This window comes from Pelophylax lessonae (assembly GCF_965119305.1).
Source record: "Pelophylax lessonae genome assembly, chromosome: 9".
Classification (NCBI taxonomy): domain Eukaryota; kingdom Metazoa; phylum Chordata; class Amphibia; order Anura; family Ranidae; genus Pelophylax; species Pelophylax lessonae.
Window position 1 is genome coordinate 237993066 of NC_138776.1, and position 120775 is coordinate 238113840.

A 120775-nucleotide genomic window follows, 5' to 3' on the forward strand; every position below is an offset into this window, starting at 1 on the left:
GTTAAGTTACATAGCTAGTCACATAGTTACGTCTGGTTGAAAGAAAGTCCATCTATTTTAACAAATAAAAGGCTGGCCCCTACCTTGCAGGTATAGGTATGTACAGTAAAACATTAAAAATAAGTGTCTATACTGTTTAAAATCTAATAATACACTGTATTACCCTGCTCTGCATGTGCTCAGTTACTCTCCATTTTGAGGCATTTTTTGGCACTGAAGAGTTTGTAGAGGCCGATCTGCTGACAGACTTAAAGTGGAATTAAACCCTCCTATGCTTTAGGCTGCATTCACATGTCAGCTTATAATCGCGGGCAGAACCGCCGCGGTTCCGCCCGCGATTCGGAGATTTATTGCAAATCGCGGGACGCCTAGCGTTGCCCGTTGATTTGCAATAGCCCCCCAAACGCTGAGCGATGTTGCCGCGATTTACGCCCGCCGAATCGCGGCAACATCGCGCAAACAAAATCGCGGGACGCAATACGCTCCAAAAAAGTACAAGAGCTTCTTTGGAGCGTATTGCGTCCCGCAATTTTGTTTTCGCGATGTTGCCGCGATTCGGCGGGCGTAAATCGCGGCAACATCGCTCGGCGTTTGGGGGGCTATTGCAAATCAACGGGCAACGCTAGGCGTCCCGCGATTTGCAATAAATCTCGGAAACGCGGGCGGAACCGCGGCGGTTCTGCCCGCGATTATAAGCTGACATGTGAATGCAGCCTTACAGCTAAGGAAGCTGCTTCTTTGTTATCTTCAACTGCCATGGTGCTGCACATGTGGTCAATTATGACACCAGCCATTTGATGGTTTGACAGTTTGGTTGAGGACAAAAGCAAATGTGACAGTTAGCATTTCTAGGAATGTAACTGTTTTTTGAAACCATTAAATCGATGGGTTTAGTTCCACTTTATGATTTTCCACTGGGGCTCTAGGCTTTAGCAAAATGGCTGCCTCCAGCAAGAAGTAACAGGAGCAATGCTGGAGGCAAATTACAGCACACACTTATTTTGGTGTCATAATTATTAATGTAGAATGCATATTTCTTGCTATAAAACATTATTTTTTATCAAGTTGTTATGATATAATTCTGCTTTAAGTAAAGCGTTTGAAACATAGTACTTGCCTGGTTTGAAGGTACTAAAGAGGTGTATCATAAGTAATGGACACACACATACTGTAGTTCACTGAGTGGGTCTTAACCACTTAAGCCCCGGAAGATTTTACCCCCTTCCTGACCAGGGCCTATTTTGCGATTCGGCACTGCGTGACTTTAACAGACAATTGCGCGGTCGTGCGACGCTGTACCAAAATGAAATTGGTGTCCTTTTTTTCCCACAAACAGAGCTTTCTTTTGGTGGTATTTGATCACCTTTGCGATTTTTTGATCATGCGATATAAACAAAAAAAAAGCGACAATTTTGCAAAAATAACAATATTTTTCACATTTTTTTTATATGAAATTCCCCCCAAAAAAATGTAAAAATCAAAATTTTTTAACATTTTTGGCCAATTTGTTTTCTGCTACATATGTTTGGTAAAAAAAATCTCAATAAGCGTATTTTGATTGGTTTGCGCAAAAGTTATTGGGAAAGGGAAAGATTTCTGTCATTTTTGGTGTTTTTTTATTTAACGAGTAATGGCGGCGATCTGCGATTTTTTTTGCGGGACTGCAACATTGCGGCGGACAGATCGGACCCTTGACTGACATTTTTGACACTTTTGGGGGTGCCAGTGACATCACTACAGTAATCAGTGCTATACATATGCACTGTTACTGTAAAAATGACACTGGCAGGGAAGGGGTTAACTTTACTGGAGCGGCAGGGGTTAAATGTGTCCCTAGGGGCGTGTTTCTTACTGTAAAGGGGCGTGGCTTTTCATGTAACCACAGAGACATACTATCCTAAATAGCAGGATTGTATGATCTCTGCAGTTACACAAGGGAGAATGACAGGCGGCTGTGTTTACATCAGCCGTCTGCCTTTCTCCCTCTGTAACGGACGATCGCGAGTGACTGGCGGATATCCGAGCCGCCGTTCACTCGCGCTGGAGTGTCCGAGAACCAGCGTTGGGGTGGGAGCGCGTTTTGGCTCGCGGGCGAGTGACGTATATATACGTCACTTTGCCCAGGCGGGGCTGACCACCGCCGTAAATAGTCGTGCGGCGGTCGGCAAGCGGTTAAACACATTGGGGTATGAAGACGACAGTGTGGAACAGAGTAGTGTGAAGACTCAAGTGGCTTCCTAGAGTAAAAGAAGTGTAACAAGCAGCCTGCCAATAGCATGTACCTGTTATTGGTGACACGGCCTCTAGCAGTGGGGGAGTTGTTGTCAGCACTCCTTCCACCAGCGGTCTGTCTCCCACGGCAACAGGGGTGGATTGCACCACAGAGGTTCCCATCCTGTACAGAGGTGCGGAAGTTCAAGAGTTAAGTTGAGTGCACGTGTGGAGCCCGCGCAGAGTGCACGGTGGGGCCCACTCTGCTGCTGGAAAATGTAGTGGAAAATGCTGGACAGGTGGTTGTGGACATTAGCTCAGCATGTTCATCCAAAAAGTTATAATGAAGTAATGCACTAGCCTGGAAAATCGAGAGTTAGCTGGAGAACAGTTGCAGTGCAGTGTACATGGTGTACATTCAGCTCTAAGCGTAGAGGACTGCCTTAAGGTTGAGTATTCTCCCATGGCAGCCTCAGCTCTATCACAAGGTATTGAGAAAACAGCCCCAAGCAAAAGTACCCCATGTGTGCAGTAAAGTGACCCAGTAACAAAGTCCCTAACGTAGCCCAGAAGCAGTGACGGCTGGTGCTCCATGGGCCAAGGGGCGGCAGACGGACCACACCATACCCCCCCGACCACACCAGCCTGCACTGTCCCCCACCAGCTCTAGTCCACACTGCCCCCCCCCCCTCGGTCGCCGGATCACTCACCCTGGGCAGGCAGCGGCGGCAGTGGCTTCCCCCTCAGTCTCCTCCCTCCTCCACTCCTCAGCCAATAGCATGGCTTTTCCTTTCGGCTGATCGGTAAACGAGTCTCAGGACCCACTTCCTGATTAGCCAGGAGGAGAATCAGTGTGGCAATAGTGAACATTCATTCGCTATTGTCACAAAACTGGGTGGGCTCGGAACGCAGTGCTCTGCGCCCCAAGCCCACCCTTTTTTGAAGCCTATTAGAGCCTCTGGCTCTAATCACGTGCTTCAAAAAAAAAAAAAAAAAACATTGGAATCCATGCGTCCGGCACCCTGCATGTAGATTAGGGGGACGGCGCATGCACCAATGCACCAGCCGCCACTGCGCAGAAGAACCCATGCAGGGTGGGCCTCACATGTGACCCAGTACTTGGCGCCCAACGAGTTTATGAGAAACATGGAGCATGTGACAAACAACAGCCTGCTACCCCCCATGCACACAAGCTGTTTGGAAAAATAGAACGTCTACATTTTTCTGCACCGCTCTGCAGTCATCTGTGGAACCCTGTGTGTCTGCACACAGGAGATAAACTGCTGTGCATACAAATGAATGTGATGCCACTTTGTGACATTACAATAAAGTTGAAAAAAAGGGGGAAAAAACTCCTTGCATTCTGAAAAAGCAAGGCACCGTACCTGATACAATGACTACCCGCAGAAAAAAACTGCAGGTGATGTACCTTCCCTTGATGGAAATACACAAGTATAAATGCATTTATTTAGACAGACGTAGACAGAGTAAATAAGCCATTTATGAGTGTCATTACTATTATTACCAAGTAGCGCAACTCTTTTATAATAAGTCAGAGTAAATAAGCCACAGCGGAAACCAAAAGAGGGTGTTCAGTTCCAACACGTTTCACAAAATTAGCTTCTTCAGGGGGTTCAAGGGTGCAGTGCAACCGATAAGATATGAACAGCAAATTACAATGAATAATATTTAATTATGACAACCACATGATATCTGACTTATGTAGGTTACTCACATAGAAGAAACATTCAGTGACACATCTCCTTATTGGGGGAGCATTTCCAAGTACTAACGGATAACCCCCTGGAAGTGCCTGCAGAGAGAGCTAATGATGATAGAAGTGGGGAATGGACAAACAGCTAGAAGATGTGGAGGCAGCGTATAAGGAAAGGGTACACCATCATGCCTGCCCTAAGTCTACACTCTTCTGTAAGATGTCGGGAATGGAGCCAGGTTCAGGGGATGCACATGTACAGGAGGTACATCATCAATGGCCACCCAAGGAGTGAAGATGTGACAGAAGACCTGTAAGAAGTGGAAGAGGAGATGGTGGTTGACAGCCTGGATTGGACAGTGCAGAAGAAGGGCTCCCATGTAAGGTATATGTGCCATAACATGCAAGTTTTCTGAGAGAGAGGGGCAACCTATATACACATTGCAAGTCTGCTGAAGAAAGAGATGAATTTCATATCAAAGTGTATGCAAACCCTAACAATGGACTGTTCTTATTTGTTTACTTTTGGCCTGGTAAAATTACTATTAAAGGCATAAAGGCAGGCGCTTTCTTTCAGGGTACATGCTACCTTAAGATATTAACTTGCACTGTTTTTCTCATAGGGTCTTTGTTAGAGAGATCTAGTCTATTAAGCTGCTTTGGAAGTTAGGAAGGGGTTAGGGCTGCGAATTTCCATGTGTTCATAGCTCTGTGGTGGGCTTTAAATACAAGGGGAGGCAATCTAGCAGGGTCCTTGGGTCTTGGATGGGAACATACAAGGAGGACTTTAACCACATGTATCTGGACTCTATTCTTTGGGGATTCCCACTAGTTGGGTACCAAGTCGGGATACCAAGGAAAGTTATGGACTTGATTGGGAAGGACTTTTCTACCTAGGAGGTATGAACTGAGCCTTAGATCAGAGTTAGGATGGACTAGAGCTGTGTATGGAGGGACCTGTGAATGACTCTTTTCTACCAATTTGTATCTGAGGAATGAGGCTTTTAACAGGGGACAAAAAAGAGTTCCGGAGAAGACACAAGCAAGGGTTACCAGGTGGTAAAGCCTAAAATTAAAGGACTACATTGCCATTGCAATGAGTAATCGGAGATGTATTTGGGGCTTTCGCTGCTAACCGGCGGGAAAACAGTGCGACTTGGCAGGGCTTAGTTCTGGTAGCATGGGGGATGCTTAGCTTGATCCCCTCCCTAGCAATCGGTGCCCCATACACGGGACCCACATTGCAGCACCGAATCCCTGTGCATCTAGCCTGTATGCAGAAGAGGTGAGGATCCTTGGGAGTACAGAAGCTCAGAAGCATATGGAGAGTTTGTTGCCTAAAGCTAGTGAGAAGTGTCACTAGGAGTGAGGTGACTAGGTGGCTGGGCTGGACGAGCGGGATACAGGCTCTGCAATATCCCCTTTAGGCCTCATGTACACTGCTGCTGATAAATTGACAATTAGGAGCAGTTGGGCATTTTTTTGAGCAGCCCCTGAACTCTCCTCTACTGTATGTTATCCTATCTGTCCATGTACACTGAGACGTTTATAGTCATTTAGAGGCAGTTGAGTTTAGTGGAATTTTTTTAAAGCAAAAAAATGCATTCAGACGGAAGTTTATTGGCATTTGAAATGCCAAATGCTTGTAACAGCGTGCAAACGCGTCTAAACGCGGTAACTCACATTTATAACATTTATGACCATTTTACAATGTAAAAACACTTCTAATCACCAATGAAGCTAAACACACATAAACGTGGCATGTAAAAGAGGCAAAACTGAGGTTTTTAACCATCGGTTACTAGCTGTCAAGTTCCAGCGCTCAGGAGAGGTTTTCAAACGTCCCGTGTACATGAAGCCTAAGAAGTGCTGCGCTGGGTGAAAGAAGTCTAAGCACAGATGGGGAAGTGTGATTAGCTGTAAGGTGCATTGTACACAAAGAGTTCATTGTGCAAAGTAGAACAAACTCGCTTCTAACTTGAAGTGCTGTCTTAATGCTGATTTCACATTAATGCGGCCTCTGCCTGCTTTGGTACACATTAGAGAGCGGTAAGTGTGATACTGATGGATCCTGACAAATTTTGTGACCGGATAATCTCCTGTGCTTTCTGCCTCTGCTGACTACTATCAGGGCCCCCCCCCCTTTAGAGTCACTCCTGGTCTCTGCCCCCTATCCACCTCCCACCTCTGAGCACCGTCCCTTGGTTCCACCCTTTACCCACCTCTTAGCGCTGTCCCTTGGTTCCACCCCCTACCTACTGTACCTACTACCCGATGTCCACCAGGACCCCTGATCGTTCCTGAGAGAGGCAGAACGGCGGTCTGCCTATGTAAGCAAGGCGAACACCGTTCTGTAACAAGGGAAGACAGAGATTCTGTGTTTCTGCTAAGCAGGAACACGGATCTCTGTCTTCCCACAGTGAAAGCCTCCCTTATACACTTAGCAAGCACACCCTTGGGACACATTTAACCCTTTCATCGCCCCTCGATGTTAACCCCTTTCCTGCAAGTGTCAATAGCATAGTGACAGTGCATATTTTTAGCACTGATCACTGTATTAGTCTCACTGGTTCCCAAAAAAGTGTCAAAAGTGTCCGATTTGTCCATTGCTAGGCCACAGTCCCACTATAAGTCTCTGATTGCCACCATTACCAGTAAAAAAATAAATAAATAAATAAAAATACCATAAAAATAGCCCATAGTTTGTAGATGCTTTAACCAATCAATATACGCTTATTTGAATTTTGTTTTACTAAAAACATGTAGCAGAATACATCTTGTCCTAAATTGATGAAGAAATATGATTTCTTACATATTTATTTTTTATTGGATGTGTTTTATAACAGAAAGTAAAACATATTGGGTTTTTTCGAAATTGTGGGTCTTTTTTTGTTTATTAATTATTTAGTAATTTATTCTCTCTTAAAAAGAGGAGATAAGGGGGATATGATCAACATGTATAAATACATAAGGGGTCCATATAGTGAACTTGGTGTTGAGTTATTCACTTTAAGCTCATCACAGAGGACAAGGGGGCACTCTTTACGTCTATAGGAAAAGAGAATTAATCTTAATTTATGGAAAGGTTTCTTCACAGTAAGTAAGGTAAGTAACTAAGGTTTCTTCTAGTAGAATAGATAAGCAGGGACAAAGCTTCTACCAAGACAGAGGACAGTTTTTAGGCAGCAAACATGAAAAAGAGGTCTCCAGAGAACATTTTATTAGAAAATCTAGGTCAATTGAAAGAGACTTGTGTAGATCATAAGCTTAATAATAGCATGCAATGCCAAGCTGCAGTTTCCAAAGCAAGCGAAGTCCTTTGTTGTATTAACAGAGGCATGGACTCCAGAGAGAGAGATATCATTTTGCCCCTTTACAAATCATTAGTAAGACCTCATCTGGAATATGCAATTCAGTTTTGGGCACCAGTTCTTAAAAAGGATATCGGGGAACTGGAGAAAGTGCAGAGAAGGGCAACCAACTGATAAGAGGCACAGAGAAAGATTAGAGGAACTGAATTTATTCTCTCTTGAGAAGAGGAGATCAAGGGGGGATATGATCAACATGTACAAATACGTAAGCGGTCCATATAGTCAACTTGGTGTTGAGTTGTTCACTTTAAAGTCATCATAGAGGACAAGGGGGCACGCTTTGTAATTAATCTATTCGACCCGCAAACAAGTCTAACCAATTAGCCACTCATCCTCAAGAAATATTATCTATCTTCCAAAAATTCTATTCAGACCTCCTTTCTAGCCTCACTTCTATACCACCCTCAGCACTTTCATGGTTAGAAAAAATTCCTATTCCATCACTAAATTCTGCTCAACTTGATAAACTAAACGCCCCTTGTACAGATGGTGAAATACATCATATTATTAAATCTCTTAAAGGAGGCTCAGCCCAGGCTCAGACGGCTTCTCCTATTACAATTTGTGCATCTTTTGATCCCAAAATTAACATCTTTATACAATAACAGTTGACGTATTCCCAAAATGCTACTCGCCAACATGTCCCTAATATCAAAACCAGATAAAGCTCATACCTTACCGCAAAATTACAGACCAATATCAGTGATCTCAAAATCTTTAGTAGACTTTTAGCAAACAGACTTTCTACAATAGTTCCCTCACTGATATCCCCCTACCAATCCAGATTTATACCAGGTTGCCAAATTACAGATAATATCCGTTTAGCAACAAATATAATGCAGGATGAAAACCTCAAATCCCAAGCTGTATTATTTTTGAGTCTGGACATAAATAAAGCATTTGATAGTGTCTCATGGAACTATCTTAATATTGTCTTACAAAGATATGATTTCCAAGGTGAATTTACCGTATTCATGCTTTTCAAACACTATCATAACCCTCATACAAGTATACAATTACCGGGTTGCAATTCAGAATTTTTCAAGGCTGTCCCCTTTCCCACTTTTATTTTCATAGAACCCTTGGCAACTGCAATTTTATCGCACTCAGATATTAAGGGATATACATCAGATAACTCGACATAGATATTGAGCATGTATGCAGATGACATGCTTCTATTTCTCACTCAACCCGAAATTGCATTACCAAATTCATTACAAATGTTACAAACATTCTCAATGATTTCAGGTTTATCGGTCAATATCTCAAAATCCATTGGAATGCCAATTAACATACCTCCCTCACAATTTAATGCCTTACGTAATTATTTCCCCTTTATGTGATCTATGGATTCTTACCTGGGTATCAATCTTACTCCAGATATTAAATATCTATTTTCCAAAAACGACCTCCCATTAATGCAAACATTTGGAGGGATGCTTATGTAGCACCCTCCTAGATTGGTGCTAGGTAGGGAGAATAGTTTTGCTCTGCCTGCAAAACATAGTTGCACTCTGCCTATCAGGGGAGCATGATCAATAGTTAGGCCTGCCCCATGTGCTCAATGTGTGATTAATGTGGGCTGAGGGAGTGTCCCCACTGTATCCAATGGACAGTGGAAGAAACCCAGCCAATGACACACAGGCTTTGGTATCTATCCCATTGGTTGGGCACAGAAGAGGTGCATCATTGGATAGGGTATAAAAGCCAAGAGCACATTAGGCAAGAGGTCTTTGGGTTGGAAGCCAGGTCCCGGAAGGAGGGTGATGGCTGTCTCTCCTTCTGTAGTTATGGATGGTGGTCACAGGCAGTTGGCCTGGTGAACCAGACAGTGTTTCTGAACCCAGAGGTCCTGGAGATGCTGACTGAAGGAGTTGGGGCTGAAGTAAATCTGGAAAAACAGTGTCCGTGAGTACAGAGGAACCTGCCCAGGGGTCTGCTCGGGAAGGGGACCACTCCGGAGTGTAGAGTCAGTTGATGGGTGTCAGCACACAGAAAGAGAGTGAAAGGGGGTCCCAAGTTTAAATCCCTGAAGAGAATTTCAAACACCTTCACCTTAGTGTCAGGGTGAAGCAGCGGCCTTGCCGTACTTTAAAGTCAGTTGTCCTCAGTATTGTGAATAGTTGTCAGTTGGATTATCCCACCCATCACTTCTCCTATTCAAGTTCTCAATAAAAACAAAAAAACAACATCCCCTGGACTGATCATTGACTGGGCCAAGGACTTAAAGTACTAATTTTCTGATATCAGTTGTTAAGGGTAACCCCGGGGAATTCAGAAAGTGTTATATCCAGCAGTCCCCTAGGGGGCAGTGCTACACTTAAACTATGGGAATCATACCACATCTCCTTTTTGGGCAGAATTATGGTCATTAAAATGACAGTACTCCTGTAATTATTATACTTGTATAGAGCACTCCCTATCAGAAAAAAAACAAAACAATTGTGACTAAATTCCAGGTAGATGTCAATAAGTTTTAGTCAGATTTAGTCAGACTCTCACCCCCACTTTTCTAAAACAGTCTTAGATCAGAAAACAGAGGGGGGCTTGGTTTACCAGACTTTTGGTTGTATTATTTAGCAGCATGTTGGTCACAAATGGCCCAATAGCATGTGCATAGCCCGAAAATTCCATGGGTCAGATTTGAGAGAGACTCAATTTTCCCGCTCTCAATTTCAGGACTTTTATGGGGCAATGGTGTCCCACAACATGCCCTTGCAACACAGAACCAATTAGTATTGCAATGTTATCTCTGGAAATTATACAACAAGAAGTATAGTTTGATTTCTGCCACTCCCCCACAAGCGTCTTTTTTTAGGAGACCCAAAATGTTCTCCTGGAGAACATGGTGTTAAAGACTTTGCATGGTGGACTAATAACAATTTAATCACCCTCTCATAATTTATTGACAACTCTACATTTACTGCTTTTGCATCACTACAAGCAAAATACCATTTACCTAATAATGACCACTGTAGATTCCTTCAGATTAGATTTTTTACCACACTTTCAAACATCAAACATAGACCCTTCATTATTTTATAAAAAAATATGTCGGAGCTCTCCTAGAGGGCAAGGCCTGATTTTAGCTATATATATATATATATATATATATATATATATATATAGCAATATGATGAATATTGATACACAAGAGAAACTTTACCAATTCGGTTCCTTAACACTCCATTCACACTACCGCGGCACGACTTCGGGGGCGACCTGTGAAGTCCCGTGCACCGCGACTTCGGCACCACTTGCACGGACTTCACATTATGGAAGTCAATGCAAGTCGCCTCCAGGTCGCCCCGAAGTAGTACAGGACCCTTTTTCTAAGTCGGAGCGACTTGTGTCGCTCCTATTAGAACGGCTCCTGTACTACACTATAAGAGCATGAGGACCTCGACTTGTCAGGCTGGCAAGTCGCGGTCCAAGTCGCGGTAGTGTGAATGGGGTCTAATTCTATTTGTTTCTCATAAAATGTATCCAATACACCAATACGTATGCTTTTATATCCTTTGTACTATGAATATTTAACAAACCCAGCACAACATGTCCCTTACAATAACTTTGTACTGTTTAACATAATCTAATGCTGGCCATACACTAGCTGAAAAATAGTTTTAAAATCTGTAATTTGGCCCATGCGTTTGTTTTTCGTCCAGTTAATGGGCACAAATAGAAAATCGGTTTTAACTTTTCAAAAAAAAAAAATTGAAGGAACAGTTTGGAAAATTCTGCTGAGCGAACGATAAATTGAAAGGTTAATGTGGTTCTCGCCCGAACTGTTTACACTATGTGTATGCGACAAAATGAATGAAAGACTGAATTATTTATGTCCATTGAATGATTTATCATTCAAAATTCGGTCATTACATGAGGGCACAATCGTCTGCTCTCACGGCCGATGTTCGTTTTTCGAAAATGAGTTTGAACAATTTTTCGGCTAGTATATGACCGCTTCTTTACACCAAATAAAAAAAATTGTATACAAAAAAAAAAAAAAGCAAAAGTATGATTTTTCAGCAATCATACAATTTCTTCAGAAAAAAAAATCACACATTGGAGCTGGAGAGAGTCCAGAGAAGGGCAACTAAACTAATTAGGGGTTTGGAGGACCTTAATTATGAAGAGCATCTACAATCGCTTAATTTATTCTCCCTGGAGAAGAGACACCTGAGAGGGGACATGATAGCAATTTACAAATACCTCAATGGTGATCTCAGCATAGAAAAAAAGCTATTTAGTTGCAAGGATTGCATGAGGACGCAAGGACTCAAGGACGCAACATTAAGGGCTATGAGAGATGATTACGGCCACACACACCTACACAGGTTGAACTGGATGGACTAATTTCTTTATTCAGCCTCAACTACTATATGTAACTATGTAACTATGACTTGATGGAACTACAACTTTCACACCTTCCATCCTGCTCTTGGACAATCGACATTTACACATTCCATTGTGATTGGATTAAGATGTCTTAAGGTGTGAATATTAATGCTGGGATATCTTCCTGACACTTTAGGAACTGAAGAAGTGGCTTGATAAGTTATGAAATATCATCAACGTTAAAGAACAAGTCCAGTTGAATATGCCTGCAGCTGCAGGCATCATTCAGAAATCGTTTTTTTCTGCTGGCGATTCCCGGCAGTTCAGCTGCTTGATTGTTTGTACAGGCTGCTGTCGGGGGGGACATCCTGTGCGATCCCAGAGAAGGAATCCACAGGCAGCGGAAGCTTACCATAGAGCTGACCGAGGACCAGATGGTTCCTGGTCATCTCTATGACTCTCGGAGGCCGGGCGCGATGTTATGACTTTACGTCCGGCCCTGGCAGTTGTGTTGGCTGGAAAGCCTGAGATTATTTTATTTTTTTTTAATCTCAGGCTTTTTCAGCCTAGAGGAGAGATGTTGGGATTTATAGACCCCAGATCTCTCCATATAGAGGACCTGCCATGCCCTGTTCCTATTACAAGGGATGTTTGCATTCCTTGTAAAAAGAATAAAAGTGATCAAAATTTTTTTTTAAGGGAAAGTGTAATAATAAAAAAATTCAAATCAAATAAATAATATTTAAAAAAAAATGAAAGCGCCCCTGTCCCCTCGTGCTCGCACGCAGAAGCAAACACATGCGTAGGTCACATCCGCATATGTAAAGGGCTTTAAAACCACACGTGTGAGGTAGTGCCGGGAATGTTAGAGCAGGAGCAATAATTTTAGCACCTCCTCTGTAACTCTAAACTGGTAACCTGTAAAAAAATGTAAAGCATAGCCTATGGAGATTTCTAGATTGCGCCATTCTACAAGTGTGTGCATTTTCAATTGTGACATGTTAGTTATCTATTCTCTCGCCGGAAAAAACATCATATTTCACAATATACAAAAAATTTAACCTAACTTTACTGTTTTGTTTTTTTCAATTCATGAAAATGTTTTTTTTCCAAAAAAATTTGCGTTTGAAAAATTGCTGCTCAAATACCGTGTGACTTAAAAAATTGTAATGATCACCATTTTATTACCTAGGGTCTCTGCTTAAAAACACATACATAAGGTTTGGGGGTTCTGAGTAATTTTCTAGGAAAAAATGATAATTTTTACATGTAGGAGAGTAATGCTGGAATTTGCCCATATTGAAGCGGTTAAGTCTATTATCTACCAGAACACCCAGATCCTTCTCCACCATGGACTCTTCAGCTGTTTTACTCCTAGTATGTCTACCTCATTCATGTTTTTAGCCCCCAAGTGTATAAGGCCCCTTTCACATGGCTCCGTTCCGTCGACTGAGCCGTGCTGCTCAGCGAGGGGATCGGTCTGCCGTTCCCCCGCTGAGCAGGCGGATGACAGCTCTGTCTCCGCTTTGTGTGGAGACAGAGGTGTCAGATCCCCGCTCTCCTCTATGGGGGAATCGGATGAGAACAGACCACCTGTCCGTTCTCATCTGATCCCATCCGATCTGCTGGACGGATGGTAAATAGGGTTTCCATCAGTCCGGATTTGACGGACAGGATCGGATCGGATGGCAGCAGGTGTCAGTGGACATGTCTCCGCTGACATCCGCTGCCCCATAGAGATGCATGAGGTATCCGTTCCGATCCGCCTGAAAAACTGATAGGTGGATCTGAACGGTCCGCATGTGTGAAAGGGGCCTAACTTAACATTTATCAACATTATTATTTGCCACATACTGTAGTTGCCCAGTTAAATAGTGCATTGAGGTTGGCTTGTAAGTAAGGCCAGGTTCACACATATGCGATCGCGTGTTACCTTCTTAAGTGGTTGTTAAGCCACTTTATACCATCCTGTCTGGTCTGTTTAATAATCCTGTGTGTCCCTGTGTCTGTGTATTTGTTTTAAAAAATAAGGCATTCTTTAGCAGTTTTCAGAGTGCCGAGCACTGCTCATGTGACCCGTCGGCTCTCTCCTATCCCCGTCTGACAGCTGCCTGCAGTGGGTGCGGCCGAGGGGAGGGAGAAGCGGCGGGTCACACGAGCGGCGATTGGCGCTCTGAAAACTTGTAAAGAATGGCTTATTTTTTTATAAAACACAGACACAGGGGCACACAGGATTATTAAACAGACTGTAGACAGGATATAAAACTACAGCACCAGGAGGAGAAAGGGGACTGACACAGGAGCAGACAAGCAGGGAGGGAGGGGGGAGAGAGGACAGAGGAGGACAGATAAGCTGCAGATGACAGGGGCATGTAAACTGACCACGGTGTCAGGACTTAGCAGCCATGATATACCGTGGTCAGTGTACAGAAGGGAGGGCATAGCCAGGCAGGATCAGCTAGGTATTTTAGGTGATACCTGGGAGCCAATTTACACAGCACAAGCACTGTGCTGTTTAACATGCTTTAAGGGAACAGGATCATTTTGTTTATTTTTTTTAGGTTAACAAATGATGCCATTTGCCCTTTAAAAATAAATACTCAAAATAAGTATAATGACTAAGCCCCTCTGCTTCATGACATTGTTAAAAAGGGGCAGAGCATGGGTGACCTTAAAATTATGCCCCCCCCTAAAAAAAGTTCTGTGGACGCCCATGGTCTGGTGCGTCCCTGTTCACCGGTTCAGGTGTGAATCAGGTCCGAATTTTATCCTGAATTCGCATCTGAATTGGACCCAAAGTGGAACATTTTTGAATGCGGACCGCACCTCCGCATGGAGAACCCACATCCAATTTGCATATGTGTGAACCCAGCCTCAGAGACATCCCGTAAGGACATTATTCCACTGCATAGCTTGGTGTCACCTGCAAATACTGAAATTGTACTTTTATTCCCACACCCTATATCATTTATAAATACAGTATATTAAATAATAAGGGTTCCAATAATGAACCTTGGGAGACACCACTGATAATCTTAGTTACAGAGTATAAATGATTACCACTATTCTCTGAATACTACCGTATTTATCGACGTATAACACGCACCGGCGTATAACACGCACCTAAATTTTAGGAGAGAAATTTCAGGAAAAAAGCTGAAATATGAAATAATTGAACTCAGAACATTTATTTTTTAATCAAATGCAGTCTCACCAGTGCCCACGAATGCAGCCTCATCAGCGCAGTGCCCACGAATGCAGCCCACCAGCGCAGTGTCCTTATACGCCGATAAATACGGTATTTACAAACTGAATTTTCTAAGCCCGTAGATTTTACCTTACACATTAGCAGGCCGGTGCTCCATGGGCTGGGGGGCAGCAGGCGGACCACACCATACCCCCCCTGACCACACCAGCTGGCACACCATACCACCCCTCCCCCCTCACCGGCTCACTCACCTGGACTAACATGGAGGGCAGGCAGCGGCGGTGGGTTCCCCCAGCAGCGGCAGCTTCCCCTGTGTCTCCTCCCTCCTCCTCCTCCTTGGTCAATAGCATGGCCTCTCCTTTCGGCCAATCAGGAAACGGGACTCAGGACCCGCTTCCTGATTGGCTGGGAGGAGAATCGGTGTGATAATAGTAAATATTCATTCACTATTGTCACACAACTGGGTGGGCTCGGGGCGCAGTGCTGTGTGCCCCGAGCCCACCCTTTTTTGAAGACTATTAGAGCCTCGGGCTCTAATCACGTGCTTCAAAAAAAAAAAAAAACTATTGGAATCCATGCGTCCGGTGCCCTGCATGTAGATTAAGGGGTCGGACGCATGGATAGGGGGGGGCAGCGCCCCTGCTCCCCCAATGCACCAGCCACCACTGCACATTAGCCCTGTGTGGGGAACTGTGTCAGTCAATGCTTTGACAAAATCCAAGTATACTACGTCCAAAACTGCTCCTTTGTCTAAAGCAGGGATTTTCAAACTATGGCCCTCCAGATGTTGCGGAACTACACATACCATGAGGCATTGTGAAACTCTGACATTCACAGACATGACAAGGCATGATGGGAATTGTAGTTCCTGATCAACTGGAGGGCCATAGTTTGAAGACTCCTGGTCTAAAGGCTCATACACTTGATCAGAAAATCGTAGAAAAAAACGACAGCTTTCAAAGTGATTGTATGATAATCTGATTGTTAGTACACAGCTTTTGTCCGAATTTATCCGAAGGGACAAACGCAAAAAAGTTTCTCATATCATACCAGATCGTATGATTTTTGTTAAATTAGTAAAGTCTTCTTCTGAAAAATACAATACATTACATCACTACCAAATTTTTATTCTGTCGTATGAGAATTTACGTACTTTAGTAACCTCTTTATTGTCAACGCATGCTCATGTGCAACATACGGTAACTAATATATATGGCTCGTGTTGCGAAACAAAAAGCCTGCATATGAATGCAATGCAATAGAAATGCATATCAACATAATGCTTAAAAATAACGGATCTCAACAAACGTCAATTCAAGTGTATTTTTCGAGCACCCAGCCTTTTTTACCCATTCAAACAATTTGCCAGAACAGAAAATGTTTGAGATAAAGCTGATTTGTAGTAGTTTTTTTCTTAAGATACAGAAGACTTCTATTAAATAATCTCCCAGTCCCAGACGGTTTCTGCCAACTGCCACAGTCAAGTCCTTTGTCACCTGAAATGACTGACAACTGGATAATCCTTCAGTCGAAAATCTACCGTAGCTTCCTGTGCAGTTACATGTACCTCTACATACCTATTTAGAGTTTCTAAATTAAGTTACATGGGTTGACTGGTCCTGAGAAAATTAGAAGAAAAAAAAAAAAAAAAAAATATATATATATATATATATATATATATATACACAAAAAGAAAAAAAAATAGTAGCTTGATGGGTTCTTCAAAGTGATCACAAGGTTTCTGGAGTAAAATGTTCTTTACAAAATCCCACCCCATAGCACAGCGTTATACGGAACTAATGAAAACAGAAAGAGGAATTACTTACAGTCTGGCTGTGCTGCTTGTTGGAGTTTACTCCCAATTGAATGTGGATCCTTGCTGATTCCTCACAGTATATATCTGTGTTTCCACATCTGTTATCAACTCTGTCAAAAACTCAAGCTTATCTTCTTTCTGATGTACTGACAATGTACTTTGCTCAGGCTTATTATGGTCTACTCTTCACGTAAATCACATTATGCTATATCTTTAGGTTATGATAAAAATAGGGTTTTATTTTTACCATTTCTCCTACTGGTGGAAGTTGTCATTGTTTTTTTTTTTCCTCCTTTCTTATTTTCATTTATTTCTATTATCCTGTATGTAGGACCCCCATAGTACAGCACTTACATAGGAACATTAACCACTACCACCGGAGGATTTTCCTGCTTTACGTCCAGGCCACTTTTTGCGATTCGGCCCTGTGCGATTTTAACTGACAATTGCGCGGTCATGCAACGCCGTACCCAAACGAAATTTACGTCCTTTTTTTCCCACAAGCATGGCTTTCTTTTGGTGGTATTTGATCACCTGTGCGATTTTAATTTTTTGCGATATTAATTAAAAAAATGCGACGATTTTGAAAAAATAACAATATTTTTCTACTTTGACAGTTAAAAAATATCCAATATATTCAATTTTTGTCATATATTTAGGCCAAAATGTATTTAGCTACATGTCTTTGACGAAAAAATTCTCAATGAGCGTATTTTTAACCGCTTTAAGACCGGAAGATTTTGCCCCATTCCTGACCAGGCCATATTTTGCTATTCGGCACTGCGTTACTTTAACGGACAATTGCGCGGTCGTGCAACGCTGTACCCAAATTCAATTGATGTTTTTTTTTTCCCCACAAATAGAGCTTTCTTTTGGTGGTATTTGATCACCTGTGCGATTTTTACTTTTTGCGCTATAAACAAAAAAAGAGCGACAATTTTGAAAAAATAACAATATTTTTCACATTTTTTTATATGAAATTCCCCCCCCCCCAAAAAAATGTAAAAATCAAAATGTTTTAACATTTTAGGCCAATTTGTTTTCTGCTACACATATTTTTGGTAAAAAAAATCGCAATAAGCGTATTTTGATTGGTTTGCGCAAAAGTTATCGCAGCTACTAACTACGGGAAATTTATGTCATTTTTATTGTTTTTTTTTTAACTAGTAATGGCGGCGATCTGCGATTTTTTTTTTGCAGGACTCCGACATTGCGGCGGACAGATCGGACCCTTGACTGACATTTTTGACACTTTTGGGGGTATCAGTGACATTAATACAGTAATCAGTGCTATAAATATGCACTGTTACTGTAAAAATGACACTGGCAGGGAAGGGGTTAACTTTTATTGGTGATCAAGGGATTAATGTATGCCTGGTGCTTACTGACGTGTGTGGGGGGAGGGGACTGAGTGACACAGGGACAGATCGCATGTTCAGCTATGCTGAATCCTGTAATCTGTCCCTGCCTGTCACTTAGGAGATGTGTAAAAAAAGCGGGCGGATCTCCACACTCGATCCCCGACGATCGGGGAAGAGCGGCGGTAATCACCGCCGCTCCTCTCCTGGCCCGACTCCCGCTGTGACTGAAAACAGCGGGAGTGGGCCTCCGGTGGCGCGCGCGCGCCGCCCACAAGTGGAGGAGTCCAGCGACGTAGGTCTACGTCACTGGACGATATCGAGCCACTTTGCCGCAGTACGGTCAACGTGACCGGTCGGCAAGTGGTTAAAGTGTTGTAGCATTAGACATAATGTTTTCTTTTTTACCATAGGTCCACACCAAGGGACCAGGTGTGTGAGGGCTAAAGAGAGGGGGATTTTGTTGGTATCGTACTCCAAAAATATATATCACCAAATTTTTATTACAAATTTCATATGTTAAAAATACAAACATACACAAGTAAAAAAAAAGAAAAATACTCTAAAATGAGGTAATGAGTATATACAGGATTTCCTATTAGGTGGGCCAATGGGCTTACACCTTAATCCATGCCCGACATGTTTCTGGCCATAGGTGAGTATTTTTTTTTTTTTTCAGCCAGCAGCTAGCTAAATGCAAAAAAAAAAAAAAACAAGAATAGACCAAACAGATTCCTCCAGCAACACTAACATGGTGGATAGAGGAAACCCCTGCTGGGACATTGTATTTTGACAGCAGGATCCAATCAGGATACACTGATTAGCCACTGACAAAAGAAGCAGAATCGGGAACCACTGGGATGCAGCTACCGATTAGATGTTCACAATGTGATACTGTTTTGCATTGTTCTTATGTAAGTGTGTACTTATTTATTTATATTTTAATAAATCCTGGTTTAAAATATGCAGCACTACCCCAGTAAGGGCCGCTGGATGTATAGGCCTTCCCCTTACACCCGCAGCCAGGCGACAGGGATTTTGTGACTCTCTGACAGGCTCAATAATACTCCAGGGTGCTTTGTTTTAGTTTTGTTTATTTACAGTGCCTTGCGAAAGTATTCGGCCCCCTTGAACTTTGCGACCTTTTGCCACATTTCAGGCTTCAAACATAAAGATATAAAACTGTAATTTTTTGTGAAGAATCAACAACAAGTGGGACACAATCATGAAGTGGAACGAAATTTATTGGATATTTCAAACTTTGTTAACAAATAAAAAACTGAAAAATTGGGCATGCAAAATTATTAAGCCCCTTTACTTTCAGTGCAGCAAACTCTCTCCAGAAGTTCAGTGAGGATCTCTGAATGATCCAATGTTGACCTAAATGACTAATGATGATAAATAGAATCCACCTGTGTGTAATCAAGTCTCCGTATAAATGCACCTGCACTGTGATAGTCTCAGAGGTCCGTTTAAAGCGCAGAGAGCATCATGGAGAACAAGGAACACACCAGGCAGGTCCGAGATACTGTTGTGGAGAAGTTTAAAGCCGGATTTGGATACCAAAAGATTTCCCAAGCTTTAAACATCCCAAGGAGCACTCTGCAAGCGATAATATTGAAATGGAAGGAGTATCAGACCACTGGAAATCTACGAAGACCTAGCCGTCCCTCTAAACTTTCAGCTCATACAAGGAGAAGACTGATCAGAGATGCAGCCAAGAGGCCCATGATCACTCTGGATGAACTGCAGAGATCTACAGCTGAGGTGGGAGACTCTGTCCATAGGACAACAATCAGTCGTATACTGCACAAATCTGGCCTTTATGGAAGAGTGGCAAGAAGAAAGCCATTTCTTAAAGATATCCATAAAAAGTGTTGTTTAAAGTTTGCCACAAGCCACCTGGGAGACACCAAACATGTGGAAGAAGGTGCTCTGGTCAGATGAAACCAAAATCAAACTTTTTGGCAACAATGCAAAACGTTAGGTTTGGCGTAAAAGCAACACAGCTCATCACCCTGAACACACCATCCCCACTGTCAAACATGGTGGTGGCAGCATCATGGTTTGGGCCTGCTTTTCTTCAGCAGGGACAGGGAAGATGGTTAAAATTGATGGGAAGATGGATGGAGCCAAATACAGGACCATTCTGGAAGAAAACCCGATGGAGTCTGCAAAAGACCTGAGACCGGGACGGAGATTTGTCTTCTAACAAGACAATGATCCAAAACATAAAGCAAAATCTACAATGGAGTGGTTCACAAATAAACATATACAGGTGTTAGAATGGCCAAGTCAAAGTCCAGACCTGAATCCAATCGAGAATCTGTGGAAAGAACTGAAAACTGCTGTTCACAAACGCTCTTCATCCAACCTCACTGAGCTCGAGCTGTTTTGCAAGGAGGAATGGGCAAAAATGTCAGTCTCTCGATGAACAAAACTGACAGAGACATACCCCAAGCGACTTACAGCTGTAATCGCAGCAAAAGGTGGCGCTACAAAGTATTAACTTAAGGGGGCTGAATAATTTTGCACGCCCAATTTTTCAGTTTTTTATTTGTTAAAAAAGTTTGAAATATCCAATAAATTTCGTTCCACTTCATGATTGTGTCCCACTTGTTGTTGATTCGTCACAAAAAATTACAGTTTTATATCTTTATGTTTGAAGCCTGAAATGTGGCAAAAGGTCGAAAAGTTCAAGGGGGCCGAATACTTTCGCAAGGCACTGTAGGGGATAAACTTGGATAGGGATTAGAAAGGCATGGGATACCCAGAACTATAGAACTTGAATGAAATACTGAGGACTTGCTAATATCTCTGGCTGCTAGGTGTTAAGTCAACAATGTTGTCCACCTGTAGGATTTTCGGCACAGCTAACATAGTAACAAAAATTTCCAGCTGAAGGTAAATGCTAACACATCTGGCTGCTACTGACCCAAGCTAGAGGTGTGGGATGGCTTCTGATAGCACTATGCTCTCCCTTTGTTATGGACAAGCAAAATATTGCACCTTGCTGTCCACCCTATAGCAAGGCTTGGTATATGATGAAAAGGAAGTTACTTACTTTTTTGGTGAATCCTGGACTCCAAGAGGCTGCTGTACAGGATTTTTGCTACACAGGCCGGACCTATTCTGTCAGAATGGCTTTAACTAAGCCTATCTGAGGCTGGTGAACTGGTAGTGGTCAAACTTCCAGATGCACCTTCTCTTCTCCTGTCCTTCCTTCTGCCCAGGGGCAGAGACTTGAGCACAGGGGTCCCCTCCTGGGGACTGGACCCTGAACTCTGCATTTTCACTGCCAGGCTTCTGAACATATATGGCTTATATTCCCACCTTCTGGGACTTACCTCCCTGGGGATTGGTGAAAACTCCATAAATATTCAGGCTTTAGCCTCTGTTCCTCCACCCTCTATGTTCTAGAACTACCCGGAAAGTTCTAGAAGCCAGGGGAGGGGGCCTAGCCCTCATAGCTCTGCACAGCTAAGCCCAGCTCCTATGCCTATAGAGGAGCCAAACTAAATGTACCTTCTCTGTAACACTGAGGGTGCTACAACTATATTACACTATATGAGTTTTCCTCTCTGTATTATATTGCCATCTGGACTGTTGGATTGTGTGTATTGTGATGCACACAGATGACCATGGAATGGCTGTAATTATTAAAGCACTATGTGACCATTCCTTTATAGGGGGTCATATATATATATATATATATATATATATATATATATAGTATATCTGGTAAGGAGATTTAGTTCACTCTGAGGTGGACACTTCTAGGTGGTCTTCTGTTTCTTTAGCGAGGTGGAAAATTATTAGTGTTTGTACTGAACTCACACTTTATATAACAGCGGTTCATGCTTATTTTGAGACATTTGAGAGGTTTTATGTTTTTTTCTGTTTGCACTTCATATGTTTAGTGGTACATATGCCACTACTTTTGAATGCACCCTGAAGGGGTGGCATACCGTTCCTTTCCTTTCAGAGCTCCGTGCCGCGGTCTGCTACTCCTGCCCAAATGCGCAAAAGTGCTGTCAATGCGGCATGGCCAATCAGACCCGGGTGAAGATGGAAGCGCCTTCAGCGGTGACAGCACGCCGCTGGAAGATTTCATTCTAAGATGTTTCATTATGTGCTAGTATGCCATGCATACTAGCACATTATGCCACTGTCTTACAGGGTTAAAAAAAATAAATACGGATTACTACCGCTTTAACTTTGACAGTTTTGGGTTCGTGGTTAGTAAGAGTAAAAATGCCCCTACACTGGTGGTCAGTGGAAGTACAAAATGCCCCCATGTTAGTGGTCAGAAGTGGATAAAAATACCCCTAAAGTGTGAGTAATAAATTTCCCTACATCAATGGAAGTTAAAAATGCTCCTTTATCAGTGATCAATGGGGGGCAAAAATTACCCCAGTGTCAGTGGTCATTGAGAATAAAAAAAATTGCCCCTGTGTCTGTGGAAGCAAAAGAAAATGCCACTGCATCCATAAAAGTAAAACTTACCCCTGCATCAATGGTCAGTAGGAGAAATAAATGCCTCTGTCTCAGTGGTCACGGTTCAATGTGACAGGGGTCACTGGGAGGAATGGTGTACCTGTGTCAGCGGGAGGAATTTGGCTCTTGTGTCAGTGGTTAGTGGGAGTGATAGTGCCCCTCTTTCCATGGGAAGAATGGTGTCCTTCTGTTAGTGGGAGGAATAGTGCCTTTGTGTCAGAGGGAAATGGTGCCCAGCACTAGTTTAGTTAGACTTGCCATGCTAGCTCCATGTCGTGCTCCACTTCTCTTGATGGCTTCACAGCTTGGACTACATAGCTGTCAACATTTGAAAATAACCTAAAAATGAAACAATAAGCTGCGCTTGGGTCTATTAAAATAATTTGATAAATAACAGCTGCTGCACATATGTTGGATAAAACATAAAAAACAGTATAAAATTGAAAAGCAGCGCTATGTAAATTAAAGTCCAAAAGTAAAGGTAAGGTCCAGCTGATTGGTCTCCTTGAAGTGCCACCACCACCAGAGAGAGAGTAACCCCAATCACACTGCCGCTTACCGTCCCACCATTAAAAGAAGGCTCAAAGGGTCCACCAAACTGCTCCTCTAGAATTCTTCAGCAATCCCAAGTCACACCTAATTAGCTTGATCTTGGGATTGCTGAGGAATTCTGGAGGAGCAGTTTGGTGGACCCTTTGAGCCTACTTTTACTGGTGGGATGATAAGCGGTAGTGTGATTGGGGTTACTCTCTCTCTGGTGGTGGTGGCACTTCAAGGAGACCAATCAGCTGGACCTTACCTTTACTTTTGGACTTTAATTTACATAGCGCTGCTTTTCAATTTTATAACATTTGAAAATAATTAGAGGGGGCAACCTGAAGGGTCTGAGAAGCAGAAATGTCAGGTGAATGAATTTGGCCAACAAAGTGAATGCCACTTCACAGAATTTTGGCTTGTAGCTTCATATTATTCCTCCCATGCTTTGCTATGTCTTAGACAAAATAGGACCTGGAAGTACACTGACGAGAAAATGTGGGTTAAATAGGTTGGTTAGTGGGAGTGATAGTGCCCCTCTTTCAATGGTGTCCCTTTGTTAGTGGGAGGAATAGTGCCTTTGTGTCAGAGGGAAATGGTGCCCAGCACTAGTTTAGTGAGACTTACCATACTAGCTCCATGTCATGCTCCACTTCTCTTGAAGGCTTCACAGCCTGGACTACATAGTTGTCAACATTTTAAAATAATTAGAGAGGGCAACCTGAGAAGCAAAATGCCAGGGGAATGGCTTTGGCCAACAAAGTAAATGCCCCTTCACAGCAGTTTAGCTTGCGGCTTCATATCATTCCCTTCATGCTTTGCTATGTCTTTGACAAAATAGGGCCTGGAAAGACACTGAAGAGAAAACGTGAGTTAAATAAGTTCCATGTTGTTGTCCGTGATAGTTAAATCCGTTGCATATTATAAAGGTTATATTGTATTTTACAGTATTCACATTCAGATATGTTCAGATATGCATTTCATGTTTTTTTTTTTTTTAAATACCTTGCTTTTTTAATGTTTTTATTTTACTTTTTTTACAGTTGTATAACAGTATACTGTATCTGTAGCTGTAAAAGAAGACCAGTGAATAATAATTGTCGCCTGTCACATTGGAAGATTAAATTACAATAGTGTTAAACTACAAATACAATGCCTAGAGGTGTGAAATATCAGTCGCTGCTGAATGACACAATACATCCTAGCCATGGAAACATCACAAAGCACAAATTGTAGCATCATAAGGTCCGACATAAGGCACAATAAAGAAAAAGACACTTGAAAGACAACCGACTTTTGTAAAGGAGAGAAATAACAGAGCAAGAGGTAAATTTTATTTTTATATATTTTATATTTAAGAGGTTAAAAAAAGAATAATGTTTATTTGCTCAGTATGTAACACCAACTTTTGTCCAAAGGAACCCAAAGCAAAACTCCTTGGACAGCCACTGCTAGTCTTCCAGACCACCTATGGGAAGTTAGATCATTTTCTCAGCTGTAAAGTGACACTAAACTCTTTTTATTTAAGTTTAGGCACCCCGTCTCCTCAAAATTTCCAAATTCCATTTTTTTTTTTGCTGCTATGATCTGACTGAGGGTGGCTACAATAATTTTCCATGGTCCCACTGTATATAGGAATGTAGCCACCCTCTCTTGCTTGCTACCAAAAATGGACAAGGGACTATGAATTATAGGATGTTTAGTGTGCAAAGAGCAGAGCATATGCCCACAACTAACGTGCAACGCTTAAAAGTAGGGGGAAAATGAACAGTTTGCAAGCTCACAGAGGGTGGTACAAGGAGGCAGAAAACAAAGTAAGAAACAATTTCAATAAAAACAGACTATAGGGCCATTAAGCAGTAGATGTATATGAATTATTTTTGGGGAAAAAGGATATCCTTTAATGTCACTTTAAGTTGTTTGGCATATTATTATTTGGTAGTGATGGCAGTCAGAAGGTTCTGTAGGAATAATCTCCTTTTGCACTAAGCACACACCCCTGGCAACAAGGGGTCAGCGGCTATGGGACTACAGCAGAGATGTGCAAAACTGTTTTTTTTTCATTTTGCCAAATTTTAAATATTTGACCAAATTTTCCCTACTTCAGTGAAATGTATTGTATCACCATCCAAGTTAGGTTGCTGGGATGTTAGGCACATTTAGTTCTTTTTGACTCCTCTGTATTCAGTGCAGCAGTTGTTGATTATTTCCCCCTGCATTCTAGACATTTCTAGAACATAGTGGGCATTGTCTGGGATAGCTTCTAAAAAGGTACTCAGTTCTATCATCTGTGTTTGCTATTGCATTGAGACTGTTCAGGGAGGCTTAGCAAAGTGGAGTGTCCTAGTGCATATATTCAGTGAATTAGGAGTATCCCATATCACCCCACACCCCATCCAAGTTCTTCAGCAATAAAAAACAATCCCCTAGACTCGGGGTCGGCAACACGTTGATCGCGATTTACCATTTGACAGGGAGCAGGTGACTGGTAGATCGCAATAATGCCCATGCCCTGATGACCCGCAACTAGCAGAGCTGTGCAGAAAAGTCACGAGTGCTGGGAACCTGTCAAAAGCCGGAAAAAAGGCATTTCCCGCCCCTGCAGCAATCCCTTTGATACATGCGGCTGTGAGGCGGAGGAAGCCTCTGCTCTCTATGCAGCAGGGTTTGGGCTGCGGGGCGAGAAAAGCCTCAGCTGCTGATGACAGCTAGCGGGTTAGTGCTGCTGGGCGGGGAGAGCCTCTGCCGCCTATGACAGTGGCTAGGTTCTGAGGTTCTGACTTTTTCAGAAGGCTTTAAAGGTCATCCACGTAGTGTATTGTGCTGATCCCCTCTCTCTTCCTCAGTCCATCCAAGGCACTTATGAATGACATTATGTGGGATAGAAGAGAGAGGAGGGCTGGCTGGGGTCAGCACTAGAACAGTTAGTAATATAATATAAGGTGCAGTGCTAAATCATGATGGATACACTGACACCAATGTATCAAAAGTGAAAACTTAAATAAATGAATAATAAATAATGCAATAAAGTCTTTGGATAAAGGATGATTAAATAAAGTGAAGGTATTCCATAGATGGTTCCAAAAAGTGAACTGTTAATCTTCCAAAATTGTGCAGGTAATGGAAATCAAGTGAAGAGACATCACCAGCAAAAGGAGGATATAGATGTATGTTCACCAGATACTGTTGACCCAGGTGCCTTATAGCAAATGGGTCTAACTCGCTTAGTATTAATCCATGGCTCCCACGGTGTATGGTAGTCCTGGGTAGAGTCGATAACACTATAACGATAGATCTCTGGGAGTAGATGACTCAAACATCCAGGGAATCTATTTTCCATATATAAAAGATGATGACATAAACATAGTGTGATACTGCTTAATAAATTGCTTTAATAAAAGGATAAATCTACTTACAGACGTCCATATGAAAAGGCATAGTCAAAGGATATATCCTTTGAAACCATCGGTATTGATGGCAAAATTCCCAATAAAGAGATAAGCGCTGATAGTATAAAACCTCTTTACGAGCTATATTTAGTGTAAAATGTTCCAGAAACAAATCAGCATAAAAACAACATGGTTCCAATTTTAATATGGCGATCGCTAATGTATCCGGAATTTGCGATGATAGGAACTTTTAACTCCGCCCGACCAGTTTCGTCACCAAAGGACTTCTTCCGGGGCATGAGCGTCACATCCTGTCATCGCTATAAACAACAATCAAGGTCAACCAAGCCTCACTTTCATTTCTTTAACCCTGCAGTTCATAAAGCAACCAAGCCTTGATCTCATGGAAAAGGATAATCATGCCTCAATCTCAAGACAAAAGCGTTGTAAAAGAAAATCAAAAATCAAAAAGGCCCTGCCTAATACAGTTACCTACAGTTCACGAACAGACAGGGTTTCAAAACTATCTGGGAAGTGAAAGCTAAGCTTGATTGGAAAACAAATTCAGACAAAATATCCATATAATAAAAATAGAAAATACATATATACATTAAAAATGAAAAATAGAAAATAATAGAATAAAGTATAAACAATTTCTACAGATATAAAAGCAGGTTTTAGGAGTTATCAATAAAACAGGATTAACCATTTGGAGTGTAGCTCCACTTAGTTTCCATCTTTGATAATTCCCTTACTCTAAGACTCCCTCTCCAATGGGATACAAACTGGTCTATTCCCATTAAAAGGGTCCAAGCTGGTTCTCTATCATGTACAAGATCACAGTGTCGTGAGACACTAGGATTTTTTTACCCCTTTCGAATGTTAGCAATATGCTAATTTAGTCTGACATTCAACACACGGGTGGTGAGGCCCACATATTTTAACCCACAAGGGCACTGAAGTAAATACACCACATGCGTAGTACTACAAGTGATAAAGGGTCTCCCCGTATATGTCTTGGAAGAAATGTTGGAGGAAAATTCTCCTGACTGCGGACCTGACACCTACCACATTTGTAATAACCAATAAAGTTATGAAAAAAGGAACAAAGGAGAATATATTTTGCGCTTGGAACACACTACATATAAATAAAAAAATTAGGAAGGCAGCCAACCAAAAAGGTAAGATTACACACCCAAAAATACAATATAAAACAAGGTAGCGCCAATATGATAAAATCAACAATAAAGGTCCATAATCTAGTTGAAAAGAAAATACATCCAGCACCAATAAATAAAGATGGAGTATAATTCATAAATCAACTATAAGAATCCATGTGAAGGTGAAAGGAAGGTAGGTCCATCACCAGTGAATAGAGGAAAATGTAATGCATAGATCACCCCATGGGTATTCCAAACTGCTTACCGGACAAACATGACCCTCAAATTTATAGAGTGGTCATATGAGGCAATAGTGGTAGATATTCAGCAGTAATGGCACCAAACAGATGATGAATGGGTGACTTTCAGCATGTAGTGGAGATTGAATACCTAATAATATAAAGGTGCTTGGAGTGCTTCAGAGGGTACTGGGGTGCTTCAAACAAAACAGCCAGTGCGGTTGCTTCACTCCCCTACTGTATCCCCACACAGAAATGATGGACCCTCAGCTATTTCAGTCTGAGGGTCAAATGAGCTTGAAACAGATACAAAAACGAACAAGGTCCCCCTGATGATGGTACTCTGTTCCTAAGATCACTTTGTCCTGTATCTTGAGCAGCTCAAAGAAAACAAATAGCCCACATAGTAAAGTCCATATTAATGGTTTTTACTTGCCCATAATTGTAAAACGTACAGAATTCCTATAGGAGAAGCACATGTAAAAAGACGGCTTGCAGGACCGGAGTACAGCTCTTCTAGGAACGCCACGTAGCATGCATTCCACTGATACCAGGAAGTGACGTCAATGGTTGTAGTGTTACCAAAAATATGTTGATGCGTTTCGCCCCACCTTCCAGGGCGTCATCAATAGACATGAAAAAACGAAGGAATGCTCTCCTAAGGCCCCCCGTGGTGTTCCCCCTGAGCCCCCCAGTGGCGTTCCCCCATGAGGCCCCCCAGTGGCATCTCCCCCTGAGGCCCCCAGTGGCGTGCCTCTCTGAGGCTCCCAGTGGCGTGTACCCCTGAGTCCCCTATACCCTGCCCTACTGACCTCCCTGTACCATGCCTTCCTGAGCCCCCTGTACCATGCCCTCCTGACCTTTCCATACCTAAAAAAAGTTCACAGTAGTGCGAGCCGTACTTCCTGCGTTTGCTTAGCCATGTGAAACACACAAAAAAATGTGCATGCACCTTTTTAAAAATGTGGCCGCAGGGAAACCGCACGGTCTTTTCACCTATGAGGTTTCCCTGCGGGTTCCGCACTCGGGATCAAGCTGCAGGCTGAAAAGCGTGGGGAAGGCATTCAGAATGAATGGCAGCTCCACGCATCTCGCAAGAGCAGTGCGATTCAGCTGCCAGTTGTTGCACGTGTGTGTGGAATTTATGCAATTTCCGCACCCGCAACCAGAATGCACAGTGCGGGCTAGTGTGAACCTAGCATAAAAATATATTTCAATAATTACTAATATGAATCAATACATTAAAAATTCATCTGAGTGTTATGGAAACCACATACATAAAATCTCTAATATTTACACAGTGTGCATTAAAAAAAATGTACAAACTGTACAAATGATTGAGTTGTTTTTGCTGGTGTAATGCTCCTCTGTCACGCACTGTGAAAACCTGTCTTGCTCATTCACTTCATTGAAAGCTTCTCAGTCATCTATTGAAGTTGTTTATTGGACAGCCAGAAGAAGAGAAAGCCCCCTCCTCATGTTAATTTTTAATGTTTCACTTTAAGCATTATTAAAATCATTGCTCCTGTAAAAACTATTGTTTTTTTTTTTTTTTTAAATGTTGCACTGATACATGTCCCCCAGGGCAGTACCGGGTCCCCACTTTTTATGTAAATAACTTGCATATTAGCCTTTAAAATTAGGATTTTGATTTTTCGTGGTCGTGTCCTAAAGAATCTAATAGAGTTTGCATGTTCGCTAGAACTTTTTCCCTGTTCGAGATGTTCTGGTGCGAAACCGAACAGGGGGGTGTTTGGCCCATCAATAGCTGCTTCTTCACCCCCCCCCCCCCCGTGTGCTTCTGGGATGGTGAATAAGGGAAGTAGATCTTTCAAATCTTCCCTGGAAGGTTCCAAGCATCCTTGGTCTGGTAAGCCTAGAGCTAGCTTCTCCGGATCAGCAGACAAGACTCCTTCAGCATGAACGTGTCTGCCCTCACCCATTATTGGGGGGGATATCTTCACAGATTTTTGGCCCCGTGGACTTCTTTGGTGAGCATCAAGGAGATCCACAAAATTTTTCTTTTGGGGTACCCAGAAAGGGGGACAAAGCTTGACCTTTTCAGGTTTTTTTTTTTTTTTTTAAACCAGTGAGTTTATTGAACAAAAAAACAAGGATGTACAGAGTTTACAGAGATGATTGCATAAAAAAGAAAACAACAAGCGTCAACTAGGACAGTGCATACAGATATAGTCAAGGCAATGTGCTTCAACAGTACATGACATCAAACCCAGTGAGTGTACAATACAGACTCGGAGCGCAGCAGCCCGAGAGGGCCCCAGCCACCACCCCAGATCATCTCAATGTCCAGTATCAGGACTCTGGACCCATCTATCCCATATCTTAGCAAACTTAGCTGGGTTTCCCCTGTTTACATGAGTTTATGGTATGGTATAACATGATTTATCTCAGCCTTCCACGCACCGAACGTGGGCGGGGAATCCCGCATCCATTTTCTAGCAATTAACTTACGAGCTATAAATAGAGTGGTCTGGAGGAAGGTAAGAAGGCTTTTGTCCATGTCTTCATCCGGGTATATACCCAGTAGGCATTACTTGGGGACCAATTGGACCGGGGAGCCCATTTTGTCATGTAGGAACGTGACAATTTGTTTCCAGTACCCCTGGAGCTGAGGGCAACTCCAGAGGAGGTGGAAAAAAGTACCCACGGCCGTCCGGCACATTGGGCATTGAGGAGACAGCCCAGGTCGGTATCGCTGCTTTTCAGGTTTTTTTAGATCCTGAGTCTCCTTGTGCAGATTTAATTCCTGCAAAGGTTCAGGTGATGTCTGAACTACCTAAGGTCCCTCCCATACCTTTCCAGGGAATTAATTTAGCCAGGTCTGATTCTGACCAGGGTGGTCCTTCCTCTGCACAAACTTCAGGGACCACAGACCGTGATTCACTGGCTGCTGTCACACAGATAGTTCTCTCTCCCATTTTGCATACAGGTTCTGAGTCTGGTGGTATCCACCTTCAAGACAGTTCTGTCTGCACAGTCTTACATGCAGCTCCTTTAGCAGGTTCAGCTCCACAGGAGGATACTGAAGTTCGTGACGAGGTCACGAGGTCCTCTGACAGATGGCGCAGGCGTCCAAGGGCCACAGTAAGGCCAGTGTCATCCTTGGGTAAGGCTTCTTCTGCAGTTCCTGCGAGGAATCAAGAGGGAGGATCTTCCAATCATCCTAGTGGCTGTAAACATCCCTTGGGGGCTTCCTCTCAGAGAAGACCAGTTGTCCCAAGGGCTGATCTACCCGACTGCTTTACAGTTGCTGGTTTTACAGGCTTAGCTATTGAAAGCCAGGGATAGAGGTCTGTTTGGATCATCCTTGATCCTTTTCTGTGGCTCGGATCTTAAGCTTTGATCAGAAGTTGGCCTTGAGTACCATTAAGGGCCAGGTGTCTGCCCTGGCAATCTTCTTTCAGCGACCCCTAGCCATGCACTCTTTAGTTCGTACCTTCATTCAGGAAGTTTTACATGTGGCTCCACCTGTATGGTCTCTTTTGCCACCATGGGATTTTTTTTTTTTTTTTTCAAAAATATTTTATTGAGTAACAAGATAAGTCATACAGCCATAGAGACAGTAAGTAAATCAAATATTGGTTCATTGAACACAGTAGACAGGGCAAATTCTAAACAGTGTTAAACTCAAACATCCAAGAAAATGTTACATTAGTAGTTCTACATCTGGTAGTGCAGATAAGGTTGTGATCAATATGTAATGGAATGCTTAATACAGATGCTAGAACCGTAACGTGAGAAGCAAAGAACAGTACAAAACTTTATAAGGACGTTACATGACTAGGGCAATAGAGTTAGTTTTGTATATCAATATGTATAACGTCTGTCAACATCGATAGAGGTCCAAAGTAAAGTCCAAAGGAGTGAAATCTAATCAACGGAGAACTGTGGTTGAGCTTGAGAATAACATGAAATAGTATGAAATGTGTGCAAATACAATTGCAATGCTGTATGAAGGGTCAGGTGTAGGGAGGGGGAACCTGCTCCCAGGGTGTAGGGGATCAGGCCTCACCTCCACTATAAAATTGGGGAGCGGGAAAGAGGAAGGAAGGGGGAAGGGAAAGGGGAGAAGGTAGATTATAGGTGTGTAGGGAGGAAGGGAAGTAGGGGGGATGGAGGGATAGAAGGAGCCTTTTCAGTCTCTGTCCCGAGGGCAATCAATGGCTTGTGTCCAAAAAGTAGTAGCTTTAGAGGGCGACATGTTGGGGTGATGAGGGAACAGGGGTAAAATTAGGCTACCTCCCATCTTCTTCCCTTGTTTAGGGCTGGGAGGGGCCAGAAAATGCGTTCAAATAGGTAAATGGGATCCCAAAATAGAATTTTAGTGATGATATCATGTTTTTGTTTCCAAAATGGTTGGATTCGTGGACACGTCCAAAAGACGTGAAGGAGTGTACCTGGATCTTTGTGACATCTCCAACAATTTTTGGGCAGGTAAGGGTAATATTTATTTCAGATCGTCGGGGTTCTGTACCATCGCGTCAGGATCTTGTAGCAGTTCTCCTGAGTTGAATCGGGGATAAATCTTGATAGATTTTTACTTCAGACCCACGGTATAGCAACGTGCGCCGGTCTTTATCTTTTCTGAGTATGTCTTCTTTTAGTTTATAGTTTACTAAGCAGCAGACAATGTCTCTAGGAGGATCAGTTTCCCTTGTTCTGGGCCTAAGAGCTCTGTGCAAGCTATAAATGCCAAGGCAGCACAAAAAAACCCCAAATGACCTCTTTTCAGAAAGTAGACACCCTAAGATATTTGCTAAAAGGCATGTTGACTATTTTGCAGATCTCGCTTTTTGCCACAAATTTTTGAAAATTGAAAAAAGAAAAAAATATATTTTCTTTACTTTCTTCATTTTCCAAAACAAACGAGAGCTGCAAAATACTCACCATGCCTCTTAGCAAATACCTTGGGGTGTCTACTTTCCAAAAAGCGGTCATTTGGGGGAGTTTTGTGCTATCTTGGCATTTCCTCTGCCCTTAAAGCATCTGGCCACACCAAGATTGGTGTGATAAGATGCTTTCCCAATCTCCCAATGGTGCTGTTTATATCTGGCGAAACCGAAGTCATGAAATGCTCGTAGCTTCCAGTATCTTAGGCCAAAGAGCAGATTTGAGCCATTCTGGTCTCCGATCATCTCTATGGTCAGCTGACGGAACCACCGGCTGCAGTCTCGGGTTACCCGATGGGACAGAAGAGCTCAAATAAACCGTGGAAGGCAGCGGGAGGGGCAGTCCCCTCCCACTGCTTCTAAAAGCAGTCTAGCAGGTAATTAACTGTTAGGATTGCTTTTACATGAAAGCCGACCGCTGGCTGTAAAAAATTATACCAAGATGATGCCTAAATTTGCAGGCCTCCTTCTGGAATGGCCACTCAATATCCAACGACCTCCTTGTTGGGCATATATTGTAAGGTTCTTTTTTTTTTCATACAGCCATTGGGCTGAACGAAAAACAAGAACCTAACAGATTCCTCCATTCACATTGATCGATGTGGATGAAGAAATCTCTGCCAAGAAAAGTGTTAAAAAATATGGCATATATAGCATGGGGGAGATCCACCCTCTGTGTCCACCCCATCCCCCTTTCTTTGACATATATGCTCTTTTTTTAAACTGCGGTGGTGAAATCACCTCCTACAGTGCTGCAATCATTGATTTATGTGTTGCTGTCAGAATAAACAAATCAGTGCTGCAGCTGTTGGGCGTACCTACAAAGCAAACAATGGTTGATAGGATATTGATCTCTCTGAATATGGATTTTATGCAGAAATTGATAAATTACATGTATTTGAAATGTTATGAGGTTTGGGGTTGGGAAACCACTTTAAGATCATGAGATTATGTGTAAAAGTGTGTAGAGGAAATTACTTACCTAGGAATAAGACAGTTTTTTCATGTCCTAGCTTACCGCAAATGTGCAGACTGATACAATGTCTGCAAGTAAGCAATATTTAACAATAGTTTTCAATAGGTTATAGATTCTGGTGAGATGAGCACAGAGGGGGAGGTAATTTGAAAGATAGATGCACCCACCCCTGGGAGGTGAATTATATCCTATTAAGAGATACCATAATTAAGTGCCACCTCTAATTGTCATGTGATATCCTATACTGTGCATCTTTGTATCCTGTAATCTGGTTTTGTATAAGATGATTGTATGCAGAAATAAACTTTCAACATCATACCCACTTCCATTGTACGTCTGTGTGGTGTTACCCACGTGGTTTCTGAGCAAATTGAACAGCGGGAATAGGTTACCAGAGAATACAGATAAAGTAAAAGGTTATAGTGTTTTACAGGTAATTATAGGAAACTTAGCCTATTAATGGTTAACAATAAAACACAGTAACAATAAAACATTACAATATAATAGTATACAGTGCAGTAAAACAGTGGTATCTGCAAAAAAAAAAGAAAAAAACTATGGTTAACAGAGAAAAACACAACAACGATAAAACATTACATTATTATAGCATACAGTACAGTAGAATGGTGGTATCTGCAAAGCAAACTATGATTAACTATGAAAAACAGTAACAATAAAACATTATAGTATAGCAGTATATTATAAAGTACAGTAAAAGAGTAAGAACAGAAAATTATTTCAATAAAACGATAACTATTTTGGCTTTTTTATTTATTTATTTTTACATTTTTTAATTTTTTTTTTTTTTTTTGTAACTGTAAAACAACTTTGAACATTCCAGGCTAGGGTCTCTCAAAATGCGATAGCCATCTAACGTCTTTCGAGACCCTGTGTGAAAGTGTGCCCTAGACTGTGGAAAGAAAGAAAAAGCGCCACTCTAAGTGCAGTAGACTCTATGGTTTATTACACATCCACCAAAACTGGGTACTCACAAATATAAACGATTAAAAACATCATGGGAATCCTCAAAGGATCGGTTGTTCCACTGCCTGAGCGAGGGGGGATACTGATGTACTCCAAGGAAATCCGTGTCCGACTGTGCAAGCCAGCAATGTCCGGACCCAGGGGACACCTGTAATACCTCCGGCGGCGAACTTCCGGGTTGGGCGTGGAGCGTAGGGCGTGATGACGTAGGCGATGCGTTGTCGGAGCAAGCGCTCCTTCCTCAGGCCTCTAGACCTGCCATCTTGGAGAGGGGCATTATATAGGAGAGGAACGTTCGGCTGCCGCAGGGTCCTAAGAGGAGTCCAATTACCTAACTGTGGACTCCTGAACGGCTGTGGAACGTACTGGCTGATTTTAAATGATGTTGGATATATACACAAATTGAGTGTGGTCATATAGTGTGAATAAATATGAGTGACATACATGCTAATTAAAACCCTAATGGCAGAAAGAAATGTACCTTAAACCAATCAAAAGAAAATGTGAAAATAATGAGAATAAATGAAAATGATAAATGGTGAAAAAGAAAAATGAATACTAATAAATAAAAATAAAAATAAAACTAATAATAATGATAAATAAAAAATGAAAATGAAAAATAAAAATAATAATAAAAATAAAAATAAAAAATAATAAATAAAGATAAAAATAAAAAAAACTATAATAAAAATAAAAGTAAAAAATAATAATAAAAATAAAAATGATAATAAAAAAAAATAAAAATAAAAATAAAAATAAATATAAAAAAAAAATCCCGATGCAGAGACCAGGTTGGCCAGGACAGGAGGGACAAAATAAGCGGGTGTCATGCCTATTTCCGTGTTTTATACAGACACGACATCTTCTTTGGGGTTCTCTTTGGGTAGGGGTACTAGGGAGGGCATCTGGAAAATGCCTCTCATGCAGCCAACTCACTGCATCTGGATTGTGAATTTGGACCACAGCACCTTTTGGATACAGAAGGGCAGTGATGATCTCTTCCTGGAACTTTAGGAAGGATCCACTTCTTCCTGATGCTTTTGTATAGCACATAAGCATTCAGCAGAGCCAATTGGAATAAGTACACAGACACTTTTTTGTACCAGCGTCTGTCCTGACGGGCAATTAATTACGGTGCCATCATCTTGTCGTTGAAGTCCACCCCTGCCATGTTAAGGTTGTATTCGTGGACACAGAGGGGCTTCCCAACAACACCAGTCACCGTTGCAATTTGGTCTGTCATATCTGCGTGAATGAAGGACAGAAAGAAAACATTCCGTATGTCCCTCCACTTCATTGCAAGCAACACTTCAAGCAGGCTTTCTCCCCCCCGATTAGGTCGCACAGGGCCACATGCGCCAATTCCAAAAATCAAAAAGGTGATTAAAAAGTGGCACGCTTGTGTAATAATTATCCATGTATAAATAGTACCCCTTTCCGAATAAGGGTGACACCAAGTCCCAAACAATCTTGCCGCTGCTCCCCATGTAGTCTGGGCAGTCGGAGGGCTCCACATTGCTATCTATTACATCATAAATCCGGAAACTACATGTATAGCCTGTTGCCCTTGAACCCATATCTGGCATGCTTGCTGGGGAGAAACTGTTTGAAATCATGGAGGCCAGAAAATTTAATCAGGGACTCATCAATGTAGACAGCTTGTTGGGGCATATAAAAGGTTCATTGTCACTGAAGTGCATGAACCCAAGATTTGCTCATATCTAGTCCGGCCATGGCAGCAGAGAACCTTCATCTCCTCTTCTCAAGGGAGAATAAATTCAGTTCCTCTAATCTCTCCCCATAGCTGAGCTCCTCCATGCCTCTTATCAGTTTGGTTGCCCTTCTCTGCACTTTCTCCAGTTCCCAAATATCGTTCCCCAATTTTGTGAACTGGTGCCCAGAACTGAATATCCCAGATGAGGTCTTTCTAATGATTTGTACAGGGGCAAAATTATATCTTTCTCTCTGAAATCTATACCTCTCTTAATACAAGAAAGGATTTTGCTCACTTTAGGAACTACAGCTTGGCATTGCATTCTAATATTAAGCTTATGATCTGCCAGAGCACCCAGATCCTTCTCCACCATTGAAACCCCCAGTTGTACCCCCCCTATTATGTATAATGCACACATATTCTTAGCCCCCAAGTGCATAACTTTACTTTTATCAAGATTAAACCTCATTTTCCACATAGTTTTCCAAATAAACAATGCATTGAGGTCGGCTTGTAAGTTGGAGACATCCTGTAAAGATTTTTTTCACTTCATAGCTTGGTGTCATCTGCAAAGACTTAAATCAGGCATGTCCAACCTGCGGCTCGGGGGCCGCATGCGGCCAAGAACCGCAGGCAATGCGGCCCACTGCCCCCTGACAATCTTTTTTTTTTTTTGCTGGGGAGGAAGGAAGTCGAGTCGGGGGCAGGGCCACAGAGGCTGCCTCAGAGGGGATCATCCACTAGTTGTGTTAAATTAGTGCTGGGGGGGGGAGGCGGCAGCACGGGAGGGCGCGGCGGCATTTTATTACTTATATACCTTAACTATAGTATATATTTTATATGCGGCCCGAGAAAATTTCTCTACACTCAATGTGGCCCAGAGAAGCCATAAGGTTGGACACCCATGACTTAAATGGTCATTTTAATCCCAGACCCTATACCCTTTAAAATATATAAAAAAGTAAGGGTCCCAACACTGAACCTTCGGGTACACTACTAATAACATTTAGAGTATGAATCTTGACCCACCTGAATTCAGACTTTTAGCCAGTTTGCTATCAATTTACAAACTGATTTTTCCAGGCCTGTAGACTTTACCTTACACATTAGCCGTGTGTGGGGAACTGTGTCAAACGCTTTTGCAAAATCTAAGTATACTATGTCCACAGCCACTCCTTTGTCTAAGGTTTTACTTACCTCTGTACAAAAATATATCAGATTTGTCTGACAACTTCTGTCTTTCATTAATCCATGCTGTCTGTTGCTTAAAATATTTTTTTTCCTGCAAGAACTCTTCTATGTGATCTTTTAATAAACTTTCCAGTACCTTACCAACTATAGCAGGTAATCTAACAGCATTATAAAAGCATTCTGAAAAAATGGGACTTTACTATATCTGCAAAAGACAATAGCAGCAGTATTTCAATCATATGGATCAAATATAACAGAAAGTTGTCAGCCATTAATTCTGGTAAAAAGGGCAGATATTAAAACGATAAGAATTCCACATCACAAACATATCTCCGCAGTGAATACCAGGGCCCCGGCTGGCTGATATACATTTGTGCGGTGGAGTTCTCCTTGCACTGCCATAGATCCAGACCGGCACAGCCGATAGGGATGATCAGGCTACAAGTAGTCTGCAGTCTCCATTTAATGGAAGGTTTCCACAATTACAGGTCTTTCCTCAAGGCCAATTAAAGCAATACTCGCTGTGCATAGCAATTACCGGTAAGCTGACACTAGGAGACATAATGGCAAATTAACTAAAAATACATCCTAAAGAAATGTCCACAAATATTAATAATATTTCCACAACATACCGAGTTCTGTATGTGGTTAAAAACACAGATTCTTGTCTACTCTAAGCTCTTGTATTTGATCCTTGCTTAGAACATACAGTACTCTGTACCAGGGGTCTGCAAACTTTCTAAGTAAAAGGCCAATTTACTGTCCTTCAGACTTTAGGGGGGCTAGACTGTGGCCAGTGGGATTTGAAAATGTTTTGGTGTCAGTGGGAGTAAACAATGCCCCATCTTTAGTGGGAGGAATAATGCCTCATCATTGGTGTCAGTGGCAAGAATTATGCCCCCATTGTTGGTGTCAGTAGGATGAATAGTGCCCCAAGGGCTGGATAAAGGCAACCAACGGGATATCAGGGCCACAGTTTGAAAGCTACTGCTCTATACAATAAAAAAAGCTGGTGTATCTTGACAACATTAGGACTGTGGCACCTTAGGCAGTAAAACAAAGCTTAAGTCCCACTACTCAGCCCCCAGCCCTCCTTTTTCATTCCTAGAGGCCACCTCATGCTGTACATTTTGCTTTTGTTTTTTTTTTCATACTTTAACTGCCTCCTATAGGGGTGACTCGTGTGTGCTCACTCCGGGGTCCCCATCTGTGTGTTCATAGGGACAAGCTGAACGGGGCTTGGTCCTGCCCCCGCTCTTTCTTTATTGGCTGTGAGGTGTGTGATTGACAGCAGCAGGAGCCAATGGCTCAGCTGTCTCTCAGCCAATCAGGAGGCAGAGACCCGTAAGGATAGCCACTCTCTTGCACATCGCTGGATCACGGTCGGGCTTGGGTAAGTATTAGGGGGGCTGTAGGGGGAGCTGCATACCGAAGGTATTTTATCTTCATGCATAGAAAACCTTCAGCCTTTAGAACCATTTTAACGTTATCAAAGTCGTCACTAGGCCGGTCATGCGATGCAAAGGGTCCTCTTTTTCTTATGATCTCTTTTTGGAGGTGGGCATTCCACAGTGATGCTAAATGGTGTGCTAACATGATGATAAGGCTCCTCTTTGAGTAATTATACTGTGAATGAAGGAGGGGATCTATTTTAATTAGGAGGTAAAAGAATTGTAGGATATCATTGCTGAATGATTTAGTCTGGTTGTCTTTGCTTTAAACAAATGAAATCAGAACACCTGATCTACATACTTTTTCCAGTCAAGAAAAATTTATACAAAGTAAGACATATTAAAGAAAAAAAAAATTGTTATTAAATTATGAGCTTGGGTTAAAAATCTATTATGAGGGAACTGTTGGTGCATACATACATGAAAAAATAATAAAGGAATAAAAACCAGACAGAGCTCAAACTCAATATGAAAATATGTGCAATGTATCCCTAGATAAATCTATATTATTTGAGGGGACCTGGCAAAGTAGTCAGACACAAGTAACCATAAAGAAAATCATTTTATTAAACACTAATATTCTAGAAAATACAAAACCCTCTATCCAGCTAATAAAATCAAATCATGATTGGCCATTTATTAAAAACACAACTATGGCAGCTGCAGGAAAATTGTATATGCATCATCCCTCTTAAAAAAGAGGGGGAACAAAAAAAAATGTGATGTCAAGTGTTCATGGGTGTGTACCCCAGTGGGGGGGCACAGTCTACATAAACCAGATCTACATAAACCGCATCAAAAACATAAAAACTTCTTCATATTCTATATAACTTGTTGTTCTTCAGGATTCCTGAAATGATCCCCTAGTAGAATATATTCCAGAACTGGTATACAGTTGAATATTATTCAAAGTCCATTAAAGTATCCTCTCATGGATTGTAAGGGGAACCAGTCCACATATAGGGGATATTAATGGGCCACTCTATATGGCCAGTGGCATTTAAATTCCTTTGGGCTGTAGCATAAGACCAACACACATATATATGATGTGAAGTGCCACTACATGTGGCTAATGACATTTAAAGTCCATGAGGGTGTCCTTCAATAAAATGTGTTATGAGACCAACCCCCATATAAGCAGCATGGAGTCAGAGTGAATAATGGCATATACTGTATATCAAACATTAGGCATAATTGGAAAACTCCCAGGGAGAGATGCCCCTGTCATCACATATAGCACTAATATAGCTTATAGCATGCCATCGTCTGCCCTTCCATTGGTGGCAACCAGGTAGACACAGGAGAACTCCTCCAACTGTGTTGTATATAATTCTTTATTGCTCAATGTGGGAGCCATCAGTTTAGATTAAAGAAGAGTTTCCAACCATATAACACTCAAGTAGAGAAAATGTATTTAGCCATCCCTGTGGATCTTGAGAGGCCCAAGCTGTAAAAATAGAGGTGTTTCAGTCCATATCCAGAGCTGTCATGGAGGAGATAGGGGAGGAGGTATCCCAGAAGCTGGCAGCAAGGGAGCAAGACTGATAAAAGGAAAGAAAGGCGCCTCTAAGTGCAGTATTAAAAGGATTTATGTGTGCCATTTGCCTCTCCGCTTCATTGTTCCTCCATGTCACCAGGGAATCCAGACAGCTGCAGGATGGCTCTTTCATCCTCCCTCATCCGCTAGACAGAGGACACAGCGAACCAAAAAGGGGACAGTTATTACATGCCTGTTATCTCGTCAGTGTTTTTAATCCCTTGCACCAAAAAATAAATATTTTAATACTGCACTTAGAGGTGCCTTTCTTTCACTATATGATCCTATAGAGCTGCTTCTTCTCACACAAGTGCTGCCCTCAGTGCAACCTTTCCACCGCAACAAAGGACCGGACTGCCTTCCTCACCAGAGCGCCCTCATCTCTCAATTTCTTTACATAGGAGCAAGGCTGGAAGCATGACCGGTTTCCCTGGTCACGCTAGCTGCTTCAGAAGCAATTGTCACCCATCCATGTGAGGAATGTTTGTAATGTAAATCATGAATGAGTTTTAATTGGGCGATTTCTGTGGATTGTTTAACACTTAATAAAAATCAGTATAGTAAAAAACTAACTTTTCTCAACAAGCACAAGCAAAAACAGTGATTTATTTGTAAAGAGAATGGTGTAGTGAGTCCTGCGCTGTCTAAACAAGGGCGATTAAAAAGGGGTTAAAGGAGAACCCAGATGCTGCTAGTACCGGGGCTGATAACCAAACAGTGTCAAAGATATAAATAGGTGGGGGGTACTGCGCTTCTGGGAGGTGTTTAAATAAATAAATAAATTAAACCAGGTGTGTGTGCCTATCACAATAAATATAGAAGGAAACTAAATCATACAAAATAGATCCATATTCATAATAAACATATTAAATATTAGTGCAATACTTTAAAGAATACTTCATGTGTTCAAAATGCTCTAGTGACCAATAAAGTGCTCAAGTGCATCTATATACAAAGCAAAGTGTCCTCAGTGCTTCACAACTAAATATATAACAGTCTGGGTGTAAATAAAGTCCAAATAATTTAAAATAAGTATTCAAGTGAAAAAAATATATCCATAGGTGCAACTCAGGGGTCTGAAGAAGCCACGTGACGCGGAAGTGGCGTAACGCGTAGGGACGTTCGGACCGGAAGTGACGCACATCGCGGAAGTGAGGACCGCGATCCCACTCCGACGCTATCCTGTTTGCGCTTTGTTTATTCAGCTAATGTGAGTGGTTTTAATTATACTTAATAAAAATACCCGTTATCCATACATACTTGCACCATTTTGAGTTTCTGCTTTGAGATCCATTTGGGACCGTGGGGATTCTGGAGAGGGAGAGTGAGCCACGTCACCCGCAGCAGCCCAGATATCTGACCCCAGTGGATCATGGTATAAAATTGGAGAGGAGCCCCCATGATTTCTGATAAGGCTTTTACCCCTAGTATTGAAGGTGAGCGGTTAGAGCACCTAGAGGGGATAAGGAGAAGCACCCCACTATTGTCAACACGGTGTTTGGTGAAGGAGTTGCACCTATGGATATATTTTTTTCACTTGAATACTTATTTTAAATTATTTGGACTTTATTTACACCCAGACTGTTATATATTTAGTTGTGAAGCACTGAGGACACTTTGCTTTGTATATAGATGCACTTGAGCACTTTATTGGTCACTAGAGCATTTTGAACACATGAAGTATTCTTTAAAGTATTGCACTAATATTTAATATGTTTATTATGAATATGGATCTATTTTGTATGATTTAGTTTCCTTCTATATTTATTGTGATAGGCACACACACCTGGTTTAATTTATTTATTTATTTAAACACCTCCCAGAAGCGCAGTACCCCCCACCTATTTATAGTGATTTATTTGTAATGAGCATATTCTGTCCCATCTCCAACAACGAAGAACCTTTAATAGTAAGTGGTAAATTTGACTAGCATTTTTTTTACCTTACAGGAAATGTCTAACATGGCCCTGGTAGGAAATGCTCCAAGGATGGTTGCTGCTCCTGGTTCCATGTGGAATGGCCCCTTCTCAGCTCAACAACCAAAAGCAAGATTTCATCTGATATTCCTGAAAGGACAACCAAAGGCTCTTGGGGTGAGCGTATAGGTGGAAAACTATATTTTTAGGGGTATGTGGCATAGGTAAAAGTAAATATTTAATACATTTTAATAAGAGTTAAATGGTTAGTATGTGATAGGGTGGTGAGGGCTGATTTCATAAATAAATACACAATGTGGAAATGAAAGTCTGTTTTTGAAAAATGATTACCTGTGCCTAGAGATAGGCTTTAAGGGTAAAGTTCTACTTTGAAGAACATCTTCGCCCAAAACTCTTTGTGTAGTGAGACAAGTAAGTAATTGGTAAGTTGACTTCACCACAAAGAAACTCTGTCAAATGATTTGGACCAGTGCAAAAAGCAAGGTCCATAAAGACATGGATGAGCGAGCTGGGTGAAGGAACTTAACTGGCCTGCACAGAGTCCTGACCTCAAACCGATAGAACACCTTTGGGATGAATTAGAGTGGAGGCTGCGAGCCAGGCCCTCTTTCCAACATCAGCGCCTGACCTCACAAATGTGCTTCTGGAAGAATAGTCAAACATTCTAATAGACACACTCCTAAACCTTGTGGACAGCTTTCCCAGAACAGTTGAATCTGCTATATCTGCAAAGGGTGGGCCAACTCAATAATGAACCCTTTGGACTAAGACCGGGATGCCATAAAAGTTCATGTGCGTGTAAAGGCAGGCATGCCAATACTTTTGCTAATGAAGTGTAGGCTTTTATGGAGTTGGGTTTAGGAGCTTTGGCAAAAAAACACCAAAACCTCTTAATCTCAAGTTTAGGAGCTGTAGTGTACATGAAGCCTTAGTCTATGTTCTGCTCTTCCCATGTAATCCTTGATTTTGCTAATCATAAATGGACTTGAATAAATGCAATTCTTGCCCTACTAGAGCAATGTCTACAAAGGGGACAGAGCCCAAAACTCTAATACTCGTTTTATGTAGACTAAGGAAGGGTTATAATAACCTTTGAGAAGGAGCCAGAGCTTCACCTGCTGACTGGAGATATAAATGTAAAATTTTAATTATCGAGTCTTCCACATGCTCTTCAAGGTTACTGGTGTCAGGGTTCCCAGACAGGCGGCCATTGCCCTCTTGAATTCCAGAGTGCCTAAGGTGCCTAAACACACACACACACAACAACTAATATACTTTATTTTCTTGGGTACCAAAATGACAATTGCTGCAGCCTGGAAACAGTGATCGGTGCCTATGAGGAAATTTAGAAATAAAATTACGTGGATCATGACGCAGGAGAAGATGGTAGGCACCCTGACAGACACGGTATCTAAGTTTGAAAAGATTTGGGAACCATGGGCCAATTACTTGGGAATGTCCTTTACTCCGGGCTTAGTTTAAAGTCATGTGGTTTGGGTGCGCCTCCCCAGAGCGCGGCTGCTCCCCCTTGTCCCTTCCCTCCCCTCCCCTTTCCTTTCTCTCTAATCTCAGGGTCTGTCAACCCTGGGAGGGTTAACATTGGGATATCCGTTGACGTTTTCCCCCCTCCTTCTTGCTCGGTTCTAGGAGAAGGGGTCATGAAACGGACGACTCTGTTATACCAATTGCCTCTTTTTTTATAGGGGAGAATGGACAACCTCAATAAGGGTTATACTAGATTTAGGCTATGCAGGATTCCTTCAATTTGTCCGTATATATCCAGTACCATCATTTTCAGAGACTTTTGTTGCCATTTATTATGTACCTAGAGCCGCTTAAGCATCGCAAGTAACTTAAAGCGGAGTTCCGGGCACAAAACCGACCTAATTGATTTTGTGTCCATCCGTTTGCTCTTCTTCACCTGAAAAGGAATTGGATAGTTAGGAAATTTTTTTTTTTAACTTACCTTGTAATTGTAGAAAGAAATACTCACCTATTTTCCACTTCCTCCCTCTGTGGCCGCGGACCGCGCCGTCACTTCCGGTTTGCAATGATTCCTGGGAGCTGAACGTCATCGCTCCCAGGAATCAATGCAACGGCACCGGCCCTGCTTGTCACTTCCCGTGCCGCACCGGAAGTGACAAGAGGGGTCGGTGAAGGCGCATTCTGGAAGAAGAAGACGCGGAAGAGGGCGCAGAAGAGGATCGTGCTGGCTTCAGCTGCCCACAACAGAGATGGCAATGCTGGAGAAGAATTTTAAAAGTGAGTATTTCTTCTTGCAGGTAAGTGCGAACCGGGACAGATCAGAGGCTATCCATTGTGGAATGTACTAGCCCTGACTGTCCCGGGGGTATGTTCATTGAAAAAACGTTTCTGTGCCCGGAACTCCGCTTTAAGACCCCTTCTCATGTGTAACCCAATTTGCATTTGTTATGCTTGTTATATCCTTTATGCTCTTGTTTTCTTGTAATCTCAAAATAAAAACTTTTGAAAGTAAAATTTTATTCATCAATTTTTACTCACCTGAATCTCGGGGTGTTTTTCTACCTAAATTCCTTTGAGTTTCAGAGCATTTTATTTTCATTTCTACGATGTCTCTGTTCTGCACATTATACCTTTTAGTGTTTATAGTCTCCCCTAACATATTATTCATCTTTTTTTTTGGACTGGATGAAACTTAAGTTGGTAGCAGATTTGGGTACACATATTTTTATCTCCTTGGCTTTTATTGTGAATAAATGGAAAAAAACTTTATATAATGCATTTTCCTAAAAATTTTAACAATGGAACTTTTTTTTTTTTTTTTAAAAAGTGTGCTTCCCCATCAATTTTCTGCCAAAGATAATCAGCAAAATCTTCTGATAAAAATAATATCACATTAGTGAGACGTTTATGTAAAGTAAGGGAAATAATAAAGCTCAAGGTGAACATGTGCGTTTTACTTTGGGAGAGCTTTATTGCCCTTTCATTGCTACACAAGAATAAAAAATGGTTTGCATAAACTGTTGACCTACTGTTAAGAGATGATTAATCTGGATTGATGAGTGTGCAAATTAGCACAAGGCTGATTTTATCACAGGTTTGTGATCACTAAAAATTTGAATGACGTTGCATTCACTTACATAAGCATTTTATGCCTGCCCAGGCTGTCTGAGTCCAGGGCTAATCATTTGCAGGTAATTTCTTCATGAGCAATTACATGCGAGCAGCCATAAATAACTTCGGGAGCTTTCAACCTCCCATTGTTTTTAATGGGCTTCCATCCCCAGCATGTCGCAGAGAACCCCCAACGTGTCTCTCACATCTAAAGCTGGATACACACTATACAACTTTCTTTAGATTTTTTTCCTTTAGATTTACCAAAACCATATAATATGAGGTCAAACCTAAACACTTTCAATTTGTATGCAATCAGGCAGGCCCTTGTATTACATAGTTGAAGGTAAATCTAAAGGAAATCTACCAACAAAAGTTGTATAGTGTGTATCCAGCTTTACAGTGATCTTCTACAGGTGCTCTTATATGTAGCAAGGTCAGAAGCCCAAGAGCAGATTGTTTTAGTACCTGGGCCTAATGCCCCGTACACACATGCAGATTATCTGAAGACTTTTGTCTGTAGACTTACCAAAACCATATAATATGAGGTCAAACCTAAACACTTTCAATTTGTATGCAATCCGGCAGGCCCTTGCACTACATAGAAAAGGTAAATCTGAAGACAAAAGTCTTCAGATAATCTGCACGTGTATACGGGGCATTAGTGCTGGACCTGGCTGTCACTGACAGCTGGCAGTTCCAGCACCAAAAGCTGTCAATACCCGCTTACTCTAGGTGCCTTTTTAAAATGGTGCTGGGACAAACAGTCGCTGTCCCTGTACTGTTTTTAAATATATATATTTTTTTCGTTTTCTAAACCCTTAATGTGGGTAAAGAATAAAATACAAATACAGGTGCATCTCATAAAATTGGAATATCATCAAAAAGGTCATTTATTTCAGTAATTTAATTCAAAAAGTGAAACTCATATATTTTATATACATTTAGGTCCATAAATATTGGGACATCGACACAATTCTAATCTTTTTGGCTCTATACACCACCACAATGAAATGAAACAAACAAGAGGTGCTTTAAAGCGGAGTTCCAGCCATTTACTCACCTGTCCAACGGTCCAGCGATGCGGCCGCCGGAAGCCTCGATCCTCTCCCTCGGCGCCGGCATCACTGCTGTGGGCACCCGGCTGTTACAGTTTGCGGCTTCACAGCCGGGTACCCACTGCGCATGCGCGAGTCGCGCTGCGCGCCGTGATTGGCCGGCAATCTTCTGGGACCTCTGACGTGTCCCAGAAGATTGCAGGGAGGGAGGGGGAGAGGAGAACTTCCGCTCAGGGCGCCGCGGCGCTCCGAGCGGAAGTGGGAGCGGGTACCTGTCAAAACTAGGTACCCGCTCCCCCCCCAAAAAATGACATGCCAAATGTGGCATGTCGGGGGGTCAGGACTCCCTAAAGCGGAAGTTCCACTTTTGGGTGGAACTCCGCTTTAACTGCAGACTTTCAGCTTTAATTTGAGGGTATTTACATCCAAATCAGGTGAATGGTGTAGGAATTACAACAGTTTGTATATGTGCCTCCCACTTTTTAAGGGACCAGAAGTAATGGGACAGATTAACAATCATAAATCAAACTTTCACTTTTTAATACTTGGTTGCAAATCCTTTTCAGTCAATTAAAGCCTGAAGTCTGGAATGCATAGACATCACCAGACGTTGGGTTTCATCCCTGGTGATGCTCTGCCAGGCCTCTACTGCAACTGTCTTCAGTTCCTGCTTCTTCTTGGGGTATTTCCCCTTCAGTTTTGTCTTCAGCAAGTGAAATGCATGCTCAATCGGATTCAGGTCAGGTGATTGACTTGGCCATTGCATAAAATTCCACTTCTTTCCCTTAAAAAACTCTTTGGTTGCTTTCGCAATATGAGCAGATAATATTTTCCGAAACACTTCAGACTTCATCCTGCTGCTTTTGTCAACAGTCACATCATCAATAAATACAAGAGAACCAGTTCCATTGGCAGCCATACATGCCCATGCCATGACACTACCACCACCATGCTTCACTGATGAGGTGGTATGCTTTGGATCATGAGCATTTCCTTTCCTTCTCCATACTCTTCTCTTCCCATCACTCTGGTACAAGTTGATCTTGGTCTCATCTGTCCATAGGATGTTGTTCCAGAACTGTGAAGGCTTTTTTAGATGTTGTTTGGCAAACTCTAATCTGGCCTTCCTGTTTTTGAGGCTCACCAATGGTTTACATCTTGTGGTGAACCCTCTGTATTCACTCTGGTGAAGTCTTCTCTTGATTGTTGACTTTGACACACATACACCTACCTCCTGGAGAGTGTTCTTGATCTGGCCAACTGTTGTGAAGGGTGTTTTCTTCACCAGGGAAAGAATTCTTCGGTCATCCACCACAGTTGTTTTCCATGGTCTTTAGGGTCTTTTGGTGTTGCTGAGCTCACCGGTGCGTTCTTTCTTTTTAAGGATGTTCCAAACAGTTGATTTGGCCACACCTAATGTTTTGGCTATCTCTCTGATGGGTTTGTTTTGTTTTTTCAGCCTAATGATGGTGTCAGCAACAGGTGTGACCAGAAATGTGTGGACTGACACAGAGAACATTAGACATAATTAAGGTGTAAAGAATATAATTTATTTAAAAATAAGTGAATAACACAAATGTAAACGCACCTCCAGAAAACTATAACTGTGTAAATCCAACCAGATACCCAAACAATAGTGACACACAGCAAACAACTGCTCAAACCAAATATATACAAAACAGGATAAATGAATAGTAATAGTAACAGAGCCGGGGTCATACACGGGAGATCAAGCAGAGGGAGCTGGGAGCAAGACAGAACAGAGAGAGGGTTGCAGGAGACGGAGTAAGCAAACAGGAAGGAAGGAATCAGGCTGCAGGGTCAGGGTCAGGGTCAGGATCAGAGTCCAGGATCAGGATACAGGGACACAGGCATGCAGGTCAGGCGCACATGGAGACAATACCAAGGCAGTGAGAAGAAGCATACACAGGGTTTAAATATACTTCCTGCAACCAGCATCAGGTGATGACTGATTGCATAAGATGTTCGCTTCTGACTACTGAGAGACACCCGCTGGTGGACACTGGAACTGCAGCTTATGGATCTGGGAGCTACAGTGCCACCAGCAGGTGAGCTCTTTCCTGACAGTACCCCCCCTCTAAGGAGCGGCCTCAGGACGCTCCAAAAAACCCTAGCTAAACCAGTCCATAAAAGACAGTCATTTGCTGCACAAATCCAGAGCAAAAGTTCCTTGTAGGCTGAAGAAGTGCCGGGTTCCAAGCAAGATGCCCCATTGCCAAGATCCAACAATAGGCAAAGTGTCCCACCGCCTGGGTCAGGTGACTGACTGGGTATCCCACCGCTGAGGTCAAGCAACTGGCTGGGTGTCCTGCTGGCCAGATCCTCTGACATGTACAGAATTTGATACTTCAAGTCCCTCAGAACAGCAGGTACCCCATTGCTGGGGTCCCACGAGTTGCCTGCAGACTTAGCCATGGGGTCATGTGACAATACCAGAACTCTGACACAGAAGTGTCTTGCCATAACCAAGTAGCTTGCCTGGTTTCCAGGACTTACTCTGCACTTCAAAAGCCACCTAGGTATCTCTGAGGCACTGGTTACCCAACCCAGGTCCCCTAGTGCACCCAAAGCTGGGGCAAGCGCATCCGGATCATGGAGAGGCACAGATAGTACCCCCCCATTCCCCAGGAGCTTACCATGACCAGGGCCATGAAGGCAAATGCAGCTACTAGTTACCATGGGCATGTCCGGACCACCAGGCTTTGGAGCCATAGGAACAACACTCTGCCAGAGGGACTCAACCGAGGCAACCGACAAACGAATCTCAGGCCAAGCAGGTAACCCATATAAAGCATGCGAGGACTCAGAGCTTTCAAACCCATTAGCAGGTGAACACTTTGTTTTTGCATGACAGTCCAACCGAGCAGCTGGTATTGAGTCAGTAGAACCCGGCTGGGTGGTTAGTAGAAGAGAAGTAAGATCAGGCTGGTCAATGGTAAAAGGATCATCAGACGCATGCTGGACATCAAGCATGGGATCATCAGGCTGGACATCTGTCACCGGATCAGAGGCAGAAGAAGGCAGGTTGTCAGACAGCAGATCCCTAGGGGTAGACGTGTCATCGAGCAGCAGACCATCAGAGGCAGGCAGGTTGTTAGGGACAGGATGTCCAGAGACAGGCTGGGCATTGGGCACCTGCCCCTTTGGCTGGGCAACAGGGACCGAAACTTCAAGCTGGGCAACAGGGACCGAAACTTCAAGCTGGGCAACAGGGACCGGAACTTCAAGCTGGGCAACAGGGACCGGAACTTCAAGCTGGGCAACAGGGACCGGAACTTCAAGCTGGGCAACAGGGACCGGAACTTCAAGCTGGGCAACAGGGACCGGAACTTCAAGCTGGGCAACAGGGACCGGAACTTCAAGCTGGGCAACAGGGACCGGAACTTCAAGCTGGGCAACAGGGACCGGAACTTCAAGCTGGGCAACAGGGACCGGAACTTCAAGCTGGGCAAAAGGGACCGGAACTTCAAGCTGGGCAAAAGGGACCGGAACTTCAAGCTGGGCAAAAGGGACCGGAACTTCAGGCTGGGCAAAAGGGACCGGAACTTCAGGCTGGGCAAAAGGGACCGGAACTTCAGGCTGGGCAAAAGGGACCGGAACTTCAGGCTGGGCAAAAGGGACCGGAACTTCAGGCTGGGCAAAAGGGACCAGAACTTCAGGCTGGACAAAAGGGACCAGAACTTCAGGCTGGACAAAAGGGACCAGAACTTCAAGCTGGGCAAAAGGTACCGGAACTTCAGGCTGGGCAAAAGGTACCGGAACTTCAGGCTGGGCAAAAGGTACCGGAACTTCAGGCTGGGCAAAAGGGACCGGAACTTCAGGCTGGGCAAAAGGGACCGGAACTTCAGGCTGGGCAAAAGGGACCAGAACTTCAGGCTGGACAAAAGGGACCAGAACTTCAGGCTGGAGCAGTTCGGCTGGCGTGGAAGTAGGCTGGAGCAGATCGGCTGGCGTGGAAGCAAGCTGGAGCAGATCAGCTGGCGTGGAAGCAAGCTGGAGCAGATCGGCTGGCGTGGAAGCAGGCTGGAGCAGATCGGCTGGCGTGGAAGCAGGCTGGAGCAGATCGGCTGGCGTGGATGCAGGCAGATCGGCTGGTGTGGATGCAGGCTGGAGCAGATCGTCTGGCGTGGATGCAGGCTGGAGCAGATCGACTGGCGTGGATGCAGGCTGGAGTAGATCGGCTGGCGTGGATGCAGGCAGATCCGCTGGCGTGGAAGCAGGCAGATCCGCTGGCGTGGATGCAGGATGGAGCAGATCCGCTGGCGTGGATGCAGGCAGATCGGCTAGTGTGGAAGCAAGCTGAAGCAGATCGGCTGGCGTGGAAGCAGGCTGGAGCAGATCGGCTGGCGTGGATGCAGGCAGATCGGCTGGCGTGGAAGCAGGCTGGAGCAGATCGGCTGGCGTGGAAGCAAGCTGGAGCAGATCGGCTGGCGTGGATGCAGGCAGATCGGCTGGTGTGGATGCAGGCTGGAGCAGATCGGCTGGCGTGGATGCAGGCTGATCCGCTGGCGTGGAAGCAGGCAGATCCGCTGGCGTGGATGCAGGATGGAGCAGATCCGCTGGCGTGGATGCAGGCAGATCGGCTAGTGTGGAAGCAAGCTGAAGCAGATCGGCTGGCGTGGAAGCAGGCTGGGGTAGATCCGCTGGCGTGGAAGCAGGCATGGATGCAGGCTGGGGTAGATCCGCTGGCGTGGAAGCAGGCATGGATGCAGCCTGGAGCAGATCCGCTGGTGTGGATGCACAATTGGATAGTGGCAAGATTTTGCAAGTTGGGAAAAACTTTCGTTTCTTTTTGGGTTTTGCCACTGAGGTTCTGCATGTGAACACAGGGCTGTGAGTAGGGGGAGCAGCTGGTAGCAAAGAAAAGCTGGGGGATTTTGAAAAAGAGGGAGCAGTAACTAAGGAGGATTTCTGAAGGATTGGTGCAGACAGTGGAGAAGAGGTAAGCTTCAAGGAGTTAAAGGCAGGGTAGGTGCAGCAAGTGGGAACAGGGTACTGACATATGGTTGGTAGAAGGGTAAACTGGGCTGCAACTGTGGTTGCTGTGGGTGATGGAGAGAGAGATGTTTGAGCAGGCAGGTGTCTAGCAGTAGGAAGGGGTTGTTGCAAACTGACTGAAGCTGAGTGCAATATATCTGACCATGCTTGTAGTAACGGTTGAACAAGATTCAGTTTACACTCTGCCTGTCTGACAAGAGACTGCACTGCATTAATACAATCTACTAGCACCTGTTGGGAACATGCTGAATAGTGCTCAAAGAAATAAGAGGAGTCATCCTCCAATAACCATACCAGTGATTCTACCTGAGCCATACTAAAGGGGGGAGAAAAGTCATCACTTTCTTTAGGAATACTGGACAAAGCCAACTCTGCACAAACTTGAATCAATGGCTGAACATCATCAAACAGCATCCTGCCCTGATCAACTAGGGAATGAGCAAGACAAATGCATTCTAACAGCTGGTCCCTGGCCCACTCCTTTAATATCTGGCAGCAGTATTCCTTTTCCTCTGTCACCAGCAAAGAAAAGTAAATTACCTCCTCAAGATGCATCTTGCCACAAACAACAGAGCTAAGATGGCTTCTCTGTGCAGCCACTTCTGGTCAGGACTGCCTTGGTATTCTGTCAGCAACAGGTGTGACCAGAAATGTGTGGACTGACACAGAGAACATTAGACATAATTAAGGTGTAAAGAATATAATTTATTTAAAAATAAGTGAATAACACAAATGTAAACGCACCTCCAGAAAACTATAACTGTGTAAATCCAACCAGATACCCAAACAATAGTGACACACAGCAAACAACTGCTCAAACCAAATATATACAAAACAGGATAAATGAATAGTAATAGTAACAGAGCCGGGGTCATACACGGGAGATCAAGCAGAGGGAGCTGGGAGCAAGACAGAACAGAGAGAGGGTTGCAGGAGACGGAGTAAGCAAACAGGAAGGAAGGAATCAGGCTGCAGGGTCAGGGTCAGGGTCAGGATCAGAGTCCAGGATCAGGATACAGGGACACAGGCATGCAGGTCAGGCGCACATGGAGACAATACCAAGGCAGTGAGAAGAAGCATACACAGGGTTTAAATATACTTCCTGCAACCAGCATCAGGTGATGACTGATTGCATAAGATGTTCGCTTCTGACTACTGAGAGACACCCACTGGTGGACACTGGAACTGCAGCTTATGGATCTGGGAGCTACAGTGCCACCAGCAGGTGAGCTCTTTCCTGACAGATGGCTTGCTTCACTGATAGTGACAGCTCTTTGGATCTCATATTGAGAGTTGACAGCAACAGATTCCAAATGCAAATAGCACACTTGAAATGAACTCTGGACCTTTTATCTGCTCCTTGTAAATGGTATAATGAGGGAATAACACACACCTGGCCATGGAGCAGCCAATTGTCCCATTACATTTGGTCCCTTAAAAAGTGGGAGGCACATATACAAACTGTTGTAATTCCTACACCTTTCACCTGATTTGAATGTAAATACCCTCAAATTAAATCTGAAAGTCTGCAGTTAAAGCACATCTTGTTTGTTTCATTTCAAATCCATTTTGGTGGTGTATAGAGCCAAAAGTATTAGAATTGTGTTAATGTCCCATTATTTATGGACCTGACTGTAGATGCGTTACACACAGAGTGATATATTTCAAACATTTCTTTCCTTTAATTTTGATAAATATGGCTTACAGCTAGTGAAAACCCAAAATTTAGTATTTAAGAAAATCAGAATATTACATAAGACCATAGAGGGGTGGCTGTGGATGTAGTATACTTGGATTTTGCAAAAGCGTTTGACACCGTTTCCCCACACACAGCTAATGTGTAGGGTAAAGTCTACAGGCTTGGAAAGATCAGTTTGTAAATGGATAGAAAATTGGCTAAAAGATAGAATTCAGAGAGTAGTGGTTAATGATTCTTACTCTGAATGGTCTAAGGTTATCAATGGTGTACCCCAAGGTTCAGTGTTGGGACCCTTACTTTTTTATATCTTTATAAATTATATAGGGTCTGGGATTAAAAGGACCATTTCAGTCTTTGCAGATGACACCAAGCTTTGTAGTGGAATAACTTCCTTACAGGATGTCTCCAACTTACAAGCTGACCTCAATGCACTGTTTCATTGGTCAACTATGTGGCAAATGAGGTTTAATGTTGATAAATGTAAAGTAATGCACTTGGGGGCTAAGAATATGCATGCATCATACATACTAGTAGAACTGTAGGAATCCGTAGCAGAGAAGGATCTGGGTGTTCTGGTAGATCCTAAGCTTAATAATAGCATGCAATGCCAAGCTGCGGTTTCCAAAGCAAGCAAAGTCTTTTCTTGTGTTAACAGAGGCTGGTCTCCAGAGAGAGATATATAATTTTGCCCCTGTACAAATCATTAGTAAGACCTCATCTGGAATATGCAGTTCAGTTTTGGGCACCAGTTCTTAAAAAGGATATCAGGAAACTGGAGAAAGTGCAGAGAAGGGCAACCAAACTGATAAGAGGCATGGAGAAGCTCAGCTATGAGGAAAGATTAGAGGAACTGAATTTATTCTCTTGAGAAAAGGTGATTAAGGGGGGATATAATCAACATGTATAAATAGATAAGGGGTCCATATAGTGAACTTGGTGTTGAGTTGTTCACTTTAAGGTCATCACAGAGGACAAGGGAGCACTCTTTACACCTAGAGGAAAAGAGATTTCATCTCCAAATATGGAAATGTTTCTTCACCGTAAGAGCTGTGAAAATGTGGAATAGACTCCCTCCAGAGGTGTTTCTGGCCAGCTCACCAGATTGCTTTAAAAAAGGCCTGGATTCTTTACTAGGTGTACATAATAACAATGGGTACTAATATTTATAGGTAAAGTTGATCAAGGGAATATCCGATTGCCTCTCGGGGGATCAGGAAGGAATTTTTTCCCCTGCTATAGCAAATTGGATCATGCTTTGCTGGGATTTTTCGCCTTCCTCTGGATCAACTGCGGTATAGGATTGTGTATATGGGATTGTATGGTTGAGTTTTCTTTACTGTGTTTTTGTTTTTTATTGGTTGAGCCAGGTGGACTTGTGTCTTCTTTAAACCTGACTAACTATGTAACTATGTAAGACCAATAAAAAGAAAAGGATTTTTTATTAGAGAAATATTGGCTTAGTGAACGGTATGTCTATGATGATTTGGGGAGCCATGTCATCTGCTGGTGTTGGTCCACTGTGTTTTATCAAGTTCAAAGTCAGCTCAGCCCTTTACCAGGAAATTCTAGAGCACTTCATGCTTCCCTCTGCTGACCAGCTTTATGTAGATGCTGATTTCATTTTCCAGCAGGACTTGGCACCGCCCACACTGCCAAAAGTACCAATACCTGGTTTCATGATCATGGTATTACTGTGCTTGGATGGCCAGCAAACTCGCCTGATGTAAACCCCATAGACTATCTGTGAGGTATTGTCAAGAGGAAGATGAGAGACACCAGACCAAACAATGCAAACGAGCTGAAGGATGCTATCAAAGCAACCTGGGCTACCATAACACCTCAGCAGTGCCACAGGCTGATCACCTCCATGCTATGCTGCAAAGATGCAGTAATTCATGCAAAAGGAGCCCCAACCACCCCGCTCTGGCTATCTTAAGTGTTGGATCCGAAAATATCCACCCATCTATTAGACCTATTTGTATGCAGATTATTTTTGCAGCTAGAGCAAGTATAACGAGGAAGCGGAGATCAGAGGAACCCCCTGAGTTGAAAAAAGTAATTAAACATATTCAAAAAATATATGTTTTCAAACAATTGATGGCTTCAAAAGATTGTTTGATCAATAAATTTAAAGTGCACTCACGAGGGTGGATTCCAACACAGCACTCCCTTTTGGTTATCTACAGAGGTCCCTTTGGATTCATATTTTGTCTATCTGCCCTAAATTTTAGGTGCTGAAAGCGGTGCCATTATTTTGCATGTAATTCTTGTGAATGAGCAGCCCAAACCAACTGTATACATTTATTATATATATTATATATATATATGTATGTATACATATATTATATATATATATATATATATATATATATATATATATATATATATATATATATATAATGTATACAGTTGGTTTGGGCTGCTCATTCACAAGAATTACGCATATATATATATATATATACACGTGTATATATATATATATATATATATATATATATATATATATATATATATATATATATACATATATACGTACATATATATATATATATATTTACACATATATATATATATATATTGTGACAGGAAGTCAGGTAAATCTGGGAATGTAGTCACTGAGAGGAGACACATTCCCACCTGCTTTGAAAAGTTCACTGATACTATAGGGTGTTGGCTGCAAAAAGAGCCAGCAGGAAGTTGAAAACCATTCAGCTGTTCAGAATGAGGAGATCAAGGCCTCTATAATTTGTCCAGAGAAAATCTATTGAGTGCTGCCTCCTGTCGCCGTGTGGGCTGGGAGAGGAAGGCAGACATACGTGTACCTCCTGACGCCGTGTGGGCATGGGAGAAGGACTGCTGCCTCCTGTCGCCGTGTGGGCTGGGAGAGGGGGACAGTCGGATGTGTGCCTCCCGACAAGCTGGTGAGCATGGGAGAAGACCCCCTACAGCGATGTGAAGCTAAGGAGGGTAACCACGAGTGAAGACGTCTCAAAGGTGAGAAGACAAAGTGTTCCATGTGAAGAGTGTGAAGAGTAAAGGGACCTGCTAAATGAACTGTGTTCAATGTGAAGAATCTGAAGAGTAAAGGATCCTGTTATAAATGAACATGTGCTGTGTGAAAGAAAACAAAGGGACATGTTCAATGGACAATGTTTGTGCTGTGTGAAAAGCAAACAAATGGACATTTGAGTGTCTGCTGTAGGATCAGCAGTGTCGGCCCAACAGTAGGTTGGGAAGACTTCTTAGGTAGGTTCCAGCGTGAGAAGGTAGCCGCCCACAGAGGCAAGGATTTATTTTGTCTTTTATTTTATTTTGGCTGTTTTGATGCTTGCAATTGTGTTAAGTAAATTGCATGAATAAATCAGTCTTGTTTTCAACCTCAAATCGGCTATCTCTCTGTGAAAACGCACCCCCAAAGGGGTCATCCACGCCTACCACCGAGCTAATCCCTTACATATGGTGGAGGTATGCAGTGGGCATAAGCAGAGATCCCTGCAAGGAAGTGCAAATGTTTGATGAACTTTATCTGGTGCATGAGATTGCACAATCTATGTGTGCAGGAGAGAAGATCCTGACAGAAAAAAAAAAGTGTTTTAAAGAGACAGCGGTCTCAAAATTATTTGATGAACTTTGTTGTGTCTGGTGCAAGTGACTGCACAAACTGTGTGCGCAGGAAAAGAGATCTTGCAAGAGAGAGAAAAACTACATGTGTTAAAGAGACAGTGGTCTGAAAATTTTTTGCTGGACTGTGAAAAATTTGTTTGTGGAGTTATTGAAGATGGGGCGATCCAAACGCCTGAAAAATGCAAAGATAGATGAAATGAGAGACCGGATTCTATGGATGGAGGGGATGCTACCATTTGAACCAGCCCCATCCATGCCTAAAGAGAGTCTACTAAAGAGGAAGGTTGTTGTCCCTAGCAACACTGGGGCAAATGAAACTGCTATGGAGACGCAGGGTTCTCAGATGAAAAGTAAACCCAAAATGGGGGAGATGCTGAAACAACGGAGCTTTGCAGCTCAACAAAAGGATCACCAAGAGAGCATGGCAGGCTGGAAACAGAGACGCCAGCAGCCAATGGAGGCCATCGGTTTGGAGGAAACCGAGTATGTGTGCAGGGCTGAGTTGGATGCCTTGCAACGGAAAATGGAAGAAAAGGAACAAGCCTTGGAATTGCTTAAGATGGAGCATAGAAACTTGCAGGAAACGAATGAACTACTCAAGTCTCATGTGTCACAGTGGGAAGAATCCACTGCTCTTCTTTTGGTCGAGTTGCAAAAACGCAGAGAGACTATAATGGAGAAAGATACCATCCTCCTGGAAAAGGAAAGTGAAATTCAGACTTTGCAGAAGCAAAGCATGTGTGAAATGTTGGAGTTGCGTAATCAGCTGGAAAAAAGTCTTCAGTGTTTGGAAGTTACAAAAATAGACCTGCAGGAGTCGCAGGAACAGAATGTCGCTCTGAAAACGACATTGTCTCTCAGCGACAACGAGAAAAGTGAAAGAGAGGCTAAATTACTGAGTACTGTGTATGAGCTCACCACTTTGAGCAATGTGGTAGATGAATTACGTGCAGACTGTGAAAGTTGGAAAGGTGAAGCCCAACGTTTCCAGCAGCAGTTAAAGGAGAAAGAAGCCTGTGTGGCAGAATTACAGTCTCATTCCCAGAAGCTAGCCAATGAGGTGAAAGCTCTTATGCAGGGAAAAGGAGATTGTGAACATAAGAGGGAAAAAGTAGAGGCACGGCTTCTGGAATCGCAAGTCAAGGTGTCAGAAGGTGACCGATTGTGTGCTAAGCTGTCAGAGAAGGCAAACCGACTGCAGGTTGAGTTGGACAATGTTACAAATCGGCTTTCTCAAGCAGACAGCAAATCTAGAGAAATTGCGGAAGATTTTTCTATCTTGGAATCGCAGCTGCAAGACACGCAGGAACTCTTACAGGAAGAGAGGTGTCAAAGGCTGAGTTTTAGCACAAAGCTCAAACAAATGGAAGATGAGAAAAATGGCTTCCTGGAACAATTAAAAGAGGAGGCGGAAGCAAAGAAAAACCTATCAGAGCAAGTCGCAACATTGCAAGCTCAGATAGCGGATATGAAAAAACGCATGGAAGAAAGCGTTGGTTCATTACAGTGTGTTGAAGATGTGAAAAAGAAGTTTGATCAGATGCTTGGTGAAGAGAAGACTGTGTCTGCAAAATATGCAGAAGAACGCGACCGCGCAGAAGCGGAGGCGCGTGATAACGAGAGCAAAGCCCTGTTCTTGGCTCGCTCTTTGGAGGAAGCTCTAGAGTGTAAGGCTGAACTAGAAAGTGTTAACAAACAGCTGCGTACAGAAATGGAAGAATTGGTCAGCTCCAAGGATGATGTTGTGAAAAGAGTTCAGGAGCTAGAAAAGTCTAAGCGAGCCTTAGAACAGCAAGTAGAAGAGATGAAGATTCCGTTGCAGGAACTGGAAGAGGAATTCCAGGCAACAGAGGATCTGTCCCAAAGAGGGGATAGTGTGCCTGATGCAGTTTTTAAAAGGATCAGTGTTTTGGGGTCTGTCCTGAGTGAGCCTCAGAAATGTGATGACATGTGGCTTGAATCACCCCTGTGGAATAAACCGTTCCTTCAAAAACTTCAGCAAACAAAGGAGCTGTGTAAGAAATGTGATGTTTTCTCAGTTCAGGCTGAAAACCTAGTGGAGAAAACTAAAGCGGAGAAAACTAAAGCAAGTGATATAAATCTGGGAGAAAAAAGCAAACGCCACCTAGTGGAGAAAACTAAGGCTGTTGATGAAAACGTGAAGCAAATTAAGTTCAAGTGCCTTTCAGGGAATATTTCCAAAATGGAACTGGTGAAAGACAGGTGGCAGAAATTTGATCGTGATCTTGAGATACATTCCATGTGGAATTCAGATAGAGAAAAGGAACTAGGTGACCTTGAGCGGTCAAATAGTTCAGCAGAAAGTGCATTGAAGAAACCTGTAAAAGAATGTGTTGCAGTTCCATGCTTCTTCACTGATGCAGAGAGGAGGTCTATAATGGATACCACCCAGATCGCTGGGTTCAACTGTGTTGTTGCCTTTAACCCCTATGTTGGTGGAAGGAAAGTTGATGATGTTCTGGTTGGCTACTTCTGTGAAGAGTTTGGCAAGAAATATAAACTGAATATCAAATCAAATAGTAGGCCTTTACTGCGACTCGCTCAGGAGGGCGAAAAGTTTAAGAAGTTGATGAGTGCAAATGCTTCAGATCTGCCTATGAATATGAAATGTTTGAATGATATTGATATCTCTGGGAAAAGGAACAGGGGTCACTTTGAAGAAATGTGTGACAGCCTGTTGTCTCAATTGGAAAATCCTCTGCACAGCATCTTAGAGCAAGCAAAGCTCAAGAAGGAAGATCATTCCCTTTTACAACAAAAAGTCAATGATTGTGTACAGCTGTATGGAGAGGCAACTCAAGTCACAGAGGGATGTCAAGAGTCCCTACTTGGAACAAAGCTTAGTGAAGCAAAGGTTCTCAAAGTTTTGTGGAAAACATTTATGGATTGCAGAGAGAGGCGTCTTAAGAATGTTGAAGACATTAAGACTAGCCCAATTGAGTTGCCTATGGATCACGGTCCTCCATGGTGGATTGGACAGACGGTTATGAGGGACAAGCTGTCTGACATTTATGAGAAAGCTGTCAATGAAGATGACAGAAACGAGAAGGAGCAAAATTATGCCAAAAATGCAGTTGAAGAATGTGTATATGAGATGAGAGACAAACTGTGTGGCATTTATGAGAAATCTGTCAGTGAAGATGACAGAAACAGTTTCATCCGGAAGCTTGAGGATAATAGGAGGCTTATCAGTGAGTCAGCAGTGCCTGACACATGCGTGCCTGGAAATATGTGTCCCAACCCTAGGGTTGAAACAAGAGGGGGGGGTATGTGACAGGAAGTCAGGTAAATCTGGGAATGTAGTCACTGAGAGGAGACACATTCCCACCTGCTTTGAAAAGTTCACTGATACTATAGGGTGTTGGCTGCAAAAAGAGCCAGCAGGAAGTTGAAAACCATTCAGCTGTTCAGAATGAGGAGATCAAGGCCTCTATAATTTGTCCAGAGAAAATCTATTGAGTGCTGCCTCCTGTCGCCGTGTGGGCTGGGAGAGGAAGGCAGACATACGTGTACCTCCCGACGCCGTGTGGGCATGGGAGAAGGACTGCTGCCTCCTGTCGCCGTGTGGGCTGGGAGAGGGGGACAGTCGGATGTGTGCCTCCCGACAAGCTGGTGAGCATGGGAGAAGACCCCCTACAGCGATGTGAAGCTAAGGAGGGTAACCACGAGTGAAGACGTCTCAAAGGTGAGAAGACAAAGTGTTCCATGTGAAGAGTGTGAAGAGTAAAGGGACCTGCTAAATGAACTGTGTTCAATGTGAAGAATCTAAAGAGTAAAGGATCCTGTTATAAATAGGGTTGAGCGAACACCTAGATGTCCGTGTTCGACGGGTTCGGCCGAACTTTAAAAAAAAGTCCGGGTCCGTGTCCCGGACTTTTACCGAACTTTTCCCGGACACCGAACCCCATTGAAGTCAATGGGGACCCGAACTTTAAGGCACTAAAATGGCTCTAAAACACCAAAGGAAAGGGCTAGAGTGCTGCAAATGGCAGCAAAACGTAATTAAGAGCATGGCAAGTGCTCTGCAAACAAATGTGGATAGGGAAATAACTTAAAACAACAAAAAAAAAACAGAAAAATAAAACAATGTTCTTCTTCATCTCTGAAGGACGAGGCCCATATGGAGTAGGAGGGAGGTTGAGGTGGTGGTGGATGTGGCGGTGACATAGGCGTGCGCACAGGGTGTGCTGGGTGTGCCTGGGCACACCCTAATCACCTAGGGCACATAGCATTGCCAGTGAGGAGATGGGAAAGATCTCCCTGGGACCTGCTCTGCTCTATTTCTCCTTGCCTACAGGTACATGGCCCCGATACATTACTCTCCCTGCTGGCAAACACATGCATGTGTATTTCAACTTTGGGGTGCACACCTTAATGCAATAGGCTGCGCACACCTATGGGCGGTGTAGGTGGAAGCGGTGGTGGAGGAGGACCAGGGCCGGATTAACAGCATCATGGGCTTGGTGCTGAGGATTTTGAAGGGCCTTAAGGGCCGTGCCTTGCCATGCACCCAGAGGAGGAAGGGTGCAGCCATGCATGCCTAATTCAACATGGGATGCTGTCTCTGAAGCCCATAAACACATCCATGCATCGCCAACTGTCCCTCCTTGTCCGGCCTTCACGCTGTGTGGGGAGGTTCTGAGGGTGCTGCCTGGGGAAGCGAGCATAGAAGCCAGACTTCTGTGTTTACAAGTGACAGAAGAGCGGTAACAGTGAATATGGCCAACCCGGGGCCTATATAAAAGGTAGGGGCCTGGAGCTGCAGCTCCAATAGCCCCTACATTAATCTGGCCCTGAGGAGGAGGACGAGGTAGCCAACACTGCTTCTTTTCAAAAATTTTAAATGAGGGTACACCCCAAAAGAGTGAGAAAGAGCAAAAATGGAACAATGGGTGGGTAAGGTCGGTATCCATTGCTATTCTGCATAAGGTACGGAAAAGTCCCGTGGGATCCATGCCTGGTTCATTTTAATGAACGTGAGCTTGTCCACATTGTCTCTGGACAGGCGGCTGCGCTTGTCTGTTATAACGCCCCCAGCCGTGCTAAATACCCGTTCAGATAATACACTGGCTGCAGGGCACGCCAGCACCTCCAAGGCGTAAAGGGCAAGCTCAAGCCATGTGCCCAATTTGGAGACCCAGAAGTTGAAGGGGGCAGACCCGTCATTCACTACATGTAGGCGTGTGCACACATACTGCTCCACCATGTTGGTAAAATGCTGCCTCCTGCTAAGACGTTCCATCTGAGCTGCTGGTGCTGCTGTTTGTTGTGGCGTGCTGACAAAGCTTTTCCACATTTCGGCCATGCTAACCCTGCCTTCTGAGGTGCTGGCGGTGCCCTGGTTGCGTTGGCGACCTCCTCCTCCTCCTCCTCTGCCTTGTGCTTCCACTGTGGCCCCGCTGTCAGATGGGAATGCCAGCAGCATGGCGTCTACCAGCGTGCGCTTGTACTCGCGCATCTTGCGATCGCGCTCCAGTGAGTGAATTAAGGACGGTACGTTGTCCTTGTAACGGGGATCCAGCAGCGTGGCCACCCAGTAATCAGCACAAGTTAGAATGTGGGCAACTCGGCGGTCGTTGTGGAGACACTGCAGCATGTAATCGCTCATGTGTGCCAGGCTGCCCAGAGGCAACGAAAGGCTGTCCTCTGTGGGAGGTGTATCGTCCGTGTCCTCTGTATCCCCCCAGCCACGCACCAGTGATGGCCATGAGCTGGCCTGGGTGCCACCCTGCTGTGAACATGGTTCCATCTCCTCCTCCAGCTCCTCCTCCTCCTCATCCTCCTCATCCTCCAGAACTGTGCCCCTGCTGGACAATTGCGTCCCTGGCGTTTGCGTGTGCAGGAACCCACCCTCGGAGCCCCTTGCGAATGACTGCCCTGAAAGCCTTGGAAATGTTACCTCTTCATCCTCCTCCTCCTCCTCATCCTGTGCCACATCCTCTTCCATCATCGCCCGAATTGTTTTTTCAAGGAGGCATAGAAGTGGGATAGTTAAGCTGAGAACGGCGTCATTGCCACTGGCCATGTTGGTGGAGTACTCAAAACAGCGCAACAAGGCACACAGGTCTCGCATGGAGGCCCAGTTAAATTAAATAGCGGAATAGAAAATATGATCCAAAAAAAGTGTATGTATATCACACGTACACAACCACACTAGGCCCCAATTACTATTGTTTGTACCCCTAAAAGGCTAGATGAGGAGTAGGGGGAGTATGGAACAGGCAGCACCCTCAAACCTTCAGAAGTATGAGATGAACCCCAACAACTTGGAAAGGTGGATCTCTCTCACACGTACCAACACAGACTATCCCCCAATTTAACTGATCCCCAAAGGTTTTTGATTAAATAGCGGAATAGAAAATATGATCCAAAAAAAGTGTATGTATATCACACGTACACAACCACACTAGGCCCCAATTACTATTGTTTGTACCCCTAAAAGGCTAGATGAGGAGTAGGGGGAGTATGGAACAGGCAGCACCCTCAAACCTTCAGAAGTATGAGATGAACCCCAACAACTTGGAAAGGTGGATCTCTCTCACACGTACCGACACAGACTATCCCGCAATTCAATTGATCCTCAAAGGTTTTTATTGAATAGCGGAATAGGAAATATGATCAAAAAAAGTGTATGTATCTCGCACGTACACAACCACACTAGGCCCCAATTACTATTGTTTGTACCCCTAAAAGGCTAGATGAGGAGTAGGGGGGGTATGGAACAGGCAGCACCCTCAAACCTTCAGAAGTATGAGATGAACCCCAACAACTTGGAAAGGTGGATCTCTCTCACACGTACCGACACAGACTATCCCCCAATTTAACTGATCCCCAAAGGTTTTTGATTAAATAGCGGAATAGAAAATATGATCCAAAAAAAGTGTATGTATATCACACGTACACAACCACACTAGGCCCCAATTACTATTGTTTGTACCCCTAAAAGGCTAGATGAGGAGTAGGGGGGGTATGGAACAGGCAGCACCCTCAAACCTTCAGAAGTATGAGATGAACCCCAACAACTTGGAAAGGTGGATCTCTCTCACACGTACCAACACAGACTATCCCCCAATTTAACTGATCCCCAAAGGTTTTTGATTAAATAGCGGAATAGAAAATATGATCCAAAAAAAGTGTATGTATATCACACGTACACAACCACACTAGGCCCCAATTACTATTGTTTGTACCCCTAAAAGGCTAGGAGTAGGGGGAGTATGGAACAGGCAGCACCCTCAAACCTTCAGAAGTATGAGATGAACCCCAACAACTTGGAAAGGTGGATCTCTCTCACACGTACCAACACAGACTATCCCCCAATTTAACTGATCCCCAAAGGTTTTTGATTAAATAGCGGAATAGAAAATATGATCCCAAAAAAGTGTATGTATATCACACGTACACAACCACACTAGGCCCCAATTACTATTGTTTGTACCCCTAAAAGGCTAGGAGTAGGGGGAGTATGGAACAGGCAGCACCCTCAAACCTTCAGAAGTATGAGATGAACCCCAACAACTTGGAAAGGTGGATCTCTCTCACACGTACCAACACAGACTATCCCCCAATTTAACTGATCCCCAAAGGTTTTCGATTAAATAGCGGAATAGAAAATATGATCCCAAAAAAGTGTATGTATATCACACGTACACAACCACACTAGGCCCCAATTACTATTGTTTGTACCCCTAAAAGGCTAGGAGTAGGGGGAGTATGGAACAGGCAGCACCCTCAAACCTTCAGAAGTATGAGATGAACCCCAACAACTTGGAAAGGTGGATCTCTCTCACACGTACCAACACAGACTATCCCCCAATTTAACTGATCCCCAAAGGTTTTTGATTAAATAGCGGAATTGAAAATATGATCCCAAAAAAGTGTATGTATATCACACGTACACAACCACACTAGGCCCCAATTACTATTGTTTGTACCCCTAAAAGGCTAGGAGTAGGGGGAGTATGGAACAGGCAGCACCCTCAAACCTTCAGAAGTATGAGATGAACCCCAACAACTTGGAAAGGTGGATCTCTCTCACACGTACCAACACAGACTATCCCCCAATTTAACTGATCCCCAAAGGTTTTTGATTAAATAGCGGAATAGAAAATATGATCCCAAAAAAGTGTATGTATATCACACGTACACAACCACACTAGGCCCCAATTACTATTGTTTGTACCCCTAAAAGGCTAGGAGTAGGGGGAGTATGGAACAGGCAGCACCCTCAAACCTTCAGAAGTATGAGATGAACCCCAACAACTTGGAAAGGTGGATCTCTCTCACACGTACCAACACAGACTATCCCCCAATTTAACTGATCCCCAAAGGTTTTTGATTAAATAGCGGAATAGAAAATATGATCCCAAAAAAGTGTATGTATATCACACGTACACAACCACACTAGGCCCCAATTACTATTGTTTGTACCCCTAAAAGGCTAGGAGTAGGGGGAGTATGGAACAGGCAGCACCCTCAAACCTTCAGAAGTATGAGATGAACCCCAACAACTTGGAAAGGTGGATCTCTCTCACACGTACCAACACAGACTATCCCCCAATTTAACTGATCCCCAAAGGTTTTTGATTAAATAGCGGAATAGAAAATATGATCCCAAAAAAGTGTATGTATATCACACGTACACAACCACACTAGGCCCCAATTACTATTGTTTGTACCCCTAAAAGGCTAGGAGTAGGGGGAGTATGGAACAGGCAGCACCCTCAAACCTTCAGAAGTATGAGATGAACCCCAACAACTTGGAAAGGTGGATCTCTCTCACACGTACCAACACAGACTATCCCCCAATTTAACTGATCCCCAAAGGTTTTTGATTAAATAGCGGAATAGAAAATATGATCCCAAAAAAGTGTATGTATATCACACGTACACAACCACACTAGGCCCCAATTACTATTGTTTGTACCCCTAAAAGGCTAGATGAGGAGTAGGGGGAGTATGGAACAGGCAGCACCCTCAAACCTTCAGAAGTATGAGATTGTGTTCACTGTACCCCACAAAGATTGAGTTCACTGCACCCCACAATGATTGTGTTCACTGCACCCCACAAAGATTGTGTTCACTGCACCTCACAAAGATTGTGTTCACTGTACCCCCCAAAGATTGTGTTCACTGCACCCCACAAAGATTCTGTTCACTGTACCCCACAAAGATTGTGTTCACTGCACCCCAAAAAGATTGTGTTCACTGCACCCCAAAAAGGATGTTGTTCACTGCACCCCAAAAAGGATGTTGTTCACTCCACCCCAAAAAGATTGTGTTCACTGCACCCCACAAAGATTGTGTTCACTGCACCCCAAAAAGATTGTGTTCACTGCACCCCAAAAATGATTTTGTTCACTGCACCCCAAAAAGGATTTTGTTCACTGCACCCCAAAAAGGATGTTGTTCACTCCACCCCAAAAAGATTGTGTTCACTGCACCCCAAAAAGATTGTGTTCACTGCACCCCACAAAGGATTTTGTTCACTGCACCCCAAAAAGATTGTGTTCACTGCACCCCAAAAAGGATGTTGTTCACTGCACCCCAAAAAGGATTTTGTTCACTGCACCCCAAAAAGTTTGTGTTCACTGCACCCCACAAAGGATTTTGTTCACTGCACCCCACAAAGATTGTGTTCACTGCACACCAAAAAGGATTGTGTTCACTGCACCCCAAAAAGATTTTGTTCACTGCACCCCAAAAAGATTGTGTTCACTGCAGCCCAAAAAGATTGTGTTCACTGCAGCCCAAAAAGATTGTGTTCACTGCAGCCCAAAAAGATTGTGTTCACTGCAGCCCAAAAAGATTGTGTTCACTGCAGCTCACACACAGAAAAATGGATGTGGATCACTGACACCTGCCTATCTCCAATCCCACACCACACAGCAATATCGATTGTAGTTTGTAGAACACAGTTTCCCTAAAATTCAGCAGACTCTGTCCCTAACAGGATTGAGAAGAGATCGTAGATCAGGATTGAGTGCAGACCCCACCCCCCACACAGCAATATCGATTGTAGTTTGTAGAAGACACTGACCCTATAATTCAGCAGACTCTATCCCTAAAATGCCTACAACTCGCCCTGCCTAAACACTCCGACCTGTCCCTCAATTCTATCCGGACACAAATGGTTTTTTCCTGCCTATCTTTCCCTAATCAGCAGCCAGCACGTTGATGTGTGCTCTGTCCCTGAATCTAAGCAGCATAATGACGCCGCTGCGGCTGCCTCGAACTTATAAAGACTTGGTCACATGCTTCAGACGGCCAATCACAGCTACTGAGACATTTGCAGGCATGGCTGGGATTGCTTAAGGCACACCAGTTAAACGATTGTTGATTGGCTGTTGAAAGCCCGCCATGAAAAGAGCGCCAAAGCATGCAAAACCCGGAAATAAAACGACCGAACACGGATTTTTACCCGAACATACAGTAAAGTGTCCGTGTCCGTGTTCGGGTACAAAAAATCCAATTATTCGGTACGAACACGAATAATACAGTCCGTGTTCGCTCAACACTAGTTATAAATGAACATGTGCTGTGTGAAAGAAAACAAAGGGACATGTTCAATGGACAATGTTTGTGCTGTGTGAAAAGCAAACAAATGGACATTTGAGTGTCTGCTGTAGGATCAGCAGTGTCGGCCCAACAGTAGGTTGGAAAGACTTCTTAGGTAGGTTCCAGCGTGAGAAGGTAGCCGCCCACAGAGGCAAGGATTTATTTTGTCTTTTATTTTATTTTGGCTGTTTTGATGCTTGCAATTGTGTTAAGTAAATTGCATGAATAAATCAGTCTTGTTTTCAACCTCAAATCGGCTATCTCTCTGTGAAAACGCACCCCCAAAGGGGTCATCCACGCCTACCACCGAGCTAATCCCTTACAATATATATATAAATAAATATATATACATACTGTATATATATATATATATATATATTTACATAAAAATACAGTAAAACTGCAGGAAAGGGCACCGGGGGTCAATGTAATGTGTTTTTTTTTTTATTTTGAATGGTATCAGTGTGTTTGGTGTGTTTTTACATTTGAATTTGCCGCCGGTTCCCCCCCCCCCCCCCCCCCCGGTGAACGTCACGTCGCCGGAGACGGAAGCCGGGGCTCGCAGGGGATTGGAAGGAAGCTCCGCCGCCGCATACAGCCCGCATTCTTCGCTGGATCCCGGAGAAAAGGTAAGTAAAACCTCTACCAGGATCCAGCGATCTTCCTAGCGGTACCCCGAGTGTGGCTCGGGGTTACCGCTTTTGGCTCTAAAATCTAACCCCGAGTCACGCTCGGGAATACCGCTAGGAAGGTTAAAGCTGGTAAGCAGTGAATTCACCAGGTGATGGGATTTTCACGTCACGTTCATTGATTTGCAGCAGCACTTGGTTTTCTCACGGCCACCAGTGATTATTTTTGGAATTTTCATGAACACTGGACTTCATTTGCACATTCATCTATTTAGCTTTTTTCTGGTGGAGTTGTTCACGGAAAACACATTATATTAATTTGCAAGAGAAACCAGAGACTTTGTTTACTCACATTTTCATTTGTTTCAAATTGTTTCAAAGTGTTTGTACACTAATTTGTATGCATGATTGACATTGTTCATTTTATTGCAATTTAGTAGCGCACCAGACTTTTTTACACTATTTCATTTATTCGCCTTTGGTAGCAGCACACTCACATTTATCAGCGCACTTTTTCATTTATATATAAGGTGTTATTGTTACCTTGAAAAGGACTGTCTGTCATTTTGAAAAGACACTGTAAGGTATTTACTGGCATATTACATTGTATTAGATAACCATAAATATGGCTGTTGATTTCAATTTCAGATAAGTCAGATTTTGATGGCCTACCTGCAGGTTGCATTTGGGATTGTGCTGGTGTTCACGGATTACGTTTACTTGCAAAGCATATCTGTGCAAATTGCAATCACCTTTTGGGCAGCTGTGGCAGTAAGTATGAAAATCTGCTCTTTAACTCATCATAATAATAGAGTTTGTAAGGTTCATGTAAGGCTGGTATTTGTGTAATTTTTTTTGTTCTGTGATATATATATATATATCTATTGTCCCCAAAAGCCCTTTTGAGGGCTGGTATTTGTGTAATTTTTTTTGTTCTGTGATATATATATATATATATATTGTCCCCAAAAGCCCCTTTGAGGGCTGGTATTTGAGTATTTTTTAATATATATATATATATATATATATATATATATATATATATATATATATATATATATATATATATATATATATATGTAGCATGTCCATAACCAGAAAAAAAAGATCATATAGGTGTAAAAGGGGTTCCCACCATCCCTGCTCTACTGAAAAATTATCTTTTTTTTCTGGTTCTGGACATGCTACAGAGCTGAAACTTCACAAGTACACTTTTTAGACCCCCTAGACACTAAATCACACAAAAAAAGTTCTTAAAAATTGTCATTTTTGATAGAGAGCCAATTATTGGAAAACTTAAAAAAAAAAAAAAAAAATTCTTTGGATTTATTGTCTGGGGGGTCTAAAAAGTGTACCTGTGAAGTTTCAGCTCTGTAGCATGTCCAGAACCAGAAAAAAAAATAGAATCAGAAATAGAAACCTAACCCTAACCCTAGCCCTAACCCTAGCCCTAACCCTAATTCATATTTTTTTCTGGTTCTGGACATGCTACAGAGCTGAAACTTCACAGGTACACTTTTTAGACCCCCCAGATGCTAAATCCAAAGAATTTTTTTATTTTTATTTTTTTTAATTTTTCCAATAATTGGCTCTCTATCAAAAAATTACAATTTTTAAGAACTTTTTTTTGTGTGATCCCTCTCCGGCATGCCACAGTCCAGGTGTTTGTCCCCTTGAAACAACTTTTCCATTACTATTGTGACCAGAAAGAGTCCCTGTGGGTTTTAAAATTCGCCTGCCTATTAAAGTCTATGGCGGTTCGCAATGTTCGCCGGTTCGCGAACATTCGCCGATGTTCGCGTTCGCCGTTCGCGAACAGCGAATTTTATGTTCGCGACATCACTAATAGCAGTGTTTTATATTTTAAAACTCACCTTCCCCTGCGATCCCCCGCCGTCGTCCCCCGCCATCCTCCAGCCATCCTCCCGCTGTCCTCCCAGCCGATGCCAGCACCTGTCTTCCGGTTCCCTTCCCTGCGAGCGTTGCGTCGGCGGCAATTTAGAAAATGTAAGTACACGAAATGAGATGATACAAAGTTGTGATCCTAACGGATTACACTGTATCATTCCATTTCACCACAGGATTTCACCTGGTGGCTTTTCCAGTGCCCTGCCTGTGCTTTTCCAGTTCTTTGTGCCTGGAAAATAGAGAACAACCATGACGTCCAAAAAGCGTTCTTTTTGCGCAAAAGTGCTTTTAGACAAACTGGAAAACAGCGATGGTGAAACAGAGTTACTTGAAGAACTGAGTGATAGCGATTCGTGGGAAAATTCGTCTTCAGGTATGGAAAGTGACGACAGCGACGATTCTGATGTCTCTTTCTGGCACATCGCTACGTTGGAAATTCTGAAGAATCATTTGATATACTTCCCAAATTCCACAAGCGATGTGCCAGAAAGAGACATCAGAATCGTTGCTGTCGTCACTTTCCGTACCTGAAGACTAATTTTCCCAGGAATCGCTATCGCTCAGTTCTTCAAGTAACTTAGTTTCGCTGTCGCTGTTTTCCAGTTCGTCTAAAAGCGCTTTTGTGCAAAAAAAAAAAAAAAGCTTTTTGGACGCCATGGTTGTTCTCTATTTTCCAGGCACAAAGCATTGGAAAAGCACAGGCAGGGCACTGGAAAAGTCACCAGGTGCAATCCTGTGGGGAAATGGGATGATACAGTGTAATCCGTTAGGATCACAGCTTTGTATCATATCATTTGGTGTATTTACACTTTTGAATTTGCCGCCGGTTCCACCCCCCTGCGTTGCAACGCTCGCAGGGAAGGGAACCGGAAGCAAGTGCTGGCATCTGCCGAGCACAGAGCGGGCAGAGAGTGTGAGGACGGCGGGGAGGATGCCGGGGAGGACGACGGGGAGGACGGCAGGGGATCGCAGGGAAGGTGAGTAACGTTCTGGGGTAATCCCGAGTGTGGCTCGGGATTACTGCTTTTGGTACTGATAGTTAACCCCCGAGCCACACTCAGAAATACCGCCAGGGAGGTTAGGAGTCTATGGCAAAGGCAAAGCCGTGGGTGAACTGTGCTGCACCTGTGGTGCAGGTAAACCACAGTTCATCAGTGTGAAAGCAGTCTATATTGGCACTTTTCCACTGCAAGTACCGGCTCGGCTCTACTCGGCCCTGCTTGGCCCTGTTTGGTTTTCCACTGCATGGTACCGCATGGTACGGTGTTGGAACGGTTCGGTACGGTTTGGTACGGTTTGCTTTTCCACTAAAGTAGTACTAAAGTAAGTGGGTGGGATAACAATGATTCTCTGACCAATCAGTGGCTAGTAGTGACAAACAGTCAAGGCTGCATGCAAAGGATTGTGGGATATGGTACCGAGCCGTACCGTTCGGTTCCATGTAGTGGAAAAGCGCCGCCGTACCGTACCGAACCGTTCCTACACCGTACCATGCGGTACCAGCAGTGGAAAAGCACAAAAGCGAGCCGAACCGTTCGGTTCCATGCAGTGGAAAAGCGCCAATAGTGGGCTCTGGTCAGCACCCTCAGCATATGCACATATGAACACAAGTACAATACATGTGCAGGGAGCCACTGTGTAAACAAGGATTGCACAACATACATTGGGCATTGTCCTGCACACTGGAGTGAGGGGAATCATTTTAGGGCTATTATTCATAGTTAACTCTGATGAGCTGGAAAGTTTTTTAGAATGTCATCTAATTTTGAGCACGGTTGTGTTGTACACATTTCTGAGGTTTGACATACTTGGTATCTGTTTACTTGACACTGTCTCACTTTCACAAAAAAAAAAAAAAATAAGGGTTATATTGTTTTTGTGTGCAATAAAATTCATATTAGGTTATTTTCTACTGAAAATATAGATAGGTGAATAGTTGACCTAATATCATGCGACAGAAATTTGCAGCTACCATCTTTCTATTCTATAGGTCCTCTCTTTCAGAAAATATACAGTGGGAAAAGTGTACTAAAGCTGGTATACACAGAGCTTATAGGATTTATTGTCAAAGCTTAATTAACCAACTTAAAATTAGAAGCTGATTGGTAACTGTGCACAGCTGCACCAGATTCTGTGTGCACCAGTTTCAGTTAACTACTTGCCGACAGCCGCAAGTAAATTTACTGCGGCGGTCAGCCCCGGCCAGGCAGAGTGACGTTAATTAACGTCACTCGCCTGTCACTCCTTTTAGAGCCAATAGCGGGCGAGCGCGCGCCCGCTGAGGCGCGCGCCCGCCTCGGCTCGTTCACGGAGGAGTGCGGGAGTGTGACTGGCGGACCCGATGTCCGCCGGTCACACTACGATCGCCGGTACAGCGGGAGAAAGACAGAGCGGCTTATGTAAACAAGCCGCCTGTCATTCTCCCCTGTGTAAAAATGAAGATCAGACGGTTCTGCTATGTAGAACCGTTGATCTTTGTTTTTACACTAGGAGACCTGTCCCTGCACAGTTATAATCACGCCCCTAGGACACACTTAACCCCTCCCTCTCCAATACAGTTAACCCCTTCCCTGCCAGTGTCATTTTTGCAGTAACAGTGCATATATATAGCACTGATTACTGCAGTAATGTCACTGGTACCCCCAAAAGTGTCAAAAATGTCAGTCTAGGGTCCGATCTGTCCGCCGCAATGTCGCAGTACCGCAAAAAAAATCGCAGATCGCCGCCATTACTCATTAAAAAAAAACACCAAAAATTACAAAAATCTTTCCCTTTGTTAGTAAACGCGATAACTTTTGCGCAAACCAATCAAAATACGCTTTTTGCGATTTTTTTTACCAAACATATGTAGCGTAAAACAATTTGGCCGAAAATGTTAAAAAATTTTGATTTTTACATTTTTTTGGGGGGGAATTTCATATAAAAAAAAGTGAAAAATATTGTTATTTTTGCAAAAATTACGCACTTTTTTTGTTTATAGCGCATGATCAAAAAATCGCACAGGTGATCAAATACCACCAAAAGAAAGCTCTGTTTGTGGGAAAAAAAGGACGTGAAATTCGTTTAGGTACAGCGTCGCACGACCGCGAAATTGTCCGTTAAATTCACGCAGTAAAAAATCGCAAAAAACCCCCTGGTCAGGAAGGGGGTAAAATCTTCTGGGGCTTAAGTGGTTAATCTCTCACAAAAAATGGAAATAAAAGGTACAATGGCGAAAGCGTTTTTCATGATTTCAGATGATTCTAAAATGAACACTTTAAAATGGCATACTGTTGTCACTGTAATGACAGGTGCATTTTGAATCCTGATTTAGTGATTTTTTTTTTTCTGTAGAACAAAAAAAGAACACCAGAGGTCGTGCTCTGAGTGTAATAAAAAGTAAATTTATTTCTAAATTAGAAAATGATAAATCACAACTCACATTTAAAAGGAGAAAAAACTGCTTATCATATAGCCTCATCCAAGGCATTGTCAACCCTTCAGCGGTGGTGTGTGGATGATGTGGAAGATCCAGACCAGGAAGTGGAGGAAACCTCCACCAGACAGGTGTGCTGAGGATTTGAGGAGCTTCAGTGAGAAAGAGAGCAGGGATTGACATCACATGGCGTGAGGGGGCATGCAGGGCCGGCGCTACCTGTAAGGCGACCTAGGCAGCCACCTAGGGCGCAACTTCGCAGGGGGCGCTGGCATCCTGCACCCGGAATCAGGATGAGGACCTCCAGTGTTGCCGAAATCCCAATAGGAAAGCATTGAATAATGCTTTTCTATGGAGAGGTCTAATGCGCGTGTGCGGCAATTGCCGCGCATGCGCATTAGGTCTCCCCCACCGGCTGATGTTGGTGGGAGAGGAGAGTAGGCGGAGCCTGGCCCAGTGCTGAGGTAAGTCAATGAAGGGGTTTTAACCCCTTCAGCAACTTGGGATGGGGAGGGGGGGTGGGAGGCAGAGGGGCACTACAGGGTCCTGCAGTGCCAGGAAAACTAATATTTTTTCCAGGGGGCAGCAATTTTTATTTTGCCTAGGGTGGCAAAAATCCTTGCACTGGCCCTGGGGGCATGGCTACACTTTTTAAAGCCACCCAGCCTTTTGTCAAGCCTGTACCTACCTTCTGGACACTAAATTTGAATAGCAAGTGGGACTACAAGGCTCAGCATTAGCCAGAATGATACTGGTGCTATTAGCGTTGGATGTCCCCAGAATACTATTGCATATAAAAAAAAAATAAAAATCAGAGTCTACCAATCAAAGCTAAATTTAGTTGACAGAAGACTCAAATGATTTTCCGTACACAAAATAAATGATAATAAATACTGAAGATCATTGTTATCAATGATAAACCATAAAATAAATATAAAAAATATAAAAACTATATATCAAAGCATAAAAAAACCATGTAAGGATTATAAAAGTGATGGATTTCTTGGCATATAAAACACAGTAAAACAAATAAACATTTATAATGGATGATATTGGACGATAAATGATAGATCACTAAATGGCCACCAGAGGGAGTGCTGATGTAATTATACCGTATGACAGTATTCACTTCTATTTCCTCACTGAGACTCATTGAGGGATGAGGAATTCAGAGTGAAGGTACAATGTTTCCAGTGAACACATTTTTTTTAAATGTTCAGCAGGTGACAATTTGTTTGGAATGGATTCAATAAGCCAAATTCTTAACCCATCTGAGGATTTTCCATGTAATTCTGCAAAATGGATGCTACGTTTAGTACTCCCATCTTCTACATGCCTGCACTGCTCCCCAAATCTGGCACGAAGAGTTAAGATGGGTTTTCCTACATATTACAGTCCATATGGACACATCTAACAGCAGATGACAATATGGGAAGAGCAAGTACAGAAAAACCTCCGACAGGTTAAGAGTTTGGATTATTACGTCTATTAGATACCCAATACCAAGTTACCCTCATTCTCCTAGGTTGAATGACACCTAGGGTCATTTACCCGGGAGAGTGAGGGCAGGCTAAAAGCACAGGACTTCAAAGCCTTGCCCTTGAGAAGGCTTCACCGTGGCCCCCTTTACTCTGTGTATTGATGCAGAGAGTGGTGCTGATGCCATCAAACAAGTGCTAAAGTATTCATACCCCCTTGAAACTTTCCACATTTTGTCATGTTACAACCATAAACGTAAATGTATTGTATTGGGACTTTATGTGATAGACCAACACAAAGTGGCACATAATTGTGGAGTGGAAAGAAACTGATAAGTGGCTTTGAACATTTTTTATGTAGCAGAATTCCCAGCCGTTTTGCTGGATATGGGTCTGCCTGGGTTACCGCTAACAACAACAGCACATTTAAGCATGTTCTCCAAGTGTGAGCACTGAGACAATGACCAGTCCAGTATCTTTGGGGTTTTTGTATTTATTGAGAACTTGGATGGGAGAAGGGAATGAGTGGCATACTCCTTTGGCTCAACTATGCATAAATTGCTAGGGACAACTGAAAAATGCCGATTGGCGCTGACTCGACGCTGGCAAGTTGCCGGTCAATGCTGGTTGACGCGGGTTAACGTTGGCTTGCTGCCTGTTGACTCCAAACTAACTTTGGACTGCTTTCTTCCATAACGAAGTCCTCTTTGAGCTCCCTTAAGGACTCCTTGCTGAGGTAGATACTTGTACTACTGCTGCGCTGCTGAAAATTTTAGGGCCCACACTGGCCCTTTAACTCACTTATCTTCAGGGCTTAGACTCTGGCACCCCCTTTCCAAGCCTTCTCTACTGGTTAGCTGGCTCTCGGATCCCTCTGACCTTCTGGAGTGGTCCCCTTTACTTGGCAGACCCCTGGGCAGTTTTGAGTACTCACAATACTGTTTTTCCTGGAAACTTCTGCCCAGCAGCTCCACTCGGTCCACAACACACTGGATCTCTCTCTGCAGCTCAGCTCAACCTTCGTCCTCTAGGCCGACTGCCCAGGACACCCTCACTCGCTGACAGGAGGAGAGACAGCCATCACCCTCCTCCTGGGACTCTGCTTTCCACCAAAGACACTCTGTCATGTGCTCCCCTGAGACTTATATCCCATCCCAGGGTGCATTGCGGCAGGTTGTGCCCACTGAGACTAATATAAGCCCTGGTGTGCTATTGGTCATGTTTCCTCCACTGTCCAACAAAAGCCCTCATTGAATACAGTGGGGAGACTCCCCAAGCTCAACAGACACACCTGGAAACACATGACAGCCTAGCTGAATGATCAGGCCCCCCTGATAAGCAGACAGGGCCACAATATGCTCTTTCCTAGCACCTACCTAGGAGGGTGCTACATTTACAAATAAATGTATTAAAAGTGTGGCATTCATTTGTATTCAGCCCCCTTGAGTCAAGGCCTCTTGTACAGCTCTGGCTCGAGGACCACTGGGGGTGAGACAGTAGCCGCTGGTAAGAGCGCCTATGATCAGTCCAGAAGTCTGTGTGGGTAGACTTGCCAGCAGGATAGCTGGAAGCAGGCAAACTGGCTCGGCTTGGCTGATGACAGACTGTGGATGCACAGCAGGAGGCAGGTGCCAGAAGATGCTGAGCTGGAGCCATCGCAGGCTGGAAGAGCTGGAAGCAGAGTCAGACGAGCTGGGTCTGTAATAGACAGACAGATCATGGATATACGGCTGACAGCAGGGTAGTTGGGTCACAGGCAGAGTCGGCAATGGATGTAGGATCAACAGGTGCAGCAGGCAGAGACAGAATCCAAAGTCAGGGGTCAGGACAAGTAACAGACAGAATGGTCAGAAGCAAGCTGGGTCAAGATCAGAGGTCAAACACAGGAATCAGGAATCCGGGTGCGACACAGAACGCTGTAGAGCAAACAGTAATTAGCCAGTGCTGAAGCTCTGTTTAAATACTTTGTAGGCTGTTTGGTGGCAGATGCGTGTCCGCGAGTGCGTATTTGCATTCGCGCATGCGCGTGTGCATGTTGGCGCATGCGCATACGTGTGCGCCTGGAAACCTGGAAACAGCATCTGTACTATGGCAAAGCCTTTCCTGACAGGGCCATTCTAACACATAAATATGCTTTGATCTAAACCATTCCATTGTAGCTCTGGCTACATTTATATTTAGGGTCGTATTTATTTATATTTATACATTTATATTTAGGGTCGTTGTCCTGCTGGAAGGTGAACCTCCGCCCCAATCTCAAGTCTTTGGCAGACTCTAACAGGTTTTCTTCTAAGATTGCCCTGTATTTGGCTCCACCCATCTTCCCATCAACTCTGACCTCCCTGTCCCTGCTGAAGAAAAGCATCCCCACAACATGATGCTGCCACCACCATGTTTCAAGGTGGGGATGGTGTGTTTAGGGTGATGTGCAGTGTTACTTTTCCGCCACACATAGCAATATGCTTTTAAGCCAAAAAGCTAAATTTTGGTCTCATCTGAACCAGAGCACCTTCTTCCACATGTTTGCTGTGTCCCCACATGGCTTCTCACAAACTGCAAATGGGACTTATGGCTTTTTTTCAACAATGGCTTTCTTCTTACTCCTCTTCTATAAAGTCCAGATTTGTGGAGTGCACGACTAATAGTTGTCCTGTGGACAGATTCTCCCACCTGAGCTGTGCATCTTTGCAGCTTCTCCAGAGTTACCATGGGCCTCTTGGCTGCTTCTCTAATTATTGCTCTCCTTGCCCGGCCTGTCAGTTTAGGTGGACGGCCATGTCTTGGTAGGTTTGCAGTTGTACCATACTCTTTCCATTTTCAGATGATGGATTGAACAGTTCTCCATGAGATGTTTAAAACTTGGGATATTTTTTTTTTTATAACCTAACCCTGCTTTAAATCTCTCCACTATTTTATCCCTGACCTGTCTGGTGTGTTCCTTGGCCTTCTTGATGCTGTTTGTTCACTAAGGTTCTCTAACAAACCTATGTGGGCTTCACAGAACAGCTGTATTTATACTGAGATTAATTTACACACAGGTGGACTCTATTTACTAATTAAGTGACTACCAAAGGAAATTGCTTCTACTAGATTTTAGTATCAGAGTAAAAGGGGCTGAAAACAAATGCACACCACACTATTCAGATATTTATTTGTAAAAATTTTGAAAACCATTTATCATTTTCCTTAAATAAAACAACTTTTACTAATTTATACATCCTTAAACATTGCACTATGGTATCTAATCTGTTTTGATCTGTTTTGCAGTATATTTTCTCTGGGTCCCTGTCCATTGCAGCAGAAAAGAGTGAATCACGCTGTCTGGTAAGCCACCCTAATGAAATTTAAAGTGAACCTGTTCTTACCCCATTCACTTAAATCCTCCCCATTAGCATACGGCATAATCACCTTTTCTTTGCTCCCCATCACATTCTGTTCGGCTATTGGGAGAAGGATACATCCCAATGCGAGCTACAAGTTGATAGTGCTATGGACTCATTGGCCCTGTCACATGGAATTAAAGTTTTATTAAATTAAATATTTTTTTTAAAAATCAACAGTGACAAATTTGAAAAAGGTATATTATTTTATGTCTTTTAAACACATAGGAATTAAATGAGTGGTTAAACAATCCTTTTATTTCATAACCAGTCGGATAGGTTCTTGCCTTACATAGCTGCTGGTTCATCTAAAGATAGTCACACATGTTATATTGTGATTGCACAACCACCTTCAGATTTAAAGTTATTGATGAGATAGACCAGCGGTCTCCAAACTGTGGACAGGGAGCCAGATGCAGCCCTTTGCTTGGCTTTATCCAGCCCTTGGGGCACTATTCCATCCACTGACACCAACAATGGGGCATAATTATTGTCACTGACACCAACAATGGGGCATTATTTATCCCACTGACACCATCAAAAGGCCACAATTCCTCCCACTGACACTAACGATAGAGCACAATTCCTTTCATTGACACTGATGATGGGGCACTATTCCTCCCATTGACACCAAAAATGGGACACTATTCCTCCTACTGGCACCAACGAAAGGGCACAGTTCCTTCCATTGACGCCAAGGATTGGGCACAATTCCCTCCACTGACACCAATAAAGGGGCACAAGTCCTTTCATTGGCACCAACGATGGAGCATAATTCCTTTCATTGATACCAACAATGGGTCACTATTCCTCCCACTGACACCAACAATGGGGCACTATTTCTCCCACAGACACCAACAATGGAGCAGAATTCCATCCATTGATATCAACGACAGGTCACTATTCCTCTCCTGACATCAACAGTGGGCCAATATTCCTTCCACTGACACAAACAATGGGGCACAATTCCCCTCACAGGCACAAACGATAGGGCAGAATTCCTTCCATTGATACCAATGACGAGGCATTATTCCTTCACTGACAACAACAATGGGGCAGTATTCTTCCCACTGGCATCAACAATGGGGCAGTATTCTTCCCACTGACACCAACGATGGTACAATTTTCCTACCACTAATACCAACGATAGGGCACTATTCCTCCCACTAATATCAACAATGGGGCACTATTCCTCCCAATGACACCAAAGATTGAGCATACGTTTACTCCTACTGGATACCAGAACATTGTCTACTCACACTGGTTCTAGTCCGGCCCCCCTTAGTCTGAAGAACAGTAAACTGGCCCTTCGTTTAGAAAGTTTGGAGACTCCTGGGATAGACCATCAAAACAGAGAGCTGACCACAAGGATTATGGAACATTTGCAAAGGTTATGAATTTGTTGAATGTTCTATCCCATCAATACCTGCAGTATATGCAGTTGGATAAATTTAGAGGATTGCCCTCTAATTAGAGAGTGAGCTTAGTATAATTTGAGATCTTGTAGAGAAACATAGAGCACAATTCCTTGAAGTGACAGCACATCCATAGACATATGGAAAGAATAAAAAATACAAAATAAGACTTTAAAGTGCCACACATACCTCCAGAAAAATGAATACTCAACTGATTCCTTAAAAACTTATACACTTATAAAAACAGTGTCAAATTGCATATAAGAAGCTCCCTAAAGTAGTGCTCATTCTGCTAGGCCCTAACTCTTGAATATTCATACATAAAATAGTTCTTAAAATACAAATGAGTTAGGAAAAACTGCAGAAGAATAAGCGCTGCTCTCTCCACATTTTGCCATTTACTGGCTTCCTCAGGAGGCCATAAATATAATCAAAACCTATTTATATAATGCTGCGTCTAGATGGGAAAGTAACCCAAGTCGCCTCAGGTAGGAAAATATACACTGGAGATTCAGCGGCAGATAGGAGCCCAAAAAAGGCAGTACACTACACTGTTTTGACAAATAGGAGATATTGAAAACAATGCTCAAACCTGTTGGACTCTCTTCCTGTAAGACCCAGAAGCTGAGCAACTTTAGGTATGCTTAAGAAATGCAGGAAATATGTACTGATCCCTTTGCACGCCTCCATAGCCCCTTCTCGGAGCTTCATACTTATGGTCTCCTGAGGAAATAGCGAAACGCGTAGAGACCGCCACTTAGTCTTCTGCAGTTTGGCCTAACACATTCGTTGAATATTGAAAACTTTAATATGTATGAATATTCAAGAGTTATGGCATAGCAGAATGAGTGCTATCTTAGGGAGCTTCTAATATGTAATTTGACACGGTTTTTATGGAATACGTATTTAAGGAATCATGTTGTAAATAAAAACTGTTTTTTGATTTTATTCAGTCAAGTATTCATTTTTCTGGAGTTATGTGTGGCAACCTTAAAGTCCTTTTTGTATTTATTTTTCATCATTTGAGATCTTACTAACAAATCCTAACTAGTTTTTCGTAGATTTGCTACCTTTTAGATTTACCAGCAACTATGTAGAGTGAGGACCAGCATGATCAAATATTAATTCTCACTCATACTCAAGGCAATCTCCCTGGCCTAGGCTGATATCCTTACTCGGTGTTCTCCTAGGTTTGGCATCTTCAGCCATTTTGTTTGGCCAGCCTGGAATTATTTAATCCAGTGCATGCATACAGTGAGGAAAAAAGTATTTAATCCCCTGCTGATTTTGTACGTTTGCCCACTGACAAAGAAATGATCAGTCTATAATATTAATGGTAGGTTTATTTTAACAGTGAGAGACAGAATAACAACAAAAATATCCAGAAAAACGTATTTCAAAAAAGTTTTAAATTGGATTTCTTGGCTTAATAGATCATAAACTCGCCCCGAATCTACTGAAGAATTTCGAGTCTACCAGGCCGGGCCCTGGCGGCCCAGGCTTGGACACAGTATGGATCCCAATGGGGGTGTCCTTTCCTGGGTCGTAGGGGTTTCGGAAGTGTTTGATCTAACAAAGGGGTATACTTTTACTGTGATATGCTTTTGACGACATATAGTGGCAGCTAGGATGATTTTTACTTTGTGTGTTATCTGGTTCCCTTGGAAGAAGTCCTATGACTACAGGTTTCATGAATACAGTTACGTTTCTACTCATTGTTATTAATTTAATTCAACTAATGCTATGTTTGCATCTGTTATGTGATACAGTATTACTTGCATTCCTTGTTTACCTTGGGAATTGTATTCCCCTGTTGTCAATGTTTCTGTGATGAAAATTTAATAAAAAAGATTTATATAAAAAAAAAAGTTTTAAATTGATTTGCATTTTAATGAGTGAAATAAGTATTTAATCCCCTATCAATCAGCAAGATTTCTAGCTCCAAGGTGTCTTCTATACAGGTAAAAAGCTGAGATTAGGAGCACTCTCCTAAAGGGAGTGCTCCTAGTCTCAGTTTGTCACCTGTATAAAATTCACCTGTCCACAAAAGCAATCAATCAATCAGATTCCAATCTCTCCCCCATGGCCAAGACCAAAGAACTGTCCAAGGATGTCAGGGACAAGATTACCGACCTACACAGGGCTGGAATGGGCTACAAGACCATCGCAAATACGCTTGGTTAGAGAATTACAACAGTTGGTGCGATTATTTGCAAATGGAAGAAACACAAAATGACTGTCAAGCTTCCTCGGTCTGGGGCTCCATGCAAGATCTCACCTTGTAGAGTTTCAATGATCATGAGAACGGTGAGGAATCAACCGAGGACTACACGAGAGAATCATGTCAATGATCTCAAGGCAGCTGGGACCTTAATCACCAAGAAAACAAATGGTAATCCACTACACCTTGAAGGACTGAAAACCTGCAGCGCCTGCCAGGTCCCCCTACTCAAAAAAGCACATGTACAGGTCCTTCTGAAGTTTGCTGATGAACAGCTGAATAATTCAGAGGAGAACTGGGTGAAAGTGTTGCAATCAGATGAGACCAGAATCGAGCTCTTTGGCATCAACTCAACCTGCCGTGTTTGGAGGAGGAGGAATGCTGCCTATGACCCCAAGAACACCATCCCCACCATCAAACGTGGAGGTGGAAACATTATGCTTTGGGGGTGTTTTTCTGCTAAGGGGACAGGACAACTTCACTGCATCAAAAGGACAATGGACGGGGCCATGTGCCGTCAAAACTTAGGTGAGAGGAGTCCTTCCCTCAGCCAGTGTATTAAAAATGGGCCATGGATAGGTACTCCAGCATGACAATGACCCAAAACACACAGCCAAGGCAACAAAGGAGTTGCTCAAGAAGAAGCACATTAAGGTCCTGGAGTGGCCTACCCAGTCTCCAGATCTTAATCCCATAGAAAATATATGGAGGAAGCTGAAGGTAAGAGTTATCAAATGTCAGCCTCAAAACCTTAACCGGTTGCCGACCGCCGCAAGTACATTTACTGCGGAGGTCAGCTCCGGCCAGGCAAAGTGACGTAGGGGTACGTCACTTGCCTGTCACTGACTTGCGAGCCAATAGCGGGCAAGCGCGCGCCCGCCGAGGCGCGCCCGCCCCGGTTTGTTCACTGACAAGTCAGTGCATGTGACCGGCGGACCCGATTGTCCGCCAGTCACTCACGATTGTTCACCGGGAAGGGAGAAAGGCAGGCGGCTAATGTACACAAGCCGCCTGTCATTCTCCCCTGTGTAAAAATTGAGATCAGATGGTTCTACTATGTAGGACCGTTGATCTCTGTTTTTACACTAGTAGCATGTCCCTTCACAGTTAGAAGCACGCCCCTAGGACACACTTAACCCCTCCCTCTCCAATACAGTTAACCCCTTCCCTGCCAGTGTCATTTTTGCAGTAACATTGCATATGTATAGCACTGATTACTGCAGTAATGTCACTGGTAACCCCAAAAGTGTCAAAAATGTCAGTCAAGGGTCCGATCTGTCCGCCGAAATACCGCAGTCCCGCAAATAAAATCGCAGATCGCCGCCATTACTAGTTAAAAAAAAAAAACACCAAAAATCTTTCCCTTTGTTAGTAAACGCGATAACTTTTGCGCAAACCAATCAAAATACGCTTTTTGCGATTTTTTTTACCAGACATATGTAGCATAAAACAAATTGGCCGAAAATGTTAAAAAATTTTGATTTTTACATTTTTTTTGGGGGAATTTCATATAAAAAAATTTGAAAAATATTGTTATTTTTGCAAAATTTACGCTCTTTTTTTGTTTATAGCGCATGATCAAAAAATCGCACAGGTGATCAAATACCACCAAAAGAAAGCCCTGTTTGTGGGAAAAAAAAGGACGTAAAATTTGTTTAGGTACAGCGTCGCACAACCGCGCAATTGTCTGTTAAAGTCACGCAGTAAAAAATCGCAAAAAAAACCCTGGTCAGGAAGGGGGTAAAATCTTCCGGGGCTTAAGTGGTTAATGACTTGGAGAGGATCTGCAAATAGGAGTGGCACAAAATTCCTCCTGAGATGTGTGCAAACCTAGTGGCCAACTACAAGAAACCTCTGAACTCTGATTGCCAACAACAGTTTTGCTACCAAGTAGAAAGTCATGGTTTGCGAAGGGGTCAAATACTTACTTCACTCATTAAATTGCAAATCAATTTATAACTTTTTTAAATGCGTTTTTCTGGATTTTTTTTGTTGTTATTCTGTCTCTCACTGGTAAATTAAACCTACCATTACCATTATAGACTGATCATTTATTTTTTTTATTTTTTTACTAGTTTAGGCCAGTTTTCCTTTAACCACTTTACCACTGAGCCTATTTTTGACACTTTTTGTTCACAAGTTTAAATCAGTATTTTTTGCTAGAAAACTACTTAAAACCCCCAAACATTATATATATATTTTTAGCAAAGACTCTGGAGAATAAAATGTCGGTCATTGCAAAATTTTTTGTCACGCGGTATTTGCGCAGCAGTCTTTAAAACGCCATTTTTTTGGAAAAAATTAGAAAAATCACATTTCACTGCATTTAAAAATACTAAACAGTAAAGTTAGCCCATTTTTTTTATATATTGTGAAAGATGATGTCACGCCGAGTAAATAGATACCCAATATGTTACGGTTTAAAATTGCGCCCCCCCGTGGGATGGCGACAAACTACGGTCAATAGAGATCTAAATCTGCGACGCTTTAAATTTATTTAACCAGTTTAGAGTTGGAGTGTAGCTCTTTTTTTAAAATTATTGCCCACGCTCTGGTGATCGCGGCGATACCTCACATGTGTGGTTTGAACAGCGATTTAATTCGCGGCTCGACTTGCGTATACGTTTTTTTTTGTGCGCGAGCTAACGGTGACGGGGGCGGCTAAATTTTTTATTTTTTTTTCCTATTTATTTTTTCTTTTTTTTTAAGTTTATTACAGGTTTTTTTAAAAAAAAAAATCTGATCACTTTTATTGCTGTCACAAGCAATGTAAACATCCCTTGTGACAGCAATATGTCGTGACAGGTACACTTTATGGAGGGATCGAGGGTCTAAAAGACCCTAGACCCCTCCACTACACTTCCCTGTATGCAAAACGCCGAAAACGGCATTTTTGCATACAGCCGTTTTTCAACTCTGCTGCCTTTTGCAGCACAGTATCCCGGAAGTGACGTCATGGACGCCGCCTCCGGGTTACGTCATCGAAGACCCGATCGATGCCGTTTCCGGCATTCATTGGGACTCCATCCAGTCGGCGGACGTGCCGCCTGGGTGCTTGGGGCTCCCGGTGGGACGGGAGCCCCGAGCAAAGCCACGGGAGGGGGGGGGGACGTCCCCTCCCGCCCCCCCCGGGTAATGATCGAGCGGCTCCCGAGCCGCATCGGTCGTTACCGACGGAAAGCCGACCGTCGGCTTCAAACAACGGTACCGGGATGATGCCTCTAGCTAGAGGCATCATCCCGGTATAACCCCGCAAAGTTTACTGACGTAGATCTACATGGCTAGACGTTAAGTGGTTAATAATAACAAAAATGCATGAGGACACGAGGCCATACAATGCGATTAGAGGAGAAGAGATTTAACCTCAGGCTATGCTGGGTTTTTTTTTACAGTAAGGGCTACACAATTGTGGAATTCTCTACCACAAGAGGTGGTTTCTGCGGGGAGTATGGCTACTTTAAAAAAACTCCTGGACGTACATCTCAAGGATCAGAACATTCAGGGGTATGAGAGATGATTACGTCCACACACACCTAAACAGGTTGAACTGGATGGACTATTGTATTTATTCAACCTCAACTACTATGTAACTATGTAACAAACCAGGAGATATCCATTAAAATGTACCACCAAAAGAAAGCCCAATTTATCCTGAAAAAAAATCTGACATAATCCAACTGGATGCACAAAGTAGTTGTGAATGATGATATGTACAGTTTTACTAACACATGTCAAAGTTTCAAAATTGTGCTTAAACATTTAAATATGTTGTACCCTTAGGTGCAAAGGGATTAGGTAGTCCCTTACACATGTTATATAAGGAGAAGCTAAAGAAAAATTGATGTGAGTGGACAGTTTAAGGTTTAAACCTAGTTGTGTTTTGATAAAAATATTGCAACCTTATCCTACTTAGCAATGCAATTTAACCAGTTGCCGACCACCCACCGCAGAAATACTGCGCAAAATCAAGTATATCTGCATGATTTCATGCACGTGGTCTCGGCGGTGCACGCTTGCCACTGGAGCCACACATTAGACACAGTGGGAGGTGGGCTGCGGGAGGAGTGGTGGCGATCGCCGCCGGCCTCCCGCTATCGTCAGAGGAACTGACAGAAGAACCACCTGCCTATGTAAACAAAGCAGGCGAGTCTTCTGTCACACAGGCAGGGAGAGATCAGGAGCTAAGCTGAAACCCCGTTCTCTCTGGGCCTGTCACAGAACCCATCCCCCACACAGTCAGTGAGCATTGTTAGGCATACATTAACCTCTTTGATCATCCCCAGTGTTAACCCTTTCCTGCCAGTGTCATTTATACAGTAACAGTGCATATTATTTAGCACTGATTACTGTATTAATGTCACTGGTCCCCAAAAAGTGTCAAAAATGTCAGTTAGGGGTCTGATCTGTCCGCCGAAATGTCGCAGTCCCTCTAAAAATCGCTGATCGCCACCATTACTAATAAAAACAAGAACAAAAAAAAAAAGTCCAAAAATCTATCCCGTAGTTTGTAAATGCTATAACTTTTGGGCAAACCAATTAAAATTCGCTTTATGGGATTTTTTTTCTACCAAAAATATGTAGAATACAAATTGGCCTAAACTGATAAAAAAAAAAAAAAATTTTAATTTTTTTTTTAATTTTTTTATTGGGAATGTTTTATAGCAGAAAGTAAAAAATATTGTGTTTTTTTTTAAATTGTCGCTCTTTTTTTGTTTATAGCGCAAAATCTAAAAACCACAGAGGTGATCAAATACCACCAAAAGAAAGCTATATTTGTGGGAAAAAAAGCACATCAATTGTATTTGGGTACGGCGTTGCACGACCGCGCAATTTGTTGTTAAAGTAACGCAGTGCAAAATCGCAAAAAATGGCCTGGTCATTAAGGGGGTAAACCCTTCCGGGGCTGAAGTAGTTAAATGAAAGATGCAAGCTCTTATTAATGCCTCGTACACACGTGCAGATTGTCGGCCGAACGATCGGCCGTCTTTTGTCCAGGGCTGTCGTGTCTGTTGAAAACTGCAAAAGACTGCACACGAATTTTGTCGGCCAACAACAGCCGACTGCAGAAGTGATGTCATGTGATGGTTAACTTTCCTTGTCTTTTTTCTTTTCTGAGCATGCCCAGTCTTGCAAATCTGCTGTCTGTCGGCCGAAATCTGTACTGACTGGCGAACAATCGGCCGTTCTGGTGTTGGTCAACAAAAATTTTAATGCTTGCACGACAGATTCTGTTCGACCGAAAGTGCGCTGTCGGCTGTCGGAAGCATCATACTAACAAGCCGAAAATCGGCCGATCGTTCGGCGGCCGAATCTTTTCGGCCGACAATCTGCACGTGTGTACGGGGCATTAGTTGCTCATGTCACCCAACCAGATTCCATGTGCATCACTACAGCCAGCATGCATTCCACCCCTTTGTACATTTTGCTTTGTTTTCCAATGTCCTTTCTGAATGATAATCCCAGTGATGTCTTCATGGGTTTGGCACAGGTTGGAACTAGCTTGGCCCTGAACATTATCAGTGCAGTGATATCCGCGGTGGAGATTGTGATCCTTTTAGTGGATGTGGTCATGAATGGATATTACATCTGCTATGACACCTGTGCTACAATATGGGTGAGTACAATAACCAAAAAGTAGTAACTGGACCTCCTCTTTAGGGCATCACAGTTTGAAAACATAAAATATCGCTTTGTGCTAAACACATGCTTTATTTAACCCTGCCTCTTCTCTAAAATAATCCTTTGAGCTGCATGCTGTAATAAAAGAAAATAATTACTAACCTATTTTTTGTTTAAAGTGGAACTTTACAGTTTGATAGCAATTAATATTTTACTAACAAAAGAACATACATTCCACATTAATAGTTATGCTAACAAAATTAGTGTGCGCTTTAAGTTGCTTCCACCATTGCTCCTGTTTCTTCTTGCTAGAGGCCACCATTTTTTTTTTTTTTTAGGCCCAGAGCAGTCACGTCCTTTTTGGAAACTCTCCCCCTCTCCTTGGTCTCAAAAATGATATCACTTTCTGTAATTAAAATATGTACATCTCCAGCCTTGATTGTGTGACTTGGCCCAGATAGAGAGGAAGGCTGACAGAAGCTTTGGCCCAGTTCACTCTGGTGAAACATGGGATCGGACAAGTCACATGACATGTCAAATTAAATGTTTCCCTATGAGAGCCATCTTAACTGATCCAACACAAATTGCTCCGACTTTAGAAAAGGTTCCTGCACTACTTTGGTCCGAATTTGATACGAATTCAATGCCATAAAGTGTGAAAAGTCACATTAAGTCAGATCAAAGTCAGACTGAAGTTGCAGGGCAAAGTTGCTCGACTTTCATGTCGGAGCAGTGTGGACCTGGGCTTACATTGCTGAAGTTCACAGCCTGCGATGAGGGAGAAAGGAAAGAATGTCAGGGAGATAAGATCAGACACAGTTAACACTTTTGTGTCTCCCTGGCAGCAAAGTTTGTCCTGTCACTTTTCTGCCTGCTTTTCTTTTCTCCCTTCCTAATCTTTGTTTCCTAAGCAAGGTCTGTGTCATTCCTGTTGCTTTCTTCCCACTTTAGCAGCAGTAAATCTTAAAGTAGGACTATAGGCAAAACTTTTTTTTTCCATTTGGGATAGAGTAAGGGAGGGCCATAACCCCTGTAAGGTTTATTTTTTTCATCTTTGTCCTATTATGGAGATTTACCTTCACTTCCTGTCCCATAGCCAAACAGGAAGTGAGAGGAACTCCCTGCAAATTAAGGGAATCTCTTGGGGACCCCCAAGTCTCCAAGACCAGTGCCCCCATTAGAAGATTTCCCCTCTATTACTTTTCTAGAGAAAACCCAAAATTTTGGATTTTCTTTTACTTTTACTTTCTATGAAAATGGTCATACCAGGACAAATAGAGAGGGTGAATCTCCTTAACCCCTTGCCATCGCTGCACTGCCTATTTACATCGGCAGTGTGGCTCTCCCAGGCAAAATCACGTTAATAGGTGTCATCTGTCTGTGAGGCCACTAGGGGGCGAGTGCGCGCCATCGATAGCACGCTCCCGCCCCTGCTCGTCCCCGGGGAAGCCAGTGCGTGTGTCAGGAGGCTCCGATTGCCGTCTGACACCCCCGATCTCCCCCCGCTGACAGAGAAGGACAGATGGCTGATGTAAACACAGCCGTCCGTCCTTCTCCCTGCAATGATCACAGAGACCATGTGATCCTGCTATATAGGATCACATGTCTCTTTGATCATTTCAAAAGCCCAAACCCCCCCACAGTTAGAATCACTCCCCTAGGCTTTCATTTAACCCCTTGATTAACAATAGTATTAACCCCTTCCCTGCCAATGGCATTATTACAGTAACAGTGCATATTTTTAGCACTGATTACTGTAGTAATGTCACTGGTACCCCAAAAAGTGTCAAAAATATCAGTTAGGGGTCCGATCTGTCCGCCACAATGTCGCAGTCCCGCTAAAAATCGCAGATCGCCGCCATTACTAGTAAAAAAAAAAAAAAACAATAAAAATGACATAAATCTTTCCCGTAGTTAGTAAACGCAGCAATAACTTTTGCGCAAACCAATCAAAATACGCTTATTGCGATTTTTTTATGTAGCAGAAAACATATTGGCCTAAAGTGTTAAAAAATTTAGATTTTAAAATTTTTTTTTTTGGGAATGTTATGTAGCAGAAAGTGAAAAATATTGTTTTTTTTTCAAAATTGTCGCTTTTTCTTTGTTTATAGCGCAAAAAATAAAAATTGCACAGGTGATCAAATATCACCAAAAGAAAGCTCTATTTGTGGGGAAAAAAGGACATCAATTTTGTTTGGGTACAGCATCGCATGACCGTGAAATTGTCCGTTAAATTAACGCAGTGCCGAATCGCAAAGTAGGGCCTGGTCATTAAGCAGCAAAATCTTCTGGTCTTAAAGTGGTTAATGGGGGCACAGACAGCAAAACGAATTGACAGTTGTTCTAATCCATCTCCCTTCTATCCAAAACTAAAAAAAAAAAAAGATTTTGCCTTTAGTTGTACTTTAAAGCTGTCAGCAGATCAGCCTCTAGTCTAGTGGCTCTGATTTTAGGCACAGTGCCGAAAATGGAGAGCAACTGAGCATGTGCAGAGCAGGGCGGGACAATGTATTGCTGGATTTTAAACAGTATAGGGATTTATTTTTAATAGCGATACCTGCAAAAGGGGCCATGTCAGGACTAGGGATGATCGAACCTTTCAAAAGTTCGGTTCGACCAGAACACCCAAACTTCCCGAAAGTTCGGCCCGGATTTCAGAACCCCATTGAAATCAATGGGACCCGAACTTCGGTAATCAAAAAACACCATTTTGAAGCCCTAAAACCCAATAAATGCCCCTAAAAAGTGCCTAGGGTTCTGGGTCATGCCCCAGGGACTATTAATCACACACAAAAAAGTTCTTAAAAATTGTCATTTTTGATAGAGAGACAATTATTGAAAAAATTATTGAAAAAAAAAAGAAAATTATATTTCTTTGGATTTAGTGTCGGGGGGGGGGGGTCCAAAAAGGGTACCTGTGAAGTTTCAGCTCTGTAGCATGTCCAGAACCAGAAAAAAAAGATTGTTTGTATTAGAATTGCAATAGAACAGGATAGTGGCTCCGCTATTTTCACACCTTGCAGGTTTTGTAGCAAGCGTTTTTTTGGGCATTTTTTGGGGGTCTTTGGAGGCAGGCATAACATCAGAACTTCTGTGTAGGGGTATATATACACATACACATATATAGGTATATAGGTGTGAAAGTAGCAGAACACTATGCTTAAAAATTAATGAAATAATTAACACCCATATGGCTTCTCTCCTTTCACACTTTTTATGTGTATAAATACATATAAGTGTGTGTGTATATATACCCCTATACAGAAATTCAGATGTTTTGCCTGCCTCCAAAGACCCCCAAAAAATGCCCAAAAAAAACGCCTGCTGCAAAAACACACCTGGGCGCTTTTGTAGCTAGCGTTTTTTTGGACATTTTTTGGGTGTCTTTGGAGGCAGGCATAACATCTGTACTTCTGTGTAGGGGTATATATACACATACACGTATATAGTTGTGAAAGTAGCAGAAACCTATGCTTGCGCTAATGAAATAATTAACCGGCATATGTCTCCGCTCCTATCACACCTATATGTGTGTATGTGTATAAATACATATAAGTGTGTGTGTATATATACCCCTATACAGAAGTTCAGATGTTATGCCTGCCTCCAAAGACGCCAAAAAAATGCCCAAAAAAACGCCTGCGCCAAAATAAAACGCCCAGGTGTGTTGTTGCAGGCGGGTTTTTTTGGGCATTTTTTGGGGGTCTTTGGAGGCAGGCATAACATTTGAACTTCTGTATAGGGGTATATATACACACACACCTATATGTATTTATACACATATACATATATAGGTGTTATAGCAGAGAAGCCATATGCCTGTTAATTATTTCATTAGCGCAAGCATAGGTTTCTGCCAATTTCACACCTATTTATGTGCATGCCAAGGTGCATCTGTAGGCAAGCCATTACATTCCTGTGACCATGTAATATGCTGGTGGGGATTCCAGGTTTTCTAGCACCCTAAACAATGCTCTGAAGGGGGTGTCAGGGCACCATTCAGGGTGCTAGAAGACCTGGAATCCCCATCAGCATATTACACGGCCGCAGGAATGTATTAGCTTGCCCACAGATGCGCCTTGGCATGCACTGGCGCGCAGTTGTGCACGCGGAAGCAAATAGGAAAAAAAAAAAGCTCCCTCCTCTTGAGACGCCACTGGCGTAATGAACTGCTGGAGCAGTGACAGCTCTTTCAAAGGGAAGGTGGGGGAAACCACCCAGTGACACCGCCCCCTCTGAACTGAAGTCAGTAATTTATTCACTGCACCTGAGCAGTGCATTATGGGGCACTCGTGATGTCAGATTCCTATAAAAGAGCTGTCACAACTCAAACACCTCATTGCGCGGGAAGTGTCTGAAGAGGCAAGAGCTTCTTTTTTTTTTTTTTCTATTTTTTGGGTGCAGCGGCCAGCAATGTGATTGACGATGGATTTACATCAGGGGCACTATTTCTTTATTTTTATTTTTAATAAAGGTCAAAAACTGGCTTTTGTCTTAATTTTTTTTTGTACACTTTTTTGGTAAATTGGTAAGGGTACGATGTACCCGATATCCATTCACATAGGGGGGGCAGGATCTGGGGGCCCCTTTGTTAAAGGGGACTTCCAGATTATGATAAGCCCCCCACCCGCAGACCCCCACAACCACAGCCCAGGGTTGTCGGGAAGAGACCCTTGTCCCCATCAACATGGGGACAAGGTGCTTCGGTCTGGTATAGATTTTGGGGGGGACCCCACACCGTTTTTTTTTTTTTTTTCAATTTTGAGAGAAGGGTCTGGTATGGACTGGGGGGGGGGGGGCAACCCCACGCTATTTTTTTTCATGTTTTTTTATCTGTATTGCCGTGAGCTGGAAATACATTACAGGCGCAAGCAAGTTTAAATGACAGTTTTTCCTTTAGAAATGTCAGTATTGCTGCAGCAGGCTACATACATCGTACAAATACGCCACTTTACAGGCACATTAAGGGTACCCCCCCAGGCACAATATTTAAATGATTTTTTCATTTTTATTGTTTCACTTTAAGCATCATTAAAATCACTGCTCCTGTAAAAACGATTGTTTTTAAAAAAATGTTTGCATTGGTACATGTCCCCAAGGGCAGTACCCGTACACCCATAAACTTTTTTTGGGCAATAACCTGCATTTAAGCCTTTAAAATGAGGACTTTTGATTTTTCTTGTTTGAGTCCCATAGACTTCAATGAAGTTTGCATGTTCTAACAAGCTTTTCCCCTCATCACTAATTATTACCATACTTCTTTTGACAGGCTGTCAGAGAGACCATTTTCATATCTCTGATCATAGCAGCCATGCTACAACTGTGTGTGTCCATCTCCATTTCATCATTTGGATGTAGCTCAATGATTGGAAATTCTGTTCCACAGCAGGTAAGAAGAGAAACTTTTTGTAAAAAGCATCAAGCATCAATTTCCATCTCATCAGATCTCCTTACCTTTTTTTCACCTTTTAGGTTTGTTTACATCATATATAAGTTTTAAGATGTATTGGTTTGTAGATGTGTTAAAGTGGAACTACTGCCAAAAGTGACATGTATGATGTTATCTGTCAATAGCATTAACACAGTAGTTTTTGTACCCAACTGTTGGTTCCATCCATGCTTTTGGCTGCACAAAATGGCAGTTAGATGGCTTATTTTTAGTTTAACGTTATCACAAAATATTGGGAACCATAACCGGTTATGTGAGAATATAAAAATAAATACCATAGAATCAATAGTTCCCAACCTTGAGTTCTTAAGTACTTTCAACAGGCCATGTTTCCAGTGGTTCCCAACCTCAGTCCTTTAGTACCTCCAACAGGCCATATTCAGTATTTCCTTTTTAGGTGCATTAAGTCAATGCCAGTGATTTGGTATTTAGGACAGTTATTTTATCTAAGAAGAATTCCAAAAACTGGCCTACTGGAGGAACTTGAGGACAGAGATTGTGAACCACTGCCATAGATCATCATTGGAAAACAACTAAAGGGAATCTTTTACTTAGTGGAAGATGCAGTCAGCAAAGGGTCCCATTACAGCCTTTTTAACTAATGAGTATTCCCCAAAAAATAGCCTATTACGGGTACTTGAGGACAGAGGTTGTGAACCACTGTCATAAATCTTTGTAGGAAAATAACTAAAGAGAGTCTTCTACTTAGTGGAAGATGTAATCAGTAAAGGGTCCCTGTACAATAATTCAATTACACATCAAAGTATAAACACTTATTCATCAGACACATTGATACAGGTGAAGACTAGTGATGTCCTTTCCCCTCTGGGGCCCTAAAGTGCTTTACTTTCAGTAAGCAAAAGGTATAAAGAGGAAAGTAAAAGAAAAAAAAAATCTGTATAGCCCATGGCCAATCAGGCAGCAGGAGATAATCCCTCTGCCTGTCACTATTTGAATACTGCAGACACCTTGAACGCATAGAGCATCATAGAGAAATCCTCCTGATTGTTACTGCCTTAGATGAACGTCGTCCAAGTCTACATGATAGTGGTAGGAGTCCCAGCCCTTGCTACAACCATATCACATGTAAATGACTCCCTAAATCCCAGTGCGGCCTTATAATACAGCTGCATCATCTCCTAAAATGGTTTGTACAAAAATTTAAATTGAGACATCACACCACTATTAAGAAGTCCACATACAACTTTATTCCAATGTAAGTCAGGGGGGACAATCTAAAAAGTAGTCAACATGTTTTGTTGGTCCAAAAGCACATCTGTCATCAGGGGGTAATTGAAAACAATGTAAATAGACTAAAAATTAACTGGACCTTTAATGTTTTTTTTTTTTTCAAAGTGATTGCAAGCACAGCCCTTTTAAGCAGATGGTTTGGCAGCAGTTGGCTACTTTTTGGATTATCCTTTTGACTTCTATTGGAATAAAGTTGTATCTAGTCCTCCCAGTAGTGGTGTGGTGCTTAATTTTCATTTTTTGTTACATTACACTACAAGCCAAGGAGACTGCTGAGATCTTATGGGGTGTAGAAGCTGCCTGTAATGGATCAACTGGCACCCCGACTGGGCACCTCCGTTGACGGATGCTCCTAGTGCTTCCCGAGGGCTCCAAGCACTCCACCAGACACCATAACAATGTCAGACCCCACGAACCGCCACAGCTTGGTTGGGGTCTTGCTGTCTCCTACCCACCCTGGACCTACAACAAGGCTCCAGGTTCCCGTGGGGGAACCTCTCTTTCCCCAGAGAGTGAAGCAGGAACAAGCTCTTACACAAGTTCTTACAAGAGCTTAGTGATTATCCAAGGGAGTATGAAGAGCATAGCAATCCCTTGTAGCAGGTTCCCCTAATGAGAGACAGGACTCTAAATTGAGGGTGAAATAGAACTCAAACTTTATTGAACAAGAAACAGACTTTTATACAGTTTTCCCGCCCAGGTGGACCTTGTTGGGGACAGGATATGACATTTACAATCCAATAAAAACAGAGTTTTACACACCCATACAGTGTACACAATCCCTCCCCTCTGGCTGATTACAGTATCATATGCAGATGAAAGTGTATACAGGAACAGAATTAACCTAAACTAATTATCTAGCCATCTGGACAGAACAATGTGAGGTCATTAACATTTAACAATGGGACAGACACAATCCACATTCCATTTCAATACACAAACAATATGGAAGCCTGTTAATGACAGTCTGTGTGTCTCTCTCACAGACAAGCACACAGAATACACATTATCTAGGAGTCAGGCTTCATGGCGATGGTCTATAACAGTCTATGTCTCCCAGTGTAAAGTGGGAATAAATCTTCATATTTCTATATGAAGATATTGCTGACAAATATTACTGTCCCATCTGAAGCAATTCAAACCATTAAGTATCTGTTTTTCACTTGCAGTGACGGTGAATACCGTCACACTGCCAATCCGAGAACCATATCATTTACATCAACACCAATACTTTAAGATAGTAACACCAGTGAGATAACCTTACAGGTCCAGCATAATAAATATGTGACATTCTCTCCATGCACCAAATACTCTGAGTCAAACACAAATCATAAATAATCAGGCCTGTCTGTATTTTGCAATTTTTTTTGGTTTGATTGGAATGTCTTTGTAGGGCCTAAAATTGTGAATTTAACTTTGTGAATATACAGTGCTTACCTTTTTTATCCTTATATTACTAATATTGCTTTCCCAGCAGGTGTTTGTGATCGGGAACAGTGGCCTGGAAAGAAATGTACACCCAACCGCTCCCAGCCAAGGAATGCCTCTTTCTCCTCCAGTGAACCCAGCTCCTCAGTACCCAATGTTTCCTTCCAATTATCAGAACTAGATGGATCGCATTATTCCCATTAACGACACCCCTAATGAAAAACAACTTAAACAGCAGCTTTAGCAGAGTGCACATATTTTTTCCCGTAAACGTCAGTATAGATGTACTTCTATCCAATGGCACCCTAATATATAGTTTATTCCTAAAGCTGAACTCCAGGAAGATATAAAAAGCACAAACTATTCAAGTTCTCTCATCTAAATACACCATTAAATGCAAGTAGCGTAAGTACCTGAATTTCTCTTTTAAGCCCATTGCGGTCTAATGTACAGCCTGTACAGTAGAGCTCAGAAGAAAGGGGAAGGAGAAGCAGCGCAAGGACCCAACCAGGCATGCTGCAGTTAATGGAGCATCAGTGGCGGCTGTTGCTCCATGGGTCTGGGAAGCAGCAGACGGACCTGACCACCAACCACACCAACCTGCACCGCACACCATATTCCCCCCCCCCCCCGGTCGCCGTCTCACTCACCCTGTGCTGCCCCTAGACTGACATGTGGAGGCGGCGGCGACTTCCCCCTCAGTCTCCTCCGTGTCCCCCTTCGTTGGTCGGACTTCCCCTGCGTCTCCTCCCTCCTCCTTCACCAATAGGACGGCTTCTCCTTTCGGCCAATCAGGAAACGGGTCTCAGGACCCGCTTCCTGATTGGCCAAGAGGAAAATCCGTGTCACAATAGCGAATATTCATTCACTATTGTCACACAACTGGGTGGGCTCTGCGCCCCAAGCCCACCCTTTTTTGAAGCCTATTAAAGCCTCTGGCCCTAATCACGTGCTTCAAAAAAAAAAAAATCCCCCATTGGAACAATGCATCCGGCACCCTGCATGTAGATTAGGGGGCCGGACGCACCCCTGCACCCCTAATGGACAGTCTGCCACTGTGGAGCATTCTGATAGGATAACAGAGCATAATGGAAGAGATATAAGCTTATTGGTCCACTGCTTTTACTTTCATTATCCAAAAACAAGGTGAGGGAAGGGAGGGGACTTTTAGGAGCAGAGAAAAATTAGGTTACCTTTCCAGGTCAGACAGAGCTGTGCAAATCTCAGAACTGGATGGTCAAAAATAAAAAGCCTTTGGCAGGTAAAACAGCTCTAATATATGTATTTCTTCCATGTATTTAGCTGTTTGTCTGGAATATAGCTTTAAAGGATAACTGTACTTTCAGTGATCCTTTACATAACCCCACCCTCTCCCCCCAAAATCTTATACTTACCTGCCCCTGCTATATGAGATCTTCACTGTGCTACCCCCTGGGAGCCAAACAGCCTCCTTTCCAAATGTCTTCCAGCCAGGCTCTTCTTTTTCTGCACAAGTATAGCACATACTCTTCATTTCTTAGGAAAGGTCTTCCACCTTTCAAAACAGTGGATGGTCTTTCCTACGAATGAAGTGGAGCCCTACTAGATGACTATCTAAAGGGACTGTGTGGTTCTCAGTTGGTTGCACACAGCGGGAAAAAGTATATGATGGATTTTGGGAGGCTGTTGAGGAAAAGGAGGAGTGGATACATAGAAGGTTAACTTTATAAAAAGTACATTTATCATCTAAATATATGGAAATTGGTGGTTAAAGGGGAATGTAAGCCTAACTATTTTTAAAATCGCCCCCTCACCTATTCTGTCTACCCTGTGTAAAAATAATACTAACTTTTTTTAGCCCACTCCAGTCCGGTCACACGATCCCGCAGCTCTGGCTCCTATGCATTACTAGGTGGCTGCAGGGGAGAGGAGGTAACACCGATGATGGCTGTACTATGGTAGGGGGGGCCAGATTTAGACCTTGGGGGCCTGGGGCACTTCAGGTTTTGCAGGCCTCTCATACACAGAGTTGGTTTACATTCTCAGTGAAAGTCACACATTTTTAAATTGCATGACGCAATGTCATTCTGAGGTCATGCGTGCACACACACACACATGCACACATTTTTAGCGTTCTATGTGTTGCTCATTTTAACTGACAAAATGTGTTTTTAAAAAACAATGCAATATTCCAGTCCAGAGTAAAAGCTTTAGAAATGGTGGCCGGCAAAATATTACTTTCCAACATACATTTAATAAAAGAAAATAATTATAATTATGTATATTTGTTCTTTATTTTTAATTATTTTATATATTTTTTTATATTATTTAATATTATTTTTGTGTAGAGTGGGGGCCCTACTGTTGGGCGCTGGAGGGCAGTTGCCCTTTTTGCCTCCTTATAAATCCAATGGGTGTCATCATAGCTGGAATTTCCAGCCGTTGTCAAGCGCTCAATGACACAAGGGAGCCAGAGCTGCAGGATCATATGACTGGACTAAAAAGATAATTATACACATGGTAGGCAGGACAGATGGGTGAAAGAAATACAGAACATTTTAACCACTTGCCGACCGCCGCACGACTATCTACGTCGGCGGTCAGCCCCTCACAGGCAAAGTGACGTAGGGCTACGTCACTAGCTTGTGAGGGTCTAGGGAGCGAGCGCACGCCGCCGGAGGCGCGCTCCCGCTCCCGCGTGGTCACGGACCCCCCCGCGCGTGTGACCGGCGGACCCGATGTCCGCCGATCACTCTGCGATCGGCGGGGGAGAGGGAGAAAGTCAGGCGGCTTGTGTAAACAAGCTGCCTGTCATTCTCCCCTGTGTATGAAGGATGATCATACGGTTCTACCCCCTAGGGACACACATAGCCCCTCCCTTTCAAAAAAAGTTAACCCCTTCACTGCCAGTGTATTTTTACAGTAACAGTGCATATGTATAGCACTGATTACTGTAGAAATGTCACTGGTAACCCCAAAAGTGTCAAAAATGTCAGTCAACGGTCCCATCTGTCCGCCGCAATGTCGCAGTACCGCAAAAGAAATCGCAGATCGCCGCCATTACGCGTTAAAAAAAACAACAAAAATGACAAAAATCTTCCCCTTTGTTAGTAAACGCGATAACTTTTGTCGCAAACCAATCAAAATACGCTTTTTGTGATTTTTTTTACCAAACTTAGGTAGCATAAAACAAATTGGCCGAAAATGTTAAAAAATGTTGATTTTTACATTTTTTTGGGGGGGAATTTCATATAAAAAAATGTGAAATATATTGCTATTTTTGCAAAATTGACGCTCTTTTTTTGTTTATAGCGCATGATCAAAAAATCACACAGGTGATCAAATACCACCAAAAGAAAGCTCTGTTTGTGGGAAAAAAAGGACACCAAATTCGTTTAGATACAGCGTCGCACGACCGCGCAATTGTCCGTTAAATTCACGCAGTGCCGAATCGCAAAATACCCCCTGGTCAGGAAGGGGGTAAAATCTTCCGGGGCTTAAGTGGTTAAGAAATACAGTGCCTTGAAAAAGTATTCACACCCCTTGAAATTTGCCACACTTTTTTCCTGTGGATATATTCTCCCACCTGAGCTGTGTATCTCTGCAGCTCCTCCAGAGTTACCATGGGCCTCTTGGCTGCTTCTCTGATTAAAGCTCTCCTTGCCCGGCCTGTCAGTTTAGGTGGACGGCCATGTCTTGGTAGGTTTGCAGTTGTGCCATACTCTTTCCATTTTCGGATGATGGATTGCACAGTGCTCCGTCAGATGTTCAAAGCTTGGGATATTTTTTTTATAACCTAACCCTTTATCAACTTTAGCAACTTTATCACTGACCTGTCTGTTGTGTTCCTTGGGCTTCATGATGCTGTTTGTTCACTAAGGTTCTCTAACAAACCTCTGAGGGCTTTACAGAACAGCTGTATTTATACTGAGATTAAATTCCACATAGGTGGACTCTATTTACTAATTAGGTGACTTCTGAAGACAATTGGTTCCACTAGATTTTAGTTAGGGGTATCAGAGTAAAGGGGGCTGAATACAAATGCATGCCACACTTTTCAGATATTTCAGATATTTATTTGTAAAAAAAAATGAAAACCATTTATCATTTTCCTTCCACTTCACAATTATGTGCCACTTTGTGTTGGTCTATCACATTAAATCCCAATAAAATATACATTTACATCTTTGGTTGTTACATGACAAAACATGGGAAATTTTAAGGGGTGTGAATACTTTTTCAAGGCACTGTAGTTAGTATTAGGTTGAATTCCACTTAAAATGTACAATTCAAACTTATTGGTATACGGCATATCTTTTTAAAGTATTTATTGAATAATTATAATATACCGTATGATAGTTATATAATAAACAATTTTTAGTACACATTTGTAAATCAACTTGGATAGTTTAGTGTAAAAGCCAATTAAGTCTCATCTCTGTTACATTAAAGGTATGCATTTTTACTTGGCTTACTATACAGTATATTGTAATTGGGTATTTATTTTATTTTTACTTTAACATCATTTCTTTTATGACTTTTTACATGCTTGTTCTTCTCTAATTTTGCTTTTGTATTAAATGTAGACATTTGTAGATTAGTCACTAGATGGAGCTGCAATGAATATCTCACTATTTACCATTCCCAACAGCTGCGATAAGATACCAGCCACACAGGGAGTAAAAAGGTAGAAAATATAGAAAACAAATATGGTTAATTAAAACACAAAGCTTCAATCTAGAAATGTCACTCTGTAACTTTATTCAATAAAGCAGGCTTCATGGCCCTTTCCTTGCTCTACACCAGTGATGGTGAACCTTGGCACCCCAGATGTTTTGGAACTACATTTCCCAAGATGCTCAACCACAGTGCAGAGTGCATAAGCATAATGGGAAATGTAGTTCCAAAACATCTGGGGTGCCAAGGTTCGCCATCACTGCTCTAGACCATGCCCTTTTCATGTGTTTTTTGTGAACATTTAAACTCCTTACAAGATTAATTAATTGAAAAAAGCAAAAAAACAAAACAAAACCTAGTACTATGTACTACTATCCCTTGCAGGACCAGGGGGGGGGGGGGTCACTGAGACCCAATATATGGATGGTGTTACTTTTGTAAAAGGATAAGCAGCATATCTAGAAGGCACAAAACTCAGATTATGCAGCCATTGGATTAGCTTAATACAACCGTTATGGGACTACCCATATGTACTCAAGTATAATACGACCCGAATATAAGCTGAGGCACCTAATTTTACCACAAAAAACTGGGAAAACATATTGACTCGAGTATAAGCCTAGGGTGGGAAATGCAGCAGCTACTGGACCCAACTGGACCACCACGAGACCCAAAACAGGGGCTGCAGGCATGGTGCAGGGGCTGCGGATATGGTACAGTAGATGCAGGGCTGTGGGCATGGTACAGGAGATGATGGTACAGACATGGCACAGGAGATGGTACAGGGATGGTACAGCATGGCACAGATATGGCACAGATGGTACAGGCATGGCACAGATATGATACAGGCATGGCACAGATATGGCACAAATGGTAAAGGTATGGCACAGATGGTTCAGGTATGGTACAGCATGGCACAGATATGGCACAGATGGTACAGCATGGCACAGATATGATACAGGCATGGCACAGATATGATACAGGCATGGCACAGATATGGCACAGATGGTACAAGTATGGCATAGATATGGCACAGATGGTACAGGTATGGCACAGATATGGCACAGATGGTAAAGGCATGGCACATATATGGCACTGATGGTCTCACTTACCTTTACCTGCAGTGCTGCGGAGGAGTCTCGCTTACCTTTCTGCCTTACATTTTAAAATGGCGCCGCCTGGCGCCAACACATCACTGCGCATGCGCCATCTGCCCAGGAATAGCCAAACGTGTACAGGCTTTCCCGAGCAGCAGAGGCGCATGCGCACTGACCGGGGAGAAGGTAAGTGAGGCCGTGACTCGAGTATAAGCCGAGGGGGGCTTTTTCAGCATGAAAAAACATGCAGAAAGACTTTGCTTATACTCGACTATATACGTAACTTACTTAGTAATGTGACTAACATTTAACAAGGTTATATCATCATTCATAATTAGTGATGTCGCGAACCTAAAATTCGCCGTTCGCGAACGGCGAACGCGAACATCGGCAAATTTTAAAACACACAGGGACTCTTTCTGGCCACAATAGTGATGGAAAAGTTGTTTCAAGGGGACTAACACCTGGACTGTGGCATGCCGGAGAGGGATCACGCAAAAAAAAGTTCTTAAAAATTATAATTTTTTGATAGAGAGCCAATTATTGGAAAAATTAAAAAAAAAAAATAAAAATAAAAAATTTCTTTGGATTTAGCATCTGGGGGGTCTAAAAAGTGTACCTGTGAAGTTTCAGCTCTGTAGCATGTCCAGAACCCCTAAAAAACAGCATTTGTCTTATATTTTCAGGAATATGGCTTCTCTGCGGCTGGCTTTTTCTCTTGCAGGCATTTATCGGGCATTTTTTTAGGCAGGCATGTCATTTTTTGTATTTAGTGTCTGGGGGGTCTAAAAAGTGTACCTGTCAAGTTTCAGCTCTGTAGCATGTCCAGAACCCCTAAAAAACAGCATTTTTATTATATTTTCAGGAATATGGCTTCTCTGCGGCTGGCTTTTTCTCTTGCAGGCATTTAGCGGGCATTTTTTTAGGCAGGCATGTAATTTTTTGTATTTAGTGTCTGGGGGGTCTAAAAGGTGTACCTGTCAAGTTTCAGCTCTGTAGCATGTCCAGAACCCCTAAAAAACAGCATTTTTCTTATATTTTCAGTAATACGGCTTCTCTGCGGCTGGCTTTTTCTCTTGCAGGCATTTATCGGGCATTTTTTTAGGCAGGCATGTCATTTTTTGTATTTAGTGTCTGGGGGGTCTAAAAAGTGTACCTGTCAAGTTTCAGCTCTGTAGCATGTCCAGAACCCCTAAAAAACAGCATTTTTCTTATATTTTCAGGAATACGGCTTCTCTGCGGCTGGCTTTTTCTCTTGCAGGCATTTATCGGGCATTTTTTTAGGCAGGCATGTCATTTTTTGTATTTAGTGTCTGGGGGGTCTAAAATGTGTACCTGTCAAGTTTCAGCTCTGTAGCATGTCCAGAACCCCTAAAAAACAGCATTTTTCTTATATTTTCAGGAATACGGCTTCTCTGCGGCTGGCTTTTTTTCTTGCAGGCATTTAGCGGGCATTTTTTAGGCAGGCATGTCATTTTTTGTATTCAGTGTCTGGGGGGTCTAAAAAGTGTACCTGTCAAGTTTCAGCTCTGTAGCATGTCCAGAACCCCTAAAAAACAGCATTTTTCTTATATTATCAGGAATACGGCTTCTCTGCGGCTGGCTTTTTCTCTTGCAGGCATATATATCAGTGGTGGGTGGGCAGTGGCACAGTACACTCTCTGTGGACCTGACAGCAGTCACTGGCACCCAGGCAACTGCAATTTTAAAAAATATATATTTTATTTTACTTTGCAAGCTGCTGTGCCACCTTATATATCAGTGGTGGGTGGGCAGTGGCACAGTACACTCTCTGTGGACCTGACAGCAGTCACTGGCACCCAGGCAACTGCAATTTAAAAAAATATATATTTTATTTTACTTTGCAAGCTGCTGTGCCACCTTATATATCAGTGGTGGGTGGGCAGTGGCACAGTACACTCTCTGTGGACCTGACAGCAGTCACTGGCACCCAGGCAACTGCAATTTAAAAAAATATATATTTTATTTTACTTTGCAAGCTGCTGTGCCACCTTATATATCAGTGGTGGGTGGGCAGTGGCACAGTACACTCTCTGTGGACCTGACAGCAGTCACTGGCACCCAGGCAACTGCAATTTTAAAAAAATATATTTTATTTTACTTTGCAAGCTGCTGTGCCACCTTATATATCAGTGGTGGGTGGGCAGTGGCACAGTACACTCTCTGTGGACCTGACAGCAGTCACTGGCACCCAGGCAACTGCAATTAAAAAATATATATTTTTTTTTTACTTTGCAAGCTGCTGTGCCACCTTATATATCAGTGGTGGGTGGGCACACAGTGGCACTGCAGTGGGCACAGTACACTCTGTGGACCTGACAGTAACTGGCAGCCCAGGCAACTGCAATAATAAAAAATATATTTTTTTCTTCAATTTATTGCAACAAGATGCTGTGCCACCGTATATATATCAGTGGTGGGCAGTGCACTGCAGTGGGTACAGTGCACTCTGTGGACCTGACACAGCACTCACTGCAATTATGACAGAGGAAAAAAAAATATTTTTTAAAATGCAAGGTACTGTGCCTGTGCCACCCGAAATGAGTGTGGTGTGCACACAGTACAGTCTGTGGTAGGTCTGTGGCCTCTCACACACAGCGGGCAGGCAACTGCAGTGTACAATAGATATATATAGATATATATATAAAGAAAAAACTCTATTACCTTACCAGCCCTTAAAAGGGCTTTTGGGGACACTATATATATATATATATATATATATGTATATATATAAATAAAAAAAATCCTCAATTACCAGCCCTTAAAAGGGCTTTTGGGGACACTAGATAGATATAGATATCTATATATATAAGAAGAAACAACTCAATTACCAGCCCTTAAAAGGGCTTTTGGGGACGCTAGGTATATATATATATATATATATATATATATATATATATATATATATATATATATATATATAAAAAAAAAAAAACACAAATACCAGCCCTTAGAAGGGCTTTTTGGGGTGCTGATGATATTACAGCAGTAGTGGACCAAGAACACTGCAAGACCAGGAACACTGACTAACTGTCCCTAGCTTAACAGCAGCAGCAGCAGCAGCAGCAGCAGCAGCAGCAGCTCTCTCCCTACTCTCACTACACACACTGCTTCAGAATGATCTAAGATGGATGCTGCCCTTGCTTATTTATAGGAGGTGGGAGGGTGTGGGAGGGAGGTATGCTGATTGGCTGGAAATGTGTCTGCTGACTGTAAAGTTCAGGGTCAAAGTTTGCCTCAATGATGTCTTATGGGGGGCGGACCGAACATCGCATATGTTCGCCGGCAGCGGCGAACGCGAACATGCTAAGTTCGCCGGGAACTGTTCGCCGGCGAACAGTTCTATACATCTCTATTCATAATGTTGCAACTACAGAGTATTCCATCCTCATCTTGATTTTTACAAGTCAATAAATGGTAACAAGATAAATGATGCACCCCCGCCTCCTTGATCGCAGGATGAACTCAGCTACATCCCCACTCAACTGATGTGATCTTGTACTCTATTACCTTAGAGGAATCTGTTTTTAGTTGCTGAAGATATTGATTGGCCCAATTGAAATGTCCTGAAGAAGCGCTAGGGTGCGAAACATGTAGAACCCATTGTCAAAATTCGATGTTGGCTTCCCACTACCATTGACTGTTTCCCGCCCGTGGGTTGAGGCACACCTAACACGTTTTTAGGGGGTATATCTACCTGCATCGACTTTAAGGGTGAATCCTATTCTTTGTTGGAGAAGGTTTGGTTTATTGTTAATATGTTGTCATACTTGTATTTTACTGTCGCTAAGGTGACATTTGAATGAAATATAATAAAATTGATATTTTTATAAAAACTAACTGATTGGTGTAAACTATGTTGTGCCATTAAAGTCCATCCTGTTACGTTACTCTGTTAAAACTGAATTTCAGGACGAGCCACTGATTCTAATTGTGGTGTCCATAGTTGCCTCCCTATGGTGACACTTAGGCAAACTTTACTAGTACTATGTTGAGTATGTTGAGTAGAGGGATGACAGCTGCTCCTAATACGGTTTTAGGTGTTCGCTGCAAGTTGTGCACCGGTAGTTGCAAAGCTCCATGGATTTCCATTACGGTTCCTTTCCACACTGGGTTAACATGGCTATTTGATTATTCATTACTCAGTTTTGTTTTTCTGCTGTTTATAAATAATTAATCATGCAAGGAAGGTAAACGTCCTCTGGATAAAAGCCACCCCTGCCTCTACAAATAGGCATAGTCAGGGTGAAATGCGTCAGAAGGGTATGGCCCAGGGCTGGGACAGTGTCTGGAAGCCTGCTTCATTGAATAACCACATCCCGCCCGCCCTATAGCAGATTGACAGCGGGAATGTGGTTGTATTATCCTGACCGGACGTCATATGTCAGAGCGGCGATCGGTGATGCGGCGTGTCAGTCTGACTCAGGCTCACTCAGTACTGACGTAGGCTCTTTGCCATGTGACCAGCTGTGTCCAATCACGGCTGTTCACATAGTAAACAGGAAGAGCCATTGATCGGCTTTCCTCAGTACGTGCCTGACAGGCACGAGTAAAGGAGCGCCGATCGGCGGCTCCCCTGACAGGGGGGGTCGCATTGGTAATCAGATCATTGATTACCAGTGCAGACCCTCGGGGGGGGGGGGTGCCAATAGAACCACCAGGGATGCCCACCCATAACCCAGGGATGCCCACTATGGCCACCAGGGATGGCAATCAGGGCTCAGGGAGCCCCCCAGTGCCCTACACATCAGTGCTGCCCACCAGTGCCCTCCCCATCAGTGCTGCCCACCAGTGCCCATCATTGCCATCAGTGCCATCCACCAGTGCCCATTATTGCCCACCAGTGCCGCTTATCAGTGCCCATTAGTGCCCATCAGTGCCGCCCGTCAGTGTCAATCAGTGCCGCCTATCAGTGCCCATTAGTGCCCATCAATGCCACCTATCAGTGCCCATCAGTGCCACCTATCAGTGCCCAGCAGTGCCGCCTATCAGTGCCCACCAATGCTGCATATCAGTGCTACTTATCAGTGCCACATATCAGTGCCCATCAGTTCCGCCTATCAGTGCCGCATATCAGTTCCACCCCATCAGTGCCACCCCATCAGTGCCTCCTCATCATCAGTGCCTGTCAGTGCAGCCTCATCAGTGCTCATCAATGCAGGAAAAAACTTATTTATTTACAAAATTGTATAACATAAACAAAAAACTTTTTTTTTTTTCAAACTTTTCGGTCGTTTTTTTATTTGTTTAGCAAAAAAGAAAAAATCTTGCGGTGATCAAATACCACCAAAAGAAAGCTCTATTTGTGGGGGGGGGGGGAAATGACATAAATTTGGTGTAGGTACAGTGTTGCATGACCGCGCAATTGTCATTCAAAATGCAACAGTGCTAAAAGCTGAAAATTGGCCTGGGCAGGAAGGGGGTGAAAGTGCCCTGTATTGAAGTGGATAAGGTTATTGAGTGACATTTCCAGGGTGAAGCTTTGTTTTTAATTTGTTATTATGCTGGTGCAAGCTCATGGCGGCTGATACCTGGTAGAGTGAAGGATCTGGGGACTGAACACGGAGCTTGGAGAGGTGCAGCTTTGTTTGGAACTTCTGAAGCAAATATGGTTGCATCACGTCCATATAAAATGTTTTTTTTTTTCCAACACTAATCCATATTGGTTACATCAAGCTGATTTTATTTAGTTTTATGTAAAATCTGTTAAGCCTAACGCCGGTGTTGATGTAATAGCGCTAGACCAATAGAATGAGGCTTGATTCTGATGGAAATCCTGTGAAAATTGGTTATTTATGAAGGTGGTCTTTATTTAAAATGATTATAAAGAAAATAAAATTGCGTTACCTTGGTTTATTCTGGTTTGTTCTTTAACTTTAGCCATAACTTTTATTTTTTTTTTAGTTTTGGATTGCATGGGGAATAGTTTTATTGGTGTGCAAGAAGAAAAGGCAAGAAGTTGGTTTTAATTAAAGTAACATTCAGTTTAAATCAACATGTTTCAGGGGTTTAAAGGATCTCCCTTCATCAGGGCTATAGGAAGACAACATAAAAAATGCAATAAATACATTTTCCGGATTGTAAATTAAAGAGTGTACGTAAACCTAAATCAATTTTTCAGTATGTTTAGCATCGTGTTTCCCTGTAAATAGTTTTCTTAAGAAAATTGCTTTTGAGAATCTGTTGCAAGGTTACTTACCCGGAGATCCTACCAGTAACAGCACTTCCTGTTTCAGACTGACAGCCCTAAGCCAATGCCTTGCAAATACCAGAAGTGTTGTCAGCCTGTCCTGTGCACTCCTTCAATTAGCTATTTCCCTGCCTATCTGTTGACAAGCAGCCTAGCAGACACTCAAGGAGCCTGCTCAAAAGCTAATTGGTAATTGCAAAAAACTTTTTGTTTAAGAAAACCATATACAGTGAGGCATGATGCCAAACAAACTGAAGATTAGATTTTGAATTTGCATACACTTTAACCACTTGTCAACCGTGCCAATTATGACACTTCTCTCCTACACGTAAGAATTTACTTTTTTATGCTGGAAAATCACTTGGAACACCCAAACATTATATATATGTATATATATATATATGTGTATATATATATATATATATATATATATATATATATATATATATATATATATATATATATATATATATATATATATATTTATATATATATATATATATATATATATATATATATATATATATATATATATATATATATATATTTTTTTTTTTTTTTTTTTTTTTTTTAGCCTGAGGCCCTATAAAATAAAATGATGGGTGTTGTATTTGTATGTCACACGGTATTTTCGCAGCGGTTTTTCAAATGCAATTTTTTGGGAAAAAAAAACACTTAGATTAATTTTATAGCACACAAACACAATATAATACTTATTTATTTATTTTTTTTTGTAAAATATAAAAAATGATGCTACATCAAGTAAACAGATACCTAACACATCATGCTTTAAAATTGCATCCGCCCGTGAAATGGCGACAAACTACGGTACTTAAAATTCTCCATAGGCAACACTTTAAAATCATCTTCACAGGTTACCAGTTTAGAGATACACCGGGGATGTGGTGGTAGAATTATTGGTCTAAATCTGACATTCATGACAATACCTCACATGTGTGGGGCAATCACCATTCACATATGTGTGCGGGAGTAACGTATGCATTAGCATCTGTGCACAAGGGGACGGGGGTGCTTCAAATGTTTTATTATTATAATTATTATTATTATTTATTTTATCCAAAACTTTTGTTAAACTGTCTCTAATTTTTTTTTTTTTTGTATTAACTTGCTTTAACAAGAGATGGACAACATCCTTTATGACAGCATGGACTGTGACAGGTCCTTTTTATGGAGAGATCTGGGGTCTATTAGACTCCAAATCTCCCTTCTGGCCTCCAGTGCAGCAGATCAGACACAGATCAGTCTGATCAGCTGCTTTCCTGGCCAAGGTAAACAGAGAGGCAGAAACAGAAGTGACGTAAAGAGTGCCCCCTTGTCCTCGGCGTTGACCTTAAAATGAATAACTCAAAACCAAGTTCATTATATAGACCTCTTATGTATTTATACATGTTGATTTTAAGCCCCTCAATCTCCTCTTATAAATATGAATCTAATAAATTCAGTTCCTCTAATCTTTTCTCATAGCTCAGGTCCTCCATGCCTCTTATCAGTTTAGTTGCTCTTCTCAGCACTTTCTCCAGTTCCCCGATATCCTTTTTAAGAACTGGTGCCCAAAACTGAACTGCATATTTCATATGAGGTCTTACTAATGATTTGTACAGGGACAAAATTATATCTCTATCTCTGGAGTCCATGCCTCTGTTAATACAAGAAAGGATTTTGCTTGCTTTGGAAACGGCAGCTTGGCATTGCATGCTATTATTAGGCTTATGATCTACCAGAACACCCAGATTTTTCTCCGTTATGGAAACCTTTAACCTTTTGTTAAGACAGAAAGGAGTTGATTTACTAAAGCCAAACAGACTTTGCATTTGCAGTTGCACTCTGTAGGGGCATTTGCTCCAGAGCTTTGTAAATGAGGTGAAGCTCTGCTGACTTCCATCATCCAATCATGTGCAAGCAAAATTGCTGTTTATTTTTTATTTACCTTGGATGTGATTGGGTATTGTTTGCAAACTGAAGCTTCACCTAATCCCTAACGCAAATGCCATTGCAGGGTACAACTGCACTTGCAAAGTGCACATTCTAATTGCCTTTAGTAAATCAACCCCACAGTGTTCAAATCTATCACAACTGATGAAATATCTGCCACTAATAAACAAGCAAAAAGTTGGGGGAGCAAACCCTGAACATGTATATCTAAAGCTGGTGCAGCTATGGACCAAGCAACATGTATATTAAAAAAGAATAGCGCACACATGCAAAAGAAATGACTATCAAATATGGAGACAATCCATAAATTAAAATGGGGATTTGGTCCCACCATATGGTCATATCGTGCTCAAGCCCACCACTACGTCAAAGTACCCCATTATCAGTGAGTCCTACACTATCCATAAAAAAGGGGTGAATCCAGCCTTTCTAACCCTTGGAGATAATACTCCTTGCTGGGAAAGATGTGCGACTGCACTACAAGGGACTCCTCCTATATCTACTAGTGGACACCGATAGAGTACAGGTGTGTGTGGGGGGTACTTTGACGTAGTGGTGGGCTTGAGCACTATATGGCCATATGGTGGGACCAAATCCCCATATTTATTTATGGATTGTCTCCATATTTGATAGTCATTTCTTTTGCATGTGTGCCTTTTTGTAAGCACAGCTATTCTGTATTTCTTTCTGTGTACACTTTAAAGCGATAGTATCCCGCTTTTTGACACTTTTACCTACAGGTAAGCCTATAATAAGGCTTACCTGTAGGTACAAATAATATCTCCTAAACCGGCACGGTTTTGGAGATATTTACAGTGCATGCAGCCGCTGCATACTATACATATGCGATGCATACTAGCTCTTTGTGCCTTTGTCTTGCAGGTTTTTTTTTTTTAATTTATTTTTTTATAGGGTTTACAACCGCTTTAATGCTGGCCATACACTATACAAAAAAATCATTCAAACTCATTTTCGAAAAACGAACACTCAGCCATGAGAGCAAACGATCGCGCCATCATGTAATGACCAATAAATCGTTCAATGGACATAAATTAATCCTTTTTTTTGTTTCTTTTGTCACATATACCTAGTGCAAACAGTTTGGACGAGAAACACATTAAAGCCCCGTACACACGTACCGATTGTCGGCCGCAAATATTCGGCCGCCGAACGATCGGCCGATTGTTGGCTTGTTAGTATGATGCTTCCGACAGTCGACAGCGCATTTTCGGCCGAACAGAATCTGTCGTGCAGGCATTAAAACTTTTATACGCCGACACCAGAACGGCCGATTGTTCGCCAGTCAGTACAGAATTCGGCTGACAATCAGCAGATTTGCAAGACTGGGCATGCTCAGAGAAGAAAAAACACACGGAAAGTTAACCATCACATGACATCAGTTCTGCAGTCGGCTGTTGTTGGCCGACAAAATTCGTGTGCAGTCTTTTTCACTTTTCAACTGACAAGACAGCCCTGGACAAAAGACTGCCAATCGTTCGGCCGACGATCGGTACGTGTGTACGGGGCTTTACCTTTCACTTTATTGTCCGTTCGGCAGAAAATTTCCAAAATTATCCTTTGTTTTTTGGCTCAAAAACGTCACAACCGATTAGCGATTTGTGCCCAATAATTGGCCGAAAAATGAACAAACTGTTCAAATGACAGAATTTCGGACGATTTTTCGTATAGTGTATGGCCAGCATATGTTTATGTCCATTTGAGTTTGAGTGTTCACTAGAGATGTGCACAATGGGAAAATTAGTTTTGTTTAATTTCGGATTCATTCAAGTACATTTTTTTGCTTCATCATATTCGTTATCTTAAAATGATTTGATTTTAGAATTTGATTAATGTATTTGGATTCGTTTCATATGTGTTGTTCCAAATGGATTTGTATTTTCCGAAGGTATTTTGGAAGAATACAGTAAACCCCCCTCCATTGCGGGGGTTACGTTCCGGACCCATCCCCGAAAAGTGAAAATCCGCAAAATAGAAATACCCTATTTAAATACACTCTAGGCATGTTTTTATAACTTTCACTGTACTTTAAAAGCATTTTAAGGTCTTTAAACACACTTTTAAAACAATAGAAACTCATTTAAACACATATAAGATACTGAGAGATAGAGCAAGAGCTATGGAAAACACAAAAATATTTAATTATCAATGATTTAATTAGTAAAATCACATTACAGAAAAAAACGCAATATACCGGGACCGCAAAAACTGAACCGCGATATAACGGGGGTTTACTGTATTCTTTTTAGCATGTTAATTTGTTATTTCAAGACATTACCTATGCACTCTGAGCAGACATGTGCATGACGACAAAATTTGTTTTGCTTAGTTTCGTTTAGATTCGTTAATCTAGTTATTTTGTTTAGTTAAATGTATTCGTTCAATTCGTATTCAGGATTCCTATTCGGAATTCGTTTTATGTCTTTCTCAAATTTTCTTAAAATTTACAGATTTTTTGATTTGAGACGTTCGAATCAATACATTTTGAATTGGTCGAATCGAAAACTTTGGATTTTTATTTCAATTCGAATGTGGCAAAGTAAACAAACAAAAATAAAATCTTCATCCAATGATTACAATGACTCTTTAAATCATTTTAAAAAAGCAATATTTTGAAATGGTACTCTAATAACACATAGTCTTAGATTTCAAAAATATGTTTACAGTTCGAATTCGACTGGAATGCGATGTAAAATTCGATTTGAATTTCAGTATGAATTTTGCTTCATTATTCGGAGCATTTAGGAAAACTTGTGTCAATATTTTTTATTGAAATAAACAGAGAAACCTTACAAATAAATGCATTACACAACAAGTTTGGTGACATATGAGAAAGCAGGGGTCCAATTGACCACACAAAGAGGCGCTAGCCCGCAATTGTACCCCACAGGTCAAGTGAAAGTAACAAATAAGTGCACCATTAGTTGGCAACCATTATGTAAGAGTAATGAGTTGACCAGAGAAATCTTTTTGAAGTAGAAACACATAAAAAAGAAAAAAAAAAACAGAACTTAGAAATAATGAACCAAAGTCCAAGTATTCCACCTATGAAAAAAGGAAAACTTTGTTTATACTGCAATTCGGGTATTCAGATATATCCGAATATCCGAATAATGAAAAATTTGTCTGAATATTTATTTGGAATGAAGCAAACCGCACATGTCTACCTGCTAGTCCAATTCACAAAGAGAAACGGAATGAGCTGATTGGACAATATAGATTGGAGTGCATCCAAAAGTAACAAATGGAATGAAATTAATTTTGGATTTATTTATTATGTTATGATTCAGAGATTCGCAAGGATCTCCATCCAACCCAAACACCATAAGTAGGAATCATCTTATTTCACTTTTATGATTTACTGTATATCTTATATCTTGCTATATGTTTCCATTTCATATGTAGCGCATTTTCTAAAATAATGAAAAATGTTAACGTTAAAAGAAACAGCTGATTATCCAAAAGTCAAAGACTCCCTCCCCGGTCTCAATTGAATACAACATAGTTACATAGTCATTTGTTATGTTGATTTCTATGCTTCAAACACTACCAAAAGACCTAAATTATCGCATCATGTCATCCGAATGAAATAAATAAATACAAATTAATTTGCTGTTTTCGTTATAACTTATTTCAGGTTCATTGACATTCGTTACTGTTGTGATTCAGAGATTTGGATACATCGCTTTGTAACAAAACTAATCGCACACGTCTAGTGTTCACTAACAGCTAAAGCCTTGATAATATATTTATTGCATCTCTTATGTAACTTGCAGGGGGTTATTTCTGTCTCCACTAGAGATTTCTTCTTAGTTCCTAACCCACTGACCGATGGTCACAGGTACAAGAAGTGATAGATAATGTCTCCAATGTGGGACCAGGCAGCAACAAAATAAATTATTTTGTGGATGGGAGATATTTATAAGCTCTAAGGTTTTTAGTGCTATCTACAGTATCTCACAAAAGTGAGTACACCCCTCACATTTTTGTAAATATTTTATTATATCTTTTCATGTGACAACACTACCGCGGCACGACTTCGGGGGCGACCTGTGAAATTGCGTGCACCGCGACTTGCACGGACTTCATATAATGAATGTCAATGCAAGTCGCTCCGATGTTGCCCCGAAGTAGTACAGGAACTATTTTCTAAGTCAGAGCGACTTGAGTCGTTCCTATTAGAACGGTTCCTGTAGCACTGCATGGACCAGTCGCCTGACAAGTCGCGGTAGTGTGAATGGGCACTTAAAGAAACAACACTTTGCTACAATGTAAAGTAGTGAGTGTACAGCTTGTATAACAGTGTAAATTTGCTGTCCCCTCAAAATAACTCAACACACAGCCATTAATGTCTAAACCCCTGGCAACAAAAGTGAGTACACCCCTAAGTTTAAATGTCCAAATTGGGCCCAAAGTGTCAATATTTTGTGTGGCCACCATTATTTTTCAGCATTGCCTTAACCCTCTTGGGCATGGAGTTCACCAGAGTCTCACAGTTTGCCACTGGAGTCCTCTTCCACTTCTCCATGATGACATTACGGAGCTGGTTGATGTTAGAGACAGTACGCTCCTCTTTGCTACAATGTAAAGTAGTGAGTGCACAGCTTGTATAACAGTGTAAATCTGCTGTCCCCTCAAAATAACTCAACACACAGCCAATAATGTCTAAACTGCTGGCAACAAAAGTGAGTACACCCCTAAGTGATAATGTCCAAATTGGGCCCAAAGTGTCAATATTTTGTGTGGCCACCATTGTTTTCCAGCACTGCCTTATAACCCTCTCGGGCATGGAGTTAACCAGAGCTTCACAGGTTGCCACTGGAGTCCTCTTCCACTCTTCCATGATGACATCACAGAGCTGGTGGATGTTAGAGACCTTGCACTCCTCCACCTTCCATTTAAGGATGCCCCACAGATGCTCAATAGGGTTTAGGTCTGGAGACATGCTTGGCCAGTCCATCACCTTTTCCCTCATCTTCTTTAGCAAGGCAGCGGTCATCTTGGAGGTGTGTTTGGGGTCGTTATTATGTTGGAAACCTGCCCTGCGGTCAAGTCTCCGAAGGGAGGGGATCATGCTTCAGTATGTCACAGTACATGTTGGCATTCATGATTCCCTCAATGAACTGTAGCTCCCCAGTGCCGACAGCACTCATGTAGCCCCAGACCATGACTCTCCCACCGCCATGCTTGACTGTAGGCAAGACACACTTGTCTTTGTACTCCTCACCTGGTTGCCGCCACACACGCTTGACACCATCTGAACCAAATAAGTTTGTCTTGGTCTCATTAGACCACAGGACATGGATCCTGTAACCCATGTCCTTAGTCTGCTTGTCTTCAGCAAACTTTTTTGCGGGCTTTCTTGTGCATCATCTATAGAAGAGGCTTCCTTCTGGGACAACAGCCATGCAGACCAATTTGATGCAGTGGGGGGGCATATGGTCTGAGCACTGAAAGGCTGACCCCACCCCCAATCTCTGCAGCAATGCTGGCAGCACTCCTACTTCTATTTCCCAAAAGACAACCTCTGGATATGACGCTGAGCTCGTGCACTCAACTTCTTTGAAAAGATATAATAAAATATTTACAAAAATGTAAGGGGTGTACTCACTTTTGTGAGATACTGTATGTCCTACTGTCCCATTGACACCCTTTTCAGTTTTTGTTCTGCTGTCAGCAGTGTCCTTAGAAAAACAGTGGGGGGAATTTCTGAAGGGTTTTAAACTGATAGAAGTTCCAACCCTTCTCTATTCTATTTCAAATTAAAAAGTTGGCTAGACTCGATGGTACAAGCACCATTTAATTCTAATTATCATTTCCTGTGCTTTGCTTAATAAAAAGAATAATAAAAAAGAAATAAAACTAAAGCTGTGTTTTCGTCATATTTCATGTCTGTCTTTTGAAAAATCCCCATTGGTATAATAGAAATTTGGAGACAATTTAATATTTTATTGTTTTTAAAAAGGGAGAGCAGCCTGATGTCCAGTCTGCATATCAATGTCATATACAATTGAAGAGTAGTTTCAGCTGAAAATCTATTTGAATATGGTAGATTCTTCTCCCGATATCTATTGTCAGGGGGCTACTGAATATGACGCACATGGTATGTCTGTAGTTGGCCTTAGATTTTTTTTTTTTTTCACCCTTTTGAACTTGAAATCCTAATAAGCATACATTGATTGGTTTGTGCAAAAGTTATCGTGTCTGCAAAGGATGGGATATTTTTATGGCATTTTTATTTATTTATTTACTAGTAATGGCGGCGATCAGCGATTTTTAGCTGGAGTGCAACATTGGGCGGACAAATCGGACACCTAACTGACACTTTTAACCCTTTTTGGGGACCAGTGACATTATTACAGTGATCAGTGCTAAAAATATGCACTGTTACTGTACTAATGACACTGACAGGGAAGGGGTTAACATCAGGGGCGATCAAAGGGTTAAGTGTATCCCTAGGGGGTGCTTGCTAACTGTGTGGGGGAGGTGCTCTGACTGAGGGAAAACAGAAATCCTTGGTTCCTGCTTAGCAGGAACACAAGATCTCTAACTTCTCCCCTGTCAGAACAGCAATCTGCCTTGTTTACAATGGCAGACCACCGTTCTGCCTCTCTCGGGAACGATCGCGGGTGGCCGGTGGACATCGGGTCTGCAGGACCCACTGATTGGCTAGCCTTCGTTCCAATCAGTGCTCGATCGCACCTCTGGTGGAGAGCGCGTGCGCTCCCTAGTGGCTATTGCACGAAATTACGTACAGGGACATGATTTTGCGTAATAGAGCCGAAAAGCTATGCTGAGATTAGCACAGGCTTTCTGTTATTTTACAGTAACTCTCTATTGTTTTTGCTTCTGGTGCTATCCTGGAGAGACTTTTGTTTGCATGCCCCTATGTTCTCGTGATGGTGCTGAGTGCTGCACTACCTCGATAACTTAAATAAGAGGGGGGGTGGAACAACCCTACCCCATCAGATTTCCCTACCTACGTCATTTCCGGTGCGGGTTCGTCATGCACCAGCTGTAGCCGCGTCACATGTCCTGCTGCGCATGTGCGGAATAGGTAGGGAATTTTGATAACATCGTAAAGGGTGAGGCACAAGTCCTACTGCGCATGAGTGGGCGCATGCGCACCAACGGATCGGGCAGCGGCATTTCTTATAACTAACATACATCCGATCTCCATGGCACACTTTGCGCCGAGCTGACAATGAGACAATCCCATTCCCTACCCACACACGCACGCCCACTGTCTCATTGACGGGTCGGCGCAGTGTGGGGCATAGAGACCGGATTGTCGGGTTGGCGCAGTGTCGGGTCAGCGCAGTATGGGACATGGAGATCGGATGGATGTTTGTTATAAGAGATCCCGCTGCCTGACCCGTTGGTGCGCATGCGCCGGCGCATGCACACTAGGACTTTTGCCTGACCCCTTACGATGTTATCAAAATTCCCTACCTATTCTACGCATGCCCAATAGGACGTGTGACGCGGCTACAAGCTGCTGCATGACGAATCCACAGCTGATCTCAACCGGCATTGACGTAGGTAGGGAAATCTGATGGGGTAGGGAAATCTGATAGAACACCGGACAAGCATCTCCATCCCTATATGTTAGGTAAAATGGGAGAAAGGTTGGGACTTTAAATGAGCCAAAGACTAGCAGCTAATAAGATGGTGTAATACAATGACAATTTATTGATAATATATAGGAAATGGAGGTTTCCTATATATTATCCATAAATTGTTATTGTATTACGCCATCTTTTCAGCTGCTAGTCTTTGCCTCATTCAAAGTCCCAACCTTTCTCCCATTTTACCTCGATAACCTACAGCAACAAGTAGTTATTACAATCTTCTGCAGCCAAAAATCGATGCCCCTTGAGTGCACAGATTGGCCACAGCAAGTAAAATGTAAAGGCTAAATTCACCTTCCCAGAAGAGTTGAAGCTGTTATTGCTGCAAAGGGTGGGCCAACTCAATATTGAATCCTACGGACTTAATGCCTCGTACACACGCATCGATTATTGGCCGGAAATTTTCGGCCAACGTCCGATCGGCCGATTTTCGGCTTGTTAGCATGATGCTTTCGACAGCCGACTCCGACTTTTCGGCCGAAAAAAAATCTGGTGTGCAGGCTATAAAATTTTTGTTGGCCGTCAACACAACGGCCGATTTTCCGTCAGTCAGTACAGATTTCGGCAGACAAAAATCTGATGAGCAAGACTGGGCATGTTCAGAGAAGAAAAAACACACGGAAAGTAAACCAGCACATGACATCACTTCTGAAGTAGATTTTTGTTGGCCGAGAAAATTCGTGTGCAGTCTAGGCACATTCCAACCAACAAAACACCACTCTGGACAAAAGTCGGACGATCGGTCGGCCGATAATCGTTGCGTGTGTACGAGGCATAAGACTGGGATGCCATCAAAGTTCATGTGTGTGTAAAGATAGGCATCCCAATACTTTTACCAATATAGTGTATGTATTTATGTATATGTATATTGTATGTATGCTCTGTTCTCAGTGTAGAGGTGGCGGGGGAACAGATGCAGCATTGGATCTACCTAGGTGAGTATCATTTTTTTTTTGTTGGGGGGGACCTGAACTTTAATGTTAATTAATTATTAATTATCATATTAACCACTTGCCGACCGCCGCACGACTATCTACGTGGGCGGTCAGCCCCTCACAGGCAAAGTGACGTAGGGCTACGTCACTAGCTTGTGAGGGTCTAGGGAGCGAGTGCGCGCCGCCTGAGGCGCGCTCCCGCTCCCGCGTGGTCACGGACCCCCCCGGGCGTGTGACCGGCGGACCCGATCGCCGCCGGCCACTCTGCGATCGGCGGGGGAGAGGGAGAAAGTCAGGCAGCTTGTGTAAACAAGCTGCCTGTCATTCTCCTCTCTGTATGAGAGATGATCACATGGATCTACTATGTAGATCCGTTGATCACTCTGCATACAGTTGAAGCCACAGCCAATCACAGTTAGAATCACGCCCCTAGGGACACACACAGCCCCTCCCTCTCAAATAAAGTTAACCCCTTCACTACCAGTGTATTTTTACAGTAACAGTGCATATGTATAGCACTGATTACTATAGAAATGTCACTGGTAACCCCAAAAGTGTCAAAAATGTCAGTCAAGGGTCCGATCTGTCCGCCGCAATGTCGCAGTACCGCAAAAAAAAATCGCAGATCGCCGCCATTACGCGTTAAAAAAAAAAAACAACAAAAATGACAAAAATCTTTCCCTTAGTTAGTAAACGTGATAACTTTTGCGCAAACCAATCAAAATACGCTTTTTGCGATTTTTTTTTACCAAACATATGTAGCATAAAACAAATTGGCCGAAAATGTTAAAAAATTTAGATTTTTACATTTTTTTTGGGGAATTTAATATAAAAAAATGTGAAAAATATTGCTATTTTTGCAAAATTGACGCTCTTTTTTTGTTTATAGCGCATGATCAAAAAATCGCACAGGTGATCAAATACCACCAAAAGAAAGCTCTGTTTGTGGGAAAAAAAGGACGTCAAATTAGTTTAGGTACAGCGTCGCACGACCGCGCAATTGTCCGTTAAAGTCACGCAGTGCCGAATCGCAAAATACCCCCTGGTCAGGAAGGGGGTAAAATCTTCCGGGGCTTAAGTGGTTAAAGAAGAAAAGCTTTGTTTATTGGTAGGGTATGCTAAAGACATTTTGTAATAAAATCTTTCTGCTTTTGTTACATACCCCCCCCCCCCTTTTTTGGGGCCCAGTGACATCTTCACTGGGTCTCTGTGCTTCTCTGTGTAATGCAGTCAGATCATGACTAGTGGGAGTGCCCAGCAAGGGTTCTGTATATAAACAATGTAGGCTATGTGGGACTTTAGGTGAGACACCAGCAGGTAATGCCCAGCGTCTCCATCCCTGTATCAGAAAAAGTTGAAAAGGATTAAAAGAGGTGCATGGAAGCCAGCCAGCCCCCCAGTCTGATGTACTCACCCTCCAGTCACCTGTAGCCACCAACCAAGTAGACCTGTCTCATGATATAAATAAAGAACAGGGGTTTAGTTGACATGCATTTGCAAAGGCATATGTAAGCTGCAGGTCCACTACATAGCACCCTGTGTTACCTGCAGTCCTAACACTTTCTAATTTGAGTGTCTCCACAATGGGAGCACATGGCTGCTAATGGATGGATAGGAGGCAGGTGGGAGGGATCAGCCCAAAACTCCCCCAACCCACCTCCATCCATGACTGGTCTAGTATCTCAAAACTCTAATAGCAATGTTATTGCGATGGTACAAACTGAAAACGACCAGCATACACCTCCAACCCCTTGGCGGATGCAGTGTAAAACACAGATTGGGACTTTATATGAGGCATTGGCCTGTATAGCACAGTGCCTCCATCCCTAATTTCATAAAATATTTGGGACTTTACATGAGACAAGCAGGTCATGCTATTGGTCTCCATCCCTGTATATGAAAAAACTGGGGTCAAATCAGACTGCATCCACCAAAAACGCACGAAAATCGCACGGTGGGACTTTAAATGAAGCACCAACCTGTAGGCAAGGCGCCTCCAAGGTGGTTACATAAACAATGTAGGCTATGTGGGTTCTGTATATAGCTTATCCCAGCAAGCACCCTACCTCAGTACTCTTATCTTGGCCCTGGTGCTAGCAATGGGCTGGAACTTGGGAGGTTATGAAAATATCAAAATTAAAATATGAATATGTTATGGGTGGGTGTCAGTTTGGAGGAGTGGGGGTTCTTAGGCAGGTTGCAGTTGCATGCAAATTCCCATGTGATGCTGAGCCTCCGCGATTTAACCACTTAAGCCCCGGAAGATTTTACCCCCTTCCTGACCAGGGGGTTTTTGGCGATTTTTTACTGCGTGACTTTAACGGACAATTGCGCGGTCGTGCGACGCTGTACCTAAACGAATTTCACGTCCTTTTTTTCCCCACAAACAGAGCTTTCTTTTGGTGGTATTTGATTTCATTTTTTGATCATGCGCTATAAACAAAAAAATAGCGTAATTTTTGCAAAAATAACAAT

General features: G+C 42.7%; 1 protein-coding gene across 1 annotated transcript; it reads left to right on the forward strand.

The window, feature by feature from the left end:
- Positions 1–42556: 42556 nt before the first annotated feature.
- LOC309562507 (membrane-spanning 4-domains subfamily A member 4D-like) lies at positions 42557–95980 on the forward strand (the record flags this gene model as incomplete). The annotated part of the gene is made up of 6 exons (XM_082266746.1): positions 42557–42688; positions 68884–69006; positions 78304–78360; positions 87541–87666; positions 92941–93060; positions 95846–95980. The coding sequence occupies 6 exons, from the start codon at positions 42557–42559 to the stop codon at positions 95978–95980; spliced, it is 693 nt and encodes a 230-aa protein (XP_082122872.1).
- Positions 95981–120775: the final 24795 nt, after the last annotated feature.